Source organism: Dermochelys coriacea, chromosome 19 (assembly GCF_009764565.3).
Source record: "Dermochelys coriacea isolate rDerCor1 chromosome 19, rDerCor1.pri.v4, whole genome shotgun sequence".
Taxonomy (NCBI): domain Eukaryota; kingdom Metazoa; phylum Chordata; order Testudines; family Dermochelyidae; genus Dermochelys; species Dermochelys coriacea.
The window spans coordinates 19,161,663-19,305,841 of NC_050086.2; the positions used below are offsets into that span (position 1 = coordinate 19,161,663).

A 144,179-nucleotide genomic window follows, 5' to 3' on the forward strand; every position below is an offset into this window, starting at 1 on the left:
AATGCATCTGATGAAGTGAGCTGTAGCTCACAAAAGCTTATGCTCAAATAAATTTGTTAGTCTCTAAGGTGCCACAAGTACTCCTTTTCTTTTTTGCGAATACAGACTAACACGCTACTCTGAAACCAATAATCAAGTCTGAAGGTGACAAACACATGGATTATTGGGGCTAGATCTCCAAGAAAGAAGGAGTAGTGGATTTTAGCAGCTGAAGGTGGAAGAAGGTGGTATTGTATTCGTATGGTTCTGTTTGTTTTTTGTTTTTTTTTTTTTGCCACAGACCATTTTACGGTTAGAGGGGACCCTCCCGGCCACTGATACTGCCTGGTTATTTAGGGGATGGTGGGTGTCTCCCAGACAAACTAACTCTCCCTCTCCCAGTGCTAATGGGAGTACTTGATCTTCACTGGCGTTCACAGTGACCAGGGGCACAGCACAGCTTTCAAATGTTTCCAAGGGCTTCCAGCACTTTATTGTGCAGGAGTTAGGGCCAACTCTTGTCCAGTCCTCTCCCCAAACAAATTCTAAACCTTAATGGAAATCACTTGTCTAGATTGCAGACAAGTGATCTCCATTAAGGTTTAGAATTTGTTTGGGGAGAGGTATTGGAAACCATTAAGGCCAGATCTTTGCTATCTGCTATAGTTCTCAGAGTGGCAGCCCTGTTAGTCTGTATCAGCAAAAACAACGAGGAGTCCTTGTGGCACCTTAGAGACTAACAAATTTATTTGGGCATAAGCTTCTGATGAAGTGGGTTCTAGCCCACGAAAGCTTACGCTCAAATAAATTTGTTAGTCTCTAAGCTGCCACAAGAACTCTTCGTTGTTTTTGCTATAGTTCTGGCTCTTCAGAGTACTCCCATTGAGTCATAAATAGCAAGCACTAGGATTGGTGCTAGGTGTTTTGTAGGATGAAGACTTTATTTGCAAGCTCTTTGAAGCAAGGATCTGTGTGCAAACTCCGCAACCCTTTGTTAATGTGCTCTGTTTACTTAAGGGGCTTGTAAAAACTTAATGAGCCTACTATGAGTTTTTAAATTGGTGACACAAACAATGAGAAACCAGAAGTTTAACTTTGTCTTTTCAACAGGGTTCGGTTGTACTTGTACAGTGTGGGTCCTAAACATCATTTAAAATACACAGAACCAACCACTTGATGTTTTACTTCCCTTCATATTTTCAGTGTTGCCACTTGTTTGTTTGTGGTTTTGTTTTCTCTCTGTGTTGCTTTATTACTTATTTTTACTGTTCTATGTGTGTGAAGTATTAATCAAATTAAGAATTGACATCCCATAGAAATTGTGTGAGCCTGAGTGAATGCCTTTTACTCTCCTTTCCAGTATCAGAAAATATTGTATTAATATTTGCGATGAGAGCATGACAATTTCCAGTTGACTCATAGAATCATAGAATATCAGGGTTGGAATGGACCTCAGGAGGTCACCTAGTCCAACCCCTTTGCTCAAAGCAGGACCAATCCCCAACTAAATTATCCCAGCCAGGGCTTTGTCAAGCCTTAAAAACTTCAAAGGAAGGAGATTCCACCACCTCCCTAGGTAACGCATTCCAGTGCTTCACCACCCTCCTAATAAAAAAGTTTTTCCTAATATCCAACCTAAACCTCCCCCACTACAACTTGAGACCATTACTTCTTGTTCTGTCATCTGCTACCACTGAGAACAGTCTAGATCCATCCTCTTTGGAACCCCCTTTAGGGTAGTTAAAAGCAGCTATCAAATTCCCCTTCATTCTTCTCTTCTGCAGACTAAACAATCCCAGTTCCCTCAGCCTCTCCTCATAAGTCGTGTGTTCCAGTCCCCTAATCATTTTTGTTGCCCTCCGCTGGACTCTTTCCAATTTTTCCGCATCCTTCTTGTAGTGTGGGGCCCAAAACTGGACACAGTACTTCAGATGAGGCCTCACCAATGTCGAATAGAGGGGAACGATCATGTCCCTCGATCTGCTGGCAATGCCCCTATTTATACATCCCAAAATGCCATTGGCCTTCTTGGCAACAAGAGCACACTGTTGACTCATACCCAGCTTCTCATTCACTGTAACCCCTAGGTCCTTTTCTGCAAAACTGCTGCCTAGCCATTCAGTCCCTAGTCTGTAGCAGTGCATGGGATTCTTCCGTCCTAAGTGCAGGACTCTGCACTTGTCCTTGTTGAACCTCATCAGATTTCTTTTGGCCCAATCCTCTAATTTGTCTAGGGCCTTCTGGATCCTATCCCTACCCTCCAGCGTATCTACCTCTCCTCCCAGTTTAGTGTCATCTGCAAACTTGCTGAGGGTGCAATCCATGCCATCCTCCAGATCATTAGTGAAGATATTGAACAAAACCGTCCCCAGGACCAACCCTTGGGGCACTCCACTTAACACTGGCTGCCAACTAGACATGGAGCCATTGATCACTACCCGGGTGAGCCCGACAATCTAGGCAGCTTTCTATCCACCATATATTCCATTCATCCAGCTCATACTTCTTTAACTTGCTGGCAAGAGTACTGTGGGAGACAGTGTCAAAAGCTTTGCTAAAGTCAAGCAATAACACGTCCACTGCTTTCCCCTCATCCACAGAGCCAGTTATCTCGTCATAGAAGGCAATTAGATTAGTCAGGCATGACTTGCCCTTGGTGAATCCATGCTGACAGTTCCTGATCACTTTCCTCTCCTCTAAGTGCTTCAGAATTGATTCCTTGAGGACCTGCTCCATAATTTTTCCAAGGACTGAGGTGGGGCTGACTGGCCTGTAGTTCCTCGGATCCTCCTTCTTCCCTTTTTAAAAGATGGGCACTACATTAGCCTTTTTCCAGTCGTCCGGGACCTCTCCCAATCACCATGAGTTTTCAAAGATAATGGCCAATGGCTCTGCAATCACATCCACCAACTCCTTTAGCACTCTCAGATTCAGCACATCCGGCCCCATGGACTTGTGCTCGTCCAGCTTTTCTAAATAGTCCCGAATCACTTCTGTCTCCACAGAGGGCTGGTCACCTCCTCCCCATGCTGTGCTGCTCCCCATGTTTAGCATCTTAAAGCCGAGCTGTGTGTGCAGGTAATATGCATGCAAGAGGGATAGTTCTGTGAACTGCAAAAGTCTGTAGCGTGCTAGTGTTTTGGTAGATGCTTCATTTTTCAAGAGCAGCTTTCCCTGAAAATTTATGGTCTACGGTCAGAGTAGGTTATAAAATTGGGCTTCTGGTGCATATTTTTAATGCTTTCACTTAATGGCCACGTCTTTGTTTTATTTATATAGCAGTTTTCAGTATGCTACATTTTGTTGTGTTTACTAGCTTGAGTTGTTAGAAAGGATGATAGAATACATGTACTTCAAGGGTAGTTTTCAGAGTAGCAGCCGTGTTAGTCTGTATTCGCAAAAAGAAAAGGAGTACTTGTGGCACCTTAGAGACTAACAAATTTATTTGAGCATAAGCTTTCGTGAGCTACAGCTCACTTCATGGGATGAAAGTGAGCTGTAGCTCACGAAAGCTTATGCTCAAATAAATTTGTTAGTCTCTAAGGTGCCACAAGTACTCCTTTTTTCAAGGGTAGTGTTAATTTTCTTTTTATCTGATTTAATATTAAATAAACATCTTAAGCAGTGCACCTTATTAATTTTCCCTTGTTTTAATATTCTTTTCTTCTTCCATACCTATGAACTTTAAAATATATATATACTTTTAAACCTAGGGGTCTTTTTTGTACTGGTGGTGCACATCTACCCATTACTTTGATATTGGTGCTGCACATAACAAAATTCATTCCGCACATGGATGAAAAAAATTAGAACATTCGCTGGCCAGGGGGGCTTGAGCCAGCTCTGCATGGTGGGATCTGTGGAGGGAGTGTCACCTCCAACCCCTGACTCACCCCAGCAGGCGACCCAGCCTGTGTGGGTTGCAGGTGGGAGGGGAACAAAAATTATAACTCAAAGGTAGGGGGCTCAGCTCAAAAAGTTTGAAAGCAGCTCAGGGTACAGGGAGGAGGTACCTAAGGACTGTGTGCAGGCAGGGGGCTAGCTCAGGGTGCAGTGAGGGGGTAGCGAGAGGCTGTGTGAGGGCAGAGGGGTAGCATAGGGTGCAGGGAGGGGTAGCTAGGGGCTGTGTGTGGGGATGGGGGTAGCTCAGGGTGTAGGGAGGGAGTAGCTAGGGGCTGTGTGCAGGAAGGGAGGTAGCTTGGGGTGCAGAGAGGGGGGTAGCTAGGGGCTGTGTGCAGGAAGGGAGGTAGCTTGGGGTGCAGAGACGGGGGTAGCTAGGGGCTGTGTGCCGGGAGGGCTCCCCTGTGGTCCCTGTTCCCCGAGGGCTCAGCCAGCCATGGAGCCGGGTTCCCAACCCGTGGCTCTTACTGGCTGCCTGAACAAAGGGGATGGGGTGCTGAGGAGCAGCTTCAACCCCCTGCACCAGTAGCAGCAGGAGACAAGGGAATGCTGCAGCACCAGCCAGAGCAGCAACTGTCCTGCACTGCCCAGCTTTGGCTTCCCACCTCTGACCTGGCCAGGGGGTGGGGAGAGAAGGAGGTGGAGGCGGGTGTGTGGAGCTGCCCCGGGACTGCCCTTCTCTTGCAGTGTAGTTTCCAGGGTTGGGGCAACACCCCTGTGTCTCCCAACTCTGCCCGTGGGCTCAGGGCTTCTGCCCGTGGGGAATAGTGGGGCTCGGGACTCTGGGATTCATCCCTGCTGCTCCCAGCTTCAGCCCCGGGTGGGTGCCGGAGATTGGGGCTTCAGCCCCAAGAGATATGTTGGGGCTTGGGCTCTGGGTTTTAGCCCCATGGCCCCCCCAAAAAGGGTTCAGGGACCCCTTGTTGAGAACCACTGCATTAGATCATGCTATGCATTAGACTACTTCCACCCTTGCAGGTCACAGCCCGTTCCAACTAGGCTTATGCATCTTCTGTGGCTTCCCTGAGAAGCATACTGTGACAGGCTGGATCAATTTGTGAATTCCACTTTGTTTTATGAACACCACTTATGATTATAACCTTTACTGTGGATTAGAGCATCCACTTCATAGCAGAGGTTTGACACCTAGTGGAGAGACTTTAACTGAGAAGCTATGACAAACCAATGCAGGGTCATCAGCCCTTAACAAGTCTTCCTTAATGGAATGATGTTTTCTATCAACAGGAACACACACAAAATGGCCTTGCCTCCTGCTGGTGTTCATCAAAATACCTTTTTGACTAAGGGAAGGTACATTAGGCTGGGCACCAGAATGCCATAAATTAAAGTCACACTTTCTATTGACTGGTATTATTGCACTGTGGTAGCACCAAACTGCCTTGGTCCTGGACTAGGACCCCACTGTTCTATACTCTGTTCAAACACATACTATGATGTTCCCTATCCCCAAAGAACTTACAATAATTCTGTGTGCAACGAGTTGGGTCACAGAGACCCCCTTGGGACTGCCACCTGATGTGCTGAGACTACTTCTGAGCCTGTTTTCCCTGGCAGCTTGGGACTTCAGTACCTTTTCTTGTTGAGCCAGACACACTAGCCTGCTGCAAATACAGACCCAGGTCTGAACCATGTCCCGCAAAAGCTGCAGACTTAACAGAAAATGGCTTAGAAAGTGCTCTTGTCCCCAATGGGGTCCAAACCCTAAATAAATCTGGTTTACTCTGTATAAAGCTTATACAGGGTAAACTCATAAATTGTCCGCCCTCTATAACACTGATAGAGAGATATGCACAGCTCTTTGCTCCCCCAGGTATTCGTTACTTGCTCTGAGTTAATTAATAAGCAAAAAATGATTTTATTAAGTATAAAAAGTAGGATATAAGTTGTTCCAAGTAATGACAGATTACCAAGGAAAATAAAACAAAAACACGCAAGTCTAAGACTAATACAGTAGGAAACTAAATGCAGGTAAATCTCACCCTCAGAGATGTTCCAATAAGCTTCTTTCATAGACTACACTCCTTCCTAGTCTGGGTCCAGTAATCACTCACACTCCCATAGTTACTGTCCTTTGTTCCAGTTTCTTTCAGGCATCTCTTTGGGGTGGAGAGACCATCTCTTGAGCCAGCTGAAGACAAAATGGAGAGGCTTCCAGGGCCTTTTATATTCTCTTTCTTGTGGGCAGAAACCCCTTTGTTCTCCTGTGCAGAATCACAGCAACAAGATGAGTCTGTAGCCACCTGGGCAAGTCCCACATCTATGAATGATTCAGCTTTTTGCAGGCTGACACCATTGTTTACATGTTACTTTGAACATTCACAGGAAAGCTCAGATGTGGATTGGTATCTCTCAAAGTCCATTGCTAGTTAAGTATTCCCAATTACTTGAATAACCCCTTTCACACTATGTTGATTAAATCTGCCTTATGTGCTTCCTACAGCAAACACTTTAAATACAAGCATAAAGCCAACACTCATAACTTCAGATATAAAAGTGATACACGCATACAAATAAGATGAATATATTCAGTAGATCATAACTTTTGCAAAGATATGTTACATAGCATAGCTAGCATACAATATATTCCAGTTATGTCATATTTCTGTAAAGAATTATGGGGTGCAACGTCACACTATGCACTTCAAAACAGTTCTGTAAGGCCCCAGACTTTCCCTAGAAGGGAAGCAAGCATTTTATAGACAGCAGTTGCACAAGGTAATATCTGCCCTAGCTGAGAAGAGAAGGCAGATATCTAATATGACAAACCAAAATCTCAGCCATTTATTTACACTGTTTCTCAAAAAGAACCTGGAAAAACTATGCACGCTATGTATGCTGCCTGTAAAATAGGTCTCCGCTTGCTTACATAACCCAATGTTTCAGTGTTTGTGTAACCCACACACCTGGTTACTTTGCATTTTGCATCTCCTCTAATGGCTGGTTAAAGAGAATAACAGCCACTCTTTCTGCAAGCAAATGTAATGAGTCCTTTAGCTCAAGCACTAGAGGCTTGTGCTATAGTGGTAAAGGCGTAATTCTACTGTTGACCTATATGTGAGAAGTTGTTATAGTTGCACATGATAAAATGTGTTTTTCTTTAAAAAAGAAGAAAAACCTAGAAAGTTACATATACATTCTACTTGCATCTGACGAAGTGGGTATTCACCCACGAAAGCTTATGCTCCAATACATCTGTTAGTCTATAATGTGCCACAGGGCCCTTTGCCAATTATATTGAGAACTTTTAAAAATTGCAAAAGTTAAATACTCAGTAGTTAAAAATACTAGAATTAAGGTTGACCATCCAATCCTAAATTTGCACCCTTTGTATCTGTTATATAATCTTTAATTATTTGATAGTCCCCCACTGTGATGTCTATAAGGAGATAGCTTTCAGGTCTGAGTCACAGCCACGAACGATATAGAGAAACTAGTCACCTATGGTTATGGCAATACAAATTATCAACATGGGTTGAGACTGTTAATTGTTATAAAAACATATTCATTGACTACTTATTTGAAAAAACACATAGATATTTATATTAAAGGGACACCATGGTCAACTCAAACAGGGCCTCAAATTTAAATTTTTTAATATCAAACTCGTAGCCCTGGTCTCCTCTACAAAAGTATATCTGTATAACTACATTGTTCAGGGGTGTGGAAACATAGTTACATAGACCTAACACCCAGTGTAGATAGTGCTATGTCGATGGGAGGACTTCTCTTATTGACACAACTACTGCTTCTCAGGGAGGTTGTCATAAACATACAGCTAAGGGTAACATAAAATCCCTCCTTTGCCTGTAAAGGGTTAAAAAGCTCAGATAACCTGGTAGGCACCTGACCAAAAGGACCAATAAGGGGAGAAGATACTTTCAAATCTGTGGGGGAAGGTTTTTGTTTTGTGCTTCTTTTTTTTCTCTCCCGGACAGCGAGGAACCTGGGCAGGGAAAATACATCTCCTAAAGCCACACTTGAACTAAGCATCTAAGATTACAAATTGTAAGTAATAGGAAGGAAATGCGTTAGATTATCTTTTGGTTTAGCTTGTGAATTTTCCCTAGGCTAGGAGGGAGGTTTATTCCTGTTTTTTTTTTTGTAACTTTAAAGTTTTGCCTAGAGGGGAATCCTCTGTGTTTTGAATCTGCTTACCCTGTAAAATTATCTTCTATCTTGATTTTATAGAGGTGCTTCTTTTACTTTTTCTTTATAATAAAGTTCTGCTTTTAAGAACTGGATTGGTTTTTAGTTCCTAAAAACCCAAGAGGCTGGTCTGTGCTCACCTTGTATACTCTCAAGCTTCCCCAGGAGAGGGGGTGAAGGGGCTTGGGGAGATATTTTGGGGAAACAGGAACTCCAAGTAGTCCTTTTCCTAAATCTTTGTCTAACTTATTTGGTGGTGGCAGGGATACCATTCCAAGGACAAGGAAGAATTTGTGCTTTGGGGAAGTTTTTAACTTAAGCTGGTAGAGATAAGCTTAGGGGGTCTTTCATGTGGGTCCCCACATCTGTTCCCTAGAGCTCAGAGTGGGGAGGGAACCCTGACAGAGGTGGGTTAACTTCTGCAGAGGTAGCATCTTCACTAATTGCTACAGCGCTGCAGCAGCACCAGTGCCGCTGCTCCACTGTAAGAGTCACCAAGCCCTTAAAGTACTTCCAAAGACTTCAAAGCAGTTCTTAAATACTCTCTATCCCTTTGCGGCCCAGCCAGATCAGCATGGAGTATATAATGAAATTGACTTCTTAACACTGCTAATGACAAGCAAATATCTGAATGCATCCGATGAAGTGAGCTGTAGCTCACGAAAGCTTATGCTCAAATAAAATTGTTAGTCTCTAAGGTGCTACAAGTACTCCTTTTCTTTTTGCAAATACAGACTAACACGGCTGCTACTCTGAAGCAAGTATCATCTGTTCAATATCTTCATCAATGATTTAGGTAATGGCATAGAGAGTACACACAAAGTTTGTGGATGATACCAAGCTGGGAGGGGTTGCAAGTGTTTTGGAAGATAGGATTAAAATTCAAAATGATCTGGACAAACTGGAGAAATGGTTTGAAGTAAACAGGATGAAATTCAATTGAGACAAATGCAAAGTACTCCACTTAGGAAGTTGCACACAGACAAAATGGGAAATGCCTGCCTGGGAAAGAGTACTGTGGGAAGGGATCTGGGGGTCATAGTGGATCACAAGTTAAATATGAGTCCAATGTGTAACGCTGTTGCAAAAAAAAGCAAACATCATTCTGGGATGTATTAGCAGGCGTATTGTAAGCAAGACACAAGAAGTAATTCTTCCCCTCTACTCCGCGCTGATTAGGCCTCAACTGTGTCCAGTTCTGTGCGCCACATTTCAGGAAGGATGTGGACAAATTGGAGAAAGTCCAGAGAAGAGCAACACAACCGATGGACGGTCCGGAAAACATGACCTGTGAGGGAAGACTGAAAAAAGGGGTTTGTTCAGTCAGGAGAATGAGCCAGCAGGGGCAGGATACCCGTTTTCAAGGACATAAAAGCGGTTACAGGGAGGAGGGACGGTACGTGTTCCCGCTAACCCCGGGCCATAGGGCAAGAGGCAGCAGACCTCAAAGGCAGCGAGGGCGGTTTGGGTTAGGAAATCTTCCCGTCAGGACGGTAAAGCAGGCTGGGAAACACCCCGCAGGGCTGGTCTCGCCAGACCCTGCGGCAGGCGGCCCCGCCCAGCTCTGGAGGCCGCTCGGGACCAAGGGGCGGGGCGCTTCTCGCCCTCCCTTTGTTCAGCCGGGCGGCGGGAGGAACGTGGCTGCCGCGTTAAATCCCCGAGCTCTGCGCGGCTGGTCTTGCTGATTTCTCCAATTGGCCAGAGGGAATAACGGTGTCCCGCCTCCCACCTCTAATAGGTTTCGGATGGTGCTCGTCTGAGGCCCAATATGCTGATTGGCTACCGCAGGGAGCCCTGGAAGCAGTTCCGGGAAACCCCGCGTGTTGCCGGGGTCGCGCCGCCGTCCATGAGGAGAGAGGAAGTGCGCGCGCGCCATTTGCAGTCGCTACTCAGGCCTCAGCCGCGCCGCGCAGGCCGCGCTCCGGTGAGTGTCGGGAGGCGGCGGCCGCCGCGGGGAGGGGAAGAGCCGGGCTGCCGCGCTCTTAGGCGGAGAGTCCGCGGCCGGGCCTGCGCCCAGGATGGGTAGCCACGCGCTCGAGCGAGGCCCGGCGCGAGAGGAGGCGGGCCCAGGGCGACCGGGCCTTGTGGAAGGCGGGGGCCGTAGGCCGCGCTCGCAGAGGCGCTTCTGGGCACTTGGCTGGGGAGGGAGGCAGCTGCGGCGGCAGCGGCGCAGGCTGAAGCGGCAGGGCTGTGGGGCGCGCAGCGAGCGGCCCACCGTGGCTGGTGGGCGGCTGCTTCCCGGCGGAGTGGGGGGAGGCCCGCTGTGCGTACGGGTCGGGCCCGGCGGCGAGGGTGGCGGGAGACTGACCCGCTCCGCTCCGCTCCGCTCCACCACGTGGATTGGCTCCTGCATGTGGGCGACGAGAGGCCGGCGCTGGCTCCTGCTCCGCGTGAGGCTTAACGCCGACCCTCTTGCCTTACATCTGCTGTGTGTAAGGCGCAGCTCGCTCCCTCCTCAGCCTGTGCCGCTACATAGCAGCTCAGGGAAGCTGCCTGGCGGCAAAGCCCCGTGGCCACGTGAGACCCCTTACCTGCACGGCCACGTGTGCGTGGATTGGCTAGGAACTACCTTGACGAAGTGCTCACTTATCTGTGTTGCCACGATGATGACGACGACACATCCGTTCTCTCTAAAACCACCCGTAGGAAGTATTTTGCTAGTGTGGGTTTTAGTAAGCTAAATTTTACATTAAACCTATTTAAAATAATTCAAGTTACTACTTACCTGTTTCGTTCTAGATGGTAAATCTTACTTAGTGCGAGAAAGATAAAATTCTCTAGGACCTGATCACTGTGAAATTGCATTTTCTTTTGTAAACTTTACCAAACTTCCATTCAGTATCATTTTGAATAAAAATACAGGTTTTTAAAGTGGATTTAGCTACTGTATGTTAGTGGCCTTGTTCTCCATTACTCAGTGTATGTAGCCAGTTACTCTACTTGGCCTATGGTTCAACATAGGTTTATTTAGAGGAAGTTGCATAGACTTTTCTTTGTATCTTTTTTGTCTTCTCTCCCAGTACTGAGCAAGAAGATTCCACCGGCTTTGATACTTTTGTGCTGTGGAGAGCATTGTGAGGGCCACATAAACATTTTGGAGTCATATTTGTGATGTATTACAGAACAATTACTAGTGTCATACACAGTATATTTTGTAGGAGTAAAAAAGCTTCTGTAATTTCAAACTACAGTGCTTTTTTAATCCTGTCTGTGAAGTGACTGGCTTTTCTGTGTAAATTATAGGGTTTGCAGACTAGCAAAATTCTACTTAACCTTTTTATTCTAAAAGCTGTGTTTCCTAAGAGTATTTAACATCCCTACTCAAGTGTCTGTCTAGGTAGTTATGACGTGAATCACAGTAATTAATATTGGATTTATTCTGGCAGTATCACTGTGTAGTAGATAAATGATTATTATCTCTGTTTTACAGATCGAGAACTGAAGTGTCCTTTTGGAAGATAAATTCATGGATGTGAGGGCATGTCTTCACTGCAGAGTTAATTTGAGTGATAACTCAAGTGTTGTCCCTAACTTGAGTCCCATCCACACCCAAACCTTTAACTTGAGTTGGCTTACCTTTTTGTGGGATGAAGTGGGGGGTTAGCACAATTTGTCAGCTGCTAGTACAATCACCGAAGCCTAATGTATACTAGGAAATTAGGTCGGTATATCTATGTTGCTCAGAGGTGTGTAAAAAAAAAAAAAAAAAAAAAAAAAAAAAAAAGTCCATACCCCTGAGCAATGTGGTTAAACTGACCTAACCCCCAGTGCAAGGTCACTGGTAGAAACCCTCCAATTGACATAGGTAGCCTCTTGCAACTGGAGTGGTGTTAGGCTAATTTGAGAGGGAGTTGACTCAAATGTAGATAATGTAATATGAGTTAATTCTGCAGTGAAGATACAGCCTTCGACATTCATACCATGATGACAGGGTATTATACATCTATATAGATATTCTTGAGCATAGCCTCTCAACCTGGGGTTGTAATGACCTCCCTCTAGATGTGGGGGAGGTGTCCCTATGCTTTCCCATATCATGAGGTCATTTTATGGGAAAGGTTAAGAATAGCTGGTCTGGAGGGGTGGATGTGTTAAATACTCATTGTAACAATTGTATTTACTGTACTAGAAGTTAGACTTTAGGACCTTGGTAATTTGCAAAGCTCTTAATTTGCATGAAGGCAGTAGTTTCATAGCAAAAACGTAGTCCTGTAGCTTGTTTACTACTTTTACACTAATTAATGTTTTGTAGTATATCTTATATAATTGAAACTGTCATAAATAACTACTTATTTGTATCACAAGAATTGCTTAAGGCAGTGGTTTTCAACCTTTTTTTCATTTTGTGGACCCCCTACATTTCAGTTGAAGATGTTGACCCATTTGGAAATCTTAGACATAGTCTTGGGCCCCTTGGGTCCTGGACCAAGGTTGAAAACCACTGACTTAAGGTAAACTGATGCATTATAATTGTTTTTTTTTTTTTTTGGTGTGTGTAGAACTTGCAAAACTTTCTTCTGGATTGCCAGTCGGAAGTGTGAGCTAGTGAGGTTCTTCAGTAATTCAAGTCACTGTTCAACTTCCGTTATAAACCCTTGCATTCCCTCACATCTTTATTAAATTCTTCTTTTGGATTTAAACTGTCCATGATCTTAGAAAGAACAGGAGTACTTGTGGCACCTTAGAGACTAACAAATTTATTAGAGCATAAGCTTTTGTGGGCTACAGCCCACTTCATCGGATGCATAGAACGGAACATATAGTAAGAAGATGTATATAATACACACACATACAGAGAAGGTAGAAGTTGCCATACAAACTGTAAGAGGCTAATTAAGATGAGCTATTATCAGGCGAAAAAAAATCTTTTGTAGTGATAATCAAGATGGCCCATTTAGACAGTTGACAAGAAGGCGTAAGGATACTTAACATGGGGTAATAGATTCAATATGTGAATACATTCTACATGTGTAATGACCCAGCCACTGAGTGGCTATTACCCCATGTTAAGTATCCTGGCGCCTTCTTGTCAACTGTCTAAATGGGCCATCTTGATCATCACTACAAAAGATTTTTTTTCTCCTGCTGATAATAGCTCGTCTTAATTAATTAGCCTCTTACAGTTTGTATGGCAACTTCCACCTTCTCTGTATGTGGGTGTGTATTATAAACATCTTCTTACTATATGTTTCATTCTGTGCATCCGATGAAGTGGGCTGTAGCTAAATTTGTTAGTCTCTAAGGTGCCACAAGTACGCCTATTCTTTTTGTGGATACAGACTAACACGGCTGCTACTCTGAAACATGATCTTAGACTGAAGGTAACTTTTTTTTTTTTTGGGTGGCGGGATGGGTAAATCTGTTCTGCTGTGCTTCAGTAAAGCTACTGGGGTAGGACATAATTTTTCAGTTTCAAAAAACCCCTTTTTTGATACATTGAACATTTTGAAGTTCAGCCATATGATTTATCAATGTAATGTTTTTAAACCTCCAATGAGGGATTAGCTGTCTAGTAGATGGTGATGGCTGGGGGTGGGGAAATTTAGGGCAGGTCTACACTATGGGGCTAAATCAATCTAAATTATCCAACTCCAGCTACGTGAATAACGTAGCTGGAGTTGACATATCTTACATTGACTTACTGCGGTGTCTACACCATGCTGGGTCGATGGGAGTTTCTCCCGTCAACTTACCTTATGCTTCTCATCCTGGTGGGGAACCGGAGTCGACAGGAGAGCGATCGGCATTTGATTTAGTGGGTCTTCACTAGACTCAGTAAATTGATCCCTGGATTGAGCGCTGCAGCATCAGTCCACCAGTAAGCGGAGACAAGCCCTTTGAAATGGCTTTGGTGCAGGCTCAGAGCAGAATATCCATAAGGTTTTTAGTTACGTCTGCTGCACTTTAAAGTTGATTATGTACAGCTTTGCTGCTTAATGGTAGCACAACTGTTGTAGCAAGTTGAATAGCAGTCCAGAACAAGTCCATGTTCTCAGCAGCTGTATCATCTTGTAGCTGGATTTATACTAAAGGAGAACTATTTTGCTGGGAAAAGTGTAGGTTTGACTACTTGAATTACTTGCGCATTACTCCTCCCCCACCCCAGGTAACTAAAAAATACCTGGAGTTCCAACTTTGCATGTGGCTAGACCTCAATGAGGGTTAATTATTTTAAGACTTTGAGATATGGGTGGGCAGGTAACTCAACAAAAATAATAGTGCTGTCTTCAGTTGCATAGTTGGCAGTGCTAATATGGAGTCTTATGTAAAACACCATTCTGCAACTTCAAAATGGTGCAGTTAGGTAATGGCCTGGACACCAATATGGATTCTACACAAAACATCCACACTTACAATCTACAGTTGCTCCCAAACTTTATATACTGCTGCTTGCTCAGTAGGCACATCTTTATACGTATGCACATCCTGAAGTCCACCTGTCTTTGCACATTTTACAGATTTTACGCATAGCAAAGTAAATGATCCTTCTGGAAGTGTATCTATAATCTTTGCATACATCTGGGTTAAAGAATCTCCCTGTCCCCCCGAAACTTGGGTTGTGCAATTTCTGTATGTGTACCTAATCAGTTTTATTTGTGCTTTCATGTATGGCTCAGACTACCAACCAGCCATGTCATGGGCATGATCCACGTGCAAACTCAAACATCTCTCCTCCTTTTTCTTTTTTACACTTGCTTCACTTCAAAGTTCTTTTCTAGTCTGAATAGTGAAAGTAAACATGTTACCTTCTTAATCAACTGATCTTATAGCATATTCAGTTAACTTTCTTTGGTGACAAAGAAATTGTACTGGTGTTTACTTCTGGTGTCTTTGCATAGCTGACACAGCTAAGAGAAAGAGAGCTGGATTATCTTCCTTTTTGTGCATCAGTATGACTCTTGAATTCCAGTTATACCTGTGCAGCCCCATAGAAGGCAATGGGGTCATAAGGGTGCTGCAGGGGATATATGATTTGGCTTGTGTGTTGATGAAGCATGAAGGAAAAATCACCATTTAACATTTAGATTCTTGTCTGAGTTTGCAAAACTAGCAGATGGGGGGGAAAAAAAAACCTCTGCTTGTGATTGGAATAGTGTGCATGTTCATTTGGAAATCACTGAGACACAAATTACTCCTACCATAATACTTTCATGTTTCAGAGTAGAATCACACTTAAAGAAGAGTTTGCAGTTAGACACATGACAGGAAATGCATAGTTAAGGATGAATAATCTTAACTTTGCTGGTTTGTGCACATGCATTAGAGTAGTCCTAAATTATGTGATCTCATACTAATTCTCAAGTGTTTTTTACAAAGATAAACCGCTTTGGTATGAATATACTTGACTTGCATGAAGTGAAGTAAAATAGGCTTAAAATTCATACTAAAAGTGCATTCTACATTGGAGTAATACTGTAGCAAAAACTTATTGGATTGTATACTCCTATATAAATACCAAGCTGATAGTGACACTACATATTTCATACCATTAGGTTACAGAAATAATTCTTCATAGCTTATGAGAAGCTTTAGCTGTGGAACTGCAAATGCATTAAGTTTGCAGCTAAAAGTGTACTGCCAATAATTCTCAGCACAAGTTTTAGGTAAGCTTGAGAACATGACTAAAGTCTTAATATTTTCCATCAGGAGAGAGTTGAATACTCTCTGAAAATGACATTTGAAGTGTTAATCCAGTTTTAAGAAAAGCCTCTTAAAGGGATATCAATTTAAACTACACACTGAGGAACATTTTTACTGTTAGAGGTAATGCAATTACTGAAGTTGAGGCTATTTGTCTATTTCACTTATTTACTTTGCATAATCAGTTTCACCCTTTCCCTGTATTTTCTTGTGCAAAACCCTATAAGTGAGAGAAACTAAAGTAAAATGATTGTCAAGCTACAAAAACTGGCAAAGGGTTTGGGGTGGTGGGGGAGAAGAGACAAGATGACTCAAAGGCTGATATAGTACCTGAAACAATTTTTTAAAACTATTTCAAGTTATTGGAGGGCAGGGATGACTTTTAAAGATACCTAACACGAGCAAATTTCTAGCCTTAGTTTAGTATTTATTGACTTTTGTGTAATTCACTGCACAAACTTAATGTTGCAGTAATGTTTTGGGATTTAATATAACATGAGTTTGGTGAATATTGTGTGTAGAGGTGAATAAGCATGGCTCTATTGACATGTTTTGTACAGTAATATTGTCACTTTAAATCAGGGTGGATACAATTTAAAAAAAAAAATCCAGAAATCAGATTTGATGAAATGCTTTTAGAGGAAAAAACCTATCTAAAGATTAGTTTTAATTAAGATACATTATAGCTAATCATGGAATAGGGATTATAAATTCTAATTCTATAGTATGAGACAATATATTCATGAAATTTTTAAGAAAAGTTTTGTAAATGAGTTCCAATAGTTCATGGATTAGGGACCCAATCTTATAGGGTTCCAGGGGCTTCTGTATAGATTATTTAGGTTAATCTTTCTATCTACCCAATGTGACTCAGTGCAAGTCTAAAAGATGACATCAGATGCTTAGTTTTGCAGTTCTCAAACTGTGGATTTGTGTCTCCAGAGATAACATGCTTGTTAATAGCAAAAATGTTTTAAAATAAATATATAGAGGAGAGAAATAACAGACCTCCAAACCTATTGTCCCTCTGCAAATTTGTGTACACAGTCAGTCCCTTACCTCTCTCTAAAAGTGCAGTTTCAAAATCTTCAATGAATAGAAGATTGTGGGGGTGGACTAGATCTAGACAAGGAGACATCTGGAGATAAATGTGAGAAGGGAGGGACAGGCAGTAGAAACAAAAGTATAACTGTTTGTTTGAGCAGCATATTCCAGAAGTCTTGAGGTCTTTTTGAGCGTAGCCTTCATTTATTTGAGATCTACCACTACATTCTCTCACTAGAAGGGAAAACCTATAACGCCAGTTTGAGTCTCCTCTATCCCTGAGTTGTGAAGAATATGTATTAAGGTTATAACAACCAACAAGAATACACTTTTATGTGGAAATCCATGATTAAATCGAGACTTCCTGACTAGTGATTTAAATCATGATTTAAAGTGATTTTAATACATTCAAATTAGGTTATAGCATATGGTTTCTATTTAAAAGTAATATGAGGCTTGATCAAGAAGCAGAATGAACAGTCTAACTGCATACATGTATACCACGCCACTGCTGAAGTTGGCTTTGTTATATAGCTTGCATAAGGGAGTGTGTCACTTGAGTCTTGTCCCCTCCCAGTCACCACAGTTCTCTCAATCCATTGCAGAATCTCTCTTATCTGTCTAATAAGAATGATTTGGCTCAAGCCAGCAAGTTTGCCCTGGTGCATTTTCAGAGCAGTGCATAGGCTTTAGTTTGGAAGCTTTGGATACGTTGCTTGTCTTGGGTGTAGTTATTTAGGAGATTTGTTCTGTGGTAGCTGACTAGATATCTTGAGGCTTAAACATTAGAAAAAGTTTATTCTTGAACCATCTTCAAATCATGTATTCCATTTTATTTTTTATTTTATTTCCATGGCATTGCTCCTTTTATGTTGCATATGTCTGTGTAGTTACCGTTCCATCGCTGATACATGCATCATCAACTTTTCTTTCATGTCTTATAAGGCCTAGCACCATTTGCATCTCTGCTGATCTTATACAGTTGACAATCCTAATTAGGTAGTTGTTTGCAACCTCAGCCATGAAAGCTGAGGTGAAAACATCTATTGGCTGGCTAATAGAGAAATTGAGACAAATTTTACAGTGAATTAGGCAAAGCCCATTAGAGTTGTCTAAGACAGTAGCTGTGCCTCTTTTTTGAATGCACATCCTTGCAACCTCTATTGATTGTTGCATCAAGTCTTTTACTTATGAGAAATTCAGGATGCTGCAGTCATGGCTGCATTTGAAACTAGTAAAATTCAAAATATCTTGTTATGCTACAATTTGCAGAATCTAAAACATTCTACCTGAAGTGGTTTTTCACTTTCAGATTTGTACCACTATGGATTGAAATTGGTAATATGTCGTAGTATGGCACTTTCCCTGTTTGAGTTCTGAAGCATGCTGAGCAAAAGTATGGCCTCTCATGTAACATTAAGTTGGGTTTGAAAGAAGGCATGACAGCAAGCCAGGAAACTATGTGAAAGTTGGCAAACATATTGACATTGATATGTTAAGATACCCTGCATAAAAAATAATCATTTTAAGATTAGAGGAATGGGAGATGAAAATAGCAGTAGTTTTGATGTGGCTTATTGTTCACCAATTGAAGGGTATTATGTAATACACCAGTACATTCCAGCTGCTATGGTAACCAGATACCTTACTGACAATCAAAGTTGAGTTTAGATTTGATGTACATGAAGTACTTAAAAATGTAAATTCTTCCATGTACATGTTCCACAATGTTACATGACTGTACTTATTGAAACTTAAATCAGCTGCATCCCAAAAGCATTAAATACGATTTTGATACAGGTCATTTGCAGCATGTATACCAATTAGTTTAGATAAATCATGCGTTGTCCTACAAACTAGTTATTTCTGGCTTAATGTAATATAGCTCCTGAATTTTTTCCAGCAGCATAATAAAATGGCTAATCAGGTGAATGGTAATGCGGTACAGTTAAAAGAAGAGGAAGAACCAATGGATACTTCCAGTGTAACTCACACAGAACACTACAAGACACTGATAGAGGCAGGCCTCCCACAGAAGGTGGCAGAGAGACTTGATGAAATATTTCAGACAGGTATAATATACATTTCTTGTTTCTGATTGGTTATGAAAGTGAGGGCATACCATTTTCAAATTTTATAGATTAAGGTTTAAAAATTCTCACTGTGTTTGATCTGTGTAGCTCTGAATGTATTGCTACTTTCACTTCCCTGAAGGCAAATTTGGGTTTGACACTTTTTTTTTTTTTTTTTTTTTAAAATTATTGGAATCGTCCTTAGTGTTGAATGAAATCCTAGTTGCTTCAGGAGACAGTGCATCAGTTTGTCTTAGACTTTCACAAGTAAAGATGTATGTTCCAGCATACTAAATTGCACATTTTTCTTAATCCAAATCAGTCATCACTTTGCTTTTACTTTTCTACTGTCAACTCCTCACAGTGACTCTTAGAACACTTAAGGGCTGAGTAGATGGCTCAGTGGGGAAAGCAACTAGCTTGTTTTGACTGGGACGACATTTGAACTCCAGTCTGCCTATGGATTTTATGTTCTGTCTAGTTCCAGCTGAACAGTTGAATCCATGTTCGTCATTACACTGAAGTTTTCACTCTAACTGCATTTTAACACAAGTCCAGGAGTAAGCTCTTCAGCAAATTGAATAATATAGTCTCTGGAAATCCTAGCAAGAACGGGTCCCTTTGCAGGAGGAGGTTTTTTGTTGTTTTTTTTGGGGGAGGGGAGGGGATAATTTCCCTCCATTATTTTGGTCTTATAAATGAAAACTTCCTCTTCCTCTTTAGAGTGTTCTTCGAACAGATCTAGAGACATAAATGGAACTGCTTCATGCACTTACCTGAATATTTCAGTGACAAGATGCCAGTTTCTCCTTTTAAACAGTCTAAAATTTCCACAAACCAAGTGAAGGCAGTTCAAAATAATACCTTATCCATCTTCAGTATGTTGATATTCTGGCTTGTGTGGGCGATTTCTTTTGGAAGTCAGTCCAGTGAGTTTCTGCCAGCTTTTATTTGCTTAGAGATGCATTTCTCTAAGTGTGGGTTATGATAATATCCACATCATGGCTTGAGGATAGATATAAATGGCTGGGCAAGGGACTTGTAGGACTCTAGTCTAGAAGGTGTTGAAGTTGTGTTGTGAGGAGTTCTCAAGTAAGGGTATTTTAACCCAGAAATTGACTAGCTAGTATGACTTCATTGCATGGGTAACTTTTGAAAACACATTTGTTCAAATTTCCTTAATACCAACTGAAGATGTTCTACACTATGCAGGATTTTATCAGCTCTATTAGTTGCTTTTGATTCCACAGCCAAATTTGGGGATGTACTCTGGGATTTTTAATCTGCTCAGTCTTTTTATTTGTGAATGATACAGGTGCCTTCCAATATGCAGGATCATTTCTGAAATGCAGTCTTTGTGCTCTGTGATATTGTGTTCTTGAACTCCAGTGGAGATTAAGGAGTGTGCAGTAATTTAAATTCCAGAATGTTCAGTGTTGTGAGGAGTTCAGTATGTGGATTCACACTGAAGACTTAAATATCAGCAGGTTTCTTGGAAAATGTAATCTTTGTCTGTAACTGGCAGCACTCCATAGCTTCCATAAAACCACTGATATTGCAAAGAGAGTAAAAACTTCTAAATAATTTGAAAATAACATGCGATTCAGAACTGGTCCACTGTCTTTGGGTCTGTACCTGTAAAGCTGCTAATAGTGTACTTGGGGTACATAGCAGGGCTCGAAATGTCTTTCTGGATACTAAAAACTGTGGATGGGTCAAAACGTTTTTTTTGCACTTTCCCAAGTGGAAAATCCACTGTAATCTCCACTCTTCCCATCTACTTTAAGAAGTAAACAAATTGTTCTATCTCTAATGCTTTTTGAGGTGAGGCAGGAGGTGGCTATAAGTGGCTCAGGTCCTCAGTCAGTTGGCTCCCTTTTCATTATGGGTAGGGTACAGGCAAGTGAATAAGGTATAGGCAGTGTTTCCCTGTCAGTGTATTTTAGAATGGCTCCATTCAAAGAAAGGAAACTTAAAGCTTTGGGTTCACAGATCTGTTGGAAATATGAGCCAGAGTTAATTATTTCAAACCCTGGTATGTAGCATTGCTTTATGCAACAGATTGGATTTCCAAAGCTTCTGAAACTATTACTCTTGGTTTAATATTGCACTTAGTTTACTGTAGTGCCTAGGTATATACATTTTAATTTCTTAACGTTTTCATTCGTATACCCATATCCTTTCATATACTTGTGTAGGAGTATGTAGTTAATATTAAATAATGCATAATTCTATTTACTAATATGCAGCATAACTATTGCTTGTTTTTAAAAGCAAATAGCTTAGTTGTTAGCCATCTTGCTTTTGTATAATTAAACAGAAATCTGTAACTTTTCTGTCTTTAACTTTTTAGGGTTGGTAGCTTATGTCGATCTTGATGAGAGAGCAATTGATGCTCTTAGGGAATTTAATGAAGAAGGAGCCCTCTCTGTATTACAGCAGTTTAAAGAAAGTGACCTGTCGCATGTACAGGTAAGGTGAGAGCTCCAGAAGTGTGAGCAAATAAGTGTAATGGTGTTTTGGCACTTCTGAGTTCCCATAAAGCAAATACTTGATGGTGCAGTATTCTAATGTTTCAGACTCAAATTGGAAGTTTGATATATATCTTTGATATTGGTATTTTGAGTGCAAGGCAAAAGCCTCTAATGCTGGAACGAGCACTATAGTGAGTGAATATGTGACCTGTTAGTGCTAGCTGGAGCCTTATTGTCTTTAACAGTCATCAGTTTGTTCTGATGATTTACATCAGCTGGGATGTTCTTAATGTAATTACCAAAATGCCAAAGGAATCCTTAACATGACACATTGGCTTTTGTGATGTGTAAGATCCAGTGGCTTTAGATGGCTTTTTATAATACGCTCCAATTGAATTACTTAATAAATTGTGTCTACAGAACAAAAGTGCATTTTTATGTGGAGTTATGAAGACCTACAGGCAGAGAGAGAAACAAGGAAGCAAAGTACAAGAGTCAACAAAGGGACCAGATGAAGCAAAGATTAAGGTAATGTGTTTAGATACAGCTTAATTTTTGTAATGGAGGAGCAGGTATATTTGTCTCTAGAAAGAGACTGGGTAAATCTGAGTATGCTCATAAATCCTCTTGAATACACTGAAGTAGCATACAACACTGTTTGGAAGCTTTCCACTCTGATACTGTCAGGAAATGCACATAAGACAAATACTTAAGAGGCATGCTTCCACTAGTAAACTAGCAGGTGTTTCAAATTAAATACTTGATGTGAAACTTTGGTTACTGTAAATATGTGAATTTGAAGGACTAGACTGAGGCCTGTCTGAAGAGAGCATGCCTGAGTGACTTTTTTCCATCAAATTTTGTAGTAATATAGATATTTTTTGGAAACTTGGAAATAAACCATAGCACACATCTTAAGCAACTGTTATGAATAGGGGTCTGCTTAAATTGTGGAAAAATCACACATTTTTTGAAGGTTGAGCGGGACATAAAGCGCAGATTTCGTGGATGTGTTCATACAGTTGTAAGTTCCCTGTCACCTTTACTTCTGTGCTGCTGCTGATGGCGGCACCGCCTTCAGAGCTGAGCAGTGGGATAGTGGCATCTGCTGGCAGAAGTAAGGGTGGCATGGAATATACAACTATATTTGTTGCACAAAAGTCAGCATGGTTTCTGTAAGGGAGATCATGCAAGGGGGTCTCCAGTGGACATAGTGTACTTAGATTTCCAGGAAGCCTTTGACAAGGTCCCTCACCAAAGGCTCTTGCGTATATTAAGTTGTCATGGGATAAGAGGGAAGATCCTTTCATGGGTTGAGAACTCGTTAAGACAGGGAACAAAGGGTAGGAATAAATGGTAAATTTTCAAAATGGAGAGGGGTATCTAGTGATGTTCCTCAAGGTTCAGTCCTAGGATCAATCCTATTCAAGTTTTTCATAAATGATCTGGAGAAGGGGGTAAACAGTGAGGTGGCAAAGTTTGCAGATGATACTAAACTGCTCAAGATAGTAACGACCAAAGCAGACTCAGAAAAACTTCTTCAAAAAGATCTCACAAAACTAAGTGATTGGCAACAAAATGTGGATAATATGGATAAATGTAAAGTAATGCACATGGGAAAAAATAACCCCAACTATACAAACAATATGATGGGGGTCTAATTTAGCTACAGTTAATCAGGAAAGAGAGCTTAGAGTCATCGTGGATAGTTCTCTGAAGACGTCAACGCAGTGTGTAGCGGCAGTCAGAAAAGCAAACTAGATGTTAGGAATCATTAAAAAGGGGATAGAGAATAACTTATTGCCCTTATATAAATCTGTGGTACATCCACATCTTGAATACTGTGTACAGATGTGGTCTCATATAAAAAAAGATATACTGGCATTAGAAAAGATTCAGAGAAGGGGAACTAAAATGATTAGGGGTTTGGAATGGGTCTCATATAAGGAAAGATTAGAGGCTAGGACTTTTCAGCTTGGAAAAGAGGAGACTAAAGGGGGATATGATGGAGGTCTATAAAATGAGCGGTGTAGAGAAAGTGAATAAGGAAAAGCTACTTGCTTGTTCCCATAATATAAGAACTAGGGGCCACCAAACGAAATTAATGGGCAGCAGGTTTAAAACAAAGAAAAGGAAGTTCTTCTTCACTCAGTGCACAGTCAACCTGTAGAACTCTTTGCCTGAGGAGGTTGTGAAGGCTAGGACTTATAACAGGGTTTAAAAAAGAGCTGGATAAGTTCATGGAGGTTAAGTCCATTAATGGCTATTTGGCAGGATGGGTAAGGAATGGTGTCCCTAGCCTCTGTTTGTCAGAGGGAGGAGGTGGATGGCAGGAGAGAGATCACTTGATCATTACCTGTTAGGTTCACTCCCCCGGGGCACCTGGCATTGGCCACTGTCGGTAGACAGGATACTGGGCTGGATGGACGTTTGGTCTGACCCAGTATGGCCGTTCTTATGTTCTTATGAACACGACTGTGAAATTTGCTCTTTATGCCCTGACCAACTGGTGAAAAAGTGTAGATTCTCTCCTTCCTTTCCTTCCCCCATTTTAAGTAGACCTGTACGCATGACTGTTGCTTAAGATGTGCTAGGTGTTTTATCCCAGGTTTCCAGAAATATCTCTCTATTACCACAGAATTTTAATGGAAAAGAGTCATGCCAGTCATGGCCCTATAGTATAAGGTAAAAGTAAACAAAAAGACAAGATTTTTTTCACAGCCATGAATTTGATAGACCCCCCCCCCCCCCCCCCCCGTTGAGGCAAACTAGGTGCCCAAAAAGTGTGTTGTGTTGTGTGTGTGGTTTTTTTTAAATGCATGCAACTTTTGGGAGGAACGTGTAGTGTGCTGTTCAATGTATCGTACAGAATGCACTAAATACTGGAAATATGTTGCTTCTGGGACACGGTGTCAGTATATCTGTTTGCTTAAAACACAAGTGTGTTCAGTCTTCCTTTTCTGAAAAGCAAGCTGAACAGTTTTTTGCTGTAAACTTTTCTATACAATGTAACACTTGCTTCTGTGCCCACTGACAGTGGTCTGCACAGCCTCCTGAGGAGGCCTAAAGCTTGCTGTACGCTCCTGACAAAGTGCAAATTAGGAAATGTCAATCCCAATTAACCGTCATATCATTAAAACTATCTATCTAATGTGACAACTTTTTATAATTTTCAGGCTTTGCTAGAGAGGACTGGTTATACTCTAGATGTGACCACGGGACAGAGAAAATATGGGGGCCCTCCTCCAGACACTGTCTACTCAGGCATTCAGCCTGGTATTGGAACAGAGGTTAGTATGTGCAGATTATTCCAGTGGGCCTTTTTCTTATGCTTTTCATAAAAAAAATTCAGGAAATTAGAATTACTAGAAGTAAACGATACAACAAGTAAAAGCATAGTCTTGCAGATAAGGGCACACTTCAGTATCCTATTGGCTTTCCTCAATTACATTCTGCTTCTGCAGAAAATAACCACTGATGGCAGAAGAAGCAGAGATGGTGTAGAGAATAAAATTACTTGAACAAGCTTTTAAAATAGGATAAGATGACCAAACTGTCAGATGACTTAAAAGACTAGCCAAACAGATCTGTTTGAAAAGAAACCATTTGACCCTTTTCTTGTACAATGTGACTGTAACTTGAGGGACACTAATTGGTTTTGTTAGAGACTACAGATGTAAGATGTTAGAGACTACAGATGTACTACTGCAAATGTAAGTAAAGTGTTCACGTAGAGAGCTCTGAAGTGTATACTAAATAAATGAGTATTTGTGGATAGATTGCCTACATTTTGTGGATCGTTCACATACATTTTGTTTGTTACACAAGCATCCTGGAAACTGTCAGAGGACTACTATCAAAACTTCAGTTCTGTCAGTGAAATCCATTATTAATAAAATTATTGAAAAGGCAAATTTAATTAAGTACTTTTTGTTCAAATAGTCTTGAATAAACATATTGGCATCAATAGCTGCCCCACAGCATCTTAATAGAATCTTCCTGTAAATTGCTGTAGGGAATCCATTGTTGTTATCTGTTTTCCCACTAGCTAAAACATTAGTTTTAAGGGGGTTGTCATTTCCTTTGTCATTGATTAATTGAGTCCACTATTACTTGTCTACATCCATCTGTTCTGCAATAAATTTGAAATTTTGCTGCAAGTGAAAATAACATTCACTCTCAATTATATAAATAATATAATATAATTTAAAAAAGGCAAGAGGACACAACACTTAGTAAAGGAAACTTTTATATATTTGTCCGAAAGGACCTCTTAATTATCCTGCATTGTGTGGCTCAGTCTGGTGTAGGTCCCCAGCTTTTAAGAGCCCTAAATTCACCCTGAAGTTATAGTTCTACAAAGGAAAACTGAATGAAGTTGGATATGTTAGGGTTGGGGTGGATTTGGTTTTTGTTCTGTCGATGCATTTGATTTACCAAATTCCCCCATCTCCCTCGCAAACTTAAAATTTAACTGAATTTTACATCCAAATCTCACACTGGTTAACAGTTTGTATGCCAAATTTTAGCCTAGGATTGACATCGTTCGCTTGAATTGAAGACCCTGTGCAATGCGGATGTTCAGCTGAAACTGCTAAACTGCTCCTATAGCTATTTACAGAAATAAAGTTTATGTATCCATTTTATGACACTTAATTTCAAATTGTATATATTGGTATGTAAATCAGGAGCCTATTACTATCCTTTACATTGAGAAGCTATTGATGTTATATAAGTGGTGGTCTGGCTGCTCACTTCCTTTTCTTAGTTCCTCCACAGTAGCCATATACAACTGCTGGTACTGCAGACTTCCTTTCTACCTAGTCTAGCAGAATGATTGGGAGTAGTACAGTGAATGGTAACCCCTGTGAATCTACATTGTATAGTTGAGAGGGTTTAAGAACAGACAACCTGAGGGGCACTAATTTAATCTTTTATATACATGGAGAGGAACTCTTCCATCTCCTTCTCCAGGGATGGAGTTTGAATTAGGCATTAACACAGCTGACCTGTATACTAAATGCATGAAATGGCACTGTGAAACAAAAGTCAAGAAACACTAAAGTTAAGATTGCACTCACAATCTTATGCATATGCAAAAGGATACAGCTTGGGTCTTGAATTCCATCTAATCAGGCCACAATGATTTGTGTATAGAAATAGTAATGTTCATAATGGTAAATTGTTATTTTTAAGGCTGGATCTTCCATCTTCTTTTCAGTATTTATAGGTATTATAGTGATGCTAAAATTTATACTGAAATTAGGGCCTTGTTGCGTTAGGCATTGTATGCTCACTTAGTTTAAACAGGCAAGGCAAAGCATGGGAGGGGAAATGGAAGCACGAGGTGAATGAGTTCATTGTGTGGTGCTGCTGATGTGATTACATGACATAGTATGAATGACAAATATCTATTTATTCCTCCGGATAATATAAAGTAGTGTTAAATAGCTGTATTATGACTCCTGCCTGAAGGCACTCAGTTCGAGTCCCCCAAGACTCAATCACCCTTGTTCATGAATCCACTAGGGACACAATGTCATGCTGGTGTAATCAGCTCTGTCTTTCTACTGCTGTTTACCTCTTCTGATACCTTCTGTATATTGGGGCCTGGATGAAAACCAACTTGCTGAGGCTCCTTTAAAATAAGGAGATAATGCTGCTTTGAAGACTTTTTGCAAAATCTACAGTTTGTTAATCTGGAGATCTTGTTAAATTTGTTTTTAGACCCCCAGATTGCTTCTTTTGGCCAGAAATACCTTTTTGTCAATGGATGTTGACAGTTACATCCCCTTGCCTCCCGCAATCCCCTTTTCTCCGTTTATAGTTTTCTATAATTTTGTTACCTTTAGTCTTGACTGTTGGGATGGGCTATACATCAGGCCTAATGAGAGCTCATCAGAAGCTCCACCTTCTGAATAAGGTAGGCTGGCAAGAACATATTGAGCTTGATTGCTTCTAGAGATTCAAGACAAATATCTAGTGTAAGCTTAACAGTGAATGAAATTCTAAATTCTTAGCTGACAACCATGCTTCTGGCGGTAGGGCAGAGGTGGGCAAACTATGGTCTCCGGGCCACATCTGGCCTGTGAGACTGTCCTGCCCGGCCCCTGAGCTCCAGCTGGGAAAGCTTGCCCCCGGCCCCTCTCCTGCTATCCCCCCCTCCCCTACAGCCTGAGCGCGCTGTGCCGCCAGCGCTCTGGCCTGCCGCTCTTCCCAGGTAACGTGGTGGCATGGCTGGCTCCAGCATGGTAAGGGGGCAGGGAGCAGGAGGTCCTGGGGCAGCAGTCAGGGGACAGAGAGCAGGAAGCGGTTGGATGGGTCGGGGGTTCTGATGTGGGAGGCAGGGGGCGGTTGGATGGGTCAGGGGTTCTGGGAGGGGGCAGTCAGAGCAGGGGGGTTGGATGGGTCAGGGGTTGGGGGGGTCAAGGGATGGGGAACAGGGGGGTTGGATAGGACGTGGGAGTTCCAGTGGGCCTGTCAGGTGTGTGGATAGGGGTTGGGGCAGTCAGGGGACAGGGAGAAGTGGGGGTTGGATAGGGTGTGGGGTCCCGGGAGACAATTAGGGGTGGGGGTCGAGGAGGGAGTGGTCAGGGGACAAGGAGTTGGAGGGTTGGATGGCTCAGGGATTCTGAGGGGATAGTTCGGTGGGAAGTGGGAGGGGGCAGTTGGGGGGTGGGGGCCAGGCTGTTTGGGGAGGCCCAGCCTTCCCTACCTGGCCCTCCATATAGTTTTGCAACCCCAATATGGCCCTTGGGCCAAAAAGTTTGCCCACTCCTGTTGTAGGGGGAGTGTGGTATATCTACTCCTATTGAGAAATTGATCTTACAGTAGCCTATGACACCATTTGGCAGACTGGTGTGCACTACACAAAGTCAAGAATTCTTTATAGATTGTCCTGGCAGTTAGCTGAGGCTGTGAGGTAGATGTTTCTAAGTGGTTCTGTAACTGGTAATTCTAGAAGAATAGACTTATGCAAGGCACAGTGCTAACACCAATTTTATTTAATGTAGTCACCAGTGAGCTACTGAATACTTCAAGGCAGTTCATGTACACCAGTATTTGTCCACAAGTGACTGACTTCAAAAGACTGAAGAGAACCTGAACAGTGAGATGGCTGCAATAGGTGACTATTGGCTGAAATCAAGAATATTACTTAATTTGCCAACAAGTTCTCACTTTATATTAATGCTCTTACAGACTTTCTTCTACATCTTAAAATATGAACACTTAGAAAACTTGTAATTGCTAGTTCTAAAACATTGGATGCTTGGCATCTAAGCCTGTGATTGCAAAGTCTATGACGTTGTTTGCACAAGGGGCAGCTAAAGATGTATATCCACCTTTAACTCTTGCATTTCCTAACTTCTTAGTACTTACTGTGAAGCCTTTTGGATTTTTTATTTAATTTCCTAAGTATATCTGAAGGAAAAGTGTCTGCTATAGAACTGGACACCTGTCAGTCACAAATTCACTTGAGTAAAATAGTTTTAGGCTAAATATGCAGCTAATATCTCTTCCTGTATTATTTGGATTGAGGATATAACATCTGCCATCACCCTGCTATGCTGATTGTGCAAAACTCTTGCACTGTGTACAGCTAGCACCACAACCATATGCACCTAACAAGCTGACAAGTTCTGTTGACAAAGCTTTCTTCATAGCTAATCAACTTGTCCTGCTTCTGAAGCTAGTAGGAAGATGGAGCTTAGTTAACTACTGCACACACATGTATACCGTATACGTAAGTGCTCAACTAGTGGCTTAATGGAATCTTCTGCTGAACGTGTTTAGTTCTACACTTTCAAACTTTGCATGAAATTTAAGCCGAACTTCATTAAACTTGGCAAACCACTTACTGCTCCTCAAATCCTGTTTACAAGTTCAGTTTGACATTACATAGCACAAATGTTTGTGTTATCCCTGAGTGGGAAAAGTGGCAGCTGCTTTGTGATGAGGAAAACGTTTTTTATGTTCTCAATTCCAAAACAAAGGGATTCTGCTGAAACTTCTAAAAAATCATCTTTTAGCTTAGGCCAAACATAAAGCAGTATTTGAGAATAGAGATTGTTCTTAAATATACTCATCTGCTATTAAGTGACTGCTATATCTCTCTTCCAAATGGAAAGAACTCTTAACTTAAATCTGGATTTTTAGAGATACATGTGAAAACTACAGTTTTACCTGTTAAGTAACTCAGATAAAGTGTGAAGAATATTTGGTATGTTTAACTTGTTTTTTTTCTGAGTTATCAAACCCCATTTTTGTTTGTGTTCCATTCAGTGCATGATACTCTTAAATTGTGTTGGAACCCAACTTCAGGTGTTGCTTGTGGGTCCTGTGGCTCAGAATTAGGGTAGCTGGTATCATGTCCAGCTCTGTTTGGATGGAAATTCAAATTCAATTAAAAATGCACAAACATTTTATTTTTTATTAAATAAAACTACCTTAAGTGCACTGGATAACTTTTTTTTAAATGTATCAAAACATACTTGCATTTAAACCTGATTTTAAGAAAGTTTATCTGTAATTTATGTATTGAACTGTTTCTGGCCACCACGTCCTTAAATTATAAGATCTACTAGTTGTAAAATATTGAACACCTAATTTCCATTCATACATTGGATGCAAAAAACAAACATTCCTGCTTTTTCAGATCCAGGGTTTCTTAACTTCGAATGAACTAGTTAAATAAACTGAAATGGAAAAAAAATATTCTCCCTGCACCTTCAGAATAGGCCACTGCTGTCCAAGCTCTTTTAGCACTTCAATAAACCCTGGTTGCAGGTGCTTAGCCAGTGACTTCCACCAGTTCATTGGGTTGACTGTTGTTTTTTTTTTTTTTTTTTAAAGTTGGCTGCAAACTTAATGCTTTTTGTATTTCATTTAAATTATTTTAATATATTAGTGAGTTTAGGCTGTAGACCCCTGTAGCTGCCCTGCAGCTCCCGGTGGCTGCAGAGGAACCCCGAAGCTGCTCAGCGGCTGTACAGGGAGGAGGGGAGTGCTGGACCCTCCTCCCTCCCCATTTTGTCAGGGATGGTTTTTAGTAAAAGTCATGAACTTCTGTGACTTCTTGTTTATTGCCCATGTTCTGTTCCTAACTTTTACTAAAAATATCCATGAGTCATGTATCTTCAGGAACATGGGCTGGTACAGAAAGCGGCAAGTGGGGACTTTCTTTCCAGACCAGAATATTAAAGTGGGGGATGCTGAAATGCCAAAAGTGATCCTGGGAGATGCGGCATACCACTTAATGCCATGGCTCAGTAAGTGCTGCCTCAAAAATCCTGAAGCTGGACCCCACCAAGAGTAGGATCAGCACTCCCTTGCTGCGTATGCAACGTCATCTCCAGCACTCTAAATATTAGTGGTTTTAGTAGGCTGGGCATGCATGTTGGGCAAAATCTTTCTCAAATTAACTTAGATAACCTCTATGCTCTTTTAACACATTCTCATAGATACTGATGATGTGGCTAGTGCCACAGCTGATCAGGGTCTTTGCATAATAAGTATTCAAATCACACTATCTCTCTAATACATGGTGGTAAAAAGTTTTGTTACTCTCCATGGCAGAGGAGTATTTTAATCATCCTTGGGCTCCTTCTTGTTTGAGAATATTAGGCAAATAATTGGTGCCTTGGGTTTTCTTAAAGGGAAGTGGTCTGCTTGAAAATCACACCTATTTGAATCTTCTATCTTCTGTTGAAAGAATCTCCCCGATCCCAAAAGCTGAAGGAGATTAGAGGAAACCTTTCTCTGCTTTAACGGTCTAGTAGATTTCAGTCTTGTTAGTCATTCACTTTTTATCCTAGCATATGTCTAGCCAACAGCTAGGAGGTGTGATTGCTAGTGCAGGTAGATGTGCATATACTAGCTCTGCTTAATCTAGAGCAGGGATTCTCACGGCAAATTTTTTGGTGGTTTCAGATCTTGCTGGTGGCCATGCTGACAATTTTTCCTAAAATACTTAACTTTTGGAAAGCAAATATGCACATATACATGTCCAAATCATTGTAATTTATGTAGGGTTTTTTCACTGAGTAACAAAAATTTTTGTCTCCTTTACTGGACCAAAACAGAATAGAAACGCACACAAATAAGGTGCTTTGCATGTTCTTGTCTTTGTATCTTTTCTTTTTTGGTTTCACTTTTTTCTCCCTAAGACTTGCTAGCTGATGTCTCTCTTCACAGCAGAAGACTTTTGTATGATTGTTAACATCACTTTTCACACTTACTCAGCTCTGGCAAACCCTGGGACAAATTAAGCCCTGGATGGGGAGGGAAGCAGTGGGGCCCAGGGACGATGGCAGGGATGCCAAGCTTGGGGCCGGAGCCTGCCACTGTGTGGACAGAGCCCGAAGCCCCATGGCTAAAGCCTGCCTCCCGTACCCATGGGGAATTCACCAGCTGCCTGCACCTGCAGCATTTGTGTCTCCAGAGGGGGGGCAGGGCCCAACCGCTGGTAGTGTCCCTGGGAGAGGCTGTGGCAAGAAAAGGCCCTGGTGGCCGCATTTAGAAACACTGATCTAGAGTGCTAGATATACAGTAATGCCTCGCTTAACATTGCTGTGTAGTTATGTTCCTGAAAAATGCTTCTTTAAGCAAAACGATTAAGTGAATTCAGTTTCCCCATAAGAATTAGTGTAAATGGGGGATGGGGTTTCACCAGACAAGACTATATTTTTTATTTTTATTTACACACACACACACGTTTTAAACAATTTAATGCTGTACACAGCAATGATGATTGAAGCTTGGTTGCGGTGGTGAAGTCAGAGGATGGGATATTTCCCAGATAATGCCTTAGTGCTAAGTGATGAACTAGCACTCGGCTGCATGTTGTTAATGTAACCTCACACTCTACAAGGCAGTATGGAGGGAGGGAGGGGAGAGGGCAAGGCAGAGAGAGACAAAGACACACACCCTGTGTGAGAGAGAGACCTGCATTGTCCCTTTAAGTATGCTGACCCCACTCTAAGTACATTGCCTTTTTAAGTAGATTAGCAAATTGAGAGACTGCTGCTGCCAGCAAGCTCCCTTTGTCCTGAGCCCTGTTGTGTCCCCCCCCATGGAGATAAGTTACAGGAGATTGGGGTACAGGAGCAGGGGGGAGGGGGACAATCTGATACTAGCTCCCTTGCCCCACCGCAAGTAGGAGGCTTCCTGGAGCAGCTCCCAGGCAGAGGGCAGGAGCAGCATACCTCAGTGGGGGGAGGGACAGATGGGTGGCTGCTGCACAGGGAACTTAGGGAAGTGGGGAGCTAATGGGCGGGGGCTGCTGACCCACCCTAGTTCCAAGCCCCCACCAGCTTGCTCCGTCCACTGACAAAGCAGGTGGCTGCCAAACAACGTTATAAGGGAGTATTGTGCAACTTTAAATGAGCATGTTCCCTAATTGAGCAATGTAACAACGAAACGTTAACCAGGATGACTTTAAGTGAGGAGTTACTGTAGTGGTAGGGTCACTGCAGCAATGCTGCTATATTCAACATGGTAGCTCGAGCAGAGCTAGTGTGCATATGTCTACCTGGGCTGGGAATCACCTCCCTGCTGTTGTGTAGACATATCCTGGGATAAAAAGTATAACGTTAGCTAGCTCATTCTGACTAACAAAGCTTAATGTACACAAGGTGCGCGCTGCCTCTAATGTGCTGAGATGATAGAGTTTAAGCCTTGCCTTTAATTATATGGACTTAGTATGTGTTTAACTGTACACTGCCTTGGCTAACAGCAGGTTGTCCACCCTAGACTGAACATGATGCAGGATATCTTTTTTAATCTTGGTCTGGATAAAGGCCATGAGAATATGTGAGGATAGGTATGCCTGTGATAAGAGTATTTGATGTTTTTGAGTCTGCTCATAAACCCTTGTACTTCTTTTAAAACTGCTTTAAAAAAAATTCAAGTCATGCGACTTTGCTTTCTTAGAAAACTGCATTATTTAAAAAAAAATCAATTGTTTGAAAAAGAAATTGGGTGGACATGTGTCTGTAAATTGGTGGTAAAATCTCGATACCTCTCCGCTTAGGTATACATTGTGTGTGTCTCAAAACTGTTTTTATAATACTTGTGTTCAGATGCTTAGAGCTCTCAATAACATTCACCTGTGAGTACTGAATTTCTGTTTGATATGCATCCAGAAGTGACTCTGGGAAATCCGAACAATTTTTGAAAACTGGCTTAACTTTAAAACTTAGTTTAGGAAGAAGAAAATTTTTAAGGGTGTCTACCATTCACTACATTTAGCAAAAATTTGCCAAGTTAGTTTCTATCCTGCACTGTTTAAACTTACTATTTAGAAAACATCATGGGTATATCTTTACAACTTGACTTAACAACCACAAAAAATCCACCAACCAACAAGTACAGCAAAAGTGAGAACTTGTTTCTTTTCCACAGAAGTTGCTACAGTTTAGACTCGGGAAATGGAGAAGTTCAGACTTGAATAGCTATATCACCTCAGTTGTGTTTAATATATTAAACCTCTAGTGTTTTCTGCTCTTCCTTATTAAGTACATATTTAAAGCTGTCTGTTTTTGTGTGATACGCTTTTGGGTTTGGAATGGGCATTTTACTTACGAATGGCAAAGCCAGACAGACCAAAAATAGAATATCTTTGTACCAACAATGAATGGCTGGGAAAACTTAAGGATAGGTCCACTCTAAAAAGTTAAGGTGACCCAGCTACGTCTTTCATTGGTATGAAAAATCCATACCCCTGATTGCCATAGTTAAGCTGACCTGTCTCCCAGTGTAGACGGTGCTAGGTCGACGGAAAAATTTCTTCCATCAACCTAGCTACCTTCTCTAGGAGAGATGGATTAACTGCATTACTACAGGGACAGGAGAACTGCTCCCATTGCTGTAGTGCTTCAGTTTAGCCATTCACTACAGCTGCAGCTGTGCCGCTGCAGTGGTTTAAGTGTAGACATATCCTAATTGTGAAATGTCTATAATGGATATAGTATTACAGCCGTAACTAGGGGTTTCTTCTATATTTGTTCATAAATTATTGTTCATTCAGTTTTTGTTCCCAGAGAACTTCATTTAAAATGCCAATTCCAAGTCAGACTCTGCAAAGACTTTTAAAGAGGTTTTGTTTTTTCTCCAGGTTTTTGTTGGCAAGATTCCCAGAGACTTGTATGAGGATGAATTGGTGCCACTCTTTGAGAAGGCTGGTCCAATTTGGGATCTGCGCCTCATGATGGATCCTCTGTCTGGTCAGAACAGAGGTTATGCTTTTATTACCTTCTGTGGCAAAGACTCGGCACAAGAAGCAGTCAAACTGGTGAGTTAATTCATTCTAGACACAGCAGGTTAATAGTATTACTCCACCAAGTTTAACATACCTTCTTTAAAATCCCTCCTCAAAGCTCAGCTCTGCTATAGTTCATTTGACAGTGAATTGCCATGTGACAGTGGCTATGTGGTTGGTGATTTGTGATTATTGCTGATTGGTTTCAAATTGTGTGCACCTCCAGTCTGTGGTAAAATATACTGTGTTACTCCCACTGCAGCCCCAACAGCTTATGTATAGATACAAACATGCTTTTTCTTCCACCTGTTATATCTTTGGTTTGGGGCTCTGCATCTAGGGACAGTCCTGGTACAGTGAGGCTTTGGCCTGCTTGGGCCTCTAAATTGAATCACAATATAAGAGTTGTAGGAAAAATAAAGTATTACGTACTAAGTTTCATCTGTGAGCAGTGACTTTCACTACCTGTTATATCAACACAGTTCCCCATAGTACATAGAATCCAAACTCTTCCTGTGTGGTTTTTTTTTTTTTTTTTTTTTTTTTTTTTTTTTTAAGGAAGTATTAGCTCAGATTTTCTCCATGGACTTGGCTGTTTCTAGGATTCTACTCTTAAGGCTGCTAAACCCCAGTCTAGACCTGTAGTGTTAAGAAAACTTCAGTTTGATTCCATATTAAAAAATGAAGTTAGTTCTGGGGTGCAGGCAACAGCCAGAACACAGTAAGAGAACTGAGACCTAAGGAGAAATGGCAGACTCAGTGCCCCAATCTCACTTTCTTCTGGAAGCTGGAGAAGGTGTCTCCTAATCCTCCTCGGTATGTGACCATCTGAAGAGACAACCTCATAAGACCGCAGGGCAACTTCATGTGACATCACTGCTGTTTTGCAATCAAGTTTCACTATGTGACATTGAAGTATTTGAATCTGCCGTCTCACTACAGAGGGGTGGATGGGAACACTCTCTCTCCTACTGCTTCCTTTGGAGTCCCAGGAGAGCTTTACTCAGCTGCTTTATCTTTTCTGGCTGAGGTACAGCAGCTCTTCCTCTATATTCCTGACATCAGGGAGAGCAGGATAGATACTAGATTGACTCAGCCTGAGCCTAGAGGAACTCCTAGTAAGGGATGAATCCCTTCCCTCACAAAACCATGCAGGGTAGCCCAAGAGAGGGAAAGGGTGAAGACTGCTAGTTGACAGCTGTCCCCAAAAGACCATATACCAGTTTTGGAGAACTAGAATGGAAGCTGTACACTTATGACCTGCCCCTCCATAGCCCAATAATATCCTCTGTGCTGGGGCTGCAGGATGAGAGTTTCAGGAACTGAACGCTTTGGTTCTATTTGCTCTTGGGTAAATCCTTAGCAGGTGACTTGCAGGTGCCTTCTGCTCTCCTTGTAGGCCTGCGTGGGCCAGTTCATCCCACTTGCGGGGGCAGGGTGGGGAGTGATTGGCTCTCAGGCTGAAAAGGTGGTATACTACTGCTGCTATATAGCTTCTCTCCAAGTTCATCAAAACCCACTTACCCCTTTCCTGGTAGGATCAACACCTGTTAACAGGGTGAGGTTTCAAGCAAATGCTTGCAGCTTATTGGCCTCACTGAAAAGAACTCAGCAGTCATAATCTAAGAACTTGAACAAACATATCATTGTATAAGATTATCTTGGGCTCTTCCAGGACTCAAATTCCCAGCAGAACATGCATAATTCATCTTTTCCAATAATATGGAGCTGAAATTCATAGCCCTAAGAGGTCATGAAAAGTCAAACTTTGAAGTTAACACTTCCAAAAACCATTGTTGGCCCACTCCTGATTCTTGTGCTGCGCCTTGATACAATAATTTGAAGCAGGAGAAAACATTCCTTGGGCGGGTTAGTTTAAGAAACTCCACAAAGTTGTGTGTCTGAAGGTGCTCAAGATATGGAAATGTTAAAATAACTCTCGGATGTGGCTTAATGGACAGGCGATGGGTCACTGGTGAATGATTTATCACAATCTGCAATTTATCATATGGATGTTTACTCCCATATGTGCATGCGCTGTGTGTATATGTGTGTGTGTGTGTGTGTGTGTGTGTGTGTGTGTGTGTACAAATTTCAAGTGTCCTATCCAGAATTTTCAAACCCACAATGTTTGTACAGGCTGTTCTCGACTTTATGATGTTTGACTTACAACAAACGGCACTTACGACCTTTATGAATTGACTCCCTGATTTGACTTGACAATTGGTTTCCACTTTGATGCTTGGTCTCGCAATCAAGTTACGACGTTTTGGCTTACGACGCAATTTTCAGGAACCAATTGTATCAAGTCAGAGGACTGCCTGTATTAGTGTTTCGTGGTTGAATTTGTACTTGGCAAAGAGGTGAAACCTGCTTTTGAGAAATAGAATGTCCTTTCTGCAAGATATTGGAAAAAATCAGTCTTAGAGCTTGGTGTTCGTTATTTTTAGCAAAGATTTGAGTTTCCATTCATATTGAATTAAGATCATTGCACTTCAAGTAGTATGGGACAATTTAGACTTGTGTAGGCTTCGCTCATAGGGCATGATTCTGCTTTTGTTAACATCGGTCACAAAATCTTTAATGACTTAAATGGGAGTGGGATCAGGTTTGATTTAAAAAAAAAAAAAACACAAAAAACCATAATCAACACTTTAAGTGAACTCAGAATCTACTTTTCAATAAACTTCTAATTTTCTATTAACTATTGTATTATGAATCACTCTTTTGTATTGAAAGCAAATTTTCAAATAATTCGGATCAAATATTAATCTGTCCCTTCAATAAACTTTCTTTGAGTGCTTGCTCATTGTGATTCCATTCTAGGTGTGTGCGTGCCCATGTGCATGGTCATCAGAGATTTTTGTCTTAGTGGCATCTGTAAGGCTGGCTGTGGCACCCCCTTGAGTTCCGCACCCATGCGCGGGTATATCAGATGCCGCTGGCCCTGTGCCCTCTCAGTTCCTTCTTACCGCCTGTGGTGGACAGTCAGAGCTCCTTTCCTTGCTTGACAAGGATGAGTGGTTTTTCTGCCTTTGACTTTGTGCCTTAAGGCCTTGTATTTAGTTAAGTACCCGTTAATACCTTAATTGTTAAGGTTCCAGCAGGTTCCCCCGGTGGGGCATGCCCTGGTCTTTGGGTTTCAAGCCCTGAACAGACTGTAACAGTCCTATGCCTGTTAGTGACCCTCACGGCAGCTGCCTCAACTGCTTGGGGGAGGCACGTGTCAAAGACAAGTACTGTATCTGTAAGAACTTTTGGCCCCACATGCAAAAAGAGTGGGACATTCAGTTCCAGGCTCTCCTTATGGAGTACATCTGCAATCCAAGCCTCCTTGGCATGAGTCACCAAGCACCTTGGCATCGGTTAAAAGTACACCGGCACTGGGCTCCTCTCGGCACCAGTGAAGAAAAGCCAGGAGACAGCAGGGAAAGGAACTGCCTTGGGCCATCCACTCACCCCAGAGCCCCGCAGTCAGCTTTTTCCAGCTGCTAGCCCAGCAAAAGGTCCTCCCCTAATTACTGCGAGCAGTACTAGACTATCTTCCTTGCCGGCACCAACGCCAACACATGTTCCCAGGCATTGAAAGAGCACAGGCCTCTGCCCGCACAGCTAGCGCAGCAGGTGCTGCAAGCTTTGGTGAAGGCTCCCCAAGAGGGCAAGTGAGTGTTGGAGTGCTGTGGGGAAAGGTGGAGCACTGCAGGTCCCCTGAGATGATGGCATGCTCTCCACCACTGTGCCGATGCATGTCGGAGCCTCCGTCCAGGCTGCCAGATGCTTGCCGTTGGTTGCCGGCATCGTGGCCTCTGTCACCTTCAACCGACGGCAGTTCGCCAAGAGGAATGTGCTGGTCCCCCTACTACTGGCACCAATTGCCATCCTGCAGGTTGTCTTCTCGTTGCCAATCACTAATGCCGTGGCAACATTCTCCTTCCTGTCTCTGGTCCCCCCTGGCACCAAAACGATCTCCATGGCGTGGGTACCAGCCCCCCCCCATGCATGGCACCAGTCACCGTTATCGGTAATCTCAAGGCAGACCTGGGCATCTACAGCCCCTCTGTACTCTCTGGAAGGAGGTTCCTCTGGAATCGAGGTTCGCTTCAACTTGTCGCATGGATCCCCGGAGGCGGGAATGCGTTATTGAGGTGGCATAGACAGTGTAGGGGCAATGGCAGCAGGGTCAGTGGCCGGTGCAATGGTCTTGTTGAAACGCATGGGTTGTCCCAGTCATGGCTATGACCCTTCATTGGTAGCTTCCTCGGAGTGATAACCACCGGCACCAATGGCAGTGAGGCTGGAACCAGAGACAAACCCAGAAGCTGAGACTTGGTAGGTGGTCCCCACCGCTAAGCCACCCTCCCCGATGGAGGAGGAGGAGGACCAGGGTCCCCCTCTGGTGGGACAGTCGTCATTTTCATCCCTGGATGAGGCAGTTGCAGGACCCTTCACAGCCATCAAGCCCAATGATTTTTTTTTTATAGCCCACCAGGCCTTGTTCTGATGGGTGACCAAGACCTTGGGCCTCAAGGTGAAGGAGTTGGCTGAACAGGTGGACACTTTATTCAGTGTCCTGTCGGCCTCTACCCTGATTTGTGTGGTGCATGCCGAGGTCCTCAAAATTGCCAGGGCCATCTGGCAAACACTCTCCTCCATCCCCCCCACCTCAAAACAGGCTGGAAATAAGTACTTTGTCCTGCCCAAAACTTTTGAGTATCTTTATACCCACCTTCCCCTTGGGTTGCTAGTGTTCTCCTTGGCCAATGAAAAGGAAAAGCAGGGGCTGTTACCTTTCTTCAACCGCCTCCTCCCCTACGTGCGGCCTAGCTGCGGGTCACATCGGACTGCTGGGTTCTGACATAATATCTTGGGGCTATCCCCTGCAATTTTTGGCTACTTCTCCTTCCCCTCCCCCACAAGGCTTCTTCTCCTGGTACTTCCTAATGCCGAAGGCAAAAGGGGGCCTCAGACCCATCCTGGACCTGTCACTTCAACAAGTCTCTCAAGAAGCTGAAGTTTCACATGGTTTCCCTGGCCTCCATCATACCTCCCTGGATCCAGGAGACTGGTAGGCTGCTCTCAACTTAAAGGACACTTATTTCCATATTTCTGCATTCCTGGGCCACAGGTGTTTCCTCCAGTTTATGACGTGAGGGTGCCATTTCCAGTTCACTGCGCTACCCTTTGGCCCTGAGGGTGTTCGCAAAATGTGTGGCACCAATAGCAGCTTACCTCGGACGTTGAGGGATCTATCTGTTTCAATACTCAATGACTGGCTCATCAAGGGCAGGTCTCCAGAATAGGTACAGAGAAGCCTCAACCTAGTGTGTTCCACCTCCCGCGACCTGGGCCTGTTGATAAACATGGAAAAGTCCATGTTAACGTCTATCAAACACATGAAGTTCATTGGAGTAGTTCTCAACTCCAGGCGAGCCAGGGCCTTCCTTCTGGAAGAATGCTTTCAGGCCTTGTAAGACCTGATCTGTCTGATAAGGGAACACTCACTCACTACAGCCCACATCTGCCTATGCCTGATAGGTCATATGGCCGCTTGCACTTATGCGGTTCCCCACACTTGGCTAGACCTATAGCCTCTCCAAGCGTGGCTGGCCTTGGTCTATACCCCAAGCAAACAGGCTCTGGACCGGGTGGTCATGGTACCGAACCAAGTCCTACTATCTCTACGCTGGTGATTGGATTCCCGGTCGATGCTCCAAGGAGTCCCCTTCACGATTCTGTCCCTATCTCTAACCCTGATCTCTGACATGTTGGATCTGGGCTCAGGCGCTCACTTGGGCATGCTTCGCACGCAGGGCCGCGGGACAACTTAGCCCATCATATTAATGAAAGGGAGCTCAGGGCAGTCCTCTGCCTGCCTGCCAGGCATTCTTTCCCCACCTGAGAGGCAAGGTGGTGCAGGTCCTGACGGACAATACAACCATGATGTATTATATCAACAGGCAGGGAAGTGCCAGGTCCTCAACCCTTTGTCAGGAGGTGCTCAGCCTTTGGGACTTCTGCATGTAGCATGCCATCTATCTGTTCGTGGCCCACCTAGCCGGCTCCAGCAACGTCCGGGCAGATCATAGAATATCAGGGTTGGAAGGGACCTCGGGAGGTCATGTAGTCCAACCCCCTGCTCAAAGCAGGACCAATCCTCAATTTTTGCCCCAGATCCCTAAATGGACCCCTCAAGGATTGAACTCGCAACCCTGGCTTTAGCAGGCCAGTGCTCAAACCACTGAGCTATCTCTCCCTCCTGTAGGACTTTTTTTCTCAATTGTGACAGCTCACTCAACTAGGGTACAGGCCTCATCAGCAGCCTTCCTGACACAGTGCCAATCCAGGAAGTCTGTCAGGCTACGACCTGGTTGTCCATCCACAGGTTCACATCGTATAATGTGCTGACCCAGGAAGCTCAAGATAATGCTGGCTTTGGCAGAGCAGTGCTTCAGACTGCAAGATGGTAAACTCCAAGTCTATCTCTGAGGATTTTGCTTGGGTCACCTAGAATGGAATAGACATGAGCAAGCACTTTTAAGAAAAAATGGTTACCCACCTTTTGTAACTGTTTTTCGAGATGTTGCTCCTGTCCATTCTATTACTTGCCCTCCTCCTACTCTATCGGAGTTGTTGGCAAGAAGGAACTGAAAGGGCGTGGGGGCGGCGGCACTTGATATTCCAGTGCATGGTCGTGGCACTCAAAGGGGTGCCACAGCTAGCCCTATGGATATAGCGAAGGCAAAAATCTCTGTGCATGCTGGCAAATGCACGCCTAGAATGGAATGGACATGAGCAACGTATCTCGAAGAACACCAGTTACAAAAAGGTGGGTAATCAGTTTTTTTCAATTTGAAGAATTACACTACTGGTGAATAAAGAGAAACCTTTCTTTTGAACTTCTCAAAATAACCTAGTTCTTATTATGAGGGCATTTTATCAAACATCTGTTTTCCTGAGCTGCTGTTAGTATCTAAAAGTAGGTAAACGGTTTTGAAAATCCCAGTTTAAGGAAATTGGATGAGATTTCTGCCTAAAGATGTTTTTGAAAGTCCTACCTGTTAAGTTTTTCTTTTTTTAGGCTCCTCTGAAAATCCCAGACTAAAGTCATAAAGGAATTCTGGATAAACCTGAGGAAGATTGCAAAAAGAGGAAGAGGGTTCTTTCCTATAAATGTTTCATCATCTTGCCACCATCACTCGTAGAGTAATCTGGTTTTGACTAGAACTGGGATTAATGTAGATTAGCTGATAGCAACTAAAAAAACAAACACATTTCCTAGAAAGCTTTAAAATGTTAAGTAGAAAAGCTTTGTCTATGACACTTCACAAAAGGAAAAAATATTCTCATCACTCTGGGCCACTATAATGAGCGTGAAACTTAGATGAATTGTGAAATTAAGGAAAGTGCTCTTTAGGGAAATGAGGAAATACAAATGAGGATTGGTAGATACCATGTTTTGTTATACTGCTGAGAAAAATAACCAACCTTATGTTGTGTTTGCATGTTCAAGAACTTGAGAAATACAAATCAAACTGTTTCATACTTTTAATTGATTTGATTCTGTTTCATATCAGGCTAATAATATCACTGTTCGTATTCTGGTAGCAGCCACAATATTCAAGATAGTCTTCAGATACAAGAAGAATTTTCTTTTGGCCTAAGAAGAAAAGCAGAATATGAAGGGTGGCGTGGAGAGAAAAGCTAACAAAATGTGTTTTTTGTTGTCTATATTATGTGGCTTTTCAGAAAGCTAAAAATCAACAATCTCTAATTCTGGCCAATATAACATGATTTCTATTACAATATAAAATCTGTACTATATATATCTAAATTCACATCTCTGTTAGGAATTTTAATTTTTTTTGACTATCTATCCTTTTGATCCATATTTAACTAAGGAGTTAAAACTGAAATATACTAGTGGCATCTCTAATATTCCCTAGTGTGACAACTATGAAATCCGTCCTGGGAAACACCTTGGAGTGTGCATCTCTGTGGCGAACAACAGACTGTTTGTTGGATCAATTCCAAAGAACAAGACCAAGGAAAACATATTGGAAGAGTTCAGTAAAGTCACAGGTAAAGAGCTTCCGCTTAACAAAGAGTTTGTATGGTAAAAGATTAGTTTCAGAAATTTAATTCATAGCAAGGTAGCAACTGATAGTAAATTTAAATGCCAGTTGTAATGAAAGGTTATTTCCAAATGGAGTTCCAGGTTCATTGCTGGTGGGAAGTACCATAAGCTGTATGAACTTCCAGATTGATAGCCTGTATAAAAGGTTCATGTTTCTTTTGCATTCACAGTCTACCTGCTGTGAATTGTAGATGTGACTTTTAACAAAACTTTTTATATGGGGGAAACTGAGCATCAGAAACTAACTTTTAAAAGGCTGATCTCACTTTCTTGAACTTCTTTGTTTAAAAAAAAAAAAAGTGGGTGGGGAGGAGCAAGATTGGTTAGAGTTGATCTACTGTTAAATGAAACTTATTTTTATTCTGGGTGGCTTTGAGTGGTCAAACTTGGATCTTATAACTGAGGGAGAGGCTCTGGGGCAGCCTCTAAATATAGACCATCTGGTGAAGAATGTCATGGAAGCAGCACCTAGAGCCAATTGAGAGGTTGGAGGGAATGATCAACTTTTGGCCCAAAAAATATGGAGTTGATGAAGGGTGGGAGGAGCCAGATCAGGTACCAGTGCAAACCTTGTTTTGTTCCCTCCTCCCCCCATCATAAGTGGTGGGTGTGAGGAGAAAGCAACCCACCATCATGAAGCTGGAGAAGATTCAGGGAGAGTTGGTGCAGAATTATTGATCTCTCATGCAATTCTCTTACAGAAAGGGAATGTCCCATTGCTTCCTTAATAGGGTATTAAGTTATAAGAACTGCAGGGAGCAGAGAGGAAAAGAGTTGGTCTTCCCCGTCCAGCCTCTGTCCTTTTCAGAGGGATCTGGGGAAAGGATCCCTTGAATTCTGTTCTAGGATAGAAGGGATTGGGGTGTTAAATATTTTTCAGAAATGAAGAAAATATAAAACAAAAGGTAGAAACTAAAATTGATATTGTATTGGGAGTATTTCATGTGTGTTTGGTGCACCTTGGATTGATACAGAGAATATATAGACTTCAGAAGTAGGATGATTAAGTATTTTGAGAGAGGCTTCTGCACAATACTGTTTAGTGTAGGGGAAGCCACCTTGACCTGGCAACCATGAATCTCTATCAGCTGCTGTTTATATTTCCATGTATGTCCCCACCCTCGTTACTGACCTGAATTGAGACCCAAACCATATCAGCCAGTCAAATATGTACTCTATCATGTTCTAATGCGGTGGTGGGCAACCTGTGGCCCATCAAGGTATCACTGGCAGACCATGAGACAGTTTGTTTACGTTAACTGTTTGCAGGCACGGCTGCCTGCAGCTTCCAGTGGCCGCGGTTTGCTGTTCCCGGCCAATGGAAGCTGCAGACGGCCGTGCCTGCGGATAGTCAATGTAAACAAACTGTCTTGGGCCCGCCAGCGGATTACACTGATGGACTGCAGGTTGCCCACCCCTGCTCTAATGCAAAACCTTAATGGTGACCTTAGTAATAATAAGGCAATTAACAGACTGCATAGATGTGGTGTCGTACTCTTGCATCAACACAATTCTATGTTAGAATACAGGTTTGAAGCTGGGATATATGTTGCTTTTCAGTATCTGCTGGGGAATGGAAGTGAAAGTCCTGTGGACTTCTGGATTGTGTGACCAACTGTGCTGTAATGCAGCATGGAAGTGTCAAGGAATTCAGGAGACTCTTCCTTTAAGGCTGAGTGGGTCAGATGTGTCGCATTGCAACCTTAACTGTCACTAAATGTTTTGGTTAATAATTTCTAAATCAGTGCTGAAATGGAATAAGCTGTACATCACATGCCCCGTCCTCCTATCCAGTTTTGACAATTAATAGGTCTGGTGTGCAGAATCCAGGAAGGTGGATCTGTGGTAGGGGAGTGGTGGGTTTTTTGTGTTTGTTTTTTTGGTGGAGAGTTCCAATTCCTGAGAACCTGACTCTTTTTGGGGGTGGGGGGGAAGTGTATGGGGGAGTAAATTTGTGTGCATGTGTCTGACTGTCTTACGGAGGTACTTGGATGCACTTAATTCAGTGTTCAGCTTCTGAGTCTGCAGAGCCTGGATGGAAGCATGTTGAGAGATGGCTTGTTCACTTTATGGGTACTTAAACATGGAAAAGATATGTGGTACTGCAGAGCTTTTTAATCTTGCAGATAGAGGCATACCATGATCACGTGGCTGGAAGTTGAACATGCACAAATTCAACCCAATGAATTTGCATCCGATGAAGTGAGCTGTAGCTCACGAAAGCTTACGCTCAAATAAATTTGTTAGTCTCTAAGGTACCACAAGTACATTTTCTTTTTGCGAATACAGACTAACACAGCTGCTACTCTGAAAAAAATTCAACCCTGAAATGCTGTCGTTTCCTAGCAGTCCAGGTGATCAAGTAGTGGAACAGTTTACCCGATAAGTTGGTGGACCCTTAATGTGTGCAAATTTTGAGATTAGACAAGATTAGAGAATTTCCTGAAATACATGCTTTAATCCAGTTTATGGAGAGGTTTTGTGGCCTATGTGCTGGGGCTGGGCTGGATAGGCATGGTGGTTTTACCTGACTGTGGAATCTCTGAATCTATTAATTCCTCTCTTCATCTCCTCTCCTTGTGGATTTTGGTGGAGAATGAGACTGGTTGCATTTCCCTCAGAATCCTCATAACCATTGTAGCTCTGTATTCTGGTGAGTGTATAATCTCATGCCTCAGCTGGCTGCCTGCAGAGAGTAGGAAGGATTTTTTTATCCCCCAATACACAATTGCAATATGGATTTTTCTCTTCTTCTGAAGCATCAGATCTGCCATGGGTAGAGATGGGCAGGGTGGGCCAGTGCTCTTGAAATGATATAGAAAATCCTGTCGTAGATGCTTGTCTGGTGTCTTGTTCCCATGGTCAGGATCTAATTGATTGCCAGTGTTTTGGTTGGGAAGGAATCTTGGTCGTGTTTTTGGTCTTCCCCTGAAGCATGGATCTTCTGCTAGGATCACTTTTGCATCCACCTTACCTAATAAATTCCCTGTCATTGCAGGATGCTCAAGCATTGGTGGCACCTCAGTTTCTCCTGTTTTATACCTGTGGCACATGCCAATTTAGTATCCTAAGGAATAAAATGCTTTGGTTTTAACTGAAGTTGCTGGGCTCAGTGTAGGGGTATTTGAGTGGAATTTGTCTGAAATATAAAGGAGGTCAGACCTAGATGATTTAATGGTTCCTTCTGGCCTTAAATTTTATGAAACTATGTCCAGCTGTTGATTTTTACAGAGGGTTTGGTGGATGTAATCCTTTATCATCAACCTGATGATAAGAAAAAGAACCGGGGATTCTGCTTCCTGGAATATGAAGATCACAAGTCTGCAGCACAAGCTCGACGTCGGTTGATGAGTGGAAAAGTAAAAGTCTGGGGAAATGTTGTGACTGTGGAATGGGCTGACCCTGTAGAGGAACCAGATCCAGAAGTCATGGCAAAGGTAGGGATGGCAGAGCTACTCTGCATTCTGTGATGATTTTATTTACACCTTGATGGCAGCAGGTTTGGTGCTGCCTCTAAATGAAGTCACTCTTCAGTTGGTTGGAGAGTCTCTAAAAAGTTAGATGGACTAACTTTTCTGTGAGTTTAGTGCACTTTCATCTAATACTCCCGCCCCTAGAGTGGAAATAACTAGCACTAGAAATCAAACTTGCCTGTCCAGTATGGCAGTATAGGGCACTTCTACTAGAGAGGTCATTCTCATTAGTTTAGAGTTAGGACTGTCATGCTGCATTGGACTAATGGTCTATCTCTTTTAACATTCTGCCTCTGGCAGTGCCAAATACTAGATGCTTTAGAGGAAGATGAGTCCACCCATAACTCATAGACCCCAAGGCATGTGGCTTATGTCATCAGTATAAACTCTGTAGTGTTCTATTGCTTAATTTAAAAAAAAAAACAAAAAAACCTTCCACAGATATTGAGGGCTAGATTGTCTGCTTCATCCAGTTTCCTCTGGGCATACTGAGAATGAGGGAGATGTGATTGGACCACAGTTTTGAGAATCTCACTCCAGCCGTCCCCCCCTCCCCGTACTGGAGGGAGCAAGCATAAGAGCCAGCTCTGTTCCATTGGCAATCTCTAGCAAGGGATTTGAGACAAGTTTTCCTTCAAGTGCTTGCTCATGTCCATTCCATTGAAGGTGTATGTACTCGCCACATACACCGTTGCCAGAAGTTTTTCCCTCAGTGGTATCCATAGGGGAACGGCTCTGATGCTCTCTGAAGGCGTGTGCATATGTCCCAGTATAAGGGGTGCTGCTGGCTCCCCCCACCCTCAGTTCCCTCTTACCGTCAGTGATGGTGCTGGAACATCTCCTTGCCTCGGAAAGCTTACTCTTCACAACTAGGTACATTTGAGAACTTTCTGTATATAGTTGTTAGAAATTTGTTAGTTTTATAGTTCCCTTAGTGTAGACTAGGTGTTAATTTGTTAGTCCCGAATAGGATGTAGTCCAGGTCCTGGGCTTCAAACCTTGTGACTATTGCAAGAAACCCATGCCAGTCCATGATCCCCAGAGAAGCTGTTTTGAAGTACTTAAGGGAAACCCATGTTAGCCACAAGTGTCGCATTTGCAAGAGCTTCAGATTGTGGACCAAAAAGGAGCGGGACATTCATCTCAGAGTGCTTCTTATGGAGTCGTCCCTTACACTGGCCTCAGAGCCAACCAGATCGAACTCTACTCCCAGCGCTGTGGCCTCAGTCCCGGCACCGATCCCCATCCTTGGTACCAGCTAAAAAGCAGAGAGACTGGGAGGAGACTTTCTCCTATATCCCGTAAAGGGGAGGAAAGCAAAGATCTGTGAGGCACAGCTCTTCTCCCTCCGGACGGAGGTCAGGCTCTGACTCCCACTTAGCAGTCGAGCCCACTCCAAGACCCGCCCGGCACCCTGGGGAATGGCAGAGGCATTCAGCACCTGTGGTGCCGTCGACACTGGAGGCTTTTCAGGCCGCAAGGAACATTCTGTCCCTGTTGGTGCTGCCCACGCTGCTCACAGAGGTGCCCTGTTTGAGAAGTAAACTTGCCTTGGGATCCTTTCAGTGGTCCCCATCAGTATGGCACTGCTTCTCACTATAGGGGGTACCCTGTCAGTGCTCACCTGAGCTGTGCCACCAGCCTCCAGAAGCAGGTCGACTTGCCTGCCAGAGTTCCTGGCATCTGTTCCCGGACTCCAGGTCACGCTCCTCGGGCTCAAGGTGGCGATCACTAGTGGGCTAGCACAGACCTGCAGAGGCACAGCACCTGTCCCCAGAGCCCTGGGTGCTGGGAGCTACGGGGAGTCAAGACGTTGGTCCCTGGAGCCCTGTCACTGATCGCTGGACTGCTGGTGTGGTTCACTGCAGGCGCATTGACAGTCTCCAACATGTTGGTCTACTCATTCACATTTTCCGTCAACGGAGCGGCATTGCTTGCTAAGCATAAGGCGTCGATCACCGGGTACCGTTGCCGATCCGCCGAATGTCGTCACTGGGATCACAGCACCAAGAGCCATCGCCTTCGTACAGGTCCTCAGCGGAGGCCCAGGGTCAGAGCCAATGGGATCGGTGTAGACAGGCAGCCACAGCACCGTCGTTTCCCCCCCAGACATGTATCCCTCTTCTTGGGCTCTGACAGCGAGAAGGAGATCCTGCCTGCGGGCCAGGGTCACCCATTGGGAAAACTGGCATTCCCTGCTGGGCCACCAGTGGCAGCATGGCCCCAGGGCCAGTGGCCTGCCCCCTGGCAACTCTGAAACCTTTGGGGATTTCCCCAACCATCACAGGGACATAGGTCAGCCTTGGGGGGCATCCAACAAATGGTCGGAAACGGTCTCCCACCCGTCCTCTGATTCAGATGCAGAGTCACAGCAGATCCTCTCCAGGATCAGCCAGCCTTGGCTGAGGCTCCCATGGCAGAAGCAGCAGAATTGGCAGACCTGCCTGTAACTGTCTCTTGGTCATCTTTGCCTTATGAGGTGATAGTAGGGGCCCTCTTGCCCAGTTTCCCAGAACAATGCCAAGGAGCTCCTGAAGAGGGTCACTGCAAACCTGGGGCTGGAAGCCAAGGAGCTGGCAGAGCCCTCAGACTCGCTGTTTGATGTACTGAGTGTGACAGCCCCCGCCAAGGTGGCATTGCCAGTGCACAAGGGAGTGGTGAAAAATCACTAGGCCCTGTGGTAGACACTCTCCTCCTGCACCCACATCTCCAAGCGGGCAGAGCGAAAATACTACGTCCCCGCTAAGGGGTATGAGTCTCTTTATACCCACCTTGCCCCAAGCTCTCTGGTTTTGTCAGCAGCCAATGAGCATGACAGACAAGGCCAACCGGGAAAAATGCCCAAGAAGGAGGAGGCAAGGAAGTTAGATCTCTTTTTGGTAGAAAAATTTATTCTACATCCAATATCCAGCTGAGAGTGGCCAACCATCAGGCCTTGCTTTGCCATTATGACTTTAATATTTGGCAGTCAATTCTCCAGAATTCCTGGCTATCCTCGATGAGGACAGGGTGGTGGCCAGGGCAGCCCTCCAAGCGGCCTCAGATGCAGCAGACTCTGTGGCCCGAACCATGGCCTCAGCCATTTCAATGAGGCAGATGTCCTGGTTGCAGTCAGGCCTTTCGATGGAGGTTCAGCAGTCTATCCAGGACCTCACGTTCGATGGCCTGGCACTGGGCCTCTATAACATCTGACTGATAGGTCCTCAGCACAGTAGCAGGGCAATATACCCTCCAGTTTATTTTTATATTCTCTTCCCCCTCCTCCCCCCAGTCCTCCTTCAGGGACTCTTCTTACAAGCATCTGCTTGCTCAGGAGGCGCAGAGCCTTCTGCGGGTGGGAGCTGTGGAGAAAGTCCTGCTGCATTTAAGGGGTAAGGATTACTCCCACTATTTTTTTTTTTTTTTAGGCCAAAGGGGGCCTATGCAACCTGCAGAGCCTCAAGAAGTTGAAGTTTCATGTGGTCTCTTTTGGCCTCTATCATTCCTTCCCTGGATATGGGAGACTGGTATGCTACCCTCAGTTGGAAAGACACTTACTTTCACATATCGATATTCCACGATATGTGACGGCTCCTAAATTTTGTATTTGGGACTGCCCACTACCAATTTGCAGTGCTTCCCTTTTGGCCTAGCAACAGTGCCAAGAGTGTTTATGAAATGCATGTTGGTGGTGGCGGCCTACCTCAGGCGTCGGGGTATCCAGATTTGCCTGTACCTTGACGACTGGCTCATCAAAGGCTGGTCCAGGTCCAATGCAGCATCGAGATGCTGCAAGCTGCTTGTCGAGCTCTGGGCCTGCTAATAAAAGAACAAAAATCAACATTAATCCCAATCCAGTGGATAGAGTTTATTGGGGTGGTACTCGACTCTACCCGAGCCAGAGCATTTCTGCCAGAGGCCAGGTTCAGGGTAATATCAGATCTGATCGCCAGCGTCACTGCGTATCTGCTCACCATGGCCTGGGTCTATCTGACTATTGGGTCACGTGGCAGCATGCACATGTCTGCCACGCAAGACTCGGGCTGTGCCCCCTTCAGATGTGGATGCTGTCAGTCTGCTCCCTGGCCAGACATCACCTAAACAGTCATCACAATCCCTCGTAGGGTACTTACCTCTCTGTAGTGGTGGTCTGACCCAAGGCTGGTGTCGGAAGGAGTGCCGTTTGCAAGCCTGCAACCCATGGTCTCCCTGATATCGGATGTGTCCAACCTTGGTTTGGTGAGCTGCGGACTCAAAGGTTATGGTCTCGAGAGGAGCTTGCGTTGCACATAAACGTCAGGGAGCTCAGGGCTATCAGTCTAGCCTGTGGTGTCTTTCCCTGGCTGTACGGTTGGGTAGCGCAGGTGTTTTGACAGACATGACCTCCATGTTCTATGTCAACAGGCTGGAGGGGGAGGAGGGTGTGGTGTTTGTGTGTTCATTGGCTCTGTGGCACTTCTGTATTCAGCATGCGATGCATATGGAAGCCTCGCATCTCCCTGGTGTCCAGAACACACTGGCAAATTGCCTCAGCAGGTCCTTCTCTCACCATGCGAGGTCACTCCACTTGGAGGTCATCTGAAAGAGCACCCTGAAGTGGGGGGCTCCCTGAGTGGATCTGTTTGCCACCAGACAGAACAGAGTGTTATCACTTCTGCTGCCTCCAAGGCTTTGGCAGAGGCTCCCTTTCTGATGCTTTTCTCCTGCCATGGCTGGGAGACCTGACGTACGCCTTCCCGCCAATTCGGCTTATCGGCAGAGTCCTCTCAAAAACAAAGAGGGACAAGGCACAAGTCATTATGATCACCCCGGCATGGTCGCGCCAGCACTGGTTTGGCATGCTTATGGATCTAGCTGTGGCAGCCCCATGGCCACTGCCCAGCCACCCTGACCTACTCTCGCAGGATCACTGTCAGATCCTGAACCCAAACCGTATCTCTCTACACCTCATGGCTTGGATGCTGCATGGCTGACTCTGGAGGAACAGGCCTGCTCTAGTCAGGTACAGCAGGTTCTCTTGGAAAACAGCCCTCCACCAGAGTGACTTACCTGGCAAAGTGGAAGCTTTTTTTCTTGCTGGGTGTCCGTGTGCAACATCTCCCCGACCCGGTTGTCTCTTCAGTCCATCTTGGATTACCTGCTTCACTTAAAGCACCAGGGGCTTCCCTTCTCTTCGATGCACTTGGCAGCCATATCAGCATTTCCTCCTCGTGTCCAGGGTAAATTGGTATTCTCGCAGGAGATGTCGATCAGGTTCCTGAAGGACCTTGAATGTCTTTCCACCGATCCAGGACCCAGTCTCCCAATGAGACTCCATCCTAGTCCTCTACAGGCTCACGGGTTCCTTCTTTGAGCCCATGGCTTCTTGTTCCCTTTCCCATCTGTCATGGAAGGCTGCATTCCTTGTAGCGATTATCTTTGGCAAGGCGTGTTATCAGAGATCAAAGTCACCATGTGTAGTAATCTACAAAGACAAGATCCAGCTGCAGCCCCATCTGGCTTTCATGCCTAAGATGTCACATTTCCATGTCAACCAAGGTATCTTCGTCATGGTGCTCTGTCTGTCTGAATCCTCACTCTACCAATGAGGAGAGGCGGCTGCACGCTCTGGATGTCCAGCATGCCCTGCGTTCTATCTGGGAGCACACGAAGCCCTTCCGCAGATCAACCCAGCTCTTTATCGTGACATCTGACAAGATGAAGGGCCTTCCAGTGTCCTCTCGGAGGATTTCAAATGGTATCAGCACATGCGTCCGTACTTGTAATGATTGGCACAGCTGTGCCTCCACCGATGGTGAAGGCTTACTTGACTAGGGCTCAGGCATCTTTGGCTGCCTTCCTGGCGCATGTCCCTATCCAGGACATCTGCATGGCCGTGACGTGGTCTTAAGTACACACATTCACTGCACATTACGTCATCACTCAGCAGCCAGAGATGCAATCGACACGTCCATGAACTCCTACACGCCTCCGTGGTACTGCTTGGGAGTCGCCTACAATGGAATGGACGTGAGCAAGCACTTGAAGAAAAAAACGTTACCTTTTGTAACTGTTCTTTGAGATGTGTTGCTCGTGTCCATTCCGTGACCCGCCCTCCTTCCCCACTGTCTGAATTTCCAGCAAGAAGGAACTGGGGGTGAGGGGAGCCGGTGGCCCCCTTATACTGGTGCATATGCACACCACTCCAGAGGGCGCCGGAGCTGGTTCCTTACGGATACCACTGAGAGAGAAAACTTCTAGCATTGGTGCATATGGCGAGCGCACACACCTACAATGGAATGGACATGAGCAACATCTTGGAAAAAGAACAGTTATGAAAAAGTAACTGTCTTTTCTCTTGCACCACCTTAGCGTCATCAAAAACCAGAATAGAGTGAAGAATGTTCCCCCAGACTCTAGAGTTCCCAGTCAGAAACCCGATGATGCACATGACGCTGGTTGCCAGCAATGTTCCCTCTAATTTTTTCTATCCATGTGGAATGAATGTTCTTATGTGCACCAATATGCACACCAAAATGTGCAGATGTGCACTACCAGTGGAAACAAAAAACCTACATATAATATAATATATATTTTTAAAAAGTTACCATAGGGATAATTACTCCAGCCAATACAGGTTAGGCATTTTAGAAGTCACTACTCAAGGAATTAAATTTTAAGTATAAGAGAGAAATAAAATTTATGAACTGCATAGACCAGTCAAAAAAACTAAAACAGCACTTTGAAAGAATAAAATTACAGATAATATACATGCATTGCAGGAAGTACTAAGAAGTAACAACACAAATATGTGTTGGGAGGTGAGTGTGACACACTGGGGGAGAGGGCGTGCATGCTCACTGACTGCTGGGGAAGTGTATGAGAATGTGTGCTGTCCCTAAGCAGAGAGGCACTCTCAAGCAGTTCTGTCCTGCTCCTGAACTGCCCTATTCCCATTCTCCCTGTCTATAGAGATGGGATACATGGGTGGGGGCCACCCCGGCTCTTCATAGCAAGCAGGAGGGGCCCGGGAGCAGCTGGCCACAAGCTCCAAGGCAGAGGGCAGGAGCAACGCAGCTGTAGAGCAGCAGGGGAGAGGGGGGGAGGAGAGGGGTGCCCTAACACAAGTCACTGGATGTGTGTGGCTCTACTAATCAAGTGCCCAGTACTTGTTTGACTCTTGGGCGGCCACGCAACTTGGAAGGAACACTGATTGCCAGCAAGGAAAACAATTAAACTGAAAACCCCAAAGGATATGACCTGCTTTCTTTGAAAATAGGGAGTGATTTTTCAAGACTCAAATGAAATATGTCATTAGGAAGTAGAGCATAATAGAGGAATGGGGTTTGTTTGCGGGAAGTCAGCTAATACTTTTGTTCCCTCCTATGTCTGATTAGTTCTGGAATTATTTACATCTTTGTCTGATACTTTTTTTTTTTCCACTAGGTTAAAGTTTTGTTTGTGAGGAATTTAGCCACTACAGTGACAGAAGAAATCCTAGAAAAATCCTTTTCAGAGTTTGGAAAGCTGGAAAGAGTGAAGAAACTAAAGGATTATGCTTTTGTTCACTTTGAGGATAGAGGTGCGGCAGTAAAGGTAGGATTGTAGCTTTTACTTTTGTATGGCTAAACACTAACTGTGTAGCCTTTGATGAAAAATATATAGGAAGTGTATGTTGGTAAGAGATTATTTTTCTCAACTTCATGGTACATTGCAGTGTACATTTAATTCTGTATAGTATAAGATCTGTTTGATATTGCTTCTGCTTCAGGAAAACTCCAGTAATTTATTCTAATCCCTTTCTGTTCAAGAAATTCCTTCTTAAAAAGCATTTCTTACTCCTGGGGAATTTTGCACCAAAAAAATTAAAAAATCTGTGCACAATATTTAAAAATTCTGTATGTTTTTAGTCAAAATAACAATAGAATCACTTCAGTTTACGTTATTTTGGTCATTTATTTTAAAACATCTGTCAACAAATATGTCCACGATACAGATGGTGGGTCGGGGGAGAAAAGATTCCTCCAGAAGTAGAAAGAGAGAGAGACCCCTATGATGACCCAGTTCCAGTTGCGGGGCACCCCCTGAGCCCAGACACTTGCACCCTGTCCCTCCCAGAACCTTTACTCCCCTCAGCTTTTTTTACTGTCCCACCGGGAGATGTGGTGCAGTGCAGCCCTGCCCTTCCTCACTCTTTGCCAGAGTCAGGTCTCCCAGTCTGTCTTCCATCCCTGAGCGGATGAGGATCAAGCTAGGAAGCCAGAGCATGCAGAGCTTCCATCCCCACAGGGCTGGGTGTTCTGCGAGCTAGAGAGCTGGGCTCTGCAGAGTACAATGGTTCCTAATGGCTGCCAGCAGCTAAGCTACTCCAATTGTGCGAGGGAAACAGGAAATTGTGCACAGAACATTAATTCTGTGAAAATTCTGTATTGCGCAGGGGCGCAGAATTCCCCCAGGAGTAATTTTCTGGCTCTTGTTTGCTTCATGCTGTCCCATTGATGGGAGGTCGGAAGAAGCTTACTGACTTACCCAGTTGAGCCCTTGCTCTGCTTCCAGAGTCTGGAGCAATGTGTATGGTGGCTGCAGATTCATTCTCACATAAGTAGCTTTTGGCTTTTTACCAGATAGATGCACAGAAGCAAGTTCTCGATCTGAAATATGAACAGGAGTACTTGTGGCACCTTAGAGACTAACAAATTTATTTGAGCATAAGCTTTTGAGGGCTAAAACCCACTTCATCGGATGCATGCAGTGGAAAATACAGTAGGCGCGCGCGCGCACAGAACACATGAAACAATGGGTGTTATCATCACTCTCGTTTTAATGTGTATGATAACACCCATTGTTTCATGTGTTCTCTCTGTGTGTGTGTGTGTGTGTGTGTGTGTGTGTGTGTGTGTGTGTGTGTGTGAAAATCTTCCTACTGTATTTTCCACCGAATGCATCTGATGAAGTGAGCTGTAGCTCACGAAAGCTTATGCTCAAATAAATTTGTTAGTCTCTAAGGTGCCACAAGTACTCCTGTTCTTTTTGTGGATACAGACTAACACTGCTGCTACTCTGAAACATATCTGAAATGTTTTTCTTTTTAAGGAAAATAGGAGCATTGTATCTATGCAATGTACAGTTCAGTTGCTTCTCATTTTTCAGTAAGTTCCAGATTTAGCAAAGATCTGATTTCTTATTGAGAGGCTCTTAAATTTCATTTTGTTTTTCACTTTATCATACAAAGGCAAGGAGATCAAAACAAATGTTTCAGTGTTAATGATATAGAAGAATTTAGAATGGTATTGACATGTCATCCTTATAATTAGTGTAAGAGTGGAGTGTTGAAGGAAGTTTTTAACTTCCAGTGGCTCATATAACCTGACAGTTCATAATAGATGCTGAAGTAAACATTTGGGGGTGACAGTTCCGTTAATTTGACACATCCTGCAATGTGAAATCCCTGAAAGGATTGATTTATATTTCCCCTTCAATTTCAACTGCATCTTTTTTGGAACACTAGTGAACATTTTCAGAAAGACTTAAATTTTTTCTGATGACTGGAAGTAAACTCAAATGTGTTTTTCTGACTTTCATACAGGCCATGAATGAAATGAATGGAAAAGAGATAGAGGGGGAAGAAATTGAAATAGTGTTAGCTAAACCACCAGATAAAAAAAGGAAAGAACGCCAGGCTGCCAGACAAGCCTCCAGAAGCACTGCGTAAGTCTTCACTTCTGCAGTATTGTAATGTACAAATAGCAGAACTTCATGCTGCTACGGAACGTAAGCTAACAGAGGCAGTCCTTCCCCAGCCCATATATTGTCAAATTTAAGCAGAAAGTAACTCTGGTTTAGGAGAATCTTACAAGATAAATTTAATGCATGTTTCTTTTTTTATTAGGTATGAAGACTATTATTACTACCCTCCACCTCGTATGCCACCTCCTATTAGAGGCAGAGGTCGTGGAGGGAGAGGTGGATATGGCTATCCCCCAGATTACTATGGCTATGAAGATTATTATGATGATTATTATGGTTACGACTATCATGACTACCGTGGTGGCTATGAAGATCCCTATTATGGCTATGATGATGGCTATGCTATAAGAGGAAGAGGAGGAGGAGGAAGGGGTGGGAGAGGTGCTCCACCACCACCTAGGGGGCGGGGAGCACCACCACCAAGAGGTAGAGCTGGCTATTCACAGAGGGGGGCACCCATGGGACCACCAAGAGGAGCCAGGGGTGGGAGAGGGGGTCCTGCACAGCAGCAGAGAGGACGTGGTGCTCGTGGAGCCAGGGGCAACCGTGGGGGCAACGTAGGAGGCAAGAGAAAGGCAGATGGGTACAACCAACCTGATTCCAAGCGCCGCCAGACCAACAACCAGCAGAACTGGGGTTCCCAACCCATCGCTCAGCAGCCGCTCCAGCAAGGTGGTGACTATGCCGGTAACTATGGTTACAATAATGACAACCAGGAATTTTATCAGGATACTTATGGGCAACAGTGGAAGTAGACAAGTGAGGAGGGCTTGAGAATGATATTGGCAACATAGAATTGCCTATAGCTCTACATCCTTTAAAAAAAAAAAATTGGCTTAATGTTTCATCTTTCAGTAGCAATTGGCTGCCATTTGTACTGGGCTGAAGAATCACTCTATTGTGTATATATTCGAGTCTTTTATTTTCCTTTTTCATAAACGCACTTGGACATTATTGGGCTTGCAGAATTCCCAAACTCCATTTGGGGTTTCAGTGCTTTTATTGTTTTAGGCTTCATTTTAGCAGTTTAAAAGCAGAACACACCGTTCAATCATGATTTTGCAGAACCTCTGGTTTTGGACAGTTTCCTTTTTTGGATTTTGGGTAGACTACATAGGAGTATGCTGTACATAAAAGTAAAAGCTAGTGCTTTGTCTTAGTAGTTTTAAGAAATTAAAAAAAAATTAAGATTTCTTGTATTGAAAATAACATGATTGTATGTTTTGCATTCCTAGAAGTAGGTTAACTGTGTTTTTAAATTGTTATAACTTCACACCTTTTTGAAAATCTGCCCTACAAAATTTGTTTGGCTTAAACGTCAAAGCCGTGGCAATTTGTTCCTTGATGTGATTGTATTTCCAATTTCTTGTTCATGTAAGATTTCAATAAAACTCAAAAATCTATTCAAAACATTACCTATTTCAAATTCAATTGTGTCCTAAAACATTATTTCATTGGTAATTCTTGGAAGAAACATTGTTTTCAAAGTATAACTGCCTATGTGAGTGATCAAATTCATTCAAATTTCTTGTGCTTTCCAACATATAGCATTGTGGACATCAGACTGAAAGCTAGGCGAAATTACAAGTAGTCCAAAGGGGGGCACTGTTGTTTAATTGGTGTTCTATAACCTAATCACATCTAGTTCTGATACTTTGCTTTTTTAAAAGGGTTCAAATGCATCTGAATGTTCTTGCAGAGCTTAACAGTTATTAATTTATCTCATATGGAGAAGGAATTTGGAGACTGCAATTTTTTAGCCCCTGTTCCTTTTTGTTACAATTATGTATTGTGGGGGCCTCCAGCCGCCCTCAAATAGGTATCTGTCCTTTTTGTACTATATGGTATACAAACATGTAGGAAGAGAGTCTCTGTCCCAAGAATCTTAGTTTAGGTGAAATGGTTAAATTTGTTTGTGCTAAAGTTTATGACAAGGTCGAGACTTGTAAGTTAAAGTGCTGTGGCAATATAGACCGAGTTTGCTACAAACAACACAAACGTGTTCTCTACATTCTGCTTAATTCCATCACTGGCATTTCAATGATTTGCCATGGTGAACAGTTTGCCTTAGAATTCTCATGCCTTTTAATAAAGGCTTTAAATTTAAAAAAATGCTAGTCACCATCTTTCTGGGTGATTACTAGCTATATTTTTTGGAGTATTTGGTTGCTTTTATTGACTTCTACCTTTGACAGTCCTGGAGGTCTTTTTGACTGCCAAGTCATTAAATTATTTTTCTCTGCATCTGTTGGGCTATGCTGTACCCCAGGGAACACTTGCTTTTCAAGAAAGAAAAACAAAAGGATTAAAACTTCTGTTACCAAAAAAACCCCCATCATTCCCGGATCTTCGGAATGTCCAAATTAACACTCTCCCTCAGATATGTTGATCAAACTATATTACCGTACTCTAAACACAAATTGTTGGGGACATTAAACTTCAGTGGGCACATGTTCCCTTTGCCCCCTCGGTGCTGTTTGGTGTCTTTCATAACAATTGTATTGGATCAGAATGTAGAGACTATTTCTTCCCCCACATACCGTTTTGTTTTTGTGAGTCTGGTAGACATTTGCATGGGTTTTATGGCTTCTGACCTGACTGAACTGGAGTGAGAAAATGTATACCTGCTTCTCAAAATGAGTTTTCCCTTTGTGTCAATGTACTAACTTAAAGGTACAGATCCAATGAAAACATCAGGCATACAACAGTCCATAAAGCATTTTTTAACTTGCATTCTAGTCATGGTATGCCAGTTTAAAAAACCCAAAACCATACAAACCTGCCTTAAATCATTGGGCCAAATTCTGTAGTCCTTATTCTTTAGTCAAGCAGTGAAGTCAGTGGGAGTATGGCCTATGTAAGGGTTGCAGGTTTTTGCTTGTGGTGACTGTCTTGTAATTCTATTAATACATGAGCATACATCTTAACCTCTTCATCAGAGTCTGGCTTCATAGTAGTTAAAATAATTCTCATGAAAAGATGTATCTCTTTGTGGTAACCAAACAAAATCCCATATCCCCAAATAGTATTTTCATTTTAGTAAATTATAAAGATGGGAGGGAGGAAATCTGGTATAGATTAAACTAAACTGGAATCAAAGTATTGCCTTCCCTCCCTGGAAGGAACAGAACTTTTTTACTTAATGGTCATTTCAGACTGCTTAGAGACCCTTGACAGAGGGAAGGTGTCAAAATATTTGTTTATGGGGACAAAGGCTAAAGTTACTCTAATATAATCTGTTACAAAAAATAGCAAGGAACAGAAATAACATTTAAAACTGTTTGCCTGAACTACAGAGTTGCATCTTTGGATACCTTTACACCAAAATACAAGTTATTCTAATGCTTTGATAGACATTGGAAGTGAAGTAATCTGTTTTACACAAATTGAAAATGAAATTCAGTTAATTTTGATACTTTCAAGACTTACAAGCTGCATTGATTTCTTTATGCAACTTGTAGGTGCCCAAATGCACCAGTTAAACCTTGCAAAAACTCTCTCTAAATAAAACTTATTTTTTTAGAAGACTCTTCCCCATAGTTTAGTGCATCAGTGGTATGATGCATTGAAGTTAGAGAAAACAGCACCAAAAGATATTGCCATAAATATACCATAATAACAAAATGGAAGAACATAGCATGTTCAGTGACAGACACAAAGGAAGAATTTTATACCACCTTTCCAGAACCATTTTGACAGAACCAAATAGTAAATAAAACAAAATTAAAAAAAAAAATTACTCTTGCACATCTGTGTCTTGACCTTTCCTTCTGCATAACTTGTTAGAAAATAATGTATGGCAGGAATTTTCCTCTTGAAAATGGGTTTAACCTCACACACCCATGTTTAAATTCAATCGTGCAAGTGTCCTTCTGGGGTTGGTGGGGGAACCATGAAATGGGATTCCTATAATTATTTGATCACTCATTTATAGCAGTTGCTTAAATGTCTGCATTGATATGAAGGTGTTTGACTTTAAAAATAAATAAATAAATAAATAAATAAAAATAGGTTGCCAGATTTCTAGTAATTCCAAAACTTTTTGAGCAAAAATGTTAAAGCAATTATGTTCTGATAGATTTAATTTCACATTGAAAAGGTTAAATTCTTAATTTTTAATTTTAACAATTAATTAAGGTTAGTCTGCATTTATAAAGAGTTAAATGTCTTTTCTAGTACTATAATTTATTCTAATAGGACTCAATTTCATTTGTCATCTTGTATTAGTATATACTGTCTTTCAACAAGCATACTGTTTAAGCATTTTTTCAAAATTCTTAATCCAAAAAAACTAGGAGATAGCCACATGAATGCGATTTTTGTATTTATAAACACCTGGTTATATTTTTGCCCTCTCTGCATTTGGACCCCATTATCTAGCCCATTTGTTGTATTTGAATAATAAAAAAATACAGTAAACACTCTTGCTATAAGGCTAGTAATAAAACAAATGCAAAGTATCGTGAGGGAATGTTACACTTTAGTATAGAAGTGGTACTACGCTAAGCACCCAATCCTGGAGTCCTAATGCAAACAAAATCTCCTATCATTTCAACAGGAGTTGTTGCTTGGTGAAGTACTACAAGGTTGGGTTCTTACTGTTTCCTATATGTAGGTCAAATCCTGAAAATTTCCTATCTGTAATCTTTGTTCACCCATTGATTTAAATAGAGCAATTTTGTGTGAGTAAGGCTATTTGCATGACTACAGCGTACAAAATTGGGCACTCAATCACTAGAGTGAACTATTTGTGAGAGTGGCCAAGAGCCTTATAGAAAGAGTGCACTGGGTGATGCGTGTTTTCCTGTTTCTCTTAAAAATGGGAGCTTCTGTTAACTTAAGACTTGTATGAAGCTGCTTTGTGTGTAATGAATTGGCTTACTTAATCTGTCTGGACAAAGTCCACAGTGACAAACGGGTATATTTTAATTTAGTATCTAAAATCTATTGGGTAGAAAAGAGTATCTTAATCTTTAAAATGAAAATCTTGATTGTAGTATTTTTTTTTTTTTTTAAAGCAAAACATTACATGGGCAAGGTGTATTTGTCAAATAACTGAGTATCGGTCAGGAACCTGTGAAATTTTAAAGTAGTTGAGTCCCTCTCGAGAAATATTTTAACATCTTGTTTGGAGGTTACCAGAAGCTCTGAGTGACAAGTCAGAATATATTGCATCATATTTTCTGATGTTATCCAGAAACCTGTAAGTGTCACTTTCCTGTTTTAACTCATTCCTTTTATTACCTGACTATCAGGGAAGCGTGGTTGAGGCTGCCCTGACCTGACATGTCATGATGTCGACTTGCTAGGTGGGGTTCGCAGGGGACATTAACCATTGGAGTTGTCGGTAAGAGAACTTTCTTTCTAATTTTCTTCGGTAAGATGAAAGGGCTTTTGGGGGTGGAGGGAGGAGCCAGGCTCTTGTGCCTTATTATAAGCATTTGTCGAGAGCCAGCATTTCAACGGAGCGTTTCCAAATGTAAAGGTAATGCTTAAAGTTAAATCCATCATGTCCATATCCAAGAGGTGAGCGTGACTTCTTAGCTAAATGATCTTTGTTTTTTCTCTTCTAAATTATTTGGGATTGTGTAATATTTGAAAACTATTCTATAGATGTTAGAGCCATAGGAGGCTCTAGGTACTTCAAAAGTGTATCCAGAATTAAAACGAGCTTATTTTGGCTACATCAGGAGCAAGCTAAGGAAGCATATGAAATGGTTCTTCACCAGTCTCAAAGCCGATTAAGAATTTTTCCCACTAGGCCTTTTAAACTCATAAAACCATAGTTGTGAGAGACCTTACCAAAATAGAGGGGGCATGAGCATAGTGCATGTCCCTGTTGAACCTAGACACCTGAAAATGAGTTGTGAGGTCTCAACTAGGGATTCTCCTAGTAACATTTAACCACCTAGCGAAACCACCGTGCAATCTAGAACAGATGGGCGTTGTTCACGGAAAGCCTGCGACTATACAGTGTTGTGACACAGAGTTGAGGTATATTGGCAAAGCTTTGAGGAAACGAGTTAAATAGAAGGTGCTGCATGTCAAGATAGAAGTTCATTGACAAGATTGAGGTGGGAATCCTGTACAATACCTGTTAGTACTGTGCTTGGCTTGTGCAATACCTGTTTCCCTACATAACATAAGAATGGGAACACTGGGTCAGACCAATGGTCCATCTAGCCTAGTATCCTGTCTTCTGACAATGGCCAATACCAGATGCCTCAGAGGGAATGTACAGAACAGGGCAATTGAGTGATCCACTCCCAGCATCTAGCAGTCGGAGGGCATGGGACACCCATGTATCTCTGACCATCTTGGTTAATGGCCATTGGTGGATCTATCCTCCATGAACTTATTTAATTTTTTTTTGAATAGTTATAGTTTTGGCCTTCAACATCCTCTGGCAACAAGTTTCACAAGTTGGCTGTGCGTTTTGTGACGTGCTTCCTTTTGTTTGTTTTAAACCTCCTGATCCCAAGATTGCTTAGTTTGCTTAAGAGCTTTTGGTGTGGGACCTTGTCAAAGACTTTCTGAAAGTCCATGTACGAGATATTCATTGGATCACCTTTGTGTACGTTTTGTTGCCACCCTCAAAGAATTCTAATAGATTGGTGAGGCATGATTTCCCTTTACAAAAGCTGTGTGGACTCTTCCCCAGTGAACTGTATTCATCTTTGTGTCTGATCATTCTTTACTATAGGTTCAACCAATTTGCCTGGTACTGAAGTTAGGCTTACTGGCCTGTAATTGTGAAGATTGCCTCTGGAACCTTTTTTGAAAATCTGCATGAATTAGCTAGCCTCTAGTCATCTAGTACAGAAACTGATTTAAATGTAAGTTACAGTTCTGTGGTTTCATGTGCGAGTTCCTGCAGAAAGCTTGGATTACAGATTGAATACAATCTGATCCTGGTGACATAATACTGTTATCAGTTTGTTCCAAAACCACTTCTACTGACACTTTAATCAGGCCCTTTTAAGACCATAAGAATGGCCATATTGGGTCAGACCAAAGGTCCATCTAGTCCAGAATCCTGTCTGACAGTGGCCAATGCCAGGTGCTCCAGAGGGAATGAAGAGAATAGGTAATCAAGTGATCCATCCCCTGTCACCAGTTCCCAGCTTCTGGCAAATGGAGGTTAGGGACACCTATCCGTGCTCATTCTGTCTAATAGCCATTGATGGACCAATCCGCCATGAATTTATCTAGTTCTTTTTTGAACCCTGTTATAGTCTTGGCCTTCATAACATCCTCTGTCAAGAGTTCCACAAGTTGGCTGTGTTGTGTGAAGAAATACTTCCTTTTGTTTTAAACCTGTTGCCTATTAATTTCATTTGGTGACCCCTAGTTCTTGTTATGAGGAGCAATAACACTTCCTTATTTACTTTCCCACACCAGTCATGATTTTATAGATCTCTGTAGACTGTTCCTCAGATTTGTCACATAAAAATGTCTCTGGTGTGGGAATATCCCTTGCATCCTCTGTAGTGAAGACCAATGCAAATAATCCATTTAGCTTTTCCGCAATGACCTTGTCTTGAGTGCTCCTTTAGCAGTGTGATCATCCAGTGGCTCCCTGATTGTTAGAAGCCAGAAGCCTGGCAAACAATCATACTTAAAATTTTGTTTTATGTTAGTTTTTTGAGACTTTTGCTACCACACTTGACTTGCCAGAGTTTATTCTCCTATCTATTTTCCTCAGTAGTGTTTGACTTCCAATTTTTAAACGATGCCTTTTTGTCTCTAACCATTTCTTTTACTTTGATTAGCCTTGGTGGCATTCATAGTCTCAGACTTTAAGACCAGAAGGGACCACTGTGATGATCTACTCTGACCTCCTGCACTTAGCAGGTCACAAAGCCTCACCCATCCATTCCTGTAATAGACTCATTACCTTTGGCTGAATTACTGAAGTTCTCAAATCAAGATTTAAAGACTTCAAGTTACAGAGAATCCATCATTTACTCTAGTTTAAACCTGCAGGTGACCTACTCCACGTTGCAGAGGAAGGTGAAAAATCTCCAGGCTCTGCCAATCTGACCTGGGGGGAGATTCCTTCTCAGCACCAAATATGGTAATCAGTTATACCCTGAGCTTCTTGGCAAGACCCAAGACAGACACCTGGAAAAGAGTTCTTTGTTGTAACTCAACCGTCTGTGACAGATCGCAGGGGAGAACCTGGAATTGTGGGACCGCTGTAGTCTCTTGACTTTCATGATGGTTTTGCTAGGGTCAAGCAGTAAACCCTTCAAGGTGCTGTGATCACATAGTCGTCAACATGTTGCTGGGGGACACCCAGCTAAATTGCATGAATGCTCTCTAATCCACTCATGAATCCCACACAGAAAAACACAAGCAAATACCCCAGCGTTGCACCTTAGAAATGTACCATCTTACACTGCCGAAGATCTTCTACCGAACGATATAAAGTCATTTAATTCGTCCACTACTTCACCAAAAGATAGTGGACAAGCACCAGCCTTTGTCATCTGAGCAGATTCCTCAAGCACTTTAGACAAAGTCACTGGTAAAGATAGACCATTAAAGTAAGTTTATTAACTACAGAAAGATAGATTTTAAGTGATTGTAAGTATTATGCATAGAGGTCATAGTTGGTTATAAATCCCAGTCTATATTCTGAACGGTATCAGACCAAGATTGAATCAAACAGTTTTTCTCACCCTACTAGATGTTGCAGGAAGAGTTCTATTCACAGTTCATACTAACTAGAAAGCATTCTAGCTAGGACCATTCCTCCTCAGTTCACTGAGGCTTCTCTTTGTTTTCCAAAAGATCTTCCTTTCCAGTTGTTGAGAAGGAGGCAGAGAGTGGTGGACTCATGATGCCACTGTCCCTTATTTTATTTTATACTCTTCATGCGCCTAGAAAAATAACGAGTTCAAACATGGAGTCAAGCATCGGGTCTCTGGATGGGCCTTGCTGAGTCAGAGAGTTAAGCTATCTCTATTGTGTGGAGCTTGAGCAATTCTACTGTTTGTTTACTATGCCCTGCTGGTCAATGGCTGGTGAGGGTCTCTTAACATCTGTCTAGGTATGGGCTACCTCCCTTGTTGCAACTGGGGAGCTAGCTGTGGGCATCTCTGAGACTCAACATATTTCAATAACCACCATATAGCAAAATCTCATAATTCCATATGCAACGTTGATATATTTATTTTGACAGAACAATGAGTTTCAGCAATCATGACTTTTCATATGATGCCTTGCAAAGCATTCTTCGTACAAAAAAAAAAATAAAAAATTTATGCATCCGATGAAGTGAGCTGTAGCTCACGAAAGCTTATGCTCAAATAAATGTTAGTCTCTAAGGTGCCACAAGTACGCCTTTTCTTTTTTGCGAATACAGACTAACACGGCTGCTACTCTGAAACTTGTACAAAATATCACCATTTAACAGTGATGAATATGTGGGTATAGGGTGCTATTGAGGTACAATGTCACACCCTCCCCATCTAGTGCCCCATCTCTGGCTGTTAAGGATATTTTGCTTCTAGCAGGTGTAGATGGACCATATATCATTTTAGGCAGTCTCATCGTACCATCCTCTCCATAAATTTATCCAGCTGGATCTTGAAGTCAGTTAGGTTTTTTGCCCCTGCTGCTCCCCATGGAAGGCTGTTCCAAAACTTCACTCCTCTGATGGTTTGAAACCTTGATCTAATTGAAAGCCTAAACTTCTTGATGGCCTGTTTGTATCTGTTTGTTCTTGTGGTAGCACTGGTGCTTAACTGAAATAACTCCTCTCCCTCCCTGGTATTTATCCCTCTGATATATTTAGAGAAAGCAATCATATCTCCCGTCAGCTTTTGTTTGGTTAAGCTGAGCTTGCAAAGCTCTGAGTCTCCCCACATAAAGTAGATCTTCAGTTCCTCTGATCATCCTCCTAACACTTCTTCTCTGAACCTGTTCCAGTTTGAATTTATTTTTCTTAAACATGGGAGATGAGAAATGCACCCAGATGAGGTCTCACTATGTCTTGTATTATGGTACTAAGGCTTTCCTGATCGCATTAGCTCTTTTCACAGCCACATCAAGTTGGCAGTTCATAATCATCCTGTGATCAACCAATACACCCAAGTCTTTCTCCTCCCATGTCTCTTCCAACTAAATACTCTTATTTGGTCCTCTTACTATTCTTTTTAATTTGGGGTATACAATTAATTTGCACCTCTATGGTGGTTTCAAAATTTCCATGCAGCTTGCTGGCATTTCACTCTTGTGACCGTTCCTTCTAAGTTCCATTTAACTAGCTTCATTTTTGTGTAGTTCCCCTTTCTGAAGTTAAATACTTCTGTGGTGGGCTTCTTCAGTATTTTTCCCCCCAACAAGGATGTTTAACTACTGAGTGGTTCAGCTATATTCACCTCTTGGACCAGACCCTGTGCTCCAACTAGAACTAATGACAGGTTTCAGAGTAGCAGCCGTGTTAGTCTGTATTCACAAAAAGAAAAGGAGTACTTGTGGCACCTTAGAGACTAACAAATTTATTTGAGCATAAGCTTTCGTGAGCTACAGCTCACTTCATCGGATGCATTTGGTGGAAAATACAGAGGGGAGATTTATATACACACACAGAACATGAAACAATGGGTTTTATCATACACACTCTGATGAAGTGAGCTGTAGCTCACGAAAGCTTATGCTCAAATAAATTTGTTAGTCTCTAAGGTGCCACAAGTACTCCTTTTCTTTTTGCGAATACAGACTAACAGGGCTGCTACTCTGAAAACTGTAAGGAGAGTGATCACTTAAGATAAGCCATCACCGGGGGGTGGGGGGGGGAGGGGAGTTAACTTGTTAACTGCTGGAAATAGCCTACCTTGCTTGTCACCATGAAAGGTTTTCCTCCTTTCCTTCCCCCGCTGCTGGTGATGGCTTATCTTAAGTGATCACTCTCCTTACAGTGTGTATGATAAAACCCATTGTTTCATGTTCTCTGTGTGTGTATATCAATCTCCCCTCTGTATTTTCCACCAAATGCATCCGATGAAGTGAGCTGTAGCTGACTAAAGCTTATACTCAAATAAATTTGTTAGTCTCTAAGGTGCCACAAGTACTCCTTTTTCTTTTTGCCATCTAGAACTGAATCAAAAATTGCCCCTCTTTGGGCACTAGGACAAGCTGCTCCAAGAAGCAGTCATTTATGGTGTCAAGGAACTTTATCTCTGCATCCCGTCCTGTCATATATGCAGTAAATATGGGGATATTTGCAATCTTGCATTATTATTGAGAGTTTTATTTTTATACCCTCTCTCATCTACCTGAGCATTTCACCATCCTGGTCAGGTGGTCATTGTTCGTACTGCTATACTCTTCTTATTCAAGCATAGAATTTATTATATAGAGAGATTCTATGTCATAGTTTTGATTTTTTTATACTATATTCGACTTTCTTTCACATACGCTAGTAGGTGGTTGGCACTCCATCATTCCTGTATAATTTGTACCTGGTATTAGTGTCCCATTGATTGATTGTCATCATTCCACCAAGATTCTGTGATACTATCTCCATATCCTCATTTAATATCTGGCACACGAGTTCACTCATCTTAGTATTTAGACTTCTAGCATTTGTATACATGCAGTTACAAAATTGGTCAATATTTGTCTCCCTTAATGTGATGTAATTGAATGAGACTTTTTTTCATTTGACTGTTTCTGTTCAGTTTGCACCTCTACTTTATCAACTTTTGTCCTCTCTTCTTTACTAGGGTATAGAGAATCCCTGTTAATATATCCTCCTCTATTGGATGTCTGTCCAAACAATGTGGTCCTCTGCACCTTTCCCCTAGCCCTTAAAAAAAAAAAAAAAAAACAAACAAAAAAAACCAACAAGCACAAAAACCACTCCTCCTACCACTGTTTTTATTTTGAATGCCAGTAATCTTGTTCTGTTTTGGTTTAGGTGGAACCCATTCTTCCTATATAGCTTCTCCTTTCCCCCAAAGGTTTCCCAGTTCCTAATAGTATTGGGAGAAGGGATACAAGTTATCTCGGACGTGCATTGGGCCCCTGCAGTTCTGCCTGTCTTTTTACTGTGCTGGTGGAACTGGAAGCATTTCAGAGTGCCACCGTGGAGGTCCTGGACTTTAATCTCTTATCTTGCAGCCTAAAATTAGCCTCCAGGACTTCTCTCTCCTACCTTTTCCCATGCCAGTCCTTGCTTACAGACAGCCCCCCCAATCTGAAGCAAATACTCATCAGCAACCACATACCACACAACAGAACCACTAACCCAGGAACCTATCCTTGCAACAAAGCCCGTTGCCAACTCTGTCCACATATCTATTCAGGGGATACCATCATAGGGCCTAATCACATCAGCCACACTATCAGAGGCTCGTTCACCTGCGCATCTACCAATGTGATATATGCCATCATGTGTCAGCAATGCCCCTCTGCCATGTACATTGGTCAAACTGGACAGTCTCTACGTAAAAGAATAAATGGACCCAAATCAGACGTCAAGAATTATAACATTCAAAAACCAGTTGGAGAACACTTCAATCTCTCTGGTCACTCGATTACAGACCTAAGAGTGGCTATCCTTCAACAAAAAAGCTTCAAAAACAGACTCCAAGGAGAGACTGCTGAATTGGAATTAATTTGCAAACTGGATACAATTAACTTAGTTTTACTTTGTGTAATGACTCATCCATTCCCAGTCTCTATTCAAGCCTATTTCCCCATGGTATTTCTCCCCCCCACCCCACCCCACCCCACCATTCCTCACATATTCTTGTTAACTGCTGGAAATAGCCTACCTTGCTTGTCACCATGAAAGGTTTTCCTCCTTCCCCCCCCCCCCCGCTGCTGGTGATGGCTTATCTTAAGTGATCACTCTCCTTACAGTGTGTATGATAAACCCATTGTTTCATGTTCTCTGTATGTGTATATCAATCTCCCCTCTGTTTTTTCCACCAAATGCATCCGATGAAGTGAGCTGTAGCTCACGAAAGCTTATGCTCTAATAAATTTTAGTCTCTAAGGTGCCACAAGTACTCCTTTTCTTTTTGCGAATACAGACTAACACAGCTTCTACTCTGAAACCTTTTGGTACCTATGTTTACCATGGCCACTAGCTCGTCCCCAGCACTGCACATACATCTGTCTAGATGTTTTGAGAGATCCACAACCAATGCATCCGGCAGGCAATGCACCATGCAGTTCTCCCGATCAACACAAACCCAACCACCTGTATTTCTAATGATCAAATCCCCCGTTACTATTGATTGTCTCTTCCTAATAAATGGGATTCCATCTGCAAGATGGGTATCCTCAGTGTGAGAGGATACCAAAACATCAACTGGAAGGAGTGTCCCAACTATGGGATAATTTCCTTCCACTCCAGTTTGAGGATCTTCTACCTCATGACTTTCATCCTCAGCAGCACAGAGTCTGTCGGACTGGGGGTGGAACACCTCCACTGTGTCCCTGAAAGTTTCCTCTGTACCTCTCTAACTCCTTTTGTTCCTTCAGTTTAGCCACTTTGGTCTCCAGAGCCTGTACTATGTCTCGGAGGGCCATGAGCTTCTTGCACTGAATGCATATATAAGGCATGTAATCATACTTGCCACATTCAGTGCAATAAACTGGATAGCCTCCACTCTGGACTTCTGCCTGCATTCTTTTCATTTCTGCAGTTTTTTGTTTTCTTGGTTGGTGTTTATTGGCCTAAGTGTGGAGAATGTTAGGTGTCCCTAGTTGTCTTGCTCCATCTCTAAACTCCCTTGCACAAATCCCCTGTTTGGTAGCTCTGGTCGCTTAGGAGCTGGCTTTTTAAACCCCTGTTTTCTTACTGAGTAGCCCTGTCCCTGATTAACAGTTAATGCATACTAAATTGATTAGGGATCAAAGCCTCATTAAGAAGCTCTCCGCTTTGTCTAGCAGGCCGCTAGGCTCAGCACACAGCCTCTCCAAACAGACCACAATATATACTACACTCAAGTAGCAAGCACACAACATGCAGATAATAAACTCCCCTTGTCTTAAAGTTGTATGAATTTAGAGATGAATAGTTGTAATAGCCTACAGCAGAAATGTAGTATGATCAAATTCTACATCTTTGAAGTTTGTGCCAATTTTTACAGGTATCGTAGTAAAACAGTGTCAAAAACCACAAGTGGTGGCTGGTTGTATTCCTTGGAGTTAAAGATTTGAAGCAATACTCCAACTCCAAGTGCAAACATAGTCTGGAGATGTCGCTTTACAAGCAGTTACTAGTGTATTTATACTTCAGTGTAGTTTTTTGCAGCATGAGTGGTGCTATATTCATGATGATGATGATGATGATTGATGATTGATGATGATAACAGTGGTCTCTTTTGGCCTTGCAATCCAAATCATTTTACTAAAATACTTTTCCTTTAACAAGTTAACACAACTGTAAGGTTTTTTTTGTTTTTGTTTTTGTTTTGTCTTTTTTAAACATAGGCTGTGTAGAGCTGGGAATAAAAGGTAATGGGACCTGTTAAGTGTAGTCTTGTAGGACAATCTTTTGGAGACAAAACAAGTCAAAGGATCATGTGTAATCACGGGAACGGTCAAAATGGTGGGTTAGTAGCTCCCATACCTGACACATGGAGGACATAGTTACAGCAAGCCACAATGGAAATAACTACAGGAGCCGCACATGGCTTCTGAGAAATAATACCAGCAGTCTCCATGTCAGTGAGCGCATTCTGAGTTAATACTGTAGCTCATAACAGAATATTGAATTATAGAACTGGAAGGGACCTCGAGAGGTCATCTAGTCCAGTTCCTTGCACTCATGGCAGGACTAAATATTCTCTCTAGACCATCCCTGACAGGTGTTTGTCTAACCTGCTCTTAAAAATCTCCAGTGATGTAGATTCCAGAAGCTCCCTAGGCAATTTATTCCAGTGCTTGACCACCTGGACAGTTAGGAGATTTTTCCTACTGCCCAACCTAGACCTCCCTTGCTGCAATTTAAGCCCATTGCTGCTTGTCCTATCCTCAGAGGTGAATTACTTTAAAAATAAAATAAAATAAAAAAAATTAAACATTAATGCTGCACAGTCAAATACTCAAGTTTGAAAAAGCCCAAATTTCTGTGCAACTTTAATTTGCCTCCCTAGTAGTTTTTTAATTACATAATCGCATACAGTCTCTTCCATAAGACTCCTGCCAGTTTCAGTGAATGGGTAGTTACTTGATACTTTTCATGCACCTCTTTCTATGTGTGGCTCTAGGCCTTATTTTCTGCACACCATCCTAACCCCCTGCACTAAAATACAAAGTAACTTTTTCATGAATGTTTCTATGATAACTCTAGTATAAGTTTCAGAGTGGTACCCGTGTTAGTCTGTATCAGCAAAAACAAAGTAGTCCTTGTGGCACCTTAGAGACTAACAAATTTATTTGGCCATAAGCTTTCATGGGCTAAAACCCACTTCATCAGATGCATGGAGTGAAAGCTTATGCCCAAATAAATTTGTTAGTCTCTAAGGCGCCCCTAGTATAAGTGCTGCACATGTTTTAGTGAATTTATCTTCACAACCGGTGGTCATATTCCCATTTTACAGATGGGGAACTGAGGCATAGAGATTAAAGTCAGCACTGTCAAGTGTCCACTAATTTTTAATGCCCACCTTGAGACATCTAAGGCCTGATTATTTTTAGAATAGTTGGCATTTTTCTAGCACGTCATATGCTCAAATCACAGATCCCATTGACGTTAGTTGTAGTTGGGAATGGTTGGCACTTCTGCAAATATGGGCCCATTTCTTGTTGGGAACATGCACTTAGCAGCAATTTGAGAAAAGTTTGGTTTAATGACATGCTGGGGATTTATTCAGAACTCCCTGGCAGGGACAGGGTAAAATCCAGTTCCCCAAGGCAGCATTCAACAGCCATAGCTATTCCATCCTTTTATTCCTGCTATCTACTGCTTCATCTGCTGTGCACCTTCCAGTTTCTGTGACAAGTGAGGCAGGAGTCCTGCAGGTTACCCTAATTAATTTCCATAGCAGAAGCCATGCCATAGACTGGATAAGTCTGGAGTCCTGTGGCAAAAAGTGTTTTATCATGCAATTCAAGACGTACCATAATGCATATGCACAATGGGGCTGAATTAAGGTTGCACAGGCAATCTTAATTTGGGCATTCTAACTTTTGAGTGCTTGACTTTGCAACCATAACGTTACTTTAATGTAGTTTTTTGGATGGAATTTCCTTACTTTTAAAGAAGCAGACTGGAAAAAAAAAACATATTCCATCACATGGAGCCATATTGATTCCCAGCTTGGGTCAACAGCACAAACATCTATTGCTTGAGCTAATGTTGTAACTAGTAGCATTAGTAGTCCGTTATGGTCTGTGAATCTGAATAGGATGAGACCCCGCATTTCTGCCAGTACAGACCTGGGACTGGTCAGTTTAGTTCCAGATTTGGGGGGGGCATGTTCTAGTGCTTATTCTGTCCTTGTACCCCCTCACTAGCTTTTGTCCCTTTTCCCATTTCTCATCCCTCTTTGTTCTCGTTAGGGTGTTTCCTCCTTACATAAGAATAGGCATGCTGGGTCAGACCAAAGGTCCATCTAGTTCAGTATACTGTCTTTCGACAGTGGCCAATGCCAGGTGCCCCAGAGGAAAAGAACAGAACAGGTAGTCAAGTGATCCATTCCTTGTCACCCACTCCCAGTTTCTGGCAAACAGAGGCTAGGTACACCATCCATGCCCATCCTGGCTAATAGCCATTGGGGGGAAAAAAAAATTTTTCACCTCCCACCCTGGGTGGAGGGTGGGTAGGGGTGTGTGTGTTTGTGTGTGTAATATGAGACACCTTAACTTGTTCTCCACCCCTCTCTGCGGGGCTCTGCATATGCCTTTGTTCATACTACCGGGATGCCAGTGGCAGGGGCGAGCATTGAGACCACAGTAGAGTCGTCTTGCTCTTAGTTCTGTGCCCAGCAGCCGGAAAGCACAATTTTTTGCAGGGAAAATTCTGCTCAGCCCTGCAGCTCCCAGGTTGGTGTATTCTAAGTGCAAGTTTCGGAGTAGCAGCCGTGTTAGTGTATATCCGCAAAAAGAAAAGGAGTACTTATGGCACCTTAGAGACTAACAAATTTATTTGAGCATAAACTTTCGTGAGCTACAGCTCACTTCATCGGAAGCATGCAGTGGAAAATAAAGTAAAGTAAAATAAAGTCTCTAGGTAGAAGAATAAATGGACACAAATCAGACATCAAGAATTATAACATTCAAAGACCAGTCAGAGAACAGTTCAGTCTATTTGGTCACTCGATTACAGACCTAAAAGTGGCAACTCTTCAACAAAACAACTTCAAAAACAGACTCCAATGAGAGACTGCTGAATTGGAATTAATTTGCAAACTGGACACCATTAACTTAGGCTTGAATAAAGACTGGGAGTGGATGTGTCATTACACAAAGTAAAACTATTTCCCCTTGTTTGTTCCCCCCCTATTGTTCCTCACTCGTTTTTGTCAACTGCTGGAAATAGCCCACCTTGATGATCATTACAAAAGGTGTCTCTCCCGCACGCTCTCCTGCTGGTAATAGCTCACCTTACCTGATCACTCTTGTTCGTCTGTATGGTGACACCCATTGTTTCGTGTTCTCTATGTATATAAAATCTCCCCCCCTGTATTTTCCACTGCATGCATCCGATGAAGTGAGCTGTAGCTCATGAAAGCTTATGCTCAAATTTTAGTCTCTAAAGTGCCACAAGTCCTCCTTTTCTTTTTTCTCGGTGCAGACAACCTTTGGAAAATTTGGCAGCCAAACTCCAGTCTCTACTGAGCACATGGCATATAAGCCGCCAATAAATATATCTTGACCAAATCTGGGGAAGATTTCATGGGGTTGGCAAAAGGCACAACCCTGACAGCAGTGCAACCCTCCTGTCACATATCAAACCCTTGCTCCAAACTTTTTTTTTAATATGGGCTAGACATTTCCGCATTATTGCATTCTCATACAGTTTAACCATTTTAGCTGAAATGTTCCAAAAATATTTAGCCTTGGATGGAGAAGTTCTACCGTTTGGGCTTAATTTTGGCAAAGCTTTTATAAGCAACTGAAAAGCAGGGTCTTGTAATGAAAAGTGGTAGGCAACCTTAACTAAAGGCAGCACTACCAGGTCTGCCTTTCATTTACCAGACACAGGGTTCTTAATTAAGCCAATAAAACCTTTAACTGAACATATAAACTTCCTTTCCCATTAGAGGATTGTTGCATGTTAGTCGATCCACTGTAATCTTAGTGCACTCATTCAAGACTGTTGCTCTTCTCTCTTGACACTCACCAGTCCGAGGAAAGGAACTGCTCTAACATTCTAATGTTTCTTTTACACTCATCTCTCCTTTGCTTTCTTCACACCCAGTTGCATTGATAGTCAAAGTCTTGTTTTGTTACTCTCAGCAGAATAAAGGCTATATTATGTAAAACTGGGAGACTTTCTTTTCACCTGACTTGGAGGAGTAAGACTAGTCTCCCATATTCAAATTGCTTTCAGCCTGGAGGGTATTGAGAAGTTTCTTGATGATCTCCATCACCTGAGAGGCTCTATGGAGGAGAGACCAAAAGGAAGAAAAAGATCCAGTTCTTCCCGTGAACAGTTGCTACAAAAAGAGACGTTAAACCCATCGTCTCCAGCAGCAGAGGCCTTTATTTTCTGCTTAATTGCCAAGCTCTTCTTTTTTTTTTTTTTTTTTTTTTTTTTTTTTTTTTTCCCCTTTCCCTTCCCTCCCCTCCCCTCCCCACAATAGCCCCAACTTCTGTGAGGCCCTCTCATTGGGCCTCCACAACAATTCTTTGTTACATACAGCTTCTTCAGGACCTGACTTCCTTCCACTTCCATGAGTGGAGACTGCCATGGAGGCTAGCTTTCTCTCCCATTCAAAGGGTTCGGAGGCACTAGCTTACTTGCAAACTTGCATCAGTATAAATTAGATAGTTTATATTTAACATTTTAGTTAAACCTCTGCAAGCACCAGTGTGGATGTTCTTAAATGGGCTTTAAATACCTTACATCAGCTGAGTGTAATGTGGTAATAGGCAGCACTTTCATTTAAGCAACCTTTAAATCCATTTAAGACCTCCTACATAGGGGTTTTACACCAGTCTAAATTGTTTTTAAACATATTTTAATTAAGCACTAAGTTGCTCCTATTTAGAAAAGGCCTTAATGTCTCCAGGAGACTCAAACTCCCAAGTGAGCATCAGACCACACATGGATTGTCCCTTAAGACTGATTTCTTAGTAACAACTGAATCATAGACTATCATGGTTGGAAGGGACCTCAGGAGGTCATTTACTCCAACCCCCTGGTCAGATCAGGACCTATCCCAACTAAATCATCCCAGCGAGGGCTTTGTCAAGCCTGGCCTTAAAAACCTCTAAGGAAGGAGATTCCACCACCTCCCTAGGTAACCCATTCCAGTGCTTCACCACCCTTGTAGTGAAATAGTTTTTCCTAATATCCAACCTAAACCTCCCCCACTGCAACATGAGACCATTACTCCTTGTTCTGTCATCTGGTACCACTGAGAACAATCTAGATCCATCCTCTTTGGAATCCCCTTTCAGGTAGTTGAAAGCAGCTATCAAATCCCCCCCTCATTTTTCTCTTCTGCAAACTAAATAAACTCCACTTTGGGAAGGCACAAGACATACTCTTTTATGACTCATTTAAAAATAAAACTGGAACTTTAAAAGGAGCTCATGGCAACAGCCACAGGGCCAACAATAATACTCTTGGAATATATTTCCTCTGGCAGGTCTCAAATCCTTGATAATGGTGGGTATATAGTTTCTCCATTCTAGAAATGGGGAAATGGACAACTTTTTTTAGTGTGTTGCCCAATATGCTGTGGACCATTGTCAACTTGATATAGAATCTGGTTTTCATAATTCCCAGTATTCTGCTCTGATTGACTCACTCATTTACTGCCTTTTATACTGGATAATTCAATGTAGAAGACATCACACTGGGAAACAGGGAGTATGGATAATACGTAGGGTTTTAATTAGGGCTGTCAAGCAATTAAAAAAATTAATTGCAGTTTTAATCACATTATTAAACAATAATAGAATACCATTTATTTAGATATTTAAATAAATACTTGGGCTGCAGGGCTCCAGCCTGGTGCTTCAGCCCACCTGCTGCTGATGCCTCCCTCTCCCTGCTCAGAAGTCTAAAATTAATGTGTTTAAAAAAATTAAATACAGTGGTATTGTAGCTGGGAAGAAACTCTCAATAAGCTATAAAGGGGGCACCTGTTACTTTGGAACAGTTTAGAACAGCCGCTTGAAATAGTTCTTGTCCATCATATCCGTCTTTCTACCTCTCTTGTGATGGTCACTCCATCTGCAAAGTCTGGATCCAAATCAGGTTCTTTTGTTGTTCAGTCACCAGAGGACCCTCTCCCATTCATCGGCATCAGATTGAGAAGAGAACCTCATAGATAGTAGAAACTTGGGCCACATTCCCCTTGGAGAAGTAGGTACTAGCACTCAGGAGGAGGTACAGAATATAGAGTTCTTAGTTACCACAAAATTAATATGCTTTTCTCTAGTGTCAAAGGATCCCCAACGAGAATGTTCTAAACAGAATAACACTCTGTTCTCCAGAAAAACTTGGGTGGTATTTTTTTAGTAACCAAGATCTTCTCAGCACGAAGAGGAGAAATTGCTGTAATACGCAGCACTCCCATGTGGAGCTAATGATGTGGCATGTGCTGGTGTCAGTGTCCCTAAGAGACTCTGAATTTGAGGACATTCCAGTTTACCCAGGCACATCCATAAGTTAGTACCAGGGCCCAGGCTTTTCCATTCATGCTATTAGAATACTGCGAATTGGCTTAAAGATAGAACAGCTGCAAGCTCTACAGACAGAGGGAGCACATTTAGTGTCAGGGAGCAGCTCTCCTACCTGTCCAACCCGTAGCTGAGTGACTGGAGCGCCTTGCTGCACTTGTGGATGAAGAAGCAGAGGGCAGTCGGCCTACTTGAGCCACTCTGGGAGATCCTTCAGACATAAGTCTATCTCACTTGTGGAGCACATAGTTGATGGAAAATGCAGCAGCTCTGAACACAGATACAGCTGTCCTCTCCAAGAATGGAGCATAAGGCAAGGATGACGATAGTAAAACCTCAGTTTGTCTCCTTTGATATGCTCTTGTTTAAGGTGTTTCCTGAGTCTTCCTGCATGCAAAATAAGTGACTTATGAACCCCTTCCTGAAAATCCCATTTCCTGGTTTTCCACAAGGAAAGTCATTATTCAGACCATCCTTATGCTTATTTCTTTTCACTTCAGTCTCTACTGAGTTCCTGTCCTGAGCCCAGATCTGAAGAGAATAGTCTGGGCTGCTCATGGGAGCACCAGGAACTCACTGGTCTAATACAACTTAGATCAGAAATTTCATCACAGAGGCCTACCTAGAGTGACTTAGAGGACTAAGAAGTCATTTTGTGGTGCTCAGTACTACAGTGGTATACACTATAGAAATGCTTGTATATAATGCATGTTATGAAAAATGCATCCGATGAAGTGAGCTGTAGCTCACAAAAGCTTATGCTCAAATACATTTGTTAGTCTCTAAGGTGCTACAAGTACTCCTTTTCTTTTTGCGAATACAGACTAACATGGCTGCTACTCTGAAAACTGTATATAATACAGATATTTCTTCTCCCATCATGCTGCCCATCTGCACAAGTGGTATTACTGAGTTGTCTTTTCTCCCATGTTCTTACCATTACACCAGATGTAACTTTAGAGTGCAGTTAGGAGTGTGTGTTCCCTCAAATCTTTTGCTTTCCCTCTTTTCCCATTTGCTTTAGGATTTTATTTAAGGATTGCTACAAAGATCCACTTGGTTCTGAGTTAATCCCCTGAAGATACAGAAACAGAAGCACCTACCTACCTGTTATGATTGGATTTCTGTTTCTCTTTTCCCTAATTAAAGAGATTTTTCCTTAAATTCAGATGGCTGTAATTTCCTAGGACACTTAATCTTTTTAGACTTCCAGGAAAGAATTTAACGTAAGCTTTTCTGTGGAATTATCATTAGAGAACATAGCATTTCCTTATCTGGAAGCTTAACACTGCCAAGTTAAAGTTAAAGATGCAATCATAACTGCCCCCTTGTGGCTATGCATATAATTACGAGTCCAGTTAATATTTTTTTCCCCTCAGTACTGATTCAGACTGGAACTGCCATATCTAGGGTGCTTGCACAAGGAAGAGGTTGAAATGCTGGTGTGATGTTCATTGATCCTACTCCTGTTGGTTTGTACTGGCAAAGTCCTGAAGTGATAACTTGAGGCCCCTGGGAAATAAAGATATTTCTTCCTGCATTGTGGCTTTAGTTGTCAGGTGCTGCAGGTTCCTCTTTTCGCCTCTCCTTTTTTAGCTGGACACTGCCACCCACTATTTACCTATCTTAGTCCAGTTCTGGACACAATTAGCTGTGACGGCTGGTATTTTAAAGGAATTGGGGGTGCCTGGGGAAGGATGGTAGAAGCTTGCACGCTAAATCTTAATGTTTGCAGGTGAGAGGAGGAACCACAAATGAATGGCTAGTCAGTGAGCTTCAGATTTGCTAAAACTGACGTTGCTATTTCTCAAATGATAGTGTATCTTACAATTTTTTCTACAATCTTAAGAACATAATGTAGTATCTTACGATACTTATTAATTTTTGCTTAAATTAATTTTCTTATTATAAAGGTCCAGTTTCTTTGTTACCATACACTTTTTATAGGATAAGCACGAAGGTTGATATTTGAATAATTTGTTATCGCTGTACTATCCGTTTCTTTTCAAACAGCAGTGTGCAGGCTTTTTTTTAGGTGCAATTAACTTTAAAGCTAAACTGACCTGTTTATGATGGTAAATGTTCACTGTTCTTGTGGCACCTTAGAGACTAACAAATTTATTAGAGCATAAGCTTTCGTGAGCTACAGCTCACTTCATCGGATGCATTTGGTGGAAAAAACAGAGGCTCTCTTTTTTTCCACCAAATGCATCCGATGAAGTGAGCTGTAGCTCACGAAAGCTTATGCTCTAATAAATTTGTTAGTCTCTAAGGTGCCACAAGTACTGCTTTTCTTTTTGCGAATACAGACTAACACGGCTGCTACTCTGAAACCGTTCACTGTTCTGTGTACTGAATGTGCACTCTGTGCTAGTACAATGTAAAATGTTTTTCATATTGGCAACTCTTAAACATAAAGTAGTTCACAAGACTGTAGGATACTGCATGCATGTGTCTAAACAATAGCCCTCTCTAACTCCTATGCATCTTACAAGGCCCTGAGGAACTGAACATTTGGCTCAGCTTATTCTGATTTTCTGTCCCCTTTTCACTATGTTAGCCTCTTTGAAATGCAGCCTTCCTTAGCTGTACACTTTATGAACTTGATCAAAAATCTCTGCAAAGGGTGCACCGTGTATGACATTCAAAGGGTCATAAATTAGGCAAATCAAAACCAATTTCACTGTTCCAATCCAGGGTGCTTGCAGTGAAGACTCTCTCTGCCAAATTTCAGCTTAAGAAATGTTCCAGGGAAGAAAAGGGTTGCAAGAATCTTTAATAATATGTTTTTTTTTCATTTCCTTTTACTAAACCTGAAAATATTCCAAAAGGTGAAAGTTTCCTAAAGTTATGAGCAACAGATCACAAGGGGTTAAAACTGAAACTCTTATGCAATTTCAGCACTCCAGCTATAGCATTGGCGGCTGCTGCTGCTTTTTTTTTTTTTTTTTTTTCCTTTTTTGCACCTTCTGTTTGAGGATCTTAAGTAATTTTATAACATGTTCATTGAGTCTTACCCAGCTCACAGGATGTTGTATTATCCATCTCCTACAGACAAGGAAACGAAATCAGGTATTTTGTCCAGTTATGAATCAGGGACAGTGCTGGAATACAAACTAGGACTTGAGCTTGCATTTCCCTGCTCTTACCACTTGACTAAATTTCCTCTTTTTAAAGACAGCTCGACTAGAAAGTCCTTTGCAGAATTCATTATGAAACCATTTAATTAGTTATGTTAATTGAGATGTATTATAGAATCACTTGCAACTGGTGAAGGAAAACCCCCAGAGGACACCGGAGACTTTAATTCCTCCAGTTGGTTGAGTTTGCTGCCTGTCAAGAGCAAGATCAACCCATCAGGAATGTGTGTGCTGGGACCCAGTTAACAGGTAAACATTCCCATCTTGGAGTTTTGTTTCCATAAGCAGGATGTGGCAATAGGGGAGAGGTGCAGAGTGTCAGACCAACTTTAAACAACATAGTTCTTGCTATTGCTGTTTAAATCCTGTAACTTGGTCTGCCATAAAATGACATGCCTGATTAGTAGCTACTTGACATGGTTCTGCTGGAAAAGCAGAATTTAGAATACTGTCCTCGAGGAGGGGGAATTATCACTACCCTGGAGATTCACATTCTCTAGCCATCTAGTTAATGTGCGTGGAGTACCGTGAGTGCTCTGGGGACATGATACAATGAGTTGCCCTCTCTAAATATACTCTACTTCATATGCTCCTAGTGACCTGATCTTGAAAGACTGATCTGCTTCCAGTAGGTTTGGCTGGAGCTGGATGGCAAGAATAACTGAAACTGTATATCCATAAAAAAAATATTTTCAGCACTGTCCACTTTGTATAGAGTAATTTAGTCTTCACTTCTGGATTTCCTTATTACGTTTGTAAATGAAGGGAGGGTCGGGGCTCAAGTGAGGTAAAAAGTGAAACTGGATTTCTATTAAATATTTTAATAGAAAAGCGTGTTTTTTTTAAAAAAGGGGGGGGACAAGGAGTGATCTTAATATATACTAGTTAGTTGACAGCAAAACAGATCCACCGTTTCTTAGTGACAGACTTATTCGTGAATTGACTGCATCTTCACTGTCCCAATCTCTTTCTAACAGTGAGCCAGCAGGTGTTCTGACTGAGAGGAATCATGAATTGTTCCACCCCAGAGTTGGTTAAAACAAATCTCTTCTATTCCTCAGTTCATAGTGAATGTAGATAGTATCAGTGAGTGGAATTGTACTTGACTAAAACTACCTTTAGTTTGCACAACTTCTTAAACTTCCATATAGAGACGCACTTCTTGCTATACAAGAACTGGCCGTTATTCTTGAAAATAAGATTTTAATTGAATAGGCGTTTCTGGACTTTCCTTTTGGCAGCCCTGCTACTCGCACGTTGATCTCGTTTGGGAATCTGCTTTCATAATGATTCAGTATAAAATCAGTAGGGCTGTCAAATGATTAAAAATATAAATAACGATTAATCACGCTGTTAATAATATACCAGTTATTTTAATATTTTTGGATGTTTACATTTTAAAATATATTGATTTCAATTTCAACACAGAACACAAAGTGTACAGTGCTCACTTTATTTTTATTACAGATGCTTGTAAAAACACAAGAAAAATAATTTTTCAATTCACCTATTACAAGTAACATAGTGCCATCTCTTTATCATGAAAGTTGAACTTACAGATGTAGAATTGTGTACAAAAAACAACTGCATTCAAAAATAAAACTGTGTAGAACTTTAAAGCCTACAAGTCCATTCAGTACTGCTACTTCAGCCAATTGCTCAGACAAACAAATTTGTTTACATTTGCAGGAGATAATGCTGCCTGCTTCTTGTTTACAGTGTCACCTGAAACTGAGAACATTGCACTGTTGTAGCCGGCATCGCAAGATATTTACGTGCTAGATGTGCTAAAGATTCATATGTCCCTTCATGCTTCGGCCACCATTCAAGGGGATGTGTCCATGTTGATGATGGGTTCTGCTCAATAACAATCCAAAGCAGTGTAGACTGAAGCATGTTCATTTTCATCATCTGAGTCAGATGCCACCAGCAGAAGGTTGATTTTCTCTTTTTGGTGGTTTGGGTTCTGAAGTTTCTGCATTGGAATGTTGCTCTTTTTAAGGTTTCTGAAACCATGCTCCACACCTTGTCCCTCTCAGATTTTGGAAGGCACTTCAGATTCATAAACCTTGGGTCGAGTGCTATAGCTATCTTTAGAAATCTCACGTTGGTGTCTTTTTTTTTTTTTTTTGCATTTTGTCAAATCTGCAGTGAAAGTGTTCTGTAGTGAGGCGGTGTGGCTTCCAGCTGAGCCAGAAAGGGAGGAACTACTGTCTGTACACAAGTGGGTGGAGCAAGGCCTGCCTCCCTCCCATTGGAATTGGGTAACAGGGAAAGGAAGTATAAAGGGTGGGGCCTCCAGCTCAGTTGAAGCTGAGACACGGAGGGAAGCAGACGAATCCTGCTTGCTCCTGGCTGCTGACTCTGCTGCCGAACCCAGTGGAGCCCTGCCTGCGAGAGAACTTGCATCTGCCACGGACCTGCTGGGACTGCCATTGGCCACCTCCCCAGAAGAGACTGAGGATGCCCTGCTGATCCAGGTATACCCTGAGGGGAGGAAGAGGCCCAGGGACAGCCAACCTCAATTGGGCTGTAGCTCTGTCTGAGGCACGGTCACCATGTTGCAGCTGGAATCTCCGCTGACCCAGTGGCGGACCACTCTACCACTGTTAAGTCCTGGGGTCGAGATCTGGTGAAGTAGGGTGGGTGGGACCGGACCCCACCTGCCACCTCACCCCTGGGGTGGCAGCCTCCCCTCACCAGGTCCAGAGGCCTTTGTTTGTCGGTTGTCTGCCGGAGCTAGGACGTTTGATCCCTGGGGCTTTTGCTCTGGCTCTGTATCAAAAGCCCAGAGCTAATTGACTACTGGGTTTGCTCTGTCCCTGACTAAGAACCCAGAGCTTTATTGACTCCTGGATGTTCGCTCTGTCTCTGCATCCAGAGCTCAGAGCTAATTGACTGCTGGTTTGCTGTGCCCCTGCTTAAGGTGCCCAGAACCCATATACTACTGGGTTTTCTTGGCCCCTGTTTAAAGGGCTCAGAGACTAAAGACTGTTGGCTGCTCTGCCCTGGGCTAAGGGCCAGAGCATATGGATTCCTGGGTGGCCCTGTCTATACCTAAGGGCTGGAGCGCGTTGACTGTTGGGGATTTAGCCCTGTCTGGGATGCTAACACCTATTTGCTAGTTTCCCACAGATACTAGGTGGCGATCCCGATGGCATAGTGAGGCAGCATGGCCTCCCTTTGACCCAGAGCAGGAGGGACGACCACTACTGTTCTTAAAACGAACCACATGCTGGGTCATCATCTGAGACTGCTATAACATGAAATGAATGCAGGTAAAACACAGAACAGGAGACATACGATTCTCCCCCAATTAGTTCAATCACAAATTTCATTAATGTATTTGTTTTTTAAACAAGCATCATGAGCATGGAAGCATGTCCTCTGGAATGGTGGCCAAAGCATGAAGGGGCATACGAATGTTTAGCACATCCGGCACGTAAATACTTCGCGACACCGGCTACAAAAGTGCCATGTGAACACCTGGTCTCACTTTCAGGTGACATTGTAAATAAGAAGCTGGCAACATTGTTTTACATTTACAGGAGAGAAACTTGTTGGTCTTAGCGATTGGCTGAACTAGAAGTAGGACTGAGTGGATTTGTAGGCTCTAGATGTTTACATTTTGGTTTTGAGTGCAGTTATGAAACAAAAAATCTACATTTGTAAGTTGCACTTTCACGATAGAGATCGCACTACTGTACTTGTATGAGGTGAATTGAAAAATGATTTTTTTATCATTTTTATAGTGCAAATATTTGTAATCGGAAATAATATAAAGTGAACACTATACACTTTGTATTCTGTGTTGTAACTGAAATCAATATATTTGAAAATGTAGCAAAACATCCAAAATATTTAATACATTTCAGTTGGTATTCTATTTGTTTAACAATGCAATTAAAACTGCGATTAATCCCAAATAATTTTTTTGAGTTAAATTGTGTGAGTAACTGTAATTTAATCACAGCCCTAAAAATCAGCTTATTTACAAAAGTATTTTTTTAAACCTTAAACCAGCAAGTCACTTTCCATCTCTACCCCAGTTTCCCACATGTAAAATAGAGGTAATGATACTTGGGCTCATTTCTAAAGTGCCTTCAGCTCTACTGATGAAAACACTGTATAAAAGTGGGAGTAGTAGTGTTGGTTTTACAACAGCATGGGAGTTTTGACATTGGATTCCATTTGATAACATACATCCTCTTTCAATAGATGATGGCTGCCAGCAGCAATACGGCTGAGATTTGTTCCAAAGGGACTCCAGTTTTGGTGCATTTTTTCTTAGTGCTATACTCTTGGTCATGTGCAGCCCATACGTGCCATGTTGGGTGTTCATTATACAGGTGCTGATTCAGCAAATCACAGGCTTGACTTCAGGCATGTGATTAACCTCATCCGTATTCAGCAAAACACTTAAGCATGTGTCAAGTGAGTCCAGCACAATGTTGAATCTGATTGCATTGCATTTTGCTTAGCAAATTCTTTAATACTGTTGTTGTCAGAGCCACTAGAGTGCAACAGAGAACTAATGGAGCATGCTAGAGGTGATAGGCTACTAATATTAAAGATTTAACACCTATTCCCTTCAGAGTAAATTGCATTAACGGTTTAGTGGGTGGCACTTTGTTCAGAGGAAGGAGACCAGACAGTCTGAATATAGTCGATCCGCTGGGAATGTGGAACAGACGTACAGCATTTCTAATGTCCCGCTTCTGCTTCAGTATCCTAAACCAATTCTGTCTTTCAACCCAGAGGTGTGTTGGTACAGTTGCAGCAACCAGTGGGTAATGAATAGGGTAGGGTAAGGAATAAGAATACACGGTCCATAATAGCAAAGAACAAATATGCCTTTTTCCTTCTGGATAAATCAGCTGAAGCCAGGTAATACTGACTGCTAGCAATGAGGGACAAAGGGGAGAGCTGATGCTCACAAATGGAGATGCGGTCTATTAGGGGATAGGGTCAAACTTCAGATTGGTTTTACTTGTGACTATTACGGTTTCTAAGGGGCACATCTTTTCTACAGCATGGAGTATCCTGCTGGCAGTGGATTCAGTGTTCCATTGTTGCAGGGGTGGAGGTGTTTTGAAATGAATTCCTAGTGTCTTTTCATGGGATGATATGTACCATGGAGTACTGCTCTGTGCAGGATTCTGTGAGACCAGAGGAGAGTCAGGCCAGGGATGGGGTCTGGATCTGCAATTACATGGATCTACTGGTTATTTCCTCATCGAACAGGGTATGCATGTATTCCAGCTATAGATGTGCTGACTGATGGGGAAGCGTCTGTATTCCCTCCCCCTTGCAGGGACCTTCTTGCACCAAGTCTGTTTGCTGTGATTTAGTGCAGGCAGGACACTTTGCCTTGAAAGCATAGAGCCTTTGATAGTATTGGTCACGCAGAGAGAGCTCTTTGGAAAAAAGGACTGAGATTTTTAGCTCCAAATTATAAGAAGGGACTGAACTGTAGTGCCAAAGGCACCTGGATACTTGGACTACATTTCAGTTGTGGTATACTGGACAATGACATCTTCATAAATATCTGCAAAATGGTGTGATACCAGTGTATGGTCCCTCTACTTCCCTGTGATATTAAATTATGTCCTAATCACAGCTCAGTCAATGAGCTGAATGCTATTTTGGTCCTTTCTGGAAGAATGCAGACACTGGTGTAAGGAAAGGAGAAGTGAAAACCTTTTAGTTGTCTATGTCCTAATATAAAATAACTTTCCGTGATGAATGGGGATGGCCATGTTAATGATCTATTAAATGAGCAGATGCTTTGGAAACAGTTTTACTTCATTGAGAAACACCAGTCAGAAATTTTCAAACTGAGTCCAGATTTTTAATTTATTCATGACATTTTAGTAGTGTCTGTATTTTTAAATTGTCTTCTCTCCCATGTTTACTAATATATTTTAGCCTCCCTCCCCTTAGGATATTCATCAGATGCTACAAATCTAGATGTATGGTAAGTAATGTTAGTTTTTCATTCTCATGTTTCCGAAGAGCAAATTGGACTCAAATTGCAGTGTAGTTTTGTGTTTTGTTCGTATATTTTCCCCATTACTGTTTTTAGGCATTCTTGAACCATCTCATCCAAATTGTTCTGTTCATCTCCATGTCAATACATTCGCCATTTGAAATCAGGCTAGATCAGTTAAATTGTATCTTGGATAAGCTTTGAATTTGTATTGAAAAACATCTAAAATATTTTACAATTAGAATTTGCATGTTTTCATTTGAATAATGTAACATCATTCTGGGAGAAACACTGAGATGCAGAGGCAGAAATGTGATTGGTAATATCACAAACAATTTAAGCAGGCTTCCAAAATTGGTATAGTTTTCATCTGCTTTATGCTGCACTAAATTACTTCCTAAAATATATGGCCTGACATTTGTAAGCCACTCGGGTGTGGGTGTGGGTGTGGATGTGGGTGTGTTTACTAAAACAAATGTTTACATTTTATTAGTGTTTTGCTCTGCAGTACATTCAACGAGAACAATTCAGTAACAGGGAAGCAGCTGCAGTGAATCTCTGCTTACACCAGGCTTAACTTTGGTCCAGTAGCTCTTTATTTAAAATAGCCTGAAGTGGATGGTTTAATTTGTGTTAATGAATTTGATATATTTTGTCTTAATTTCTCTAGTTTTGTGTAACAATTGAGCTTTGTTCCACATTAATTTAGGAAACCATGATGTTCCAATGCTATGTTGTAGCCGTAAACTGACAGGATGTGCTGTTTGGTTGAATGCCTTCTGCTGCCCAACAAGTCCACCAAATAGCAGACTGTTTTTCACTCTAGAGTGGCTAATTGCTATTAGAACATGACTCACAATATTTATATTTAAACAGTTTTACTTTTTGGTGGGTGAGAGGGTTTATGCAATATATCCTTCCACCTTGAAAACTAATTCCTAGTGGAAGGATAAATGAAAGGTGTAGAGGAAGTTGTATGCATCTTCCATTTAGTATTTTGAACGTTGTTACATTCATTTAAAATTTTTTCTTTTTTAACTTTTTAGATTGCCTGAATTTCTATTATCTAAGAACCTAACCATAGTTTGTGGCCCACAGTCCTTGCTTTATCAGAAAAATTTAAGCTCCCATTTACTAATATTAGAAATAATTCTGTTTGCAAATGTAGAAAATTAATTTTCTTGTACACAGAAGCATCTTCAGCATCTAGCTAATCTTTTAAAAGAGTTCACACTGTTAGTTCTTTATTTGTGTAGGGTTCAGCCTTAAACAACTTTCTGTGACAGGAATCTGAGGAACTGTTTCTGCTATTGTCGATTATTTTTGCTTAATTCCCTTCATTGGAATGGTGATGACTGGGAACCTCAGAGTGCACTTATAATGTATCACTGGGGAACTCACTCTCTACCAGTAATACTGCAGTACTAGTGCAAGTGACTGATGCCATGCAGGAGTAGATAGAAGGAGGGAAAAGGCAAAATAGAGTGAAAACCCCACCACCCTCCTCAGCTAAATACAGAGTTCAGCGACTGAGGAAGGCTTAGCTTCCTTACTGTGTGTTTGATTAGGATTGTGAGAGGGAAAGCAGACATTAGGAATGACTACTTGTGGCACCTTAGAGACTAACAAATTTATTAGAGCATAAGCTTTCGTGAGCTACAGCTCACTTCATCGGATGCATTTGGTGGAAAAAACAGAGGAGAGATTTACATACACACACACAGAGAACATGAAACAATGGGTTTATCATACACACTGTAAGGAGAGTGATCACTTAAGATAAGCCATCACCAGCAGCAGGGGGGGGAAGGAGGAAAACCTTTCATGGTGACAAGCAGGTAGGCTAATTCCAGCAGTTAACAAGAATATCAGAGGAACAGTGGGGGGTGGGGTGGGAGGGAGAAATACCATGGGGAAATAGTTTTACTTTGTGTAATGACTCATCCATTCCCAGTCTCTATTCAAGCCTAAGTTAATTGTATCCAGTTTGCAAATTAATTCCAATTCAGCAGTCTCTCGTTGGAGTCTGTTTTTGAAGCTTTTTTGTTGAAGGATAGCCACTCTTAGGTCTGTGATCGAGTGACCAGAGAGATTGAAGGAGTCAATAAAGCTCTGGGTTCTTAGTCAGGGACAGAGCAAACCCAGTAGTCAATTAGCTCTGGGCTTTTGATACAGAGCCAGAGCAAAAGCCCCAGGGATCAAACGTCCTAGCGGCAGACAACCGACAAACAAAGGCCTCTGGACCTGGTGAGGGGAGGCTGCCACCCCAGGGGTGAGGTGGCAGGTGGGGTCCGGTCCCACCCCATCCCCCACTGCATCCGATCCCAATGCATGAAGTGAGCTGTAGCTCACGAAAGCTTATGCTCTAATAAATTTGTTAGTCTCTAAGGTGCCACAAGTACTCCTTTTCTTTTTGCGAATACAGACTAACACGGCTGCTACTCTGAAACCCACCCCCCACTGTTCCTCTGATATTCTTGTTAACTGCTGGAATTAGCCTACCTTGCTTGTCACCATGAAAGGTTTTCCTCCTTTCCCCCCCCTGCTGCTGGTGATGGCTTATCTTAAGTGATCACTCTCCTTACAGTGTGTATGATAAACCCATTGTTTCATGTTCTCTGTGTGTGTGTATATAAATCTCTCCTCTGTTTTTTTCCACCAAATGCATCCGATGAAGTGAGCTGTAGCTCACGAAAGCTTATGCTCTAATAAATTTGTTAGTCTCTAAAGTGCCACAAGTACTCCTTTTCTTTTTGCGAATACAGACTAACACGGCTGCTACTCTGAAACATTAGGAATGACTTTGGCTCTCTTTATTCATGACCACTTTCCTGAGACTTCCATGCTTGAAGTAAAGCCTCCTGCCTGTGCAACACTCTGGCTTTGAACCTTCCAAAGAGCGAAGACACTATTGCATGGGCAGACCCTTGGAAGGAGAGAGTAGGTGAGATCTTAATGCTACTTTCCTCTTTGGCATGAATATCCATTAAAAGGGCAGGAGTTTTGCCTTTTTGGGTTCTGTAGGCTTGATGTCAAGTTAGCTTTCCAGGTGGAGGTCTAATAAACTGTTCAACAGATCAAGTATACTGACCCGTATCAACCGAAACTTACCTACACAGTGAAGGGAGTGGGCAGAGTTCTACTGGAACTTCAGAACAAAGTGTTTCCTATGATTCTTTGTTTTTCTCTCCAGACGTAACATGGTTCTGACAGTATGCATACTTAGATCTTCCTGTGTGTTTTGATCTTTAGCCCCTCTCTCTTTCTTGGTTTTTTGAGGCCCATATTTTCTGGTTTAAACCTCTGCTCATGTTCCATTTTTCAGTTTGACCTAAGTTTTTGGATACAAAGTGGCTACAAATATGTTCTGCTTCCAAAACCATTACTAAATGACCCCCATTTGTTTGAAACCTGCTCTCTTATGCTTTGTAAAGCAAACTAAAGGCCTGCTGTTCTGAGGAACTTACTTTCTGATTGTGATAGGAACTTCCTTTGCAACTGTCACTGAGCAAAAATATTGAAATAAGCATAGAAGTGGAGGAGGATAAAAAACATCAAGGTGCAGAGGTGACCCACCCTTTCATTTTAGGGAATACATCTACCTGTTTCTGAGGCATGATCCATGCTCCAAGAGAAGATAAACCTCTCCCCTCAGGCCCCTGCCACTGTATCTTGCAGGAAACATCTTCCTCATTCCAGAATTGTAAGATTTTTCTTGGTGGTACTTATGACTACATAGTTAAGCATCTGGTTCAGTTTATATCCAGAGGTACTATTGGCTTCCAACGAATTCTTCTTTTTCCTAGAACCATGATAAGATGGTTTTGTCAGAAAAATTCCAAATCAAATCTTGTTTTTAATTTCTAGGGGATCCACATGTTCTGCTGCTTGCATTTAATTCACATTTAATTCATTTGAACCTCTATCTAGGATATAGGTAGTACTTCTTCTAAGCAAGAAAAATCCCCCTGTCCTCCTCTGTAGCTTCCTGTCACCAAAATAAGGTCATTTAGAAGACCTTCTCGAAATATGTATACATCTCTGTGGAGACCACACAGCACTTAGATACTAAATATATAACTTTCTTTGTTCTTTTTTTTTCTCCAGTTAAACAATGAACTATCACACTGACATTGGTGAAGTGAACTCCAAAATCCTTATCCTTGTCAGTACATTTCATAAACAAGTTGCTTCACAGCTGTTAGATCCACAATACCTCCCCTACATTGCTCAGGTGTTACACAGCTTTGTGTGGGGGCAAGGCTGTTTGCAAATTCTGAATCCCTTGTTCAGTCTGGATTACGTCTTTGCTCTGCATTGTGTAGAGATGGGAGGAATGAGGCAGCACTGGTGGATCTGTGACTCTGCAAATCTATCAGCCATTGCTTTTTTCCAGAGGGAGGAGCGTATCAGATGCAGAGTGGCTTAGTGGGAAGGAATTGTGTGACTTGGCAAGCTCATACTTCCCCAAAATTCCACACACTGAAGTTTTCTCTGGTTGTCTTCATCTTGCAGAGAAATGGCCCCATGTTGTGAATCACAGCTGCCAAGTAGTTCTTGAGGAATCGTAAAATTCATAATTTCTACAGAATTGGTGATTGTTTGGCCTATTCACCCCTTGTGATTATCCTGACTAGCTACAAGATGTTCTGTCAGTAAATTCAGTGGAACACTGTTACATATGTTGTTGCCTGCTATCTTTAATTTTAGTGTCATGGATTGTGCTTGTCACTGAAAATCCCTTCCATAGTACTGAGTAATTCTCTGCAGCTCAGGTGCCCCCTTAGCCTCCTGTGGTTCGATCGGGCTCAATTGGAACTTTAAGGCCTTATGGACAATAGGGGATTTAGCTAAAAATTTTTACTGTTCACAATGTTTGTTTGTTAGTCCAACTGTAGTAGAGTCTGATGCCACCAAACCCCAGTCTACAGTAGGTCTCCCATCAGTGCAGCTTGATAAAATTCCTTGTACATACAAGGCCTGCGAGAAGTGTTGTGGAATACCATTCATTCTGTCTTCAGAAGTGTTAGGAAAGACAGTACTTACTGAGTTCAAGATTGTTAGATTGCCTTTTATAGGTATTGCCATAGTGCTTAGTGGTCCTATTGATGGCCCTGGACCCCACTTGGCTGGGTGCTGTACAAACACAGAACAAAAAATGGTCCCTGCCACAAAAAGCTTGCTATCGAAGTAGAAGACAGCAAATGGGTATGGACAGATTGATGGGGGTACAAGGACACAATGAGACAGTAAGTGACAGTAACCAATCTGTTCTATAGCTGATATTTTAGTGGTCTTGTATGAGATTTCCAGTGTACAGCAGGAAGAACACAAGCAGTAAATAGTCTTTATACCATTCCCAGACCTCTCCCTTTCTGATTCCTACTTGGAAAGTGGATGGGTGGTTGGTTGGTTATTTTAAGTGCACATGCCTGTTAGTGTCTAGCTCAGATTAAAGTGTTCGGTGTTTTTCCTAATTCTTCATACTACACCATTTCAAGATAATGCCTAATTAATCAGATACAAAACAAACATTTTATCTGTTCGACTACAATTTTGGATTATCTGTACAACTCAAAGACCCCACATACATAAGGTCTGCCAGTTTGCAGTACAGTAGAACCTCAGTTATAAATACCTCGGAAATTGAGGTTGTTTGTAACTCTTAAATATTCATAACTCTGAACAAAACATGGTTTTTCAAACATTTAGGACTGAACAGTGACTTAAATCCAGCTTTGATACATTACTATGCAGAAGAAAAACGTTGCTTTCCCTTTATTTATTTTTTAGTCGTTTGTTTAACATAGTACTGTACTGTATTTGCTGCCTCCCCCACCCCCACGCAGCTGCTTGATTGTGTACTTCCGGTTCCAAGTGAGGTGTGTGGTTGACTGGCTGGTTCATAACTCTGCTGTTTGTAACTCTGAGGTTCTACTGTACATTTACGTTGCTTTTTACCTGACATTTGTTTGCCAGATATTTCCTTCGGGAGATCAGTATTTTCATTACTAATACCTAATAAAATCTGCTGTGGAAGGGAGGCATTGGCTACAGAATGTCGTATTCACATCTTTAGAGGAACAAAGTGGTTTCCTGGCCAAACTTGGCTGTGAGGCTTAATCCATCCACATTATTTACTGACAGTTGTATATCAGACTGTATCTGCTCATTCGGCACCAGCCTCCTTTGCCTTGATGCAGCATGGGTCTTCACAGATTTTTCTGTCTGGGATGGTCTTCCTTTATCACTCCCCTTTAGAGCTGCCTTATCTGTTATGAATAGAATCTAAAACATCTCTTCTTCCTTGTGTGTCCTTTTTATAATTGCTGTATCCTTCTGCTATTTAGTTTTAGAATTTAATTTCCAATTCATTGTTTTGATAGCTTGGTTTAGCAACACTACAAATAATTGGAGTCTACACTAAAAGTGGAAGCCAATATTGTGAATGTTAATGGTAATAAATCAAACTGAAAACCTCTGTAATGTACTAACATGAGAAGACTTGGATGCGAAGTGCATCTTTTGCTTGGCTAATGTCTTTTCTCTATTGTTTTGGTTGTTTTGCTATATATTTTCAAAATCTTAATAGAAATGTGTTTTTTAAGAAGTAATGAAACAACATTGTTGAGGTGCAAGCTGATAACAGAGAATAGTAAGTAAGCAGTAAAAAGCCTGTACTCTAACTTTTCCTAACATTGTCTCATCCTAAATTCCCAGAACAGTGTGTAAAGTGTATGGGAAGCAGCTGAAATCAGGATAAGATCTAAAGAACAATGCAAGGAGAGCTAGGGACACATTTTTAGCTGTCTAGACGTTGCATGGTCTGGAGCAATGAACGCTGGTTTGGTCTACCACTGACCTGCTCTGTGGCCTTTGACAAGTCACTTCAGTTCTGTGCCTCAGTTTCACCATCTGTAAAATGGGAATAGTGCATATCCACCTATCTCACATGGAAAGCACTGTATAGGTACCAATTTTTTTTTTCCAGGCAGTTTGTGCACATGTTCAAATTAAGTATCACTGCCTGCTTTGTGGTGAGAGAATGCAGCTTTCTCCCACTGATCGGTGGTTAAGGACAGGTAATTAAGTTCATTGAAGTTTTAAGATAGTGTTTGCTGTGATTGCTATGAAGGCTAATGAAAAGTGACTGTGGCAAATATGTCAAGATTCTCTAATGTTTATACAAGATTTGCATAGACTGCTCGTTTGTAGGGGACTTCCGTTTAAATTTCTGAATTGCTGCCCTCATACCTATGAAAGTGATAGATCTTGTTGATACCCTGATTATATAAACGCTTGTTTAGAAGCTGAAATGTTTCATGAGGAATAATGAGCCATAAGAATTTGACAGCAGGAAAATAAGATATCATTGGTACAATCCCATATTTCTTTTTACAAGATCTTGTATTTTTATTTGCTGTTCTAAATAAGTCATGAGAATTCAGACTACAAAGAAAGAGATTCAGGAGAATATTGTGGATACCTTGATGCAGGTTAAACAGAGTTGTTACAAGAATTCTCAAGTTAAGAATTAACTGCTAGAACAATGTATTCAATCTATATTTTGGAAGAAAAAGACCTTTTGTCTTGGAATACGTTGGTACTATTAAAAAGGGACAAATGACAGCTAGTAAAACGATGCAAAAATAGGATTGTTTAGACTGCTGTCCTCTTCGAGGAATTCCTGTACCTGCTGATCAGATAGCATGTGATCCAAGAAATGAACTACATGTGTATCAAAATATCAGGTGGGTGTTGTAAGTGTATTTTACAGTCTTCTCTTTTGTAGTTTGCAGTGTATTTAAAGCTATGCATGTGTATTGTATGTTTTTATTGGTCCTTCTTGTAATTGCCAGTTTCCTCTAATAAACATCTCTCTGAAGTCAGTATTTTGTGGCTGTTTTCCAAAGGTCTGGGTGTTTTTCATGTCACCTGCTTTCCCAAGGTTTCCCTGCTAAACCAAAAGAAGAGGAATCCTCTGTCATAACCATTCATTTTGGGTTGGAACTCTGTATACGAGCTTTCAGCTTTCAACTAAAATACTTTCCACCCTAGTTTTCAGAAAACATGTACTGGTTTAGAAGTTCTGAAGATGTTGTATTGGCTCAATTCAATTGTGAAAATATCAGTAAAATTAAACTTTATCAAGTGATTCCTGTGGAGCATGGTTCAATAACTTTGGCTATTTTGGGGGATGGTGGGGAAAATCCCAAAAACAAATCAAAACAATTAAATTTAGATGTTCTTGGTTGAGATCTTCTCTTTGCCCCAATTAAGGGCCATGTCCTGATTGGAATTACAATAGTGAAAAAGAAAGTCAGAGTTACTTTGAACTTACATTAGTGACTGAAAGAGGAATTTAGTATCCACTTGGTTTTACTGTCAGCTGCAGTGGTGCAATAATTTAAAAAAAAAAAAAAAGTTAATCAAAATATCTGCCGGAATGCAGATGTCCACAGCTGCAACACTCGCTTCTTGTGCCAAAAGCATGTGCTGAACTGACTTAAGGCATTGAGTGTTAGGTACCAAAAATGTGGAGGAAGGGAATTGACGTGCAAAATGTAGGCACAGATGCAGTTTATAGTCCCTTTCACCTATGGGAGCTGTTCTGGTCAGTCATGACAAGCAGCTGGGCTTTGTTTTTTAATTCTGAATACATACCTTACCAGAGACAGAAGCGGATTCCTTTTCCTTTACTGTCTTCTCAGTGCAGTTTACCAACATGTCAATATAGCAGTATCCACAGAGATACAAAAATCAGTCAACCCTACTGTGACCTTCCCCTCTGGTGTTATCTGGACCAGTGATCTGCTTGGTCACAACAATCCTTGACTCTGGAAGCCAGCCTTACCCTGCTCGGCTGTGAGAACCCCCACTCCTGGGTTGTTCACACAAAGTCTCTGCATGTAAGCTGCTTGGATTGTGCAACCGAATGACACTAGCCAATATCTCCGGCCCCAGACACAACACTAGGAACCTCTGTCTTGCAGTGTCCAGTTATGCCCACTGGACGTTGCAAGCTTATATGAGTTTGTCAGTTTAACAAAGAAATTGATATGTACCAGGCTTGTTATGCCAAAGGGAGTCATAGATTCTAAGGTCAGAAGGGACCATTCTGATCATCTAGTCCGACCTCCTGCACAGCGCAGGCCACAGATTCTCACCCACCCACTCCTATGAAAAACCTCACCCATGTCTGAGCTATTGAAGTCCTTAAATCATGGCTTCATAGAGGCAGCATGTTTTGAAGAGGAATGTGAAGGAGAGGGACACAGTTAGTAAGAAGAAGGGTCTGAGGAAAATAATCTGAAGAGAAATTAAAGTTGGCCAGAATTTTGAACGCCTTGCTGTCTAATCATCCTTGGGTGTATCACCACCACCATACGCAGGCTCTTAAGTAGAGAGAGGGAATATGAAACGGGCAGCAAAATCGCACAATCCTGAGCAGTATGAAAAGGACACAAACTATCACTCCATGTTTTGTTGCAGTTATATGAGGAGGAATAAAGGATGAAAACACTTTCAAGGTGGACAGGCCTAAAATAGTACCTGTTTATGCTGAGTCTCCACACAATGTGCCTCTGTATTGACAGATGCTCTTCCCTGCTAATCTTTCTGTTCTTGGGGTGGTGTAATAAAGACATCTACAAACACTTTATATAAATTGATGAACTTGCCAACATGTCAAATTTCCATTCACCTTAAGTTTTCATGCACAAATCAGCTTCAGCGTCATTTAAAAGACAATAAAATGGAATGCTGCAAGTAGTCTGGACATGCTAAATAACTGTTCTTGAACTGTACCTTTCTTAAATATACTCAATATAAATAATTTTTAGCCCAATCATACATGGTTTACTCTTCTTACATGTGGCATATATTGATAACACCTTGACTGCTTAAAAGTAAGGTTATGTTTATGCATGATGTTTTTTATACTTATCCTTAATTTAGGTTAAAAGGAAACTGAATAGCTGAAATGACACATTTTCTATGAAATAGTGGTCTTTGGAAAATTCATAAATCGCTTTAGAAAATATTGATAAGGAAATACTAAAATAGTTTTGAAGGTTATATATAAATAAAAAATCTAGAAATGTTACGAAATAGGTTACGGTGAAGAAAATGTAATGTAGATTTCTGGTCCAAATTAAAACAGTTTTTCTGTAATTAGCTTGTTTCAAATCTACTAAATGGTTAAGGGAATGTTTAAATTAAACAGTATGAAGATATTGACTATCAAAAATCAACACTGAAGCTTCTGGCTATATCTTTCATGATATATTTTTGGTATTTTTAGTAAATCTTTTCCTGACCTGTTTTTGGTAAATCTTGGATGTCACACGGAAGTTTGGTAACAAAGCATTTGGTGAGATGCCAAGGGTATATGTTTCATTAAAATACAAGATGCCTTTGTCAACAAGGACCAAATAAAAGAAGAGTGCTAAGGACTTTATTGTGTAGGTTAGAGGGATCAATCCACATACCTATATTTTATTACATCTTCTATTTAAGTAGTATAAAGAATTTGTACTTCTGACATATGAATGTAGGTACATTAAAACGTAGGTACATATGTTTTGTAAGAACTGTTTTGAAAAAAATGGAGCATAGATGATGGTTAAAGGAATAATAAAGTTGATATCTGACCATGAAAGTCAACAAATTTGGGTTTTTTTGAGACTGAAGGTATAATGCAGGCAAAATAAACAGGTTTTATTCTAATTTTGATGCATAATGTCTACTCTGCCTGTTGAATGAGGGTGTTCTATTTATGGTATTACGCTCTTCTATCCCTTCCCCAGCTGCTGATTATCATTATTAAACTGTGAGCCTCTGACATGCTTCAAACCAAATGCACTGCTTCAGGTAGAATAAACAAATTTATTAACTACAAAGATAAATTTTAAGTGACAAGTCCAAGCACAAGTCAAATTTGGTCAAATGAAATAAAAACAAAACTTATTCTAAGCTGATCAATACCCATACAAACTTAGATGCTTCTCACCAGAGGTTGGCTGGTTGCCCTTCAGCCAAGCTCTCCCCTCTGATCAGTGCTTCAGTCACTTGGTGGTGATGTCTGCAGATGGAAGTGGAAGAGAGGAAGAGCATGGCAAATGTCTCTCCCTTTTATCATGTTTCTTCCCTCTTGGCTTGCTCAGGTAAACATTACTTCATCGTAATCCCAAAATGACCAAAGGAAGGGGGAGGGTGACTCGAGTCCAAGAGATCCTTTGTTGCTGCCTAGGTCAGTATCCTTTGTTCCAGTGAGGCTGTGTTGGGTTTGTCCCATACATGCCCTGATGAGGTGTGAACTGCCCGTTTGCTCTTGGAGTTTTTTGACTGGGCTTGTTTTAAACCAGGAGGACACATTTTCAGCCTCATAACTATATACATGAAATTACAACCTATAAGATTACTATAACAGCGCTCAGTGCATCATGAGCCTTCCAAAGACGCCCGACATGACAAACTTTGCATTGGATACCACACAATCATATAAGGATGAACATGGGGTGTAGGGTGGTGTTCTGTCGAGGTACAGAGCGTCACACCTATCAACTTAATAGAAATGAAAGTTCAAGATCTGGGACAAGATGTTGAGGATGGCATATTTACTGGTAGCTCTGTGGGAAAATGATGAATTAAAGGAACAGAGTATCTGACCCTGCAGGGCTCTTCTCATTAGCGCTGGGCTGCATGATCTCGGATATTCTTGACTTGTAACCCTCTTAAAACTGACTACATAGTGATTGGCACTGAGATCTGCAGTAGATGGGCTATATTCTGGGTTACATGTACAGATCTTACTGAAGAATGCTTATGTGCAGGCCTTTTAACATGGAGCAAATGACAGTACTCCTGGGTTTCCTAGGTATGTAAGTGGTGCTGTCTTGTTAGTCACCCCCTCCTCCCACCCAAGGATAGTATTGTGAAATCTGTCAAGTTTTCTTAAAGCTCCAACTGTTTAATCACTTGATGCTTGTTTCACCATTGGGTTTGCTTAGTAGCATGAGAGGTGTGCAGTGTGTGTTCTATGGAAATTATTTTAGTGACTAATGATGGGTTAAGCACGGCAGTTTAGGATGAGAACAATGTGGGTGGGCATCACAAAGCTAGCTTTTCTCCACAGCTCAATTACTCTGCCTCCCTGTGTCTGCTGAAGATCCTGTTGGGAGCAGAACTGATTTAACCGTTTTTTGGGAAGATTAGCTACCATTGACTTGGGCACATCCTTAACTGTAGGCCTAGATATGAAAGGCTGTGTCGTCTTGTACTAAATATCTACCAATCCTGTCTCTGCATTTGGATTCCACTGGAACCTGAAGAAACACATCTTTAGTATTTGGGCTTGATTGTGTAAATTGCTGAAGTCAGTGGAAACTGAGTATGTGCTGCAGATCAAGAGTGGGCCCTGTGTCTCAGGATTTTTTTCTTGGTGAGGCTGGAGCTGTTTAGAAGTGAGGCTGTATAGTTGGCGGTACCTAAAATCTGGCAGCAGCGTTCTTGGAGTCTGCAATGCTGGATGCAGCAGACTGAAAATTGTGTGGCAGCTTCATTTAAATAAACACTGATGCTTTACATCAATTACATTTGAAAATTGGTACCAGTTGGTTTTGTGATCCCAATAGGGAAGCAACTTCAGAACATATTAGATAGATCTCAGCTATACTTTGAGTTATACTTATGCTGTATAGTTGTCAGCTAAATTTTAATCAGCACTGAAATAGTTAAGTGACACTTAAAATATTCTTCAGTTTCAGAGATGTTGGGCAGTTCTCAGAGCTGGCTGGCTGGCTTTGTCTACAGATGAATGGAGTACTAGTGGCACCTTAGAGACTAACAGCTTTATTTGAGCATAAGCTTTCGTGAGCTACAACTATGCTCAAATTTGTTAGCCTCTAAGGTGCCACTAGTACTCATTTTCTTTTTGCGAATACAGACTAACACGGCTGCTATTCTGAAACCTGTCATTATACAGAGGAATGTTACACCAGTATAATCTAAGGGGTCAATTTAAACAAATACAGTTAAATTGGTTTGAGTGGCTTTTTAAAGTTTAGCTTAAGGTACAGGCTTCATGAAGAACTTTGAGTTATACTTATGCAAATATAATCCCTCCATGTGTACACCCTCCTTTTGGTAGTGTGGTTTTTTTTCCCCAGTTTAGCTTAGACTCCTTTCCAAGCAATATAAACTAACCCCCAAAAGCACTCTTATCAAAATAAGTATCCACACAGTGTTGTACCAATATAATTATATTGGGTTAAATTCACATCTTAGGTTATAGTGGAAAAATTTGCCCATGTAGGTCAAGCCTAAGGCAGTTGGCAACAGGCCTAAATTAAACTGAAATAAATGAAACAAGAACATCACACAGGTTTGTTTGTTTAAGGGCAACTTTCCCATGTTGTTAAGGCTGCAAGGAAGAAAATCTTTCATGTAGAAAGAGAATGTAAACTAAAGCGGCCTCCTGTCTTTGCAAGAGAGGCTAGAAGTACTTATTAAAAATGAAAACTAAGGCTCAGCAGGCTGCTGTACAGGGGCCTCTGCTTGCTGCAAATGTTACAGGATTTTCTTATGTCTTCTGTGACTGCATTTGAAACCTGCCTTCATATTTATTTTAACCGAAGGAGCGGGTCCCTTAACAATTTTTTTAAAAATTAAACTTGCATGCGAGTTTAACATTAACAAACATTTAAGGGCTTGCCCACACTGCTATGTGCAGCTGGAATTGAAAATAGAAAAGATCAAATCAGACACTCATATCCAAAGTACGTACAATAGAGAAGACAGATGGATATGAAAGCAGCTGTGCTCGGATGTGTTAACTAATAAGAACAAATACTGCCTTTGAGGAGCTTCCAAAAGTTTAAAAAAATCTCCAGACACAAGGCCACCATATTCAATATATTTTAATAGAATTAAGTGTTCTAGAGACTTGTGCAAATAATAGACCTTAAACAGTCTTGAATCAGCATTCCCTCTCTTCCACCCCTTCTCTCCCCCCCCCCCCCCCCCCCAGCTTCTGACTGTTATCTGTGGAATGTAAACAAAAAAAGTGAAGAAAACAGTAGGGGACCTACAGGGCACAACTTCCATATAGACAAGGTTTTGTAGATTTAAGAAATGCGGTCGTCCTTGACATTCTACCCTGCCAGCAATGCTCTGACCATTCTTCTCAGGGCATGTTCCAGCAGCCTGCTGTCCCACAATAGGTGCATGAACCTCTCAAAGAATGAAAAAACTCAATAATGGGGATTTCAACTATCCCCATATTGACTGGGTACGTATCACCTCAGGACAGGATGCGGAGAGAGAGTTTTTTGACACCTTAAATGACTGCTTCTTGGAGCAGCTAGTCCTAGAACCCACAAGAGGAGAGGCAATTCTTGATTTAGTCCTAAGTGGAGCACAGGAGGTACGCTTGGTAATAGTGACCATAATATAATTTAACAACCCTGTGGTAGGGAAAACACCACAGCAGCCCAATACTGTAGAATTTAATTTCAGAAAGGGGAACTGCACAAAAGTGAGGAAGTTAGTGAAACAAATTAAAAGGTATAGTGCCAAAAGTGAAATCCTTGCAAGCTGCATGGAAACTTTTTATAGACCTCATAATAGAAGCTCAACTTAACTGTGAACCCCAAATTTTAAAAAAACATAGTAAACAAAAAAAAGTGCCACCATTGCTAAACAAAGTAAATGAAGCAGTTAGAGGCAAAAATGTGTCCTTTTAAAAAGTGGAAGTTAAATCTTAGTGTGGAAAATAGAAAGGAGCATAAACTCGGGCAAATGAAGTGTAAAAATATAATTAGGAAGGCCAAAAAGAATTTAAAGACCAGCTAGCTAAAGACTCAAAAAGTAATAGTAATTTTTTTTAATGTACATCAGAAGCAGGAAGCCTGCTAAACAGCCAGTGGGGCCACTGGCTGATGAAGATGATAAAGGAGATTGCTCAAGGACAATAAGGCTGTTGCAGAGAAACTAAATTCTTCACTGCTGAGGATGTGCAGGAGATTCCCAAACCTGAACCATTCTATTTAGCTGACAAATCTGAGGAACTGTCCCAGATTGAGGTGGCATTAGAGGAGGTTTTGGAACAAATTGGTAAGTCACCAGGACCAGATGGTTTTTAACCAAGAGTTCTGAAGGAACTCAAATGTGAAATTGCAGAACTACTAACTCTAGTCTGTACCTGTCATTTAAATCAGCTTCTGTACAAAATTGCTGGAGCGTAACTAATTTGATGCCAATTTTTAAAAAGGGCTCCAGAGGTGATCTCAGCAATTTATAGGCCTGTAAGCCTGACTTCAGTACCAGGCAGATTGGTTGAAACTATAGTAAAGAACAAAATTGTCAGACACACAGATGAACATAATTTGTTGGGGAAGAGTCAACATGGTTTTTGTAAAGGGAAGTCGTGCCTCACCAGTCTACTAGAATTCTTTGAGGAGGTCAACAAGCATGTGGACAAGGGGGATCCAGGGGATATAGTGAACTTAGATTTTCAGAAAAATCTTTGATTACCTGTTCTGTTCATTCCCTGTGGGGCACCTGCCATTGGTCTCTGTTGGAAGACAGGATACTGGGCTAGATGGACCTTTGGTCTGATCCAGTATGGCTGCTCTTATGAAAACCTACCTATGAAGAGTTTCACAGTTGTGTGTTGAAGACCCCCTACTACCTCCTCTCTTCTTGGTAAATACCAAGGCTGAAATGTCCTTGGTGGTTTGGATCAGATTATTTATCATAAACTATGAGAATGGGGCTCGAGAATGGTGTGGAGTAAAGCAGCATCTCAAGGAAGGTAAGGGTTGTGTCATTGCTGAGAGGTGGGGCAGATCAGTCCCATCTCTTAACAGCTGGGAGGAGTCATCAGTGGATTTATTAGACAGTGGATCTGCAGGTGGCACTACCAAACCATTAACTAAGCCCAGGAATGAAACTTACCATCAATGGTTGATTTTAGAAGAGTTGGCTGAAAATTAAAGTTAAACTGCCTTGTTAAAACACATGCACACATTCCTGTATCTAGCTCAATGGTTTGTGATAGACTCTAGTTCAATCTTAGAAACACCCAGTGGCTTCCAAGATTCTATGATTAGAGAACTTGTCCCATCCTTTCTAGTGGTTTATTACACTTTAAAAAAAAAAAAAAATCTTGAACATTGCTGACTTCAACTCTGTCATTGCATTTTGTTATGCCTTTGTCTACTAGATTAAAATAAAGTTCCAGGATTGGTTATTTTCTCCCTGTGAAGGTACTTATAGACTGTGATTAAATTGCCTCTTAACCTTCTCTGTAGTAGCCTAAATCGACTGTGCTCCGTAAGTCTCAACCCAGTTATTCACAGCTAGGAAAGGTAACTTTTAATGAATGTCTACAGCTGCTCTCCTGCTATCTGAGAGTTTTTATACACATTTGGATATTGAATTGCAGCTGGCACAAGGCTATGGGGTAGCAACGAACCCCTGCATCTTTGTGAATGCCAGAAGTTGTTCTGTTTCCCATTAGTTGCTCCACTTCCCCTCCTCCTCCCCCCAACCCACCACAGCATGTTCCTTCTCCCAGTTGCCCTCCAGCAGTGAAAGTGGCCATAGTTTTCAGGCTGGGACAGTATGGGTGTAGGTGCAGCTAATCCTCCGCCTTGCAGAGGACTCTGTTAGATCTGATCATCATCCCACAGCAACAGGGTCCTGTGTGTCTTTCTATACACAAAACACACACTTGGCAGGTACTGGGGAATGCTGGGGGTCAGCTGGGCCTGGTACCCAATTTATCTGTGCTGGAGAGGGAAGAGTTGAGTTGGGCCTGCCAAGATCTGATGCTGTGAATGGCTGGTGTCACCGGTCCCCCTCTAGGGTGCAACCTGGAACTGGGTTCCTCTACTGAGCCCTCTGACTCGCTAGCCTGGGTTCCCTCTCATCCTGTGCTGCTGTGACAAGCTGCAGACCGCTTGCTCTTGGTCCTACGCTCCCACCAGCATTCACCCAGCTGCAGTTACATGCATGAACCAACAATAGAGGCTACAGCCAAAATACCCCCAGCTCCCCAGCCTAGGACTCCAAAGCTGTACCACCCTGTCTTGGTCAAAAACCCAACCAGTATGAATTTATTACCCCTCCCTCCATGTGGAGAGGATAAGCACAATGCCTTTGTTAAGTGGGCAGAGATTTTCCAAAATATTCAAAAACACCCTGCTTAAGATAAAATATAAAATAAGTTTATTAACTACAGAAAGATAGATTTTAAGTGATAGCAAACAGATTGAAGCAGATTACCTAGCAAATAAACAATACTGGAGTCTAAGCCTAATATTAGATAGGACTTGAATCAGCAATATCTCACTCTGACCGCTGATCCAAGCAGTCCACCAAGCTTCCATACACAAGCTAGCAATCCCTTTAGCCTGGGACCCAGTTCAGTCTTTGTTCCTCAGGTGTTCTCTTGTATGGGGATTGCGGCCCCAAAATAATGTCACTGCCCATCTTTTATAGTCTCTCCATATAGCGGGAACCTCTTTGTTCTAAGCCAAGTTCCCAGCCCTTTTGTGGAAAAATACAGGTACCAAGATGGGAGTTCCGTGTCATGTGATCTGGTCACATGCCCTTGCATGCCTTGCTGAGTCATAGCAGCCATTATCCATAGGCTGTCTGAAGCGTCCGCAGGTGAAGATACACTTTTCCATGGTTCATTGTCTTTGTTCATGAGCTTTTAGCACTGTCTAGCTTCTTCATTGCTGTGCCTGAAAAGCTAGGTGTGGGTGTTTCCAACTTCGCAACATCTTTCAAAAAAAGAAAAGGAGTACCGGTGGCACCTTAGAGACTAACAAATTTATTAGAGCATAAGCTTTCGTGAGCTACAGCTCACTTCATCGGATGCATTTGGTGGAAAAAACAGAGGAGAGATTTATATACACACACACAGAGAACATGAAACAATGGGTTTATCATACACACTGTAAGGAGAGTGATCACTTAAGATAAGCCATCACCAGCAGCGGGGTGGGGCGGGGGGGGAGGAGGAAAACCTTTCATGGTGACAAGCAAGGTAGGCTAATTCCAGCAGTTAACAAGAATATCAGAGGAACAGTGGGGGGTGGGGTGGGAGGGAGAAATACCATGGGGAAATAGTTTTACTTTGTGTAATGACTCATCCATTCCCAGTCTCTATTCAAGCCTAAGTTAATTGTATCCAGTTTGCAAATTAATTCCAATTCAGCAGTCTCTCGTTGGAGTCTGTTTTTGAAGCTTTTTTGTTGAAGTATAGCCACTCTTAGGTCTGTGATCGAGTGACCAGAGAGATTGAAGTGTTCTCCAACTGGTTTTTGAATGTTATAATTCTTGATGTCTGATTTATGACACAAATCAGACGTCAAGAATTATAACATTCAAAAACCAGTTGGAGAACACTTCAATCTCTCTGGTCACTCGATCACAGATCTTAGAGTGGCTATACTTCAACAAAAAAGCTTCAAAAACAGACTCCAACGAGAGACTGCTGAATTGGAATTAATTTGCAAACTGGATACAATTAACTTAGGCTTGAATAGAGACTGGGAATGGATGAGTCATTACACAAAGTAAAACTATTTCCCCATGGTATTTCTCCCTCCCACCCCACCCCCCACTGTTCCTCTGATATTCTTGTTAACTGCTGGAATTAGCCTACCTTGCTTGTCACCATGAAAGGTTTTCCTCCTTTCCCCCCCCTGCTGCTGGTGATGGCTTATCTTAAGTGATCACTCTCCCTACAGTGTGTATGATAAACCCATTGTTTCATGTTCTCTGTGTGTGTGTGTATAAATCTCTCCTCTGTTTTTTCCACCAAATGCATCCGATGAAGTGAGCTGTAGCTCACGAAAGCTTATGCTCTAATAAATTTGTTAGTCTCTAAGGTGCCACCGGTCCTCCTTTTCTTTTTGCGAATACAGACTAACACGGCTGCTACTCTGAAACAACATCTTTCTGTAACACATGCATAGCAAAACTTTATAATGTCATGTACAATGACAGCACATACAATCCAACGAGATACTAATTTTCAGCAGATCAAAATGTTTAGAATGATAACTCACAAGGCACACTTTGTACAAAATGTAATTCTATGACAGTCTTAAATATGAGAGTAGCGGGTGTCACAGCAGGGGTTGGGGAGTGTCAAATCTATTGCCAGCCTGAGCCTAGTCCCTGCAGCTGAGCGCCACCGCATCTCCAGAAAAATGGAAAGGGAAGTCCAGTTAGCAGTGACAAATCTCAGAACAAAATAAGGTGACTGCTTCCTAGCAGCTGTATCACTAGCTACAGCAGAACCAATTGAATGCCCCTTAACAACAGGCAAAGCTAGAGATTCCTTGAATTAAAGTGGTCCTTAATGGTGACCTACAATGGAAAATACATTGAGTGCCTTGTCTGATTTAGCTTAACTGTTATTCTGGAATAAGCGTTCCCATGGAAGAAGGCAGGAAGAGCTCTAGGGATAGACAAGTTCTTATTTAAGTAGGTTTTAAAAACCAAAGAGTCTGAATAAAAAAGTTAACCAGGTTTCATTTTCTTGGTTGAGGGATGTCCTAGTCCTACTTGTGCTCCAGTCAGCTACACCACGCTAAACAAGTAATTTGTAGCCCCCAGTATAGGAAAGAACGTAAGCACCTGCATAACTTTATTTATATTATCATTGCACTCAGGAGCCCACATCATGGACAAGGATCCCATAGTACTAAGCACTACACAAACCCTTGTGACTAATCCCACTGACTTCAACTGACAAAACAAAAGGTCAGTGGAAGAAGGTTCCATATTGGCACTGCCAAGGGGGTCGGGGAAGGAGTGAAATGGTGAAATCTACAGAGAACACAAAATAACTTAGGTCAGTCATGACCAAAGAGGGCTATGAGGAACCTGAGAAAGATCTAATTCAGCCAGTTGAATGGGCAATTTGTTGGTAGAAGAAATTCAATGCTAATAAATTCAAAGGCCATGAATAACGGAGTGAAGAGTATGCTTATAAAATTTGCTGGTGACATCAGGCTAGAAGGGGTTACAGGCACTTTGCAGGACAGGATTAGAATTCAAAACGATCTTCATAAATGGGAGAATAAGATAAAATAAGATGAAATTCAATAAAGATGTGCAAAATATTACATTAGGAAGGAAAAATGAAATGCACAACTATAAAATGGGGAACAACTCGAGGCAGGCTGCAGTGCTGATGAAAAGAATCTGGGTGTTAAAATGAATATGAGTCAATGAGTTGTGAAAAGGGCTAATATTCTGAGGGTGCATCAGCAGAAGTGTCATATGTAAACAGGAGCTAATTGTTACATTCTAGTAAGTATGGATGAGGTCTCAGCTGGAGTATAGTGTCCAGATTTGGGTACCACTCTTTAAGAACGATGTGGACAAATTGGAGAGAATCCAGAGGAGAGCAATAGTAATGATAAAAGGTTTAGAAAACCTGAACTATGGTGAAAGATTTTTTAAAAAATGGTTATGTTTTGTCTTGAGAAAAGGAGATGGGGGGGGATAAGGGGAGAACCTGATAACAGCCTCCAAATGTGTTAAAAGCTGTTACAAAGCGGGTGGTGGTCAATTGTTCTTTTTCGAGTAGTGTCTCTATGGGTGTTCCACTGTAGGTGTATCTATGCCCCTCTGCCTCTAATGGGAAATTTTTAGGATCAGTGTCCATTGAACCTGCACATGCGCCCTCCCTCCCTCGAGGGCAGCCTCGAGGCTTTCTAACACTGTGCGGGCAACCCCCCCCCCCGTGACGTTCTGCACCTCAAAGCACCCAATGTTTACCATGGTGATATGATTATGATATGTTTTGTACAAAATATGCCTTGTGAGGTATCATTCTAAAAGTCTTGTTCTACTAAATATTAAAATCTTGTTGGATTGCATGTGCTGTCATTATATGTGAAGTTATGAAGCTTTGCTATGTGTGTGTTACTGAAAGATGTGAAGTTGGAAACACTCACAACTAGCCTTTCAGGCACAACAATGAAAAAGCTAAACAGTGCTAATGGCTCATCAACAAATACAATGACTCATGCAAAAGGCTTGTCCTTACCTGGGAACTCTTCAGCCAGCCTATGAATAATGGCTGCTCAGGAAGGCTTGCAAGAGCATGTGACCAGCCCACATGATGCTGAACTCCATTTTGGTACCTGTACTTTTCCACAAACTGGGCTGGGAACTTGGCTTGGAACAAAGGGGTTCCTGCCATATAGGAAAACTTTATAAGAGAGAAGTGACATCATGACTAGGACTCACTCCCCTACAAGACAACACCTGGAATCACTGGAGGAGCAAAGACTGAACTGGGGAAGGGGATACCAGGAGGGAAAGAAGAAAGCCCTGCCTGTTTAAGGAATCTAAAACCTTGTATCATCAGTCAGGGTGAGATATTTCAACTACCTGAAAGGGGGTCTCAAATAGGATGGATTTAGACTGTTCTTAGTGGTACCAGATGACAGAACAAGGACTAATAGTCTCAAATTGCAATGGGGGAGGATTAGATTGGATATTAGGAAAAAACTTTTTCACTAGGTGGGTGGTGAAGCACTGGAATGGGTTACCGAGGGAGGTGGTAGAAACTCCTTTTTGGGGTGTGGGGGGGAGGGATAGCTCAGTTGTTTGAGCATTGGCCTGCTAAACCCAGGGTTGTGGGCCTCTTCCTTGAGGGGGCCATTTAGGGATCTGGGACAAAAATTGGGGATTGGTCCTGCTTTGAGCAGGGGTTGGACTAGATGACCTCTTGAGGTCCCTTCCAGTCCTGATATTCTATGATTCTATATTGCTGATCCAAATCCTATCTGGTTTGTATGAGACTTAGATTGTGGTTTTGTTTGATTTCCTAGGTAACCTGCTTTGATATATTTGTTATCACTTATAATCTCTTAAAATCTTGCTGTAGTTAATAAATCTGTTTTATGTTTTATCTTAATGAGTGTGTTTTGAGTGAAGTATTTGGAAATCTTAGCTCTGGTCACAAGGGCTGTTGTATATCTTTCCCACATCGAGGGGAGAGCAGACTGATTTAATGAGCTTGCACCATACAGACTCCTATGCAGTGCAAGACAGTATAATTCTAGGTTTATACTCCTGCAGGGGTGCAAGACTGGGGAGCTGGGAAATTGGCTGGTGCCTTTATTGTTGGTCCATAAGTGGTTTAGGTAAAGCACTCAGGTGACTCAGTTGGATGTGTGTTGCCACCTGCTGTCATGTTGAGTGATAACAGGCGCTGTCTGGGTATCACCAACAGAGCAGTGTGGGAGGTCAACCTAGCTGAATAGTTGGGGGCATAATGGTTCCAACAGCTTCCAGGTTGCACCCTGGGGGTACATCCCGTTATACACCCCTCGGTCCCTCTCAACTGCCTTTGGCCACAAATGGAGTAAGCAGTTGTCCCTGCCTTATCTGTGTCAGTAGCATAAGCAGTAGTTTTTGTTTCTTTTGTTCTCCTTAATAGTGTTTCCTTCTTACTCCATTGGGATTAAAGAAAAAAAAGGAACTTTAGTTTACATTTTCTGCCCTGTCTGTGGGGATTCCCCGCCCCCTTCCCTCCCCCCCAGATGTTTAGAAGACTCTAAACTTTTTCAAATTAAAAAAAAAAAGGAAAAGAAGAAGAGGAGGAAAGAAGATGTTTCTTCTGCATTCCTCACTGATACAGGGTGATAGCCCCACTCCCCCAGGGGCATGCCCAGCTTGCCCGGCTCCAAGAGGTGCATCTCCTGCAAGGAGTTGATTTCTGCAATGGCCATACACTCTGACTGTGTCTGGTGTCTGGGAGACTCCCATATCCCTCAGATGTGCTTCCCCTGCCACCAGCTAAAGCTGAAGTCTTGCAGGAACTGGGAGCTGAAGTTAAAACACTTCCTCCTCCAGTCTTCAGGGGACTCCAGTGCTGACCCCAGATCATCCCCAGAGCCTTTAACTTCAAAGGGGGTAGAGTCATGGGAAAAAAACAGCAGAGTCCCCTTGAAAAGCATGGGCTCCAAGTAGTTGGCCAGCCAGGGGTTCCCCTGTGCGGCCACCTCAGTACCGATAGCACCAGCAGGTCTGAAGCACGGTACCCAGAAGGGGGCATCTGCTATGAGCTCTGCTGCACTGCCTGGATAAGCCAGGGGCTCAGGCTCTGAGGCAGTAGTACCACCCCATAAGAAGAAAGACAGTTACTGTACCATCTCTAAAAGAGCGGCACAGAGAAAACTTTTGGTACTGGGTGTGACAAAACTCTCATCTAGGGAGTGCTCTGCACCTTCTCAATGACAATGTACCATGGACACTCCTCCGCAGTGCCGAGTGAGCCCATAGTACCACATAAACTCCGGTACCCTGGAAACCTGATGGTTGGGGAAGAACCACAGTCCCCAAAACTTTGGAATTGTTGCATCCATCACAATGTGCTCATCTCAGCTGTCTATGTACCTGGGACACAGAACGTGATAACAGTTGGAATTTTTCTCACAACCACAAATGGGAACTGAACTCAGAGGTGCTTCAAGATATATTCGCCCACTGGGGAAGAGACTACGGATCTCTTTGCTACTTACCAGAACAAGAAATGTCCTCATTACTGCTCCAGAGCTGGCCTGGTGAAACATTCACTGGGAGATGCCCTCCTCTTCCCATGGGACGGGGACCTCTTGTATGCCTTTTTCCAGTTTCCTCTTCTATCCAAGGTCCTGTTGAAAATTCAACGAGACAAAGTGAGAATAATTCTGATTGCCCTTTCTGGCCAGGCCAAGACAAGTCTGGTCCCCTTACCTGACACAGATGGCAATATGTCCCCCAGTTCCTCTTTGGCCCATTCCTCACCTGCTTTCAAAACACCGCAACCTGCAAGTCCTCTGCCTCCAGGCTTGGCTTCTTCTTGGTTCCAAGGCTTAGAGGCAGAATGCTCTGACAAGGTGAATGACATGTTGCTCCACAGCCAAAAGTTGACCACTCAATGTATTTACCTACATTCCAAGTTTGCGGGTGCTCCACAACCCACCCTCCTCTCGTCTATTTCTGAGCTCTCCATAGGGCTCTGTGGTAGAGAAGGAACTGAGCGGGGGCAGTTTGCCCATGCAGTGCAGATAGCCTCAAGGCAGACCATGAGGGAAGGAGAGCGCATGTGCGGTCTCAATGGACACTGCTACCAAAAATCCCCAGAGGCGCAGTTCACAGATACTCTTACAGGGGAGCACCCACAGGGGGACACATCTTGAAGAACCATTGGTATTGCACAAAGTGAGTAACTTCCTCTTTTTCATGTACACTGAAGGTAGGACAAAAAGTAATTGGCTTAATCTGCAGCAAGAGAGAATAAGACACAACAATTGCTGAGGAGGATTTCAAGAACTCTCTGTGCATCTGACTAGCGAAACAATGGGTGACATTGCTTGCAGTCCTGGTGGGAAAGAGGATCCTGCTCCAACTGTGAGCACTCTGAACAACTAACCTAACAGCAGAGAGCTGACATGGCAGCTATACTGGACAAATGGAGGCCTTCGACAGTGCCATGCAGGCTGGAGCAGTATTTTGAAGTAAATGAGATTCCCTAGAAAAACATGTAGCAGCTTTACTGAGTGGGATGGGGAAAAACCTACAGTTTAGTTTGCAGTCTGATCACCCCAAACAAGCCAGCCAGCCAACCCTTAAAAGACATCATGCACATTGTTCAAGAGCACTTGTCACCCAAGACCCTGATTATAGCAGAAAGTTTCAGGTTTCATAAGCAGAATCAGCTTGAAGGTGAATCTGTTTCCTCTTTTGCAACAGCATTAAAAAGATGATCAGAATACTGTGCTTTTAAAGATGGGCTTAACAAGGCCCTAAGAGACAAATTTGTGTGTGGACTGCTTAATGAAAGCATACAGAAGAGGCTCTCAACTGAGGAAAATCTTACCTTTAAAAGGGCAGTAGAAATTGGAGTAGCAATGAAAACTGCAGAAAGAGATGCAATAGAATTGCATACCAGCACTAAAACAGAAGTAGTAACTCATAAACTCTCTGGAACCCAAAGCAAGAGCCGGTCCACTCGGCAGGCAGACTCATGTTTTCACTGTGGAAAAGGGTTCCACGCTCCTTTTGATTGCCAATTCAAAGATGCAGATTGCAGCAGTTGTAAGAAAAAAAAGCCAAACCCAAGTAGTTTGTTGCACTAAGAGAATTAAGGAAGATACCCAATCAGAATACAGAAAAAGGAATATCAATGTACACTCTGTAGCCAGAGACAGTAGTGACACAGACTGTGAGAGTGGAGTGGCCAGCCTGGATGTATATAGGGTGAGCAAAAATGACAAGTCAGCAATCTGGTTGAAACCCTGGGTGCTGGGCAAATGCTCAGCATGGAATTGAATGCTAGCTCTGCCATGTCTGTTATCTCATGTTTGGAATATGAGAAAACTTTTCTAAATACCAAACTGAAGGAGCCACTGATATTACTAAAAATATGTGGGAGGAAAAATAGTGCCAACCGGAGTGATGCAAGTAAATCTGGAGTATAACAATAAGCAGCATTTTTTTAGACTAGTATGTTGCTGAGAAGGGGGGTCTGGCTCTGTGGGGCCGTGAATGGTTACATAAGGTTCCTCTGGATTAGGATTCTATAAACATGCTGTAGTCACTTTCAGTAGAGACCACTAAAACAGTCAAACAACCACTGAAAGGGACACAATGCCAGGCATCATGAGTATTCAAGGAGGGCATAGGAACACTAAAACACATGAAGGTTAAAATAATCCTAGCTGAGAAGGTGCAGCCCAAGTCTGACAAACCTCAACCTGTCCCCCCCCCCTCACAGTGTCCACTCAAAGGTAGACACTGAATTGAAACGTCTGGAAAGGGAAGGCATACTTTCAAAAGAGTCCTGGAGTGAGTGGAGAACTCTTATTGTCCCAGCGGTAACAAAATGTGGTGCAGTAAGGGTGTGTGGAGATTTTAAGGTCACCATAAACCCTGTACTGAAAGTTGAAAAATACACCCTGTCTCAAATTTAAGATATTTTTGCTACACTGGCAGGGGGACAACAATTCAGGAAAATTACTTTGTTGCAGGCCTACCTACAGATAGAGGCTGAGGAAGAGTGTAAGGCATATTTCATAATCAACACACACAAGGGACTATACCAGTACAACGGGCTAGTGTTTGGTATTGCTTCAGTTCCTGTATTTGGCAATGGGAAATGAGCAGGTTTTACAAGGTATCCTTGAGAACACAGAGTTATTTGGATGGCATTATTGTGACCAATGGAAGTGATGAAGAACATCTGGAAACCCTGAAAAGAGTAAAATGTCTTGAAGAATACAAGTTATGAATTAATTGCATAAAATGCAAAGTTTTCAAGGACTCAGTAGCTATTGTGGGTAATTGATGCACAAGGCCGACAGAAATTGCAGGAGATTAAACCAGTCCTGGAATTCCACTATCAAAGAATGTGTTACAATTTAGATCATTTCTAGGATTTATCAACTACAGTAGCTGATTTGTCCCAAACCAAGAAACTGCATTGAATCTGCTGAACTGTTTACTGCAGACTAGTCAAAAATGATATGGTCATGTTAGTGTCAAAAAGCTTTCCTGAAAGTAAAACAATTGGTTACATCAGACAGTGTACTTTACACACTTTACCCATCCTCACATGATGCTGCCTCACATGGAATTGGGGCAGATATATCACACACAGTGCCAGATGATGGTGAGAAACCCATATAATTTGCCTCCAGATCTCTCATAGGGGCAAAACATAACTGTGCACAAAGTCTGTTATGGGGTGTGAAGAAATTCAACCAGTACCTATATGGGAGAAAATTCACACCATGTCCTGGTGGCAGTCCTTATTCCAAGGAAGGGAGTTTCTGTGACAAAGGCAACATGTATGCAACACTGGGCTCTCTTTTTAACTGGCTAAGTTATGACATGGAATACAAAGAACAAAAGCAGACACTAATGCAGATGGGCTCTTCCTCCTGCCCTTGCTAGTTGAAGGATTACCTATAATAAAGACAGTCTATCAGATTTGTCAGCTTGGTTCAGATTGAGGGTGCCCCATAACTCGAAGTTTGATCGAACAAGTTCTTTTATGCACACAAAGGTGAGTTTACCATACATCAAAGGTGTGGTATGTGATTAATGTGTTATTCTTTTTCCAGTGCTTGTTCATGTTGATTCCATTCTAGATGTGTGAGCGCCCACGTGCGTGGCCGTCAGAGATTTTTGTCTTAGCAGTACCCGTAGGGCCAGCTGTGGCACCCTCTAGAGTGCTGCGCTTATGCCGCGGTATATCAGGTGCCGCCAGCCCACACCCTCTCAGTTCCTTCTTACCGCCCATGAAGGTCTGTCGGAGCGCCTCTCTTGCTTGACAAGAGCTACCAGTTTTCTTCCCTTGGACTTTGTGCCTTTGGGTCTCTTGTACATTATTGATGTTGTTAAGTGTAAGTTAATAGGGTCCCAGCAGGGACTTTGCCCCAGGCAGGGCATGCCCTGAGCTCCCAGGTTTAAGCCCTGCTCAGACTGCAGTAGGTCTATGCCTGTGGGTGAACCTCCATAACAGCTGCCTTAAGTGCTTGGGGGAGCCACACATCAAGGAGCATTTCCGGATCTGCAAGAACTTTCTGCCCCGCACCCAAAAGGAGAGGGTTCTCTTGATGGAGTCTGCCCTCAGCCCGGCTTCCAAGCCTTCCACAGAGCCACACCAAGTGCCTTGATTGCCGTGCGCAGTGCGCCACTGGCACCTGGCTCCTCCCGGCACCATTCACTGTCGCCAGTACTGAAGAAGGCGAAAAAGCGCTCTCCAGCACCGAGCAAGAAGGCCCAGGGGTCATCCAGCAAAGGATCTGGGCCTGTCTGCCAGCCTTCTCCAGAGCAGTGTGAACATGCCTCCATGGCTGTGGCTCTTAGCTCCCTTAAACATCCGCCACCAACTCCTGGGAGTGGTATGGGACCTGCAACCCTGCCTGCACCATCATCATCCCAAGCCCAGGTGCAGAGAGAGCACAGGTCTCCACCTGCTCTTATGATGTCTTCAGTACCTCAGGACCAGGCTAAGGCTCCCCGAAAGGGCAAGCCCGCCGTTAAAACCCCTCAGGGGGCAGGAGAGCACCACCAGTCACTAGACAAGAAACATCGATCTCCACTGTGTAGAGAATCCCGAGGCAAGTCCCAATCTCATTGTCAGTCGCCCAGACTCTTCTCCCAGTCTCTTCAGCGCTACTCTCTAGCATGGGGTCAACGCTCCCCAAACTACGACTGGCATCATTCACCCTCTCGCCAATCTACCTCTAGACGACGGTCCCGATCGCTGGCATCATGGGAACACTCCCCATCTTATTGCCGGTCTCCACAGCACTGGTCTCCCCGGCACTGGGACCTCTCTCCCTTGTACAGTCACGAGTTAGTTTTGTCTGGCCAGCGATCACCAGCAGCCATGACCAGTGAACAGACTCAGGCATTGACAGCTCCTCCCTGGTCACTGGAAGGTGGTTTCCATGGCACGGAGGCCCAGTTCAGCCTATTGCCCCAGTCTCAGCAATGGGATTGGGTACCAGAGCCTGCTCTGTCATCCGCAGTGGCAGCAAGGCCAGTGGCCAACAGTGGCTGTATTGGGGAGCTTGGGGCATTCTGGTGATGATGCCCCCTTTGCATTGCTCTTCAGTGGCTGCGTCAGTGCAATGGACTGCGGCCCCACTGACACCGGACCTGGTACCAGAAGCCCATTCCAAGGTTGGGGTAGAGGATCCTCTAGACCCCTAAACTTCCGTCTCCAGCAGCAGCCAAGCCCTCAGCACCTCTACCAGAAGCCAAGTCTTCCTCATCTTCCCCAGGTGAGGTGGTCATGGGACCTTCCAGGGCTAGCTTCCTGAATGACTTTAGGGAGCATAAAGCCAGTCTCTGGCGTGTGGGCGAGAACTTGGGGCTCGAGGTGCAGCACATGACAGAGCAGGAGGACACCCTCTTCAATGTCCTCTTGGCCTCCACACCTGCCCGGGTTGCCCTGCCCGTACACAATGGGGTCCTCAAGATCACCAAATCACTGTGACAGACCCCATCCTCCATCCCACCCACCTCGAAACAGATCGAGAAAAAATACTTTGTGCTGGCCAAAGGTTTTGAGTACCTTTCTACTCACCCATTCCTGGGCTCGCTGGTTGTGTCTGCGGCCAGTGAAAAGGACAAGCAGGTCACCACTGCCTCTGCTCCCAAAAATAAAGAAGCCAAAACCCTTGATTTATTTGGCAGAAAAATTTATTCAAGAGCCAGCCTGCAATTCCAGGTGGCAAATCATCAGGCCCTCCTGGGCCGATATAATTTTAATCTTTGAGACAGTCTTTAAAAGTTCCAGGATTTCTTTCCTCAGGGTCAGGCTCAAGAGTTTGACACCCTGGTAGAGGAAGGTGTTGCAGACAGATATTCCCTGCAAATGGCATGGGACGTGGCAGACTCAGCGGCGAGGGTGGTTGCATTGGCTGTGGTCATGTGACGCAGCTCCTGGCTCCAGACAGCAGGCCTCTCCTAGGAGATGCAGGCCTCGATTCAGGGCCTTCCCTTTGATGGAGCTGGGCTGTTCTTGGATCAGACAGACGCCAGGCTACACGGGTTGAAGGACCCTAAGGTTACCCTTCTCTCGTTGGGCACACATCCCGCAGTCTGCCAGAAAGTCATTCCGGCCTCTGCCGCCGTCAAAGCCTTGACAAGCCCAGCAGGGATCTGCAAAGAGAAGGGACGCGGGGTTTAGCTGTCACCACCCTTCTTCCTCTTGCTTGCCGGCCCAGCCCTGACCCACTAAGCACCGGGGGTCCCCAAAGTGATCGTTTTGAGGGTGCACTCGAGAGTGATGCCCCAGTCATCCAGCTGGATCCTGCCTGTCCTTTCCTCAACCACCTTTTTCCTTACCTCTCAGGCTGATTGCAGGTTACGTCGGACTGCTGGGTCCTGGACATAGTAGCTTGAAGCTATACCCTGAAGTTTTTGGATACCCCTCCTTCCCACGCCTCTGCTTCCCTGTCCCTTTTCAGGGACCCCTCTCATGAGCAACTCCTGGTTCAGAAGGTCAACAAGCTTCTGCAGTTGGGGGCTGTGGAGGTGGTTCCTCGGGACATGGAAGGAAGAGGATTCTACTACCGATACTTCCTAATCCTGACAGCCAAGTGGGGCCTCAGACCCATCCTGGACCTGCGTGACCTCAGCAAGACTCTCAAGAAGTTGAAGTTCCACATGGTCTCCCTAGCCTCCATTATTCCCCCCCTGGGATCCGGGGGACTGGTACGCCACTCTAGATTTAAAGGATGCTTACTTCCTTGTCTCCATATTCCCAGGACACAGATGTTTCCTGCATTTCATAGTGGCCGGGTGCCACTTCCAGTTCACGGTGCTACCATTTGGTCTGTTGTCAGCCCCCAGGGTGTTCCTGAAATGCATGGTGCTGGTAGCAGCTTACCTCACACATTGGAGGGTCCAGATCTTTCCATTTCTTGACAACTGGCTCATCAAGGGCAGGTCTCCGGAGCAGGCACAAAGAAGCCTTGATCTGGTGAGCTCCACCTTCAGCGACCTGGGCTAGTTAATAAACATAGAAAAGTCCACATTAATGCCGGTCCAGTGCATAGAGTTTATCGGAGTGGTTCTCGATTCTATGCAAGCAAGCGCCTTCCTTCCAGAAATGTGCTTTCAGGCCATGTTGGCTCTCATTGCCCACCTAAGGAGGCATCTGATCGCCACGGCCCACACATGCCTGCTGCTGATGGGCCACATGGCAGCATGCACGTACATGGTCAGTCACGCCTGGCTTCATTTGCAACCCCTGCAGATGTGGCTAGCAATGGTTTACATTTCCAGCAGGCACCCCCTGGATCGAGTGGTCCTGGTAACAAACCAGGTCCTCTTGTTCATGGACTGGTGGCTAGACCCCAAGTCAGTGCTGCAGAGAGTTCCCTTTGTGTCCCCAGCACTGTCGCTCACCCTGGTCTCAGATGTGTGGGATTTGGGCTGGGGGGCCCACCTGGGCACACTCAACACCCAAAGCTGCTGGCTGCAGCACCATCTAGCCCTTCATATCAATGTCAGGGAGCTCAAGGCAGTGCACCTGGCCTGTCAGTCCTGCTCCCTTCTGCCTCTCTCCTGGAAGTTGTCCTTCTTGGTCACTAGAGCTCAGCCCGACAGGTGTCCGAGACCAGGATGCTCACATCGGAGCAGCCTTATATGGTCTTCTACAAAGACAAAGTCCAGCTGTCCGCATCTGGGTTTTCTGCCCAAGGTCGTTTCCCAGTTCCATACTGGCCAAGGCATTTACTTACCGGTCCTCTGTCCAAAGTCTCATGCATCAAATGAGGAGTGCAGGTTGCATACTCTGGATGTCAGACAGGTACTGGCCTTCTACATTGATAGAACACAGCGGTTCCATAAGTTGACGCAATTGTTCATTGCTGTCGCAGGCAGGATGAAGGGTTGTCTGGGGTCAGCCTAGAGAATCTCATCTTGGATCACGGCCTGCATCCTCTACTGCTACAAGCTGGCAAAGGTTCCCCCTTAGGCAATCATGACCGCTAATTCCACTAGAGTGCAGGTGTCTTTGGCGGCCTTCCTGGGACATTGCCAATTCAAGAAATTTGTTGGGCCGCCACCTGGTCATCCGTCCATATGTTCGCTTCGCACTATGTGCTGAACCAGCAGGCTCGAGATGATGCTGGCTTTGGCCGAGTAGTGCTACAAGCTGCATGATGGTGAACTCCGAGCCCTCCTCCATTGATACTGCTTGCGAGTCACCTAGAATGGAATCAACATGAGCAAGCATTTGAAGAAGAAAAATGGTTACCTGACTTCTGTAACTGGTATTCTTCGAGATGTGTTGCTCATGTCCATTCCATGTCCCGCCCTCCTGCCCCTCTGTCAGAGCTGTCAGCAAGAAAGAACTGAGAGGGCATGGGCCAGTGGTGCCTGATATACCAAAACATGAGCGCGGCACTCTAGAGGACACCACAGCCCGGCCCCATGGGTACCACTAAGGCAAAAATCTCTAACAGCCGCGCACATGGGTGCGCTCACACCTAGGATGGAATGGACACGAGCAACACATCTCGATGAACAACAGTTACAAAAGGTAGGAAACAGTTTTTATATGTAGTAAACTGAGAACAAGAATCTTTAGAGCTCAGTGTAGGTCACCTGGGGTAGTAAAAATGAAGGCACTTGCCAGAAGTTTTGTACAGGTGGCCAGGCATTGACCAACAAATAGAGCAGCTTGCTAAGGAATGTTCAGAATGCCAACAGGTGCAGTGCATGCCTAAACCAGAGCCATTACACCCCTGGGAATGGCCATCAGCTCCCTGGCAACATCTGCATATTCATTTTGCAGGCCCATTTTTAGGGATGGTGTATCTAGGAGTGGTGGATGCCCATTTCAAATGGCCAGAAGTTTTTTGCATAAAAAACACCACAGCTGCACAGACAATAGAAAAACTTTGAAGTCCATTTGTAAGAACTGGCCTGCCAGAGTAATTTGTGAGTGACAATAGGCTTCAGTTTAGTTCAGAAGATTTTCAGCAATTCATAAAAAAAAATGGCGTTAGACAAATCACCTCAGCACCATGTCACCATGCTTGGTTGAAAGGGTTGTACAAACATTGAAGCAACCCCTGCAATCCATGACAGATGGGAAGGGGTCATTACAGCAGAAGGTACATATCGAAACTCAGTACACACTACAACAAACCAAACCCCTGCAGTGCTGCTTATGGACCAAAATTTCAGGTCCTGTTTGGACTTATGAAATCATCAAATAAGTCACACCACCCTCCCGTCTCTTATTGATTACTTGGGTTATGGCCTCTACAGGCTATCCTTTGACTAACGAGAGATTGACTCAGCTGCCGCAGCGCCTAGTACCTCGAGGAGGGCCTTGAGTCACCTCTATCCATCTGTTGCCATTACAAATCTTCTGGGGTTGGAAATGTGCATCTTGGGGAAGGGTCTGGAAGGGATTTTGTAGTGGCAATAGGTATATATTGGAGAGAGAACAACCTTCTGAGCCAAAACAGGGCATCAAAAAAGATTGGTAACATGGCCCCTGCACACCATCCTGCTTTCCTTCCCAGGATCTGTAATTCTGAATTTTGTTGTGCATGTCTAATATCTGTTATCCCTCAAACTGAATTTAAATTAGTTTTTACATAGTTGAAGCATATTCATTAGAATGGAGTAAATTGGCTTGGGATAGAAACTTGGTGTGTGCTGGTAAGAACTGGTCCACTCAATCCCTCTGGTCGCTGTTCTGTAGCACTTCATTGCCTGTTTACTCTGCTGAAAGGAACAGCTTTTATGGCATTGAATTGTTCAGTGCAGCAGAGCCAGGGAATTTGAGATGCAGAAGAATTACTAAACTTTGGTTATGCAATTAGGTTGCATACTCTTCCAGTGCTAGAGTCTTGGACACGCCAGTTTGAGGCAGGGTGGGAGGATGGGTGGGCTATTTTGTCAAGCCTGAGGACTACAAATCTGAGGGCTGGTTTCTCTGTTCACAAGCCATATGGCATGCTGTAAGAGTGTGTGAGTCTGACGTGAATGGAGGTCTCTCACTGGGATAAAGCCATGCTTTCGTGGGTTTCCTGCATCACTTATGTCAGTGAGTAACTGATGTTGCTGGGTTTGCGGAGATGATCGCTTACAGCCCCTGAACACAAGGTCCAAGGTGCCAGTGTCACATCCCAGCCTCTAGAATCATAGAATCATAGAATCATAGAATATCAGGGTTGGAAGGGACCCCAGAAGGTCATCTAGTCCAACCCCCTGCTCAAAGCAGGATCAAGTCCCAGTTAAATCATCCTAGCCAGGGCTTTGTCAAGCCTGACCTTAAAAACCTCTAAGGAAGGAGATTCTACCACCTCCCTAGGTAACGCATTCCAGTGTTTCACCACCCTCTTAGTGAAAAAGTTTTTCCTAATATCCAATCTAAACCTCCCCCATTGCAACTTGAGACCATTACTCCTCGTTCTGTCATCTGCTACCATTGAGAACAGTCTAGAGCCATCCTCTTTGAAACCCCCTTTCAGGTAGTTGAAAGCAGCTATCAAATCCCCCCTCATTCTTCTCTTCTGCAGACTAAACAATCCCAGCTCCCTCAGCCTCTCCTCATAAGTCATGTGCTCTAGACCCCTAATCATTTTTGTTGCCCTTCGCTGTACTCTTTCCAATTTATCCACATCCTTCTTGTAGTGTGGGGCCCAAAACTGGACACAGTACTCCAGATGAGGCCTCACCAGTGTCGAATAGAGGGGAACGATCACGTCCCTCGATCTGCTCGCTATGCCCCTTCTTATACATCCCAAAATGCCATTGGCCTTCTTGGCAACAAGGGCACACTGCTGACTCATATCCAGCTTCTCGTCCACTGTCACCCCTAGGTCCTTTTCCGCAGAACTGCTGCCGAGCCATTCGGTCCCTAGTCTGTAGCGGTGCATTGGATTCTTCCATCCTAAGTGCAGGACCCTGCACTTATCCTTATTGAACCTCATTAGATTTCTTTTGGCCCAATCCTCCAATTTGTCTAGGTCCTTCTGTATCCTATCCCTCCCCTCCAGCGTATCTACCACTCCTCCCAGTTTAGTATCATCCGCAAATTTGCTGAGAGTGCAATCCACACCATCCTCCAGATCATTTATGAAGATATTGAACAAAACGGGCCCCAGGACCGACCCCTGGGGCACTCCACTTGACACCGGCTGCCAACTAGACATGAAGCCATTGATCACTACCCGTTGAGCCCGACAATCTAGCCAGCTTTCTACCCACCTTATAGTGCATTCATCCGGCCCATACTTCCTTAACTTGCTGACAAGAATGCTGTGGGAGACCGTGTCAAAAGCTTTGCTAAAGTCAAGAAACAGTACATCCACTGCTTTCCCTTCATCCACAGAACCAGTAATCTCATCATAAAAGGCGATTAGATTAGTCAGGCATGACCTTCCCTTGGTGAATCCATGCTGACTGTTCCTGATCACTTTCCTCTCCTCTAAGTGCTTCAGGATTGATTCTTTGAGGACCTGCTCCATGATTTTTCCAGGGACTGAGGTGAGGCTGACTGGCCTGTAATTCCCAGGATCCTCCTTCTTCCCTTTTTTAAAGATGGGCACTACATTAGCCTTTTTCCAGTCATCCGGGACTTCCCCCGTTCGCCACGAGTTTTCAAAGATAATGGCCAAGGGCTCTGCAATCACAGCCGCCAATTCCTTCAGCACTCTCGGATGCAATTCGTCCGGCCCCATGGACTTGTGCACGTCCAGCTTTTCTAAATAGTCCCTAACCACCTCTATCTCTACAGAGGGCTGGCCATCTCTTCCCCATTTTGTGATGCCCAGCACAGCAGTCTGGGAGCTGACCTTGTTAGTGAAAACAGAGGCAAAAAAAGCATTGAGTACATTAGCTTTTTCCACATCCTCTGTCACTAACTTGCCTCCCTCATTCAGTAAGGGGCCCACACTTTCCTTGGCTTTCTTCTTGTTGCCAACATACCTGAAGAAACCCTTCTTGTTACTCTTGACATCTCTTGCTAGCTGCAGCTCCAGGTGCGATTTGGCCCTCCTGATATCTTTCCTACATGCCCGAGCAATATTTTTATACTCTTCCCTGGTCATATGTCCAACCTTCCACTTCTTGTAAGCTTCTTTTTTATGTTTAAGATCCGCTAGGATTTCACCATTAAGCCAAGCTGGTCGCCTGCCATATTTACTATTCTTTTGACTCATCGGGATGGTTTGTCCCTGTAACCTCAACAGGGATTCCTTGAAATACAGCCAGCTCTCCTGGACTCCCTTCCCTTTCATGTTAGTCCCTCAGGGGATCCTGGCCATCTGTTCCCTGAGGGAGTCAAAGTCTGCTTTCCTGAAGTCCAGGGTCCGTATCCTGCTGCTTACCTTTCTTCCCTGCGTCAGGATCCTGAACTCAACCAACTCATGGTCACTGCCTCCCAGATTCCCATCCACTTTTGCTTCCCCCACTAATTCTACCCGGTTTGTGAGCAGCAGGTCAAGAAAAGCGCTCCCCCTAGTTGGCTCCCCTAGCACTTGCACCAGGAAATTGTCCCCTACGCTTTCCAAAAACTTCCTGGATTGTCTATGCACCGCTGTATTGCTCTCCCAGCAGATATCAGGAAAATTAAAGTCACCCATGAGAATCAGGGCATGCGATCTAGTAGCTTCCGTGAGTTGCCGGAAGAAAGCCTCATCCACCTCATCCCCCTGGTCCGGTGGTCTATAGCAGACTCCCACCATGACATCACTCTTGTTGCACACACTTCTAAACTTAATCCAGAGACACTCAGGTTTTTCCACAGTTTCGTACCGGAGTTCTGAGCAGTCATACTGCTCCCTTACATATAGTGCTACTCCCCCACCTTTTCTGCCCTGCCTGTCCTTCCTGAACAGTTTATAACCATCCATGACTGTACTCCAGTCATGTGAGTTATCCCATTACCTCTATTGGGGTGCAGCTGGCAAAGTATTTGCAACTAACCCCACACATATGACATTTGCCTGGCCTTTGACTTTGATCAATCCCCAGGCCAGCTCCTGGGAAGTTTATTACATTTCTGTAACCTTTTCAGCAAGTCTGGGCCCAAATTGAAACCAAACTTGTGGCACTGCAGCAAAATTGTTGGAACATCTATGGAACCAACATGAAACCAAGTGCGACAAAGTTATTTGGGTGAATGTCACTTGGAGTTTCAGGGTCAAATGCAAAACTCAGGCATGGGGTGCGGGGGTGGAGAAGTGCAAATGCAGGAGGATCAGAACCAAAGACTCTTAGGAATCCAAGGGAGAGTAATAGCTGTTTCCTGTGCAGCTCTGCAGAACCAGAGGGGGCATTCCCATTAGGTGATGTGTCAAGGCATGGACTGGTGGGAGGATGATGTCTGGGCTACAGCATACTGTGGGGGTCATGGCTGAAGGGGGCAGGGTGGGCAGCAGGGAACCAAGGAAACTTGCAGAGTGGGTGGTGGTGCCGCCAAAGATGACAACCCTCACCTTCACTGGTTTAGGCAGCATTATGTGAACACAAGTGCAAACCCTAAACTGAATAGGGGTGGTTAGTGTGGATGCAGTGACTGGGCTGCTAATGATGCAGTCACTGCAATACCACTGAAGTACAGGTACCTGAGTGCTCTAGTTCAGACAAGGTCTGAGCAGTAGCAACTCTGGATGATCCAAAAGGAGTTAATTCACTGACAAAAAAACTTCATTAACACAGGGCTAGTCTACACTGCTGCATCGGCACAGCTGCATTGATCAGCTGCGCCATTGTAGCATGTCTGGTGAAGATGTGCTACGCTGACAGGAGAGCATCTCCCGCCAACTTAGCACTAGTGTGGACAGCTCTTAGGTTGATGTAAATTGCATCACTCGGGGGGGAGGAGGTGGCTTTGTCAAACCTTTGAATGACGTAATTTACCTCAGTTTAAGCGGTAGTGTAGACCAGCCCACAGAGTTAAGATTGCCTGGTAGGACATTGAGTTCAGCAAAACTCAAACTTCTGAATACTAGGAAATTCGGAGTTAAGGTACACGCCAGTGCAACCTCAACTGTGCCCCCTGGAGCTGGCAATAGCCGCTGGGAATTATTTGCATGTGCTCCAGCTGCATTCACTGTGTTAGGTGTAGCTGTACTGAATGGTGGCAGGATTAGTTGGAGCAGCTCGGAAGAGCTGTGATTATGAAATGAGGTGATCTAGGGGCTTGGAATTGCCCCTCTTGGGGTTTGAACCTTTCCCTGACCCCCAGGCATGTGATCAAGGAAAAAAGATACACATGTACCTTGAGAGAACCAATATCCCTCATTTCAGTGCTGTTTTGTATAGGCAAAGTCAGTAGTGGGGCACTGGGGTCTTCTTGCCATGGGGGACTGTTAGGTGGGGGATGAATGAGATCTGTGGGTTTAATGAAGGGTAAGTGAAAGTAGAGTGTTAGATTGCATCCTGTTCACACAGGGGAAAGGAGTTGAAGGGGTTGTAAAATTTCAGTTGTGTTCTGTCTCTGCAATAGGCAGAGTGGTTGAGTGTAGGACAGGTATAGGTAGCTCCTGTTCAGTACAGTGCAAAAGTCAGAATATGAGTCTGTGTTATGGGTGCACTGGGACATTTCTTGAAGAGGGCAGAGTTAAGACTGTGTGCATGTATTCCCTGTGTTCAGAAATCTGGGTTTGGCTGAACCTGATGTTCTGGGAAGGCATGAGATCCCAATAGGCAACCGTAACTCTGTTAATGAAGGTATTTTTCAATTAATTTCCTATCTTTTTGAATAGGTGCTGGGTTAACCCTTTATTCCCCATGCTTACATTGGTTTTAATCTATCATACTCTCCAAACGCACTCCCCCATCAGGCTTGTGTTCTTCACACCATCGTAGGGGAGTATTTTGCCTGGGAGTATCAGAGACCTTGTTCCTTTCTGCTAGTATGTGAGGGGCTGAGCTTGCTGCTTTGGGTTTATGACTTGGCTGTTCCCTGCCTTCCCTCCAGGCTAAACAAGAGCTTTAAACCAGAGAGCAAGAAACACTGAGGCACCATGCTCACGAATATGACCAGGGCCACCTTCCCCTTCATGTCCAGACCAGTTCCCGGAGATGCTCTCTGAGCCCCCTACGGTGTGGGGCAGTCTTTAACAGGGAAGCAGGGCTGAGGGGATTAACGTGCCTCATACTATGCACTGTGGGGACAGAAGCTAACAGCGCGAGTCAACAAGAAAGAATCTCTTGGCAGAGGGCTTGAGAAACATGCCTCCTTGTCTTATCTGAAACTTGGGCCAATGGGAGGCAGGCTTTGGGCTTGGATGAAGGAGGACACAGCTCATTATCTAATGTTGCACTTTGGCTGAGGGAAGTGTTTGGCCACGAAAGGGAAAAATGCTCTTTACCTTTACTTTTCTATTTTCAAATAAAGCTCAAGGTATTTCAACCTGAAATGGGCAGACAGGATCTTCTCCCACCCTGATGGCCTAACACAGATACCACAGAACAAAGAGCATCCATACTTCACATACAGCGCTTTTGGGTGAAATTCACTAAGCCCCTGCATCATGTGTAAGGAGTTAAGTGGGACTTAAATGGAGATCAAAAGTCACAGGTTCCTACCTGCCATCCAGTCCAGCTGTCCAGTTTTATGGGCTATGGATCATCCCAGATGCCCTGTTTTTTTGTGAAGTGGGAACCCTAGTTCCTACAGAATCAATGGCTTGCAGCAGTATGTCAGGTGTGATCTACCCCAGCATTGGAACTATTGGCCTGGGCTCCCATCCCCACAGGAGGGAGGCAGGCCCAGTACTTCCTAGCAGGGTGGAATTTGAATGGAGTCCATGTGAAGAATGCACTTTGTTACCCTAGCAACCTGGAATGATGTAGGGTTGTGAAATGCTGGAGAGTAATCAGTGATAATCTTCTAAAACAGCTTGGAATGGGCAGTCAACAAGGCAAGGCTGATAGGGTTTCTCTGGGGAGGAAATCCCTTTGAAGAAGCTTTGGGTGCATCAATGAAAGCCGTGTGACACTGCACCCCATAGTCTTCATAGTGATATTATTATGATATGTCATTTTATGCAAGATAAGTCATGTGAGGTGTCATTGGAGAAGTTATGATTTGCTAAATATGATTATCCTATTTGTATGCATGTATCATTTTTGTATCTGGTGGGCCTATTCAGGGCAATGAGCCATTAGGAGAAAACAATAGGCCTTAGGAGAAGCTTGGCTCCCACTTGCGGAGCCTTCCTGAGAATGCTACAGATGTCCTCCAAGTAATGGAGACTATGACTGTACAAGGACATGGGATGAGACCATGTCTCTAGACTCCATTTTGGGATGTCAGTATTTTTTCCACAAACCAGTCTGGGAACCAAGCTTTGGGAACAAAGGGTTCCTGCCATATGCAAAAGCTATATAAGGCAGGGGAGTGGCATCATTTGGTGTTCTTCACTCCCCACACAAGAAGACTCCTGGAAATACCTGAGGAACAAAGACTCAACTGGGGGAAGTGCTGGAACCAGGGTAAAGGGATGTGAATGAAACACCTGGGGATTCCAAGCTGTAAAGCAGGTGCAGCTTGCCCCTTAAGAATCTGCAGCCTGCTGGTATCATCTCTTAGGGTGAGAATCCGCTATTCATATCCAATTTATTTAGTATATTAAGCTTAATTTATGTTTTTGTTTATTTGCTCCATAATCTGCTTTGATCTGTTTGCTATCCCTTAGAATCACTTAAAATCTATCTTTTGTAGTTAATAAACTTGTTTTTGCTTTATCTTAACCAGTGAGTTGGAGTGAAGTGTTTGGGAATCGTAACTCAGGGGCAAAGGCTGTTGCATATTCTTCTTCACATTGAGGGAGGGGTCGAATTTTATGAGCTTATGCTGTACAGTTCCCTGTGCAGCGCAAGATGGTATAAATTTGGGTTCATACTTTAGAGGGGGTGTGTACCCGGGGAGCTGGGAGTTGCCTTAACTGTAGCCTTCCTATGCAGGGGCTGGTCAGAGATCCTGCATGTAACTGCAGCTGGATGTGTCCCTACCTCTATGTATGCTGGTGAAAGTGCAGTATGGAGGGTTTTGCAGCTTGTCACAGCAGTACAGTGTGAGAGGGAGCCCAGGCTGGTGGGTCAGGGGGCTCAGTGGTACCCCAGTTCCAGGTGGCACCCTGGGGAGAACATGTCACATGCAGGATCTGTAAGAGGGCAAAAGCAGTCTCTGTTCAGCTGCAGAGCTCTGTTGTCTCACAGGCCCATAGCAGTGGGGTTTGTGCTGTTTCACACCTTTCTTGGAATAGGCACATTCTAGATCTGGTTTGGGATCCTGGACAAGTGCAATGATTCCTTGTTCTCCTATAGTCTACTCAGGGACTGGCAGTGTCTACACTACAGGCACTATGCTGGCACAGCTATGTCAATGGTGTAGCTATGCTGCCATAACCCCACAGTCGCACAGCCTACATTGATGGAAGGGGTTTTTCTGTTCACAGAATCATAGAAGATTAGGGTTGGAAGGGACCTCAGGAGGTCATCTAGTCCAACCCCCTGCTCAAAGCAGGACCAACACCAACTAAATCATCCCAGCCAGGGCTTTGTCAAGCCGGGCCTTAAAAACCTCTAAGGATGGAGATTCCACCACCTCCCTAGGTAACCCATTCCAGTGCTTCACCACCCTCCTAGTGAAATAGTGTTTCCTAATATCCAACCTAGACCTCCCCCACTGCAACTTGAGACCATTGCTCCTTGTTCTGTCATCTGCTACTACTGAGAACAGCCTAGATCCATCCTCTTTGGAACCCCCTTTCAGATAGTTGAAGGCTGCTATCAAATCCCCGCTCACTCTTCTCTTCTGCAGACTAAATAACTCCAGTTCCCTCAGCCTCTCCTCATAAATCATGTGCCCCAGCCCTCTGATAATTTTTGTTGCCCTCTGCTGCACTCTCTCCGATTTGTCCACATCCTTTCTGTAGTGAGGGTCACAAAACTGGACGCAGTACTCCAGGTGTGGCCTCACCAGTGCCGAATAGAGGGGAATAATCATTTCCCTCGGTCTGCTGGCAATGCCCCAACTAATGTAGCCCAATATGCTGTTAGCCTTCTTGGCACACTGCTGACACATATTCAGCTTCTTATCCAGTGTAATCCCCAGTTCCTTTTCTGCAGAACTGCTGCTTAGCCAGTCGGTCCCCAGCCTGTAGCAGTACATGGGATTCTTCCATCCTAAGTGCAGGACTCAGCACTTGTCTTTGTTGAACCTCATCAGATTTCTTTTAGCCCAATCCTCCAATTTGTCTAGGTCACTCTGGACCCTATCCCTACCCGCCAACATATCTACCTCTCCCCTCAGTTTAGTGTCACCTGCAAACTTGCTGATGGTGTAATCCATCTCATCATCCAGATCATTAATGAAGATGTTGAACAAAACCAGCCCCAGGACCAACGCCTGGGTCACTCTGCTTGATACCGGCTGCCAACTAGACATCAAGCCGTTGATCACTACCAGTTGAGCCTAACGATATAGCCAACTTTCTATCCACCTTATAGTTCACTCATCCAATCTGTACTTTTTTAACTGGCTGGCAAGCATAACGTTGGAGACTGAATCAAAAGCTTTGCTGAAGTCAAGGTATATCATGTCCACTGCTTTCCCCATATCCACAGAGCCAGTTATCTCATCATAGAAGTCAATCAGCTTGGTCAGGCATGACTTGCCCTTGGTGTCACCTGATTACTTCTCAGCTCTGACTTATAAGACTCCTTTTAATAATATCCCAGAATTATGGGAGGTGGGGCAAGGTAGAGCTTTGGGGGAAAGGTGGAATGAACCCTAAAGCCCCCCGCCCCAGGGACTGCCTGCCCAGGGTCACCAGGTGTCAGAAATTCTCAGGGGAATTAGCCTTGCTTGAAATCAGGGCTGTTGCCCAGAAAGATGATTCTGGGTCAGAGGGCATCTGAAGTCTACAGCATAACTGCACACACAAGAACCTGCAGGGTGGGGGGGCAGACACCACTGGGCCTGATCCTTCTCTGCCCCAGTTTTGCGCCGCTGGCGGCTTGGCAGTTGCCCCTCTTGCACGGCATTGTTACACCCTGGGGTTAGGCAGGCCCCGGGGTCTCTGGCTGAGCAGCCTTCGAGCAGGGTTCGGGGAGGAAGATTTGGCAGGGAGGGGAGGAAGCCCTCATGGGCTGGTCGTGTTTCAGGCTGGCTTAGTTAACCCTGGCCAGGCCCATCCGAAAGGGACCCTTTCGGGCAATTCTGGGGGCTGTCTGCGGACCTGGCTTCCCCCGGTGCCCAAGCTGCTCTGGTACCGCAGGCTCTTGTCTCCCGATCCAGCCCTGGGAGATGCCACCCTGAGAGGACCCACATGCGGAGCAGACACTCCTCCAGCCCCAGGAAAGCCAGACTCCCTGCAGCCCAGCAATGCTGGCTCCGGGCCGAAGATTTGGATCACTCCGCGTGAGCTGGAAGGGCTCCAGGGTCACTAAGGCACCGTTTGCCTGGAATGGAAGTAAATTTTTAAAACGCTTTAGTTATGGAACCAGTCCCTGATTGCTTTCTATCCCACAGGAATCTGCCCACTGCCCTGGCTATTAGACTCTTGTTTTCTGGAGTGCTCCCAGCCATAGGTATTTTTATGCACTTTTCCTGTCAACAGTTACAGTTGTTTGCAATTGACATCTGAGTTAGATCTGCAAATGGGGTTCTTACCATAACTGCCAGAGCTGTATAAGTATCTCAGCAAGAATGTGTCTTGCTGCCTTATTGGAACTGCTGACAGGTTAATTCGGTGTCAGTCATTCCACTTCCATACTGCAGCAGCACCTGCACTGCAGAGCTGCGGGATGGAATGTGTCTGCTACCGGGGAAGGCTGCTGCTGGGAGACATTGCACTAATTTAGGGGAGCCCATTACCAGGTTGTGTTGTTTTGGGGTGACCACACATCTCGTTTTGGCAATGACAGTCCCCTTTTTTAAGCCCTGTCCTGGCTGTCCTGTCTTTTTTGGCAAAAGTGGGCATTTGTCCCATTTCCTCTTCCCAACTTTCGTCAGTTGACCAGCTGGCAAGAGCAAATGGGACAAATGCCTACATCTGTCAAAACCCTGGGGTGCAGAAGAAAATGTGGAGGGGGTTTGTGAGTGGAAATGCCCGCCCCATGCAGGGGGACAGGCAGGGCTCAGGTGAGCAGCGATCACTAGCCCTGTGTGGGGAAGGGGGCAGGACTTGAGTGAGTGGCTTGGGTCAACCCCCGTGCAGGGAGGGGAACTTGGGTCAGCCCCGCGTGGGGAGCGGGGCTGAGGCAAGCAGCTAGGGCCAGCCCCATGCGGCGTTCCGTTTTCTCTTTGGGAAATATGGTCAGTCTCGTGGTTTCCCCACTGAACATTCATAGGGGCCTTGCTTTGTAGCTCTGGGACACAGGGGATTGGCTGTCTTTGTGAGGGTAGGCAAGGTGCTGTGGGGTCCTGGATTCCTCATGCCATCCCAGCAGGGCAGAGTGAAGGGTATCTGGCTGTCTTTGCAGAGTGCCCCTCCCCCCGCTGTTACCATTCTCTGTAACCTGCATCTTCCAGTTTCCCAGGGTTGAACACGATGACCCCAGGGCACAGTCCTATGGCCACGACTCTAGCTCCGCCTCAACATAGTTTCCACTTGGTGAAGCTCCATATTTCCTTAAGCAGTGATGAGATGAATCTGGGGAGCCAAGGGTAGGGGGATTGGCTCCCCACTTTCTTCTGGACTCCTCTGCTTCTGGCAGCCCCTGTAGCTCCTGGGAAGACTTCCACTTCCCCATGTCCTCCTGCATCCCCACAGTCCTTTGGGGACTGCCACCTCCCATGAAGGGGGGCCAGCACCCAGCCAGCTCAGCCTACAAGCCAGGCCTTGGTTCCTCCCGGGGGGATGGGGTGGCTGTTCCCCAAAGATTTCTCTACCTGCCCTTGGGTCAGCATGGCAGCTCCCCACAGATGGAATGGGGTGGCCAAGCTGGGCAGCCTCAGAAGATGATGGGGGAGTGGAAGGGGAAACAGCCATCAGCACCCCTCTGAAGACGCCAAGGGCCTGTGGGGGAAGTGTGGGACAGGGGCTAGGGCATGGGGGCACAGTGAGAGAGAGAAGCTGTGGAGCTGCAGTTACTGAGCTATGAAGATGGTGGGGGGATGGGAGAGCTTGAGCAGCTGGGGATTTGGGGCTGGAGTTGTGCAGGATGGAAGTGTGGGGTGGAGAGGTCACAGACCTCTGCTGAGGGGAGCAGGAGAGATGGAGTTTTGCTGGCAGCAGGTGGTCTGGGGAGCCATGGAAAAATGGGGCTGCCCTGCCAAGCCTCAGGGGTGCCTGGAATCCAAGCATTTCCTTTGGGGTCATGCTGTCCATTATGCCATGTGGCCAACTCAGAAACAACACACTGGCCCTGCAGGGAGAGAGAGACCATCCCCATCAGTTCTTAAACTGCAAGCTAGGAGTCTGTGTGATCCAGCTCCAACTCTTTTACTGTGTGTGCCCTTTGCCCCCCCTGTTATAACCCAATGCCTCCTACTGCACCCTATGGGGAGGTAGCACATCTCCTAATTTCACAGGCAGGGGAACTGAGAGCTTGCACAAGGGGCACGTGAGGCAGAGCTGAAAATAGAACCCAGACCTCTAATATGTACTCCTGGGGGAATTCTGCACCACTGTGTGCATGCAGAATTCATATCCTGTGCAGATTTCTTTGCTTTCTGCTGAAAAATTACTTTCTGATGGGGCAACAAAGGGAAACTGCAAGAGCAATCATGCATTTCTTCCCAACAGCACAGGCATGTTGTTTTGGGTGCCAGGAGCTGGTGGTGGAGAGGTAAATCACTGTGTGGGGAGGAAGAGCAGGACTGGGTATGCCCTGGTTGGTGCTGGGTCAGACCCACCCGGAGCCGGGTCAGATGTCCACCCAACCCTCGTGAATCCAGACCCCCTGCAGAGCCTCACCTCCTGCACCCAGAATCCCCCTGCACAAAGCTCCCTGCATCCGAATTCCCACCCTGCGAACCCTCACCCCCTGCATTTGGAGCCTCCTGCATCCAGACCCCCTCTCTGAACCCCAGACCCCCGCATCCAGAGTTGGGAGTTCTCCCACACCCAGACCCCCCGCCGAGCCCCACCCTCCACACTTTGCCCGCCCCAGCCCCACCCCAGCTGGCTGGGGCTCAGTTGTTAATCCTGGCTGGGCTGGGGGAGGAGCGCACTTCCCCTGTATCGAGGGGGCAGGTCAGAGTCAGATGCACCCCAAGAAACCTCCCCTGGCTCTGCACTCCAGCTCCCTATTTCCTGCCTACATTGTTCTTCAGCCACGGGGGGAGGGGTCACTGTATGGAGAGCTGCCCCCCATCTGCCCAACCTCCGTGCATCCAGACCCTCCCATAATCTAGATCCCACACCAAGCTGCATCCCCTGCATCAAGACCCTCACCCTTGCACCCAGACCACCCTCATTGAGCTCCCCACACTTGAACTTCCCCCCTGATGAGCCCCACCCACTATGCAGCTGGACCACCCCATGAGCCCCCCCCTCCACTGAGCCCAACAAGCTGCACTGAAACCCACACCCCACCAGACCCATTACCCAGCACCCAGACCCCACCATTGAGCCCCCCAGGGTCCCTTTCCACACACTCAGCCGGATGCTCCTGGCTGAGCCACAATCACTTTCACCAGGACCTCCTCCTGCACACTTCCATTTCCCCTGCACCCAGAACCCCTCTGAGCCCTTGTGCATCCAGATCCCGCCCAGCCCTTGGCAGGTGCAGTGTCACTGCCGAGTCCATGTGTTGGGTGCGGGGGAGGGGGATGGACACTGGACTGAGGCCCCCAAGGGCCCCCCTGTACAGTGCTCAACCAAAGCCCCCATCCTGCCTGGAGCAGCGCTGGAGTGAGGGCCCCCCCGCGTGGAGCTGGAGCAAGCCCTTCTCTTTCCCTCCCGCCACATCGCACGGAGTTCACCCAAGCTTTTTCTCCCTTTCTCCCTCCCCTGTGTGGCATTGAGCTCCCCTGAGCCGCTCTCCCTCCCCCCCCACAGAGCTGGCCCTCTCTCCTCCCCCACTCAGGGCTGGCCCGAGCCCCACCACTCACCTCCGCCCCCCACAGCCCTACTGTTCACCCCCCCAATCCTTTTTGGCAAAACTTGGCATTTGTCCCATTTGCTCTTGCCAATCAGTTGATAAGAACAAATGGGAAAAATGTCCAGTTTTGCCAAAAAAGTCCAATCATCGGGCCAAAATGGACGTATGGTCATCCTAGGCCAGGGATCAGGGCCACCCTTAGGATTTATGGAGCCTATGCAGTATTATTAAACTGGTGCCCCATGCCCGACCGCCGCCTGGGCTCGCAGCTGGAGGCGGGTGGAGGGTACAGCAGAGGATATCAAGATGCCCGGCCCGACTCACGGTGGCAGAGATTCACAGTTCCCCGCAGAGACCCCTCCCCCACATACCCTCTCCCTCACGCAGAATGCGCGGTGCTGGCGCATTCGGCTCTGTGAATATACCCCCTGCCTAAGGAGACTGCAGCAAGCTGGGTGTGCGGGAACCAACCCTCTTACCTGCTGTCATGGGCGGGGGGTGAAGCTACCACTTGGGGAGGCCAGCCCCCAGCCCACGTCTTCTGCCTGTGCACTCCAGTGCTTATGTGTCAATAAGCCTTTCTTATTAAAAGTGTTTATGGAAATATGGGAAGGGAGTTTTGAAACTTACCTTTTGCTTTCCCTTGTGACTGTAAATCCAGTGGTACTTCCACCTGTTTTTTTTAGCAGCTGCTGCTGTTGCAGCCTTGAGGGGTGCCCCCTCCATATCCATAGTCATCTGACCATGAGGCGTGAGAGGAAGAAGAGAACTAGGCAGCACATGGTCACTAAGATTCTGGAAGCCAGTGCTGCGCTGGACCATAACCAAAGGGCTTGGAGGTCCAGACTGACAGTGTGGAGTAGGAAAGAGTGGAACAGAGAAAGGCCCGATTCCCAGCAGGACAAGGAGAGGGAGCTGCACCAGGACATACAATAGAACCTCAAAATCATGAACGCCTCGGGAATGGACGTTGTTTGTAACTCTGAAATTTTCGTAAATCCGAGCAAAACGCAGACCCAGGAGCACACCTGCAGGCAAATCTTGGGCCACATCAGTGTGCATGCATCAGTGTGCCCTTTAAAACTGAGATAGCCTCCAGAGAGCAGCGTACCGGTGACAGTTCAGGCTCTGGCTCCTGGCGCTCCAGGCCAGGCTCCGGCCACAAGAGCAGCAGCTTCTGCTCCAGCAGCTTCCTTACCGCATCAGCAACTTGGGCTGTGGCAGCTTCTTTCCTGGGCTTGGATTAAGCTTGAAAGCTTGTTCACCTCCCAACTGAATGGGCAGGTGTGAAAACAGCACCTGCAGATTACAGGAAAATGGTGCAGACCCCAGCACCCTTCCTTCTCTGCCTGCTCGGGCTGCCTTGGGCTGGCAGCAGGGGCTAACAGCAGTGCCCGTGAACCTCAACATCTTCATCTCCTACCTGTTAGTGGCTGCTCCATGCATGGCGACTAAGCCATATAAGGTCAGGAAAACACCCAATAATGTTGATAAAACATTAATAAATTGATAAAACAGCAAGCACTACACAATTTGTAGATGTGTCCAAAGCTTCAAGCTCAGAGAACAGTCCAGCGCAAACCCTCCTGTGGCTGACTGTGAAGGTGCTCTGTCAAAGCCTCTCTCAACCACATAGCTCCAGGTTGGACTCTTGTAATGGTGCTTGTGTCTGGCTATTCAAAGTCAGCAGACAGCTGCTTTCCCTCCACCCTAGTGGAAGCTTTTCCCCACTTTGTCTCACAGATATTATGCAGGACACAACGGGCAGCCATAACCATTGGGATATTTTTTTCACTGAGACCCACTCTAGTGAGTAAACACCACTAGTATCTGTTCAATTTACCAAAAGCACATTCAGCTGTCGTGCTGCACCTGCTGAGCTGGTAGTTGAATCTTTCCGTGCTATCGAGGTGGTCATTATATGGCTTCATGAGCCAGGGGAGCAAGGGGTAGGCTGGGTTTCTACTGGCATTTCAATATAACCAGTGGTGATCTGCTGAGTGGAAAGAATGTCCCTGCTTGCAGCTTTCTGAACAGTCCTGTGTTCTTAAAGATGCACATGTTATGCACCTTCCCTGACTAGCCCACACTGGTATTGGTGAAGCATCCCAGTGATTTGCCAATGCTTGCATAACCATAGAAAAGCAGCCCCTCTCTAGTGATGTACTCTGTGGCATGGTGGGCTGGTGCCAAAATAGGGATATGCCTGCCCTCTATCACCCCACAGAAATTCAGGGAATCCATTGCTGGAAATCCATCCACTATATACTGTGCATTGCTGAGGGTCACAGTCCTGCATAGCAGGAGAGAATTAATGGCCCTGCACACTTGGATGACAATGGCCCCTTTGGTGGATTTTCCAACTCCAAAATGATTTCCCACTGACCAGCAGCAATCCAGCATCACAAACGTCCAGAATGCAAACATCACTTGCTTCTCCACTGTCAGTGAAGCTCTCATTCTGCTGTTCCTGCATTGTAAGGCTGGGCGAGCTCCGCACGCACATCCAGGAATGTGATTTTTTGCATTTGAAAATTATGGAACTGCTGCTCATGATTCCAAACTTGAATTATGATGCAATCCCACCAGTTAGTGCTTGTTTCTCAGTTCCAAAAGTGGCCCTCGACCATCTCGTCTGCTCAAGGAATGCCATCAACATCCTTGCATCGTTTTTCACTATGTCCCTCAGCAAAGTGTGCTCGTAGAAATTGTCAGATCCCCCATTGTTGCAGTACTTACTGCGGATCTGCAAATACAGGAGAACTGTGCTTCCTGTATTTGCAACATACATGAGAATGCTTCAGTCAGCGATGGCAGACAATGAAAAGTGCCATGTTGGTTTGTGAGATTTTAAAAAAAAGGTGGCAAAATACTGAGCTATAGATGGCATTAAGGGATGGAAAAAATTGTGGTGATGCTGGTAAACCAGGTGACACCTCTAGCCAAGTCTGTAGGCGTCAGCTGAACGCTCACAAATTCATAGCAGGAAACCAGACTAGCTCACCTGTATATTAATATTGTTCAAGACAGGTGCTAGACTTGTAGGGATGTGTTTAGTAAATTGCTTGTAAATTGCTGCATGTGTTAATCATACTTGTAATGTTTGTATCCCATGCTACAAGGTAAAATATGTTTGTTTAATAATTATAAAAATTCCTGCTCTGAACTTGTGAACTCAGATTAAAACAGTGGCTCCCCCTCCCATCCAGGAGGGCTATCAAAATTAAATGACGCATTGTGGGATAAAAGCTTTTATTTGATTGTCTCATTGCCCATGAAGAAGTACATGCAGAAGACCTCGGTCCCTCGGTTTGAATGCTGGAAGAGGGAAATAAAGATCGTTGCCATGAAGATTTTTTATCTCTTTGCAGTTTGAACTGTTACAAGGGCTCAAGGTAAGAAACAAACAGCAAAGATTCCCAGGGTCAACCTGGGATAACACTGAAAAGACATTAAATGCTGACAGATTACTACATCTGCCCTACTTTTGACAGGCTCCCCTGAGGTAGGCACTCCCAGGTCTGAACCACTCCAGCCTTCGTGACACTTGCACACTGGGAACTTGACCTCTAACACCCAGAGATGCCTGCGCAAGTCATTTCTATCCCATAACATATTGCATATAGTTCCCAAAAGGCAGTGTGCTGGAAGGCAGCACATGACACACTGGGATACCAACCTGTTGTACATTGCACTTTACATTGACACAAGCACTCATGGTGACTCTGTGCAGCACCAACACGAACAGCCAGATATGCACATGCCTGAGTGATATACAGCTTCAGTGGCTGTCTACCGACATAACTTGTGTTGGCCAGAGTCTGTAGAGTAGATCTGGCATCAGTCTTTTGTAAGGGCATGAGTCACTCAGATAGGACCTTGTTTCCCAGGAAGTGCTGCCATCCTTTCATGAACAGGCTGTATTGTAAACTGTTTACTTCCAAACATGCTTATTTTGTCAATTCTTAAAATCCAGTCCATCTCTACTGCCACAGTTAGTGTTAAGTCTTAAATATGGGAAGGTGACAGCAAAGTCTTCTAGCTGAGGTGTCACACAACACAACCAAACCTATTGTGCCACACTTCCTCCAGAAATAGCTTGAAAAACAGTCCCTGCTAATCCCATCCCCTCCTCTCAGTGTGTGGGAAGCAATTCCCCTTCTTGATGATTTCACAAGTATCCTTCGTAATGTTCAGCAGTAAAATTGGTTCTGGGAACATAATATCACCTTAAATTTTCAATTACATCCTTAAACCCATTTCCACTGTTTCTGTGGCAATGTTAGCTCTGCCAATAGCTCATAAGATTGGCTGAAGTCAGAAGCACCTGCCTTCTGCTTTTTTCAGTCATCAGTTTCATTAGCAAGGAAATCATTTTTCAGGCAATTCACACAGAACTGAAAACTCTCAGATTTTCCATTAAAATGAAAATTCTCAGCTCCAGCAAACAGCCATTTACACGTATTGTCAGAACTCTGCTGGTTTCCCACAAGGAAGACCAATCCACAGTGACTCCTCTGGGAACACAAGGGAAATGTTTTTACCGCTCCTAGAGACTAACAAATGTATTAGAGCATAAGCTTTCTGAGCTCCATCTTGCTTCATTGGATGCATACAGAGGAAAATATAGTGGGGAGATTTTATATACACAGAGAACATGAAACAATGGGTGTTACCATACAGAGTGTAACAAGAGTGATCAGGAAAGGTGAGCTATTACCAGCAGGAGAGCGGGTGGGGGGGACCTTTTGTACTGATAATCAAGGTGGTCCATTTCCAGCACTTTACAAGAACAGTAGGAAGGGAAATAAACAAGGGGAAATAGTTTTGCTTTGTGTAATAACACATCCACTCCCAGCCTTTATTCAAGCCTAACTTAGAATCATAGAATCATAGAATATCAGGGTTGGAAGGGACCCCAGAAGGTCATCTAGTCCAACCCCCTGCTCAAAGCAGGACCAAGTCCCAGTTAAATCATCGCAGCCAGGGCCTTGTCAAGCCTGACCTTAAAAACCTCTAAGGAAGGAACTTAATTGCATCCAGTTTGCAAATTAATTCCAATTCAGCAGTCTCTCGTTGGAGTCTGTTTTTGAAGTTTTTTTGTTGAAGAATTGTCATTTTTAGGACTGTAATCGAGTGACCAAAGAGAATGAAGTGTTCTCTGACCTGTTTTTGAATGTTATAATTCTTGGTAAGGCAACTCCCATCTTTTCATATGCTCTGGATTTATACCTCCCTACTGTATGTTCCGCTCCATGCATCTGATGAAATGGGTTTTAGCCCACGAAAGCTTATGCCCAAATAAATTTGTTAGTCTCTAAAGTGCCACAAGGACTCCTCATTGTTTTTTTTGATGACACGAATGTTTCAAATCAAGATAGAAAAAGAAAAGCAGAGCCCAAATTTGGCTGCCATCTAGCTGGTGCCCTGCAGACGTGCTGACTGGGTGGCTTTGAGACACTTGCAAATAACAAAATAAGAGGATTATTAATAATACAATGCAGACTCCCTTGTGTGAGGAGTACAAAATGCTTCAGAAAGGTGGGTGAGTATTGTTATGTGCTGGGAACAGAATGTGTCTGCCAGTGTCATTCTCTCTAAGAGAAAGGGAGCAGGCTTGTAGAAACTAGTTCGGGGGTTAATCCAGTTCATGTGTCAGGGGAGGAGCAGATGACTCGGGCTCCTTTCCAGTGACATGATTTGATCCTATGAAACATCAAACCCTGATCAGTTCAAAAACTAGCCTGAGACTCTGAACAAGGAGGGAAGAACTGGATGGCTCTGTAGAGACAACACACTATTAGTAGTAAGAAGAAAAGGAGTACTTGTGGCACCTTAGAGACTAACAAATTTATAAAAAGCTTTCGTGAGCTACAGCTCACTTCATCGAAAGCTTATGCTCTAATAAATTTGTTAGTCTCTAAGGTGCCACAAGTACTCCTTTTCTTTTTGCGAATACAGACTAACACGGCTGCTACTCTGAAAACTATTAGTAGTGCCTCCCTTCTACTTTAGTGATCATTGTTCATTCCCATAGTAAGAATCAGCTTGAAGCAGCAGTCTCCAGGGGGAGAGCTAAGGAATGCTGAACTGAAGAGAGCCCTCCCAAAATAAACAGCCGAGCTGGTTCCAGTCTCAGGAGAACAGTGTGGGCCAAATGCCACAGCAATCATGTATCTCTCAGAGGCAGAAACATGATGAAGGCAAGCTGCTGCGGCAGCTTTCACTGCAGTAGAATGAGCCCCATCCCCTGGCACTGGAGCTCCTGCCTACTCCTAGCAGATTTGGCTAGTTCAATCCCTTTAGACACTCTCTGAACTGAAACAAGTCCCCACTGGACTTCTCCCCGGAAACCACCATCTGGCAGGACAGCTTCCACAGGGTTAAACTGAGATTTACAGATTCCTTCTCTATTGATTGGGTCCAAGGAAAGGGAGGTGCTCGCTTCCGTCCTGTAGAAGACTTGGGTCACTAGCTCTCAGAGGTGTTGGGATATGGGGGGAGTAATTGTGACTCTCAAGGAAGCAGCCAACACAGGCTTAGTTTGCTTTGGGTCTGGAATCTAGGCCCTTTGTTCCATAGGCTGTCCCAATCCACTTCCATTTGTGCTGGCTTGCCCAGTCCCAACCATGCAGACTGAAGCAGAAGGTGGGGGATGCTTTGGCTGTTCTCCCACAGCTCCACAATCAGAAGATATTGTCTGCAAAACAGCTGATAGCTTCAGAGGTTTGGGAATTTTTCAACTTAATGTTTTTTCATCAAAAATACTGATGTGAGAGGTTCCCCCAGGGTGCCACCTGGAACTGGGGTACTACTGAGCCCTCTGACTCACCAGCCTGGGTTTCCTCTCACACTATGTGACTGTGACAAGAACTAGACCACTCCCAGTCCTACATTCCCACCAGCATTCACATAGGCAGGGACACACCCAGCTTCAGTTGCATGCAAACTCTGGCCAGCCACTGCATGAACAAACAATAGCAAGGCTACAGCCAAGATAACCGCCAGCTCCCCAGTCTAGGACCCCCGAGCTGTATCATATCTGGTCAAAATCCTAATCAGTATGAATTTATTACTCAGTTTGCCCCTCCCTCGTTGTGGAGAGAAATATGCAACAAGTCTGTGTTAACCAAGCTGAGCTGTTTCCCCAGACACTTCACTCAAAGACACATTGGCTTAGATAAAGCAAAAAAACAAGTTTATTGACTACAAAAGATAGATTTTAAGTTATAGCAAACAGATCAAAACAGATTACTTAGCAAATAAACAAAATACAAACTAAGCCTAATGTACTAGATAGATTGGATATGAATTAGCAATTTCTCACCCTGGCTGCTAATGCAAGCACTCCACCAGGTTTCCATATACAGGCTAGGAATCCTTTTAGCCTGGGTCCAGCACTTCCTCCCGTTCCATCTTTGTTCCTCAGGTATTTCCAACAGTGTTCTTGCATGGGGAGACCCCTAGATGATATCACACCCCACCTTATATAGCTTTACCATATGGGGAGAACCCTTTGCTCCAAACTCAGTTCCCAGAACAATTTGTGAAAAAATACAGGTATCAAAATGGAGTTCAGTGTCATGTGGTCTGGTCACATGTCCTTGCAGGCCTTGCTGAGACATGGCAGCCATTACTTACAGGCTGGCTGGAGCATTCTCAGGATGGCTAAGCTCTTCCGTGGTCATTGTCTTTGCTGATGGGCCATCAGCACTGTCTAGCTTCTTCATTCTTGTACCTGAAGGGCCAGCTGTGGGTGTTTTCCACAGTAAGCACATTTGAAATACAGATACATAGTCAATATTCATAACTTCAGACACAAAAATGATACATGCATACAAATAGGATAATCATATTCAGCCATTCATAACTGTCCCTGACAAGACATATTTTGTACAAAATGAATCACAATTATGTCATAATTATATGATAAACACACAACTACGAAGACTATGGGGTGCAGCACTAGGAGCCCCCTGGACAAACCTCTGCCTAGGAGCCGGACATGCTAGCCACTTCCCGCCTTACCAGGAGCCACCTGAGGTAAGCGCCACCCAGAACCCGCACCCTGCACACCCCCTCATGTGCCAACCCCATCCCTGAGCCCCTTCCCCCACTCTGAACCCCTTGGCCCAAGCCTGGAATCCCCTTCTGCACCCCAAACCCCTCATCTTCAGCTCCAGCTCCACCCCAGAGCCCGCACCCCCAGCCAGAGCCCTTATCCCCTGGTGTACTCCAACCCCCTGCCCCAACCTGGTGAAAGTGAGTGAGGGTGTGGAGAGTGAGGGACGGAGGGAGAAGGGAATGGAGTGAATGGGGGTGGGACCTTGGGGGAAGGGGTGGAGCAAGGGTGTTTGGTTTTCTGCTATTAGAAAGTTGGCAACCCTAACATTGGTACATGTGAGCTTCCCTGAAGTATTTTTTAACACCCATCTTCCCCTGCCCTTTCCTCACAGGCTGCATGCTGCGCTCCATCTGGTGTGTGTGTGGGGGATGTAAATGGGGGGCCTTGGTAAAAACCTCCTGATCTGTAGGGCATCATCACATGGTCCTGGCAGTGCCCGACCTTCCACAACCAGAGCATTCAGGCCGGAACAGCAGGTGGCTATGGCCAGTAATGAGTAGCTGCACTAGTCTGCAGCTCACACGTCACTCCACCACGAAGCACATTTATCTCCTGAGACCAGCACACCAAGGGGAGAGACTAGAAGCCCTGTTTGCCCTAAAGGACAGAGTGTATCTCCCAGCCTTTTCTACCCACACTTCTAGGGCTCCTGTCCCTACTCTCCCCAGCAAGCTTGTTCCATTAGAGGAATGGCCGGCTGGGAGTTCCCCAGAAATGTAAGGGGGGGGGGGGTGGAAGGTACCCTCCACACATATGCACTTGTGTAGAGGAGATGCTGTGGGTCCCGAATCCCATCACTCCCTCCCGTCCTCCTTGGATATCCAGGCGTCTGTCAGAGGACAGTGCTGTTTGTGTGCAGTCCAATTGCCTCCCTACTGCAGACCAGCCCCTATCACTCATCCACCGCTCAGCACTCCCTGGCAACATGGAGCCTGCTCCCATCACCATCTGCTGCCTCTAAGCCTGCCTCGGGCAGCCATGTAAATGACAGCTAACATGGGGTGGGCCAATGAAATGTAAACATTGCCTTTTCAGGTTGCAGAAGCCTGTGGTATTCCCAAATGTATTGGCCATAATTTGAAATGGCTGCCCAGTATTGTCTGCCAATAATAGCGTTACCATATTTCAGGTTCCCCAAAAGAGAACACTGACAGAGGGTGGCGGAGAAGGAAGGGGAACTGGAGGCGGTGTAAGGTTGGAGGGTGTTGGAGAGGTATTTGGGGGTACTGGAGGGGGTGTGTGTACTGGGAGGGGTATTTGGGGGTGCTGGAGGAGCGTGTGTTCTGGGATGGGTATTTGGGGGTGCTGGAAGGGGGGTGTACGGGGAGAGGTACCTGTGGTCTCACTCTTGAGGTGGGGGCAATGTTGCTCCCTGTCACAATGGCAGGCCACTGCCACAGCCCCAAGATGCAGCAGGAGCCCATCAGTCAACGCCTCCCTGAGGGCCTCTCCCCCCCCCCCCAGGATGGGGTGGGCAGGTTCTGACAGCTGCGGATGCAGGGAAGGGACCAATTGAGGCACGGAGACAGCTCTTTCTGAGCTGCAACCGCTGCTCCGCAAACATCCCAGACATTGCCTTGTATTTGAAAAGTCCACCTGGACAGAGGGCAGAGGAGCAAAAAGAGGCACTGTCGTAAAGCCGGACATGTGATAACCCTAGCTGATAATTCCTGTGGCCGAAGTCAGAGGTGACATGAAAAGTTTTGCTAGACCTTTGGGCTAATGTACATCCCCTCCCACCCACCAATCGCAAAGCCGCCTCCCCCTGCCCATTTTATGCCTGCTGTCACAGGAGTGCCGTGTCTGTGGAAATAGGTGGCAACACAGGAAGTGCCAGGAGAGGGTGCTCAAGAGTAGTAGCTTGGTTCCTGGGGATTGCAGGGCCAATAAAACTTTCTGTGCAAGGTTCCTCTGGCAGAAGGGCACATAAGCTCTCCACACCCCCGTCTGCCCTGGCTTGCTGCCCCACTCCCCGCCCCTCTTCTGCCAGCAGGGCCTACAGTGACCACCCCCTACTCAACTCCAGCAGGTGGCACAGTGAGAGGCGAGGAGGAGGGGCAGTTCCTCTGCCACAGCAGCCCCTGGGGCGAGAGGGAATCTACTGCATGTCTGGGTGCAGGACTTCCCCCCTGGGCTGCAGGGTGGTGCCATGGGGCTGCTAAACATGTGAGTGTCTCAAGGGATACTTGATACTTGGCATACCTAAATTAATGTAAGTGTGTCTGGAACTCGAGCCCACAGTTTTAAAGGCCCATTGTAGAAATGTGCATGCACTTGAGCACGCTGTTGGCATGTGGACAATGCCCAATCTGTGCACAATGCCCAATCTGTGCACACATTTTGAGGTCACCCGCAGGCATGGATTGAGCATACACAAATGATTACTTGCATCCAAAATGCGTGTGTGCACTAAATTTTCCCCAGTCTCTTTTAGTGTGTCCAGCATCAAGAGCAGAGTCCCTGGAACTTAAAGAGAGCCTGACTCACCCCAATTCTAGCTGGTCGATGCCACTCAGAAATCCCTGCTCGCTCACATGGCTTTGACTTTAATCTGAGAAATGGCTGCAGAGTACTGGGTATGGTCACGCGTATTAGAGCCCAATCTCTCCCCTCACCAGACCTTCCCATTCCCATGCTCCCTCTGACTGTCCCTCGTGGGCCAGAAGAGGCAGGATTTTGATGCAATGGACAGAAAAGAGGCTGTTTATTGAGGCTGCTGGACACAGATCTCAAGCAAACCACCCAATGACCACAAAATCCATTAAGATATAAAGGCCCCAGGCCAGGTTTACTGTTGACAAAGCACAGTAATAGAACCTGGCAGATTCTATGAGGATACTAAGACATGTATACCCGTGACAATGGATGCAGCTCAGTGAATGGCAGGACTTTCCATTGCCCCCTTGGTGGGACCAAGATACTCCCTCTGAGATACATCTTTATACCCTGATACAAACAAGTTAGTACTGCCTCTGACATAATTAGTTATTGCCCCCGATGTGGCTAGTTATCACCCATCACCTTGTACATGTTGGTTTGATTAAAATAGTTCTATTACATACTGTCATCCTGACCTTATCTTTTAGGTGGGGTCAGTGTGTTCCTGTTTCCTTTGGGAATGTTTTTGTACCATCCTTGATATCTGGATGTTCTGGTACCATATGATATCGGGATGTGTTTGAATGAGTACTCTGTGCTTAGAACTTTTTAGGAATGTGTATTTCTGCAATATTAGCCGTGTTCTTGCCAAATTCTGTAAGCAGTTTCTGCCTCATACCAGGCCTCTGATACAAGTGCTTATGTCTCAGGTTCTCTTCCTACTATGGTAACAAGCAGTTAATTAAATTTAATTAAGTCTGAGACAACTAAATTCAAGCTGTGCCAGTTACCTGCACTAACTCTTATTTTGCCCTTTGATACAGTCTTTGAAAGTGATTAAATAGCAAACCTATCCCTGAGAGGAGAAGAACAGTATATCTCCATTAAGATATTTCCAGTTTCTGTGACAAAGGAATATATTACATGGAGATGAAAACATTTTGCATTCACATTTCCACATTTTCAGTTCAGGTGCTCAGGGTCTGATAATAGCATAGAATCATAGAATATTAGGGCTGGAAGAGACCTCAAGAAGTCACCTAGTCCAATCCCCTGCTCAAAGCAGGACCAAAACG

General features: G+C 43.8%; 1 protein-coding gene and 2 long non-coding RNA genes across 6 annotated transcripts; 2 read left to right on the plus strand and 1 right to left on the minus strand.

Annotated features, from left to right (window-relative positions):
* Positions 1-8,402: 8,402 nt before the first annotated feature.
* LOC122458304 lies at positions 8,403-10,533 on the minus strand. Its single transcript, XR_006278284.1, has 2 exons — positions 10,355-10,533; positions 8,403-9,347 (listed from the first exon to the last, which is right to left on the minus strand). It is a non-coding gene; the product is annotated as an uncharacterized LOC122458304 (long non-coding RNA).
* Positions 9,567-57,262, plus strand: HNRNPR (heterogeneous nuclear ribonucleoprotein R). Of its 3 annotated transcripts, none has more exons than XM_038377631.1 (11): positions 9,567-9,970; positions 18,635-18,803; positions 21,157-21,275; positions 21,698-21,805; positions 24,454-24,567; positions 34,392-34,568; positions 42,479-42,614; positions 45,901-46,106; positions 53,547-53,696; positions 55,687-55,808; positions 55,990-57,262. In XM_038377631.1, the coding sequence occupies exons 1-11, from the start codon at positions 9,815-9,817 to the stop codon at positions 56,600-56,602; spliced, it is 2,070 nt and encodes a 689-aa protein (XP_038233559.1). In that variant the 5' UTR covers positions 9,567-9,814; the 3' UTR covers positions 56,603-57,262. The 3 variants fall into 3 exon arrangements, with proteins under 3 accessions (XP_038233559.1, XP_038233560.1, XP_038233562.1); XM_038377632.2 differs by having other exon boundaries at positions 9,646-9,970; positions 18,638-18,803; XM_038377634.1 differs by lacking the exon at positions 18,635-18,803 and having other exon boundaries at positions 9,731-9,970.
* Positions 57,263-58,085: 823 nt separating this feature from the next.
* Positions 58,086-87,408, plus strand: LOC122458303. Of its 2 annotated transcripts, none has more exons than XR_006278282.1 (3): positions 58,086-61,194; positions 79,929-80,062; positions 84,846-87,408. It is a non-coding gene; the product is annotated as an uncharacterized LOC122458303 (long non-coding RNA). The 2 variants fall into 2 exon arrangements; XR_006278283.1 differs by lacking the exon at positions 58,086-61,194 and having other exon boundaries at positions 79,010-80,062; positions 81,533-85,058; positions 85,757-87,408.
* The last annotated feature ends 56,771 nt before the right edge of the window (positions 87,409-144,179 follow it).

Bases quoted from the DNA above. Each gene is read 5' to 3' on its own strand.
- HNRNPR (XM_038377631.1), top strand. From the start codon at position 9,815: ATGCTGATTGGCTACCGCAGGGAGCCCTGGAAGCAGTTCCGGGAAACC. The intron at 21,806-24,453 runs GTAATGTGTTTA...TATAATTTTCAG, and splicing joins CAGATGAAGCAAAGATTAAG to GCTTTGCTAGAGAGGACTGG. The intron at 53,697-55,686 runs GTAGGATTGTAG...ACTTTCATACAG, and splicing joins ATAGAGGTGCGGCAGTAAAG to GCCATGAATGAAATGAATGG.